Genomic DNA, 119,894 nt, shown 5'->3' with positions numbered 1-119,894 from the left:
CATGATGATGAAATGATCTTATCAATCTAAAAACAAGTAAATATCAATATGGCAGTAGATGAATAGGTGTTTTCAAACCGAAAGAAACATAATATGTTTTTTCAAAACATGGCTAATAGTACAGTGCTACACAGAAATAAACCTAACTGTGTTCAGTAGGCAAGTGTGTGCATAGGGCTGCAATTTAAGAATTATGTAATAATCTTTTTAAAAGCCTCCAGTTTTTAGAGCAGAACCGCATAACTTTATGGGAAAGATGAGGTGCTCAACTGTCAAAGAAGTTGTTATGTAATTAACTGTAGGTCCATATAGCCCTCTGGATATTATTGGACTGCAACTCCCAGCATTCCACACCATTGGAGCTACTGGGACTTGCAGTGTAAGATCTGGAGACCCGCATGACTCCAATTACCATTTCAGATTTCAGTTTATGTTAATGTATTTGTTTTCCCTTTTCTCTCATTTTTGTTCCTCTATTGCTGTAATTTGGATTGTAAACTTCTTGAGGCAGGGGCAATAATTTTTCTTTTTAAAAAATGTGTGCGATGGCAAGTAATAACACTGAATGAATAATACACATTTTTCATGAGGCTGATACATAAAGAAAGATGGGCTATGGGATTTGACACTACTCAATATTTCTTTTTCTTCTCTGTAGGATTTGATTGAATTTGACCACATGCCTATTCACTGATTCATGAATAGAACAGACTGAGAGAAAAAGAGTTCCTCCTGTTTAGGAATGCTGTGTAATTGGAAACTAATTGAAGATAACAGCAGGAAAAATAGTATAAAAAGTAGGATACTATCAAAACTATGTCACAAGAAGAGGTTATTCCAGGGAACTTCTTCACCACCTCTGGAGACAAAAAAGAATATACTTTTTATCATGCAGTTTAAGGGCATGTGAGCTACAAGGCAACTCTGGCCCGTAGTATTCTTTCATGGGGCTTCATAGAGGTTTCCTTTACAGTCATATTTCTAATAAGTATCTGATGCAGTAGATACAGGGTGCATCTACACTGTAGAAACAATGCAGTTTGATACCACTTAAATCCTCAGAATTGTAGTTTTGCAAGGTCTTTGGCCTTCTCTGCCAAAGAGTGCTGGTGCCTCACAAAACGACAGATCCAAGGATTCCATAGGATGCGGCTACAGCACTTAAGGTAGTGTCAAGCTGCATTATTTCTACAGTGTAGATGCACTCAAAGAGTCCTGTGGAACCTCAAAGACTTTTAAAAAATATTATACTGTAAGCTTTTTGTATAAATAAGAAAAACGGAGCACAACTAGTGGTAATTATTATGATGTAATAAATATTCTCAAGTTAAGAGCTTAGTAAAAAGAGAACTTTCCAATTAATTTAATAGGTCACCTTTTTTTCCAGGGCTGGCCCCACCATCAAGCAAAGTGCGGATAAGAAACCATGTATTTAGAACAAGAGCTTCCTCAGGTTGTGAAAACCACGTAGAACAAAATGTATTATTCCCTTCAGATACACCTCTTGTGTTTCCAGGGCTTTCTTTCAGCCCTGCTGAAATCTGGGATCTCAGCTTCATGCCATAGAGATAGCATCCAACTTTCTCCCTCCCACTTCAACCCTTTATTTGGAGGTGTTGCAAGTCAACTCACTTCTTGCCAAACAGACTGAAAGATAATTCCTTTTCTAGCATTTACTCCCCTCCCTTTTCTTCCTTCTTCTTCTTGTCTTTGCAAAATGAAGACTGTCCTTCCCAAAGTGGAGAAGTAACATCTGCAGAAGCAGTTCAGCCTGTTTGGGATGTGGGAAGAGCTACAGTGTAAGGGATGTAAGAAAGATTTGGAAGGAGGAAACAAGGAAATCAGGTCTTCCCTCCTCACCCATACAAATGTTGTTGTTGTTGTTGTGTGCCTCCAAGTCACTTCTGACTTATGGAGACCCTAAGGCAAACCTATCACAGAGTTTTCTTGGAAGGTTTCTTCAGAGGAGGTTTGCCATTGCCATCCTCAGAAACTGAGAGAGTGTGGCATGCCCAAGGTCACCCATTGGGTTTTTATGCTTGAGTGGGAGATCCAACTCTGATCTCCAGAGTCGGAGTCCAATGCTCAAACCACTACACCACACTGGTTCTCATACATTGTTCTTTGTTTTCAAGTTGTTCCCAAGTTATGGCGACCCTAAGGCAACCCTATCATAAGATTTTCTTGGCATGTTTTTCAGGGGAGTTTTCCTTTGCCATTGCCAGCCTCTGAGGCTGAGAGAGTGTGGCTTGCCCAAGTGAGTTTACATGGCCCAGCTGGGATTGGAACCCTGTTCTCCAGAGTCATAGTCCAATGCTCAAACCACTACACCACACTGCCTCTATCTCTCTCATATATCCAGAACTATACTAAAGAGGTGAGGCTTAGGGTTCAGAGACAGTTTTTAGGGTCCTGATCAGGATTTTTTTCCTATACATTTCATTGCTAACTCCCAACGAATTAACAGAGAAATAGAGATTCATTGGGGTTTTTTTTATCTGCTGTCAAGTCAACTTCAACTTATGGTGACTATGAATGAGAGACCTCCAAGTCACCCTATTATCCATAGTCCTGCTCATGTCTTACAGATTGAGTCTATCCACCTGGAATGCAGTCTTCTTCTTTTCCTACTGCCTTCTAGCCCACCAAGCATTATTTGCAATAGAAGGCAGAGAAATCATTGGTAAATATTAATTCTCCCTACCTTCACCCACCCATATTAACTGAGAGATGGTTCCATTATAAGGAGAAGCAAAGGACAAATCAACCTTCTCCTCCTACCATTCTCTCTTGTTTTCTTAGTAACCTCTTGTAATACCCAAAATTCAGTTTTATTTCAACCTTGTGGAAATACAAAAGGGAAAAAAGACAACCATCAAGGGTGGGAGTGCCTGAAGAAAGAGTTGCAAAAAGCACAGTCACAAACAATCCCATAGGAAAAGAAACGTGGGAAACATCTGAAAACGCCAATGTGGCAAACTTAAGTAGGAAGTGAAAAAGAAAAAAAGGGCATGTATAAAGAATGGAAGGAAAGACAAATCGAGGATGTGTCTGCAATCTTGCAGGAATAAAAGAACGCTAAATCTCAGTATGAGCTGAGACTGGCTAGGAAAGCATGAAGCAACAAGAAGACCACCACCCCTCCCAAAAAATACATTCAAAGAGAATGGCCAAGAAAGTAGTGGAGTTGCTGCTCAATAAGGATGGTAAAATGCTAGCAGATCACAATAAAAAGGCAGAACTGCTCAAACCTATTGGTATTTTGCTTCATTCCCCCCTCCTCCTAAAAAAGAGAACTGTGTGTGTGCATCCATGCACCAGCAGAGACCTTGGTAAGGGATTCAGATTGCAAGTCAAAATCGACAGGGAGATCGTCAGGAATCACTGGCTAAATTAGTTGAAATCTGCAGGACCAAACAACATCCCAAAGTACTGAAGGAATTTGCTGATGTATTCTCTAAACCACTTGACATCATTTTTAACAAATCTTGGAGAACTGGCAAGGTGCCAGAGTACTGGAGAACACACACTGTCTCTCTCTTCAAAGAGGGCAAAAAAAGAAGATCCAGGGAACTACGGAACAGTCAGCCTAATCTCAACACTAGGAAAAATATTAGAACAGATTATACAGGGGTTTGCAAGTATCTTTTAGGGCAATGCATTGATTAGTAGGAGCCAGCATGAGTTTGTCAAAACCAAACCTTGCCAAACTAATCATATCTTTTTTGATGGGGTCACTAGTTTAGAAGGTGGGAATACTGTAGATATCGGCAACGCATTTAATAAATCCCCTCATGATATTTTGATTAGCAAACTGATTAAATGTGGAATGGATAAGAACACCATCAGATGGATGTGTGACTGGTTGGAAAACTGGCTGGTGGGGGTTTCTGCCTTTAGAAGGAGCAAAATTAAACCCCTTTCTTTTCCTCTCACTCTTTCCAAAGGCAAAATCCCAGTGCTGGTGGGGTTTCTGTTTTTGCAAGGAACGAAATTAAACCCCTTTCCTTTCCCATAACTCTTTCCAAAGGCAAAATCCAAGGGCTGGTGCAATTCTGTCTCAATCAATTACTAATCCACCTAACTATCAATACCCTCAGCCAACTTGCTGGCAAGAATATTAAAAAGCCTTAGTGCCATTCTATTATGTTGTGAACCCACCTCTACGCTCCTCTACCCCAAACTGTCACCTTTCCTTTCTGTTTGCTCTTTCCACAGGCAAAATCTGGTGAGGTCTGTCTTTGGAAGGAACCAAATTTAAACCCCTTTCTTGGCTTCAAAGGCAAAATCCCAGGGCTGGTGTTTCAGTCTTTGGAAGGGGCAAAGTTAACCCTTTCCAAAGGCAAAATCCCATATACTATCTGGAGGGAGAGAGCCCTCTAACATGTACATGTAGATGTAAAGTGGGGCCCATAGGGAAATAGTTTTGAGAATACTTATCTGCTGGGGATGCACTAGCTGGGTTTCTTGCAGAGGGTTGAATTAAATGGCCTATGGCCCCTTCCGACTCTTTTATTCTATGAATCCTCTTTGGGGTTAGAAGATAGCTGATGAGTTACTCAATGCAAATTTTGCTTCCGTTTTTAACTTGCATGTGTGCTAAAAGGTGGAGGGGGGGGTGATGGCTGAAGATGACCTACAAATGCAATTCAAGTGTCAGGCACATGCTTGAACCCATTAAGAAATGCATTAGTTTAATGAGAAATAGAGAAATCCCCTTTACAAGGACCATGGCCAGCAGTCTGCATTATTTCTTTTTTCTTTTAGCACTCTTCCTCTTTGTGGTCCTAACCCTAATCCTTAAAGCTTGCATTAATCTCAGCTTCAAAACTCCTACACTGCATAGAAATAAAGGGCAGTATAAAACAGTAGTGTTTGCAGTTTTGAGAATATGCTTTGGGTTAAATACAGAGCACCCAGGCCTGCCATGGGGTGCGGGGCCTCCAGTGACTCAGGTGAGTTTGGGGTAGAGGAGCATAGAGATGGGTTCACAATGTAATAGAATGACACTGAGGCTTTTTAATATTCTTGCTGGCAAGTTGACTGAGACTGTTGATAGTTAAGTGGATCAGTAATTGATTGAATGAATGAACTCAGGGAATGTTTGCCAGTGGTTGCTCTTCATCTTGGAAAGAAGTGAGTAGTGGGATTCCTCGGGGCTCTATCCTCGGCCTGGTGTTAACATTTTTATAAATGACTTAGATGATCAAATACAAGGCATGCTTATAAAATTTGCAGATGACACCAAAGGGAAGGATAGCTAATATCCTGGAGAACAGGAACAGAATTTAAAATGACCTTGACAGATGGGCAGGCTGGGCCAAAACTAACAAAATGAATTTCTACAGGGAGAAAGGTACAAGAGACATCCTCTCACACAGTTAGTCTCAAAGGTGCTACAAGATCTCTTTCCATACTGATATTTCAGACTAATATAGCTATGTCTCTGTATACTAACTACAGGGATAAATGTAAAGTATTACATCAAGGCAGGAAAAGTGGAATGCACCAGTATATGATAGATGACACTTAGTTTGAAAGCAGAATGTGTGAAAAAGATCTAGGGATCTTTGCAGACCACAAGCTAAACTTGAGACAACAGTGTGATGAATTGATTAAAACAAGTTGAATTGAATTCTGGGCTGCATCAGGTGTATAGTATCTAGATCAAAGGAGGTAGTGGTACCACTCTATTCTGCTCTGGTCAGACCTCACCTGGAATCCTGCATCCAATTCTGGACACCACAGTTCAAGAAGGATGTAGACAAACCGGAACAAGAATTTATCCAGGAATGATCAGAGGTTTGGAAACCAAGGGTTTTTAGGAACAGCTTAGGCAGCTGGGTATGTTTAGCCAAAAGAAGAGAGGACTGAGATGTGACATGATAGCCATCTTTAAAAATCTGAAGGGATGTCATGTAGAAGATGAAGCAAGCTTGTTTTCTGCTGCTCCAGAAACTAGAACATGAACCAATGGATTCAAACTACCAAAAACAAAAATCATTATCTATACAATAGGAAGATCTTTTTTTAAAAAAATTAAGAGCTGTTTGACACAGAAATAGATTGCCTCAGAGTGTAGTGGACTCTCCATCTTTGCAGGTCTTTAAACCAAGAATAGATGGGCATCTTTCAGGAGTGCTTTAGTTGTGTGTTCCTGCATGACAGAGGGTTGAACTGGATGGCCCTTGTGGTCCCTTCCAACTCTTAAGATTCTGTGCTTCTATGATAGACAAGAAAAATTCATGACAGATTTGGTGAAGAATTGATATAGCCATGGGGTTTTCAGGAGAGGGAACAAGAAAGCAAGGGCAATTCATTAAAAACTAGGTGGTATTAGCAAGACTTCTCATTACACTTTGGATGTGATGAAACCTTGGATTCCGGATGGAGTAACTTTCAGGAGCGGAAGCGAAGGCTTTCATGGCCGGCATCCATAGTTTTTTGTGGGATTTTCGAGCTATGTGGCCATGTTCTGGAAGAGTTTCTTCCTGACGTTTCGCCAGCATCTGTGGCATCTGGCATCTATACACACAACTCTTTTCCAGGCAAGCATTCTCTGAAGATGCCAGCCACAGATGCTGGCAAAACGTCAGGAAGAAACTCTTCTAGAACATGGCCACATAGCCCAAAAAACCCACAAAAAACTTTCAGGAGGTTTGTCAATTAAAGTCTTGTTTCTCCTGAAACTGTTGCTGTGTTTTATTGTCCTCATTGTGTGCCTTCAAGTCAATTCTGACTTATGGCATACCTAAAGTGAACCTATCACAGGGTTTTCTTGGCAAAATTTGTTCAGAACGGGTTTACCCTTACCTTCCGCTGAGGCTGAGAGAGTATGACTTGCCCTAGGACATCTAGTTGAGTTCCATGGCCAAATGGGGATTCAAACCCTGATCTCCTAGTGTCCTAGTCCAGCCATCAAACCACAACACCACACTTGCTCTCTGAAACCAGAGAGGAGACAAAATAGTTTAATGGGCTGCAGAGATCAAGTGTTGGAACAACTTTTTTTTAAAAAAAAAAAAAATCAAAATCTTGGACTGGAAGATTAAAGCACAGGTGTGTTTTTGTTCAGTTGCACAATCCTGTTATCTACACTGCCAGGCATCTGGGAATTGAGGCAAAAGACAAGCTGAACTGTGTCGAGTCAAAACTCCTACACATTCGAGCAGGTGCTTAACCTGTCAAACCTGGCTCAAAAATCAGAGCAGAACAGTATGATACCAAGGCTCAGTCGCAAGAGTTATGTTAGCTCAAAAATGGAAATTGATGTACCCTCAACAGATAATTGGCTGCCAAGACTGATAGAGATTGCTGAAACAGATAAACTATCAGTCCATCTATTTGTCATGTTTTCATGTTGTCATGTTTTATTTTAGAATGTATTAATAAAATTTTAAAAAGCTATCAGAAATTGTATCAGGAGAGCTATATACTAAGTGTAAAGAACATTGGATACCTCTTTTTTCATATTGTGAAAAGATCTGGAGTTGCATGAGTTAGACAAAATAATTTGGGGGGGGGGGAATGGTTATGAGATACCTGAAGGACAAAAGAAATTTCACAAGTTTAATTTTTATTTATTTTTGAGGAAACACAAATATTTAAACAGTCAGTTTAAGAAGAAGTGGACAAAAACAAGGGGAGGGAAAAAGAAAGAAAACACTCCTATAGGGTTTTTTTAATCAATTGGAAGACAATAGATGTAAATGTCAGATACTGGTAAACATATAGATTTTGATTCACAGATATATTTGATGTACCGTACGTTAAAACGTGTCTTATTTTTAAATAAAATAAAGAGTATAAATAAAAAGTATGATACAAAAGAAAGAAATTGGGAAGGAAATGGGGGGCAGAGGCATCACACATTTTTGTTTTGCTATATATTAAGTGAGGGGGAGGCACAGCCTTGTCATCAGTTGTTATTTGCCATCAATTTGGCTTGAAATTATGGTGACGACAAGCCTCAGTCGTCAACAGACCTGCTCAGATCACGCAGATTTTTAGGGCTGTAGTTAGGAATGCTGGGACTTGCAGTGCAACCACTTCTTGAGGGCTGCACGATTTTCACCCCTGTTGCAAAGTCATTTGGTAGCTCAATGGCCAGCTTGATGTAACGTGGGACCTCAGTGAATTACTGCCCACTACTCAATGACATGATATAAAACTTATTTTTCAGGCCCTCCAGAGCATGAAGACAGGTAAGATATTGTTTTAAAATAATGGGACATGGTGGTTAAATAAATCTTGGTTGATTGTCTATATTGGTCTATAAATAAATAAAATAAACATATTATTGTTTAAGTCTTAATTTAAAATGCATTTTAACAGCACAAATGGTTCTGAGGTGCACATATATCAAAGCATATTCCATTTGAGAAGTATCAGCCTGATGTTGAAAGCTGGGTTTAAACATTATACTAGTAAATCATGGACACACTTTATCCCATGACTTGAAGAGCAATTACTGTGGCCCAATATTGTAGACTTCTGAAAAGGTTATTTTGCACCTTCATTTTAGTTATTTAGTTATTTTGGTACAAAGGGTTTTGTATTAATGTTTAAACACTTCCGCAGAACTCTTTTTAATCCATTATGTGAAAGCTATCATTTATTAAAATTTCATTTCTCTTTTGATTCAGGACAGAGAGTGAAGGCAGGTAAGTCAGTTTGATTTTTTTAAATAAAGCAAATGAAGTCAAACAAATGTCTTTATCCATGTTGGGTGATTATAATTATAATCAAAATAAAAAATAATAATAATACCTTTAATTTTTTTAAAAAATTATAACTTTAAAGCAGAGGCAGATCATGCATAACACAGTAATTCGAATTAGGAATTATGGCATATGAACCAGGAAGTTCTCAACAATTCTTAGTTCTTCACTGGAAATATGGGAGGATATTACAAGTGACCTAATATCCAAAGCTGTTGAAAGGGATAGAGATGATATGTGAAGAATTCTGAGCATTATGTATGAAATGGTAATTATTTACAGGCTGGATGTTGAATTTCAGGGACCTTTCGATCTTCCAGGTTATCCGCCATTTATGGCCACAACCTCCTAGTATTGCAGTGCATTTGCACAGGTTATTCCCACAGACTTTAGCTTCAAGTTTTTGGTCTAGAACGGAGATGACAACTATTCAGAAAGCAGGGGCCATCTACCATCACTCCTGACACAAGCAAAAGTGGTAACACATCATTCTGATTCTGGAATTCAGCGGAAAAATAACACATTTTAAATGTTCTTATGAGGTGGAGAGAAGAGCCATGACTCAGGAGATTGGCCAAAAAAACCTGTTTTGTTTTTTTAAATAGAAGGCCCTATGTGTTTTGAGGGGGGTCTCCTGGAGGCTTTGGGCCCCATAAAAGAGTCAGAGAAGCTACATGGCCCACAGGCTGCATTTCCCCCACCACTGGTGGCGCCCATTTTATGCTAATACTACTTTTACTTGAGTGGACAGATTCCACTAGTTGTAGCCTGGAGGGGACCAAAACTAGTGCTAATTTCGCTCAGGTATCATCGGGTTCTTGGTTCCCTCAGAATCCTTCCTCCACAATGAATTAAAAATACAAATATGCAAGGAGATCCTATAGCACCTTTGAGACAATGTACAGTGTGCCCTTACTTTACGCAGAGATCCGTTCCGGACTCCCCCGTGTAAAGCAAATACCGCCTATGTTCAAGCCCCATTTAAACGAATCAGACTCGTGCACACGGTGGTGCAGTGGCGCTCGCACGCCACAGGAGCATGCCCCATTGTTCCCTATAGGAAGTGCCACCCCTTCTCCCCACGCAGCTTTCAGCATATGCTGAAAGCCACGTAAAGCATGCCCGCGTATGACATGGGCACACTATAGAAGATGTTGCAGCATAAGCCTTCATAGATTTGGTCTCCTTGGAAGTTGATCAAGTCTACAAAAGCTTGTACTATAACTTCTACACAGTATCAAAGGTGCTACAAGATCCCCTTGTATACTGATATTCCAGGCTAACCCCACTATGTCTCAAAATACAACTACACATCCTTCTTCCCTTCCATTCCAATTCATGTGGACCCTTGGTCATGATGACATAGCATGTCTAGGCCATGAGGACATATCATGTCATATGTGGGCATATCCACATATACTAGGGGGATGCGGAGGACGTGGGCCACACAGGTGACCCCCTATTCACCTGCATCTGTTTAAAATCCTGAAGGGATAGTGTGAATGTGGGAGGAGAAAAGAGAGACCCTAATATTTCCTTTAAATTTTTCTTTAAAACATCAAACCTTAGCAGATTTTTAACCACAATTTAACAACATGAAACGGTGTGTATGTAAATACATTCAGGTTGTGTGTATGACATTGTAATTTGAAGGTATAATTTTAATTTTGCTAGCTATTTCGTGCTGCAACTATTAACACTACATTCAGTGATATTTGGGAATTACAATTTATGAGTAACATTAGTACAAAAACATTACTAAGGATTCTGTCTGGTGTGGTATGGGAGGAGGGCTGGGGGCTGGATGACACCATGAGTTACTGCACCGGATGTTACCAACCCTAGTGACGCCACTGTATATCCTAACATTTTTGACAACTGTATGTGATGTGTGTATGTGAGAGGGACAGGCAGGCTGCCCTTGCCTTCTTTCTTGGAGGCTGAGAGTGTGACTTGCTTAGGATCACCCAGTGGGTTCCCATGGATAAGCGGCGATTCAAACCTTACTCTCCCAGTCTTAGTCCAACGCTCAAGCCTCTGCAACAAGCTGGCTCTCTTTTATTACTCTTTCATTATATTTCTTCCTTATGCCAACAAATGAACTGCTTAGACCACCAACGCAGAGCACTTATATTGGGCAAGGATCAATGGCAGATATTCAAGAAGAAATAAATAGGTGAGTATTTGTTTCCAAGATTCACATCCTAAGCAGCCATTTCCCTTTTCTCCAGCATGCCTTCCTCCTCTTCCATCTTGCATTATATATGACAACTTGATTCCTTATGGCTTTTGAGCATCTGATAGAATACGAAAGGGAAGTTTGAATATAACAAGTGTACCCATTTGGTGGAAAAGAGGCATTGCTGGTGACCTGGTCCTGGAAGACCATGCCATAGGAGCTATTTTAGGAAGTTCTGTTCAAACAGAACTGGTACCAAAATGAATATACACAAAACATACATTGGCTTTCCAGGGAGCTGTATCCACACTCAGTGCTGTATTTGTGAACCAAAAGGCAGATGGGGGAGAATAAAAAAATGGCAACATTTGGCTTTCCTGGAGCTAAAAATAGCTTAGTTTCAACAAAACCACCCATTCTTTGATCCTGTGATATCTAGTTAGGATATATCTCAGCATTTATTGAGCCAATAAATATTCTTTCTTTCTTTCTTTCTTTCTTTCTTTTTTTGGGTTAGTCTGGAATAAAACTAACAAGAATGGACAAACTGATCCCCGAATTCCTGCTATTCAGAACACTTTGCATTTCTGCTTACACAGAGGATGTATGAGACTATATGTATCTGTTTACATTTTTATATCTTCTGGGGAGGGCACTTACTCATTCCCGTCACCATCACGGGCATATTTGGTAAAACTGCCTTCTCAGGAACTGCTCCAAAGTTGTGGAATACCGTTACCCCATTCCATGGCAGGTTCAATTGTCCCTGTTGTCTGCTCTCTTTTTGCCTGGAACTAAAGACTTTCAAATTTCAAAATTTGGGCAGGACTTTGGGTCTTAATTCAAGTAGCAGAAGGGGCTTTTAATGGAGTGCTGTTGTGCTTTTCTCCTTATGATACTTTAAATTTGTTTTAAATTGATTTAACTTTGGGTTTTGTTTAACGGAAATGTTTGATTATTTTAAACTTTTGTATTAATAGTATGCTGCTGCTGTGGTTGTTTAGCTGTTTGGGTTTTAATTTATTGTAAGCCACCTTGGGTCCTGCATTATTTCTCCGCCACTCAAATTTAATATACTAACCAGAGGAGAACAAAGTATGGCCCGTGAGATGTCAGGCCAGCCTTGTGAGGAATAGTGGGAGTTGTGGTTCAAACTGCTCACTCCTGCTTCAGAGAGTACTCCCTCATATGTACTTTGGGGGGACGGGGTTCAATGAAAGGGTAAACATCAATTTTCCTAAGCAGATACAATTACACTGAATACTAGCAATTGCCAAAGTCACTGCCTGCTTGATTTGGATTTGGTTTATACTTATTAGCGTTAATTTTAAAATGTCGATGCTATCTGCCTAGAAAGCTGGGGCAGAACTTTGAAAGCAAATAAACAAAAGGATCTTCCCCTGGCTTGCAGACAGTCTGACACTGACAGCAGAAGTTTCGATGATCAGAGTCTGGTCTTCATCATGATTTGTGTGACATTTTAGCCTCCCCGGGCACTCCCGTCACTGGTCTTAAACTGGCTAAGCTTGAAGATGATAACTTTTCCAGCAAGGAATACTGAATTACAGCTCACTAGAAGTTCAGTTTTTTGAACAAGATAACTAGTTTTTATCCTGAAGTAGACTGAAGTCTACAAAAGCTCATGCTTACAACTTCTTTATTTCAGTTAGTCTCAAAGGTGCTGCAAAATCTCTCTATGTAGTTTTTATCCTATTGGAATTAGCACACAAATGTCAGGACAAATGTCTTATCAACACTACTTTTTGAACCATGAATAAATATACTTTAACCATAAGTAAACATACCTTATCTAACTTAAGACAATTCTTCATGCTTTAGATCAGCGATTCCCAAAGTGGGTGGTATGCCCCCCCCCAGAGATTGGTGGGCACAGGGCATCACTCCTATGACTTGGAACAGCAGCATTGTGGGACAGACTGAGTGAGCAGGGAATTGGAGCACATGGCAGTAGGGAGAAGTGGTGGGAAAAGCTTTTGCATTTTGGACCCTGCTTAAGCTTTGTGAGCTTTGCTGGGACTTGGCTGATAAGTTGGTGCTACACTGTAGCTCCTGTTTTCTTTCCTTGGACAGGCTGCGAGAAGAGGCAACAGAAGAAATCATGTTTGTGTACGTATGCAGGAGCAATTGAAGCCATGTGGGAAAGATGTGTCTCTGGTGAAGGAGCCGGCAGAGTAGCTGGGGTCATTTCTTGAAAAGAGTCCTTTACTTTGGTACAGAGCTCCTGTAGTTAAAATCTCTCCCTTTCTGCATCTGTGCCAGTCTCCAGTCCAGGGCATGGGGCCTCTGTAAATCCCCAACACATACACTGGCTGGGCCCCTCTTCCCAATGAAGGAGGATGGAGAGCCCTTCCTTGCCAGGGAGAAACTGCTCCTTTTGCACCTGGTCACTGTGGGAGCAACAGCAAAGCGACCGAGAGACCTTTCACCTGCACTGGCCTTTGCTGGAGAGGCGTCATGGATTAGAGGCTTCTCGATTGCTGGCCAGCCAGCTGCTTGGTTGCTGCTCCCAGGGTGATCAAGTGTAAAGGGAGCAGTGACCAAGATTGTTTTGAATTTGCAGTATAATAGTAAATGTATTATCAAGAAATACACATGCGGGGGGGGGGGGGGACACTAGGGTCATCGCCCAAGACAAAAGAGGGCAGTAGCCAAAAGTTTGGGGACCACTGTATTAGATAAAGAACATGAAAGTTGTCATAAAAGCGGGATTAAATTTTGATATGCCACAAAATTATGAGTTACATAATTTATTCTCAAAAATGTCTGTTAACTTTGGGGGGGGGCAGGGGATAGAATCCAACTACTACATCACCTCAATTCAGAAACTAGCCATACATCATTGAAGACTTTATTCCAGGTATGCATTTGGAGATTTCTTTGGGATAAAAACCCAAATCTGAACTCTAGAAAAAATTTAAACCATTTTATCTGTTAGCTGTCTTGGGCCCTTTTCTGGGAGACTAGTGGCATACAAATGAAATGAAAAAAGAAATAAAATAAAAATACAGTAACAGAAGCAATGGGCCTATGACTTGGAGAAAAGCAGCAAGAGACGCAGACACGCATGAAGCAGGAACAACATAGAACAGCAACTGTTCCAAGTTGGAAGTTTTACCCAGAGGGCTTCTAATGACACACAAAGGTTTGCCCATATTCTTGCTGGAGGTTTTTAAACAGTCTGGAAGGCCACCTGTTAGGGATACTTTGATTCTGTATTCCTCCATGGTCTCTTCCAACTCTATTCCAATGCTCAAGGTGAAGTTTCAAGTTGATGCACACATTCAGAAATATGCATGTTTGTCCTCTGACATACTAATTTCTGATATGCAAGGACCCTGAAATAGAAAATCATTCAAGGATGATTATTTCTCGTCTGCATTTTGGCCTGGGATCTAGCAGCACCTTTGAGACTGAGAAAAAGATATTGATAGCATGAGCTTTCACAGACTAAGGTCCAAAACACACTGCAGAAAAGATCCAGTTTGAGACTTCTTTAACTGCCCTGGCTCAGTGCTAGGGAATCCTGGGAACTGTAGTTTATTGTGACACCAGAGCTCTCTGACAGAGAAGGGTGAAGTTTCACAAAACTAGCGCCCAGAATTTCGTAGCACTGAGCCAGGGCAGTTAAACTGGTCTCAAACTGGATTATTTCTGTAGTGTGTTTTGAACCTAAGTCTACTTCATCCAATGAAGTAGACTAAAAGGCTGTAGAGACCAGCATAAAGAGCCAGAGTGGGGGTGTGGTGTTCACACACTGGCTGCCCCAACTCCACCCCCATGCCAGCATGACGATGCCCAAGCAACCACATCGTGGGCAGCATCACATCACGTCTTCAGCGCAGGATTTTCATTCGCTGTGCTAAAGAAGCAGAGAAAATCAGAGAAAAGCTGTTACCTCCATAGCTAGGACATCCTTTCTGTGGTGCAAAAAGTCATTGTGTTTTCTGCACTGCGGAAAGGCCAAATCAGGGCCGTGGCATGCGGTTGCTGCGGCCCTGATCCGGTCCTTCTAGGGGCAGCACCCCTTAGGGGCCATCTGCTGAGCCTTTAAGTCTATGAAAGTCTAAACCAACTTCTTTCAGAAGTCTCAAAAGTGCTACTATAGATCTCTTTACATACATAATACAGCTATGTCTTTGAATTCTACTGCAAATCAGATCATTTGTCCATCAAGTACAACACTACCTAGCAGTGGTTTTTCATAGCTTCTGGTTGACAGATGTATCTCCTATCACTTCCAGAAATCCTTTTAACCACAGATGTCAGGGTCTCAACCTGGGATGTTGTACTTTTTCTGACTTAGTGATTTTTCCCTTGGAAGACTTTCAAATTTTCAGAGATCTTCCAGCACAGAGCTGCACCTTTTCCATTTTACCAGTTCTCAGCTGTTATCACTTAAATTGCACTTCCTCTTTTAATGTGTAAGCACTGGGGGGGGGGGGGGGAAACCCTGCATCTGCTGGAATAGGTTTAAAAAGCACGCTCACACACATACATAAGTCTGTAATAAAGAAGGCTTGGCATGGCATGTCAGCTTTTATTAGTTGGAAGTGAAGTCAAACCCCAGACCAGACCAAGACCAGCATCTAATATGGCTGATGTTCTCTCCCCAACATGGGCAAGAACTGCTCTCCTCTGCAAATCTGCCCACACTTACTGAAAAGGGACAGAGGGTGGGGAAGGAATCAAATACTAGTCATTAACAAAGAATTAAAATGAGCCCCTCCCCAACAGTTTTCGTTAAAAAGAGAACATCTTACATATTTAATGCAACAGAACAACATAATGGAACCAGTTTGTGGAATTCTCACAGGCAAGACACATTTAAAGCACTTGGAGCCTTGAGGTAGCATCTTTATGCAAAGTTAAAATTATCTTTGTGACTAGAGGAAAGTTTTCATAGCACATGGTTTAAGCTTTAGCTAGGCTCAGAAAATCTATGTCAAGCTCCTAAGAAACATGGGACCACTTTCTTTTTCATGCCCAGGGAGAATCCACAGAGAAGGCCTCTTCAATGAATTATATTGTTGGAGCAACTAGAACACACTGATTCACCAGTTTTACTTATAACAAAAGTTAGCATAGGGAGAGGGAGACCCAGAAATGTTGTATTTTTGACAAAGATAGTTTAAAATTATATTTCAAGAAATGAAAAAAATGACAAAGGGCTTGTTCTTTCCTCTACAAAACTGTACTTTCTTGCTGTTTTTTTTTTTCACAGACAGGGTTTTAATACATTTTGTAAAAACTTGTGCTGTGACATTAACAGAAATATAGTAATATCAGGACAGTGTAAGCTCTTCCTGGCAACTTCAAAAATGACACACATAATTTTTAAAAAATCTCAGAAGACACCACTCATTAGCCACTTTGCTGCTGAGTTCTCTTATTAAAGCTAGACATTTTCATTGAACATATGAAAACTTATGGCAGATTTCATTTCCTCTTAACAAAGAGAGACACCAAGAGTAGAAAGGAACATTTTAAGAGGTGTTCTTACAAGGTGTTCTTATACAGAGTCAATAATGCCAAGGGATCCGGCAAGTGAGCTGAACCAGTTTGTGTGTACAGAACTGCTCTAACCAGCTTCCATTCGAAATCTGCATAAAAAATAATTTACTACAACGGTACACCAAATCATCTTCGACAAAGCCCAAATGTATGTTTAAAAATCAGCGTTGATCTGTTCTATGTGAAGAGTAATCTACACAACCACAAACTGGCGTATTTAAATGTAGCTGGGGGGAAAACAAAAACCAGTCTGTCCTGACTTGAATGTACAAGTAGAACTTTCACACAATTTTATCACAGGAATGTCAGTGAATTGTGCTCATGATAAAGTGATTCATATAACCAGTTCACCATCCATAAACACGGGTACATAATATGGATTTTGTACAGATTGAAAAAATAAGCCCAATTTGGGGTTGTGCAATTGAGCCCTTCAACTGCTTACATTTAGAATACTACAAACATTATTTTCAGCAGGAAGTAACTATAGATCAGTACCAATTACTACAACTCCACCCATTAGACACATCCACTTTCAGTTCTGTCCATGGCTTCCAGCATACCGCACCCTGCCAATGCAGAATTCTCTCCAGGGCCCAGAACAGAATCCTTGCATGTGCTGTTTGAGTTTGGCCAGGGAGAGAAGATGCCATATTGCAAGCTGTACTATGTAGCAATGTTACACTACCTGAACCCAAGAGACCCCAAACCCTCCAGGGATCCAATGGACAAGACTCTTGTAAAGGACAAAGGACATGAAGGGAAAGCCTTCACTGGTTGGCCACTGTGGATGTGGAATAAACTTGTGTGGTTTAGATGAAATTTACTGAGTTTCAAAGAACATAATCTCAGGAACAGCTTGAACACACACCTGTTCCAGCTTTACAAGCTGCAGACTAATATTTTCCAATCCTTCGTAAGAATCACAACTTAGAAAAAGTTTACACAAACTAAGAAATGTACAATTAAAAACAGTATCTTTGGTGAAAAATGTTACGATGGGTGGAATATATTTGCTTCTGGGCTTTCAGGTCTGTAGCAAATCTGTCTCCCAACACACGGCTGAAAGGACAGGATATGACCACCAGGCCTTGGACATCATTTCCAGTGGCATTCACATTAACACACACACAAAAAGCCTTTTCACTTCCAAGCTAATACACTAACATCCCTGATTCAGCAATGTTCTATAAATTAAGTCTTAAACTATTAATACAGGAATTTGTAGCAAGTTGGAAAATGGTTACTGGCTAGGAGCCAAATGGTGATCTGGAACATTGGCAAAGCAGTAAAATCAATTCAGAAAGAGTGAACTTATTTCACGTTTGAGATGGCAAAATGACCATGATTTAAAAAGTCTGCTTACTCCCATCAGATGAAAAACCACAATTAATGAAAATCTATTTCCAAACTAGACATGGTTATAACATGCTTAGAAACACTGATAATGAAACAAGCAACTCACATTACTACTTACGGGAACCTTTTCCTTTTAAGAATGTTTTCAGACCCATTGTTAAAGTTCAAGTCATACAGACATAATACTTGCATAAAATTTAATTGAGATGTTATCTTGGGTAAGAAAAGCTATAGAAACACTTTTTTTAAAAATGGTGATGGCCTAAAAGGCATTTCAAAGGGCAAGAAATGGACTGATTCTGAGTTCAGAGAGTTACCTGCCCCCCAGCCATATTTAAATTGCTGGAGTGTAAATGAGAATTTTTCAATTTAGTTTTTTTTTTAAAAAAAAACACATTCATTTTTAAGTAAACTGCTAATTTTCACAAGAGGTTAAACAAAGAGTCTTGGCAATTAGAAAGTGTATACTTAATTGTGTTAGACTTGTAAAATACTACAGTTGAAGGGAGCCCCTTTAGTACATAAATATTACTAAGTTACAAAAAAAATCAACTCTTTTCTTTTTTTTAAAAAAAAGAGCATTAAAACTCGTTCTGCCAAGGGCCATGCAAAATCCAAGAGTATAAAGAATCCCATGTGTAGGAATCTGCATTATGTTCTGTTGTTTCCATCAGACCATAAAATCAGTCGTTTAAGGAACAGAAAAAGGACAATAAAGCTGGACATCTTGGGCCACTGGATCCCATGGCCTATTCAAATTCACTGCAATCTAAAAATATTTTAAAAACCATTCTGTTTGCTGTTACATATACTGTTCACAATTCGGTATTTTCCTTCAGTACTCAGTATTGGCAAGGGAGGTCCCTTGAACCCTTAAGCTTTCTGAGTTGTGGTGTCCGCCACATCCAGCAGGTGGCAGGAAAAGCTCAGACCTAGCTATTTCTAGACTTGGAACGTTCCCATCCCTTTTGACATTATGAACTATTTCAATTCCAGGTACATCATTACCATAACAATTATTAAAAGCAGATTTTGATACTCTTGTCAGGAAGTTAAGTGTCAAAATGAAGATAGTGTGAAGGAGGTGGCTGTCCCTGAGTGAAGGAAGAGCCACCTACTGTCCCAAATAATGGATTACAAAGTTCTTTCTTTCTTTCTTTCCTTTTTTTTTTAAAGAACAAGAACAACCAATACAGGGCTCCACACCTCTCATATCAGGCACTTGAATTGTTGGAGAGACATGCCATCCTGAACCAAGCAATATGAAAGAGGTCTAAGAGACTCAGCAGTAAGCTAGGTCTAATAATGAAATTTCAGCAGCAAAAGCAGAGGCCTGGAGCGAGTCTTGACCCATCCAGCTGTGCTGAGACCTATGTAAGTTTCTAAAAAAAATGCCCAAGAAGACACCAACAGCCACTGTCCCATAGTGTCCGTTTTTTGTTTTTGTTTTTCATTTGTGTGGTGCTGCTTCGTTGCTATTTGGAGACTTCTCTGTGTCTTGAACTGAGAAGGCACTAAGGTACTCGGTGCCTAATTGCCTGGATTAGTCAGGTCCATGCTTGAGCCAAACAATGCCACCAGCTGCTCCTCATAATGTGTTATATTCCTCTTCATAATGTCCATGCAGGGGCCAAGTAACCTCTCAAAGGCTTGCACATCCATAACTGCACAGAAACACAAAGGTAGGAAAGGATTAGTGGTGATGCCAAAAGAACACACAAGCAGCCTCCAAAGAAAGTGGCAACAGAAAGTGGAAGACATTGTCCCTGGCCATTTTAAAAGTGAGGCTGCAGGAGTAAATCCTAAGTTTACGGTTAGGCCTGCTGCACTGGACACACAGTTAAGGGTTGAAGCTACATGTGGACATCATGGCACCCTCCCACTCGAAGTAGTATATGAATACAAGTATTTTGTTTATTTAGTGTGCCTATTTTCATTCGTACATTCATGTACATTCATATTTTACCAGCTTTTAAGAAAATAATATTGTTCAAATTATAACAGTTTAAGTAAATAAAATATTTAACTCCAGGAATGTGTAAATCTTACACATAAAAAAGTTTAGGAAGGGGGGGAAGGATTAGGGCCTCCACGTCTAGTGCCCCTCCCTGAGCAACTCTTATGCACCCCAGGGGTCCTGCCCCACCGCTTGAGAACCACTGCTCTACAGCATCTCAAGCCATCTATCTATATGTGGGACCAGCATTCCCCCCCACCCCATGCACCAGTGCTACATTTGTGTCCCCTGGTTTCAACTGTTTTCTTATTTCCTAGAAAACCAGGGACCAGAAGACTGGTTTATGGACTGGCACCAGTCCATGGATTACCACTACCGAGTAGCACTATTCTAGAAGAGTCCATGGGGCTAAACAGACAGGCAAAAAGAGGTGCTTTCAGGCTAACTTGAAGGTGTGGCGTTTAGATGACACATACCTTGAAGCCAGCAGGAAAGTGCCCTCTAGATGCCTTATGCAGAGAGAAGCCGTTTCAAAAAGAAGCAGCTTTTTCCCGCTTCTTCCTGGCTTGAAGCCATATCATGTGGTCATGATATAAGAACTCCAGCTGCCTTGGGAGCCGGAAGTGTGGTTGGTGGGGTTTCAATGTGGCTTCAGGGAAGGCAGTTTCAAGCCACATTTTCCTGCCCATCTGTTTTGCCCCCATATTTCATATGTAGTAAATTATCTCATATTGCTACCTACCCACCACCCACTTCTGTTCTAGAAGCACTTTCACAGCCAAGTTAGATACCATACACAAGATAATGGAGAGAAGACAAAACCAATCAGCACAAATCAGATACACAGGCTGATGACCAAACTTCCCCACATGTTTTAAATAAAATATATGAAGGGAAACATCTTTAGCCTACAAATCAGCAAACTGTAATTATATTCAGCCTCTCCTAGCTTGCAACCAAGCAAATGGCTAGCCTAGTTGTTGAACAGTTTTTTTGTGTTAATATATAAGAAAGGAACTTGCTTTGTGGAGAAAGGACCTTTGTGATGTCCCCTCACTTGTTGCAAGCAGATTCACTGGGCATCTGTATCTATGGGCATTTTTAAAATTTTCCCAGCCTTTCTAAAATTACATTACTGTTTCATTTCTTCAGTTCAACTTATTACTTTTTCACTACATTGTAAATTGTCATAGAAATGTTTGAACACTGAGCAGTAGTATATATATTCATATATTAAAAAAACATAACATCTGCTGAATGCTCACTAAGGCTGTGAAAGAAGGTTCAGGACACTTAATTTTGCAGAAGTATTTCTTGGCTTAGTACAGGTGTCTGTAACCAGGAGAACTGCCAACTACTGTTAGATCTCAGCATCTCTCATCGCTGCTCAAGCATCATACTAACTTGGACTGAGGCAATCTGTTTCACCATCGAACAACTCTTATAGTGAATAAGTTATTGCCAATGTTTAAGTAGAATCTCTTTTGTCTTAATTTGAATCCTAGGAGAATTCACTTCATTTTCAGCAAATAATCAAATTTCCTGTTATTTGTCATTCTGAGGTAACCCTGCCTAACATCACAAGCAAAGAATTCTAGAGGTTTTCAGTCAGATAGTTTTGCAAAATTGTCTTCCACCACTATTAAACCACCCTTCTATTTTGTGCAAGAATATAGTCACTAACCCAAGACTGGAAGAGTAAGTTGAAAAAACCCAGTTGAAATTAATTATAGCTATAACAGTATTCAACCCAAACATGAAGTTTAGAAGAGCCACATAGTACTTAGTTTTTCGACTTCTGGCCCTTTACGGATGGCAAGGCATGCTGTTGTGTTATCAATGTACTTTTCCAGATACGGCAGCCACAAAATAAAAATATTCCATTTTCATACTCCCAACAGTTTATGAGCCACTAGCATGTTTCAGAATGCATACTGCTAAAACTGGCATGAAGTAAGACCTATACTATGGAATGAAGGGTACTAATATTCTAACCATGTAACAAATTCAAACCATAAATTCAAGATAGGGAGGATAAATGGCAATTGGCTTTTTCACAGTGCAGCTGAAGCTCCTTTCTTGACTGAATAAAGATCCAGAGTGGAAGAGAAGCAAGTAAATGAACAAACTAAGCCCACATTTGACAGTATTTGATCAGAAGGAAAACATAGTAGAACAGAGAAGGAGTCCTTACCTAGACATTTGACCTCCCCAACTGCATAGGCAGAGGCTGCTCTGGGTTTGTTGGTAACAAGTGCAAGTTCTCCAAAATACTGTCCTTTTTGACACCGAGCAATCTCCACCTCCTGGTTTGCATCCTTGCCAGTGACAGTCTGCATAAGAAATACAACACTTGGAATGGTCCTTGCTTGCAGACATATGATTATATTAAAAATTTCCTCACTCAAACACTACTGTGCCCCTGAGGATACCCTACTCTCGATTTCACACCTGCAAGTGGCAAGATTAAGGACAAGAAATACTACACTGTCTGTGGTGGTGGCTCTCACTATGTACTTTGCTGGGGTAGTCATGATTGACCCTGACTGCTAGTATATGAGATGATTTATGTGTAACACAGGCTAGCAGTGATACAAGCAGGCACCCAAGCACCCTTCTGCCTCCTCCTCTCTGCTGTATGAATTCTCTCTCTCATCTTGTCAGCATAGGATAATGTTACACTTGCACTAATATTAACCATAGTTAGCTCTTATTTAATCCTTCAAATCCAAGATTAATGTTTGTGCAGGTATCACACAACAATGTGGTTATAAAAAATATATTTTGATTCTAACAATCTAAAGTATTCAGTCATCTCAAGAAACAGTTGCCTGCTTACAGTCACAGAGTGCACCTCAGAGGTTTGTTATGTCTTGGAGTATAGTATACTTGGGAAGGATCAAACCATTGTTAGGCGTTTTGTCCCAGTAAATTCTGAGTCAAAAAGATTAAAGTGGATATCATGATGTTCATTTTTAAACAAGAAACACAACACTAGTTTCTTTTGAGAACTGTGCTTTTCTGTCTTCTGACAGAATAAGACTGCAAATTCTCATCTTTGCTGGATCAGAAGCTTTACTTTCTGAGGACCCAAAACTCTAAGGATCCAGATGAAGACTTGGTGGATAATAAAGGGAATAACCTTTATTTTTTGTGACATTAGTTTGGGACATTTGTGACCAGTCCAGGAATTCTGTTAAGCCAATCATACATTCTGCTTGGACAACTTTGTGAAGGACTCACTGCGGTTGTCACTAGATGATATTCTGCTAGATTTAGTTAATTATACTTAAATATTTTGTTAATTGATTTCCCTTTGTCCTGAAACATGAGTAGGGGCATTGTAGTGTGTATAGTGTGACCGTGGTTACAAAGCTGTTTCCTGTGCTGTAGGATACAATAGGGATCCCTTACTTCAGTGTAATTCTGGAAAATGCCTGCTGTTTGTTTTCTTAATTGGTTATTCTTCTTGATATATCCTGTCCTAAATCCTAACCAATTATTACCAAAAACATATTTGAACTCACCTTGCTTTTAATCAAGATTTTTACTTCACCCGACTCTACAATGTAAAAGCTGTCTGCCTTATCACCCTGTGAAGACAAGAAATATTTTGAAAAATTTTAAGAATCTACTAATGCTCTTAAATCTATTAAAACACTCCAAAACCAGAACTATGTAATTTTCTAATGTAGTTGCTAGAAAAGACAGGCAACAACACAGAGGGAATAGGATTGGGCTGAATGGAATCTGAGTACAAGATGTCAAAACAACTACGACAGCTCTGAGAAGGGAAACATAATAATGGGTCATGATTAGAATGCAGGTCACTCTAGGGTTTAATCTCACTTTACTTTTTATAATCTTTACTTTTTTATAATATTTAAACAATAAAGTATTAAAAAAAAAGCTTCTCATAACAAGTGGGATAACAATGTTTTTGATTTGGAAAGTATCCCCTTCAAAATAGTTTGACACAATGGATCCACAGATCCCTTTTAAAACGCCTCAGAGTATTTTAAAGAACCATCTTCGATATTTTCCATGTCCATTCCCTTTGAACTTGGACAAACAATTTTTGTACAATATACTCTAGCATCCTTACCAAAGAACTGAATGTAAAGCATCAGGCTTCCAGCAATGGTTCCTAAATTTTATAAACCATGTATAGTTTATACAATTAATTTATGTAAATTAGCCCATGACTGTGTTAAAAAGTCTGAGACTATTGAAAGCACTCTCAGACTTTGGAGAGATGGGCATATATGGTTAAATAAATAGCTCGAATATTCTAACATATTTCTTGGGAAGAGAGTTCCAGTTTTTGTGAACTACTCCTACGAATGTGCTCCTCTCACGTGTGTGTGGAAGTTCTGTCAGTTCTGAGATAGATATGGGACAGCATACACCACAAGGCTATCAATGCAGACATGAATTCCACCCTCGGATCTGAACTATCCTAAATTTATCTGTATTTATAAATCAATAGTAACAGCAATGGGGAACAACAGTTGAACACAACCACCTGTGTTACAGACACACTGTGTCTACATACCTGAGAAATGATACGTTCTCCATCTTGATATGTCTTCTCCCCTATTACATCAACAATTTTCATTCGCTCCGATGGCTGCAACAGAAAGAGAAAATGAATTACACCTGTCTTGAATGTTCTGTCTTGAATATTTCTATAAAAACAAACAGAAATATTTATGCAGATAAATGCAAACCATTGTTTTCTTTTGTATGCTAGGGGTATTCCAATAACTCATAATTATTTTACGGCGTATAAGATGACTGGGCGTATAAGACGACCCCAGCGCCCTGGCCTACTATAGGCCGAATTAAGGGGGTCTGGTGCCCACACATGCCAGCTTGAGGGGGCCTCTGTGGGGGCCTGGAAGGCGGGTGTCGCAAGTGGCAGTAGGGCCTCCTGCAGTCCAGCCAAAAAGGGCACCAGAAAGAAGCCGCTGGAGCAGAGTATCCCGGGCAGCAGCGGCGGCAGTGAGGCATAATGGACCGGCTCTTTCTCTCGGCCCGACCATCCCTCTCCTGCCGGACCAGCTTTGGAGCCGCTTCTCTGCCAGCTTTTCTGGCTTCCAGCCCCCGAAACCAGCAATGGTGGCAAGAAAGAGAGCCCAGCCGCAGTGCCTGCTGGGACAGGAACCCGCAAGGACCCCCCCTCCCGGAGAAGGAGAGGTGGCTATGCTATTCTCCTGTCTCTGTGGAGGCTGCCAAACACGTATAAGACAGGGGTAAAAAGTCATCTTATATGCCGGAAAATACGGTATATCCCAAATGGCCCCATAGTTTATTATTGAGGGACTGTCTGGCTACCCACCCATGATTTATTTCCAACCCAATTCTTATTCCAGCCCTTCACTTAGATCTGCTAGCAAAAGGAAGTGGAAGAGGAGATGGTATTTCTCCATTCCTCTCAAATCTAAAGACAGCAACTCATGCCTATCAGTTGCTTTGTTAAAAGCTGGAGGCCAAAGAGAAGCAGTTATGGCAGTCTTAGCAGTGCCATATCAGGCTAATAGGCAACTCTCTGTCTTCATTTTTACTGAACTAGACACCGAACACTAGTAAGTGTTCCTTAATACAGGTATCCATTAGCTAGCTATTGATCAGTGCTGTCATATATTCAGATTAGACAACAACCAGGTAGCTCTATATATGGTTCACCCTTTCCCACTAGAGTCCCATAACACAAGAAAGCAATTACCCCACACCAAGTGTCCATAGCAGTTTGTTGCTCAGGTACTTACCTGGAAAATAGTATCCAACCTAGTGGCAAGTCTAGTCTAAAACGCCTAATGTACAATGGGCCCTTGGTATCCAATAGGGTCTGGTTCCAGGACTCCTCAAGGGTATCAAAATCCGTAGATGCTCAACTCCCATTAAATACAATGCCATAGTAAAATGGTTTTCCTTGTTGGTGTGTGCACGTGTGTGTGTCTGTGTATCTATTTTCAATCAAACCATGAGTGCTTGACTCAATGAATAAAGAATCTATGGATACAGAGGGCCAACCTAGAATTTTTACAGAAGGTGCTATTACAGTGGACCCTTGTTATATGCTGGTGTTTGGTTCCAAGCTCCCCCGTGTATAACAAAATCAGTGTATGCTCAACTCCCATTAAATATAATGGCAGAGCAAAACGGTGTCCCTTATAAAAAATGGAAAATCAAGGTTTGTTACTTGAAATTTATACTTTTTTGGAACATTTTCAAACCGTGTATGCTTGAATCCGTGTATAACAAATCCGTGTATAAGAAGGGCTGACTGTATAGGTAAGTTACAGGCTCATTATGTACAATGCAGAAAACCCCAGTTTGATAATTCTTTGTGAATTGTTTCTTTAAAAAATACATTACCTCCAATGATTTAAGAAGTGGTACTGACTCAATAAAAAGTTCATACGTCTTCCTTTTCTTTGCATTGTTTTTGAGGATAATTCTTCTGAATGTTACCCGATCCTTTAAGAAACAGCATGAAAAGGAAGGTTATTACCTCTGGTCACTTCAATCTGGATTAGTCAGACCAGGACCACATCAACTCAAAGAAAACACTTATTTTAAACCTGGATTTATGTTTCAGTTATTACGTTCAATAAGAATCATAATCATAAATCTAGTCACTGCACTAATACAAGTTGAGACTCCCTTATTTGGAATCCCAAAATCTGAATTATTCCAAAATTGTCCACATGGGTGGCTGAGATAGTGACACCTGTGCTTTCTAATGGTTCAATGTACCAAATTTTGCTTTATACATTAAAGCATTAAAAATATTGTGTATAAAATTACCTTCAAACTACATGTATAAGGTATATATATGAAACATAAATGAATTCATATTAAGACTTTGACTGCATCTCCAAGGTATCTCATTATGCATAGGTAAATATTCCAAAACCCCAAAAAACTGTGAAATCCAAAGCACTTTTTGCTCCCAAGCATTTTAGAAAAGGGAAGACTCAGCCTGTACTGAACAGTCCAACAACTGTTGGGAATTCACAAACATTTATTCAGACAAGTAATGCTGCCTAACTGGTTTAAAGCTGGGATGAATTTAGTAAGCAAGACCCTGTTCAGCTAGGGCAGTGGCTCTCAAACTGTAGGGCGCAGAGTTGCTCAAGGGGGACATGAGATTTGGATGCCCTGATCCCTTCTCTCCTTTTCCTTCTCCACTTCCCAAACTGTTTTTCTCCTGGAGGGGAAGAGAAAGGCAAGAAGGGCAAGAAAGGCCTCTGCCTTGAGGAGGAGGAGTTATTTCCATTGTTGTTGTGGTGGTGGTGTGCTTTCAAGTCATTTCCAACTTATGATGACCCTAAGGCGAAACTACCTTGGATTTTTTTTTTTTTTTTGGCAAGATTTGTTCAGAAGAGGTGTGTCATTGCCTTCCCTGTGGCTGAGAGCATGTGACTTACTCAAGGTCACCCAGAGGGTTTCATGGCCAAGCTGGTCTCTGGAGTCGCAGTCCAGCCCTTGGACCACATCACTGCACTGGCTTGTATGAATGCAGAATGCCCGGGGGGGGGGGGGGGGAGGGAGGAACGGGACAACACAACATCCAGATGTAGATGTAAAGAGGATCACAAGGATAAAAAGCCTCAGAATCATTGAGTAAGGGCAAACCCCAAACTAGGCGGCTACATATGGAAAGGTCAGCCCAGAATAAATTAATAATAAATAATAATATTTATTTATATTCTGCTTAATCACTTGGAATCCAAGCAGATTACAACAATAAAACAAGATACAGTTAAAATTCTAAAAAACCCTATCTCTCCCCCCCCCCCCCGCCAATTAGTCTGCCTTGCTGCATTTTTTGCTCTTGCATTACAGGTCTGGACAATTTAGCTTTAATTGATCCTTCCCCAGAAATGCAGGAATGAACTACAGCAATTTAAAAAAGGAAAGGACTAACATATTCTACCACACCAATTTGCCAAGAAAGCTTTGCCCACCGTAAATTAACTATACAAATCAGGATCCACTGGCCAGTACTAGGATTCTTGGAACATAACCTTGTACAGTAAATTATGTGGGAGAGAGCCTCTATGATGTTCGACTATGGCTTGGAGAAGTCCCTGCTCAGCCATGTAAACCCACTTGGCTTCCTTAGGCAAATCACACACTGCCAGCCTCAGAGGAAAATCTTTTAAGAAAACACAGTGATAGGATCACCTTAGGGTCACCTTAAGTCAGAAATGACATGAAAGGCACACAACAACAACAAACTATGTGGAGCCCAGCAGCTTATACCTTCTACATGTATCAGCTAAAGGCAGGGAAAATAATGGACAGTCACAGCAGTGGTAACTGATGTTCACTTTTACCTACAGATAAGCATCTATCATGTTAATGCATCCACTAGGTGATAGTATATGACAGATCAAGCAGGCTTGAAATTTTCCCCAAATCCTACTCACATTCTTATGCTAGTGTTCACTGTTGTTTTTCAGACAAATAATGTTATCTGTGACTTTCAAAACTCCACAACACTATTTTTGTCTCAATATATATTCAAGAGGACTAATTCCTAAAAGACAGAATTTGTAAAAAATACACATGCCCTTACTCATACAATGCTACACTTGTGTGGGGATAAGAATCAGCCCTCACAGTGCCCCTGAGCACAGTCTTGTGCAAACAAGTACAAGTTTTATTTTAATGACAGCTGGCCTTTGGCTAAGTTAAAGGGCAGCCATTTTGCAAGTAACTATTTTTAAAAAATACACTGCTCCTCACCTATTCCATTGGTAGCCTCTCTGTTACACTCACCGTTTTTTAGCATGCTTCTCATCTTGAGTGCACTTGAAATTCTCATGGTCCAAAACACACTGCAGAAATAATCAAGTTTGAGACCACTTTAACTGCCCTGGCTTAATGCTAGGAAATTCTGGGAACTGTAATTTTGGGAGACATTTAGCCTTCTCTGTCAGAGAGTTCTGGTGCCACAAAAAACTACAATTCCCAGTATTCCCTAGCACTGAGCCAAGGCAGTTAGTGATCTCAAACTGGATTATCTGCAGTACATTTTGGACCTATGTCAATAATCAAAGGGAGTTAACAAAAATCAGGAATAAATTGTTCTTTGTGATGGGTTATATAAACACGCTGGGAAAATGACAAATCTGATAGTAGGGTTCTGAGACCCCCAAAATGTTGCCTCCTGCCATGTAGTGTGCCTATAAAACTTGCATTTGATGTGACTGTAAGGAGGAAGTATGTGATATACAACAACTTGTTGCCTGCTTATTGTAACCAATTCTATTTTATATTATTACCTATTGTTTTAGATGTATTTTGTAGATTGTACGCCATTGGCAGATTTCATTTTTATTGATTTTATCATTTGTATATACAGTGCTATGTACATTTACAGCGCTACAGAAATAAACTATAATAATAATAAATAATAATAACCTGACAGGAGAAAGCAGTTAATTTTGCCTTTGAAATACAGTGAAAATACATCAAAACAGAAGGAGCAGCAACTGATCTGAATGCTTTACTTGGACTAAAACTAGAAAACTAAATGTGCATCTGAGGAAATATGTTCAAGATGAAAGCTCCTTTCACAACACTTAGTGCCGAAAGTCAGTTAATGTCTTCCAGCTTTTTTGAAAAAAAGAATACAGTCAGCCCTTCACACTCATAGGTTTAACATCTGAAGAATCTAATTTTTGTGGGTTTGTCCAGAGGAGGCAAGAAGGGGCAAAAGTGAGAGGGAGGGAGGGAGATCCTATATTCCACTGCACATGGTGTCTCCACATGTGAAGGCAAAGAAAGAAGCAAAGAGGCCAGTTAGGCAAAGAAAGCAACAAAGAGAGGGAGCAAGCTCACAAGGGACCATGGTGGCAGTGACACCAGAGTCCAGCAAAGGAGAAAGTGAAGGGCTTCTGCTCCCAGCATATCCCTGCAGGCCTCCCCACCGCTTGCCCCAGCTGCCCCTTCCTGGGCTTCTTCCCTCTGCTGAACTCAACATCTCCATGAGAGGCAGGGACAGCAGGCAGGCAGGCAGAGAAAAGTACAGGGAGACTGAGCTGATGGGTGGGTGGGTGGGTGGAGAAAAGGGTAGGGAGGGCTAGCAAGCCCCCCAGGGACTTGGATCACAGAGCCTGGAGGCTCCATCCCAGGTGCTGGGGCTTCGAGATGCAAGCTCTGGCTCCAGCTCCCTCCAGCTGATGGGAGCTCCAGCCTCCGCCCCAGGAGCCAAGGAGGGAAGGAAGGAAGGAAAGAAGGAAGGAGGAGGAGGAGGGAGGGAGGGAGGGGGTAGATGGGGGAAGGTTAGTCTGAATTTTGTGGTGTTCAAAAACAAAAGCTAATTAATGAAGAAATAAGAAGGAATGGATAAAGAAAGGAAACAAAATTAGAAATAAGAAGATAAGGAAGGGAATAGAAATGGTGTGGAAAACAAGAATGGAAGAATAAGTATGAAAGTATGAAGATACCTACATGGTTATAGAATTTCTCCAGATGAAACAAACAGTACACTACAGCAAATAGAAGCAATATCTGGATGTGCAAGAATTACAGAAAATCCCATTTTTGTCAGCACAGGCATGTAATGTTGCTGATGGTTTTTGCATTTGATGAGGGAGGCAGAGAGGGATGTCATTCAAAAGTGCCTCAGGGCTTTTACAAGGAGCTGTGAGACCAAGTATGGTAACTGAGAGAACTGTTCCAAGGTGATGAAGATATTATGAAAAAGAAAGGGGGAAACAGAGCACATCTCTGAGAAGCTAGAAGTGATGTAAATAATCAAGTGGAAATGTAATTACGCCCAATAAAGAAGCATATCAAAGACATGAGCAAGTGAGCTGCTTACATCTCGACTAAATTTTTATCACTTTGTCTTAAAAATAGTGAGTATGTGGATTGTAAAAGGGAGTAACAGATAGCATCTTGAAATTGAAACATTATCTAGAATTAAATGTCATTTATCCATTTTTACCTTTCTCTGATACTACATTGACATTTGTATCAAGTATTTACCCATATTTGTTTTCCAATGAGGAGCAAGGAAAGGGATGGCAAACTGCCAAGTCCATATTGAAGACTGCACAAGAATATGCATGTACACCAAGTGTTCTTAACTCTATCACATGGATTTGATAATGCCATGAAGCCTGTTGAATACTGTGTGCATATAATCCACAAAATGTCATACACCTCAGTAACCAAGATAAATTACTGCAGACAACTATGAAGTTCTCTTGAGATTAGCAGCTGCATCAATATCACAGATTAGTGCTTGAAGAGATGTTCCTCATTTTGTAAACATGACAAAGGAAAAGCAACAACATTGTCTGTCAAAGCTCTTTTCACCATTTTGCAGAGAAGAGTTTCTCCACATACAGATGCCCACTAAAAAGACTTAAGCAATTAGCATAGTTAATACTTGCTGGGGTGAAAAGACCTACAGGCCTAATCTGGACTACCAGGGAGCATTCTTGAACAACAACCCCTTGTGCCAGAATATGAAAGAAAGAAAGAAAGAAAGAAAGAAAGAAAGAAAGAAAGAAAGAGGATAGAATACTCCATAACTAAGTTTGACATTGAAAGATTAAAAAAAAGATACCAAACATGTAAAAACTACAACCCTATCGAACCATTCTGTTGTTCACGTGCTAAATACGGTTAATTTTTCCCCAAAAGACATGTAAATTCAAGGATATTTTTCCCAATGTTCAGCCAGCAGTCCGTATGAACATTCTGTTCTCAAACCACTTTATGCTGAGTAGGCTAAAGTTCCAGAGAGCCACCTAATAAATATTTTATGTAAGAAACGTAAGATAGCCAAGCATGGTATCGTGGTTTGAGAGCTGGACTCTGGGAGATCAGAGTTCAAATCCCTGCTTCACCATGGAATCCCACTGTGTGGTGTTGGACAAATTACACTCTCTCAGCCTCAGTAAACTCCCTCTGAACAAACTTTACCAAGAAAATTTCATGACACAGTCACCTTATGATCTCTACAAGTCAGAAATTACTTAATGTTACACAACAACAAAACTGGCCATGTTGGTTGGGATGTTTAGGAGTTGCAGTCCAACAACGTTTGGAGGACCACACGTTCTCCACACTGTTTCTACAGCTTCTGGTTCAGATAGGAAGCTGCTACCTAAGATTATTAAGAACTGCTAATAATATAATGCTTCTATCATCATCGTTTGAGAAGCTAATGAGTGAATTACTATAGTCTCAGTATGGTCCCAATCTTGGAAACTGTAAGATGGGGTAGGAAACCTTTTTTTTATGTTAAGGATCATATTTCTGTGGAATTATGGTCTCAACTTGAAGTTGAGGTTGGTGATAGCTGCAGCAGAAGACAGCAACACAAGACAAGAACAGACAGGGACCAAATAGAGAGAGCTAATCCTTCCCTTTCCATCTCTAAGCCTCCTGGAAAAAACCCTTCCCATAACAATTGGAGGCAGTAAAGGAAATACCTGAGAAAAACTAGAAAGCACACCAGTTCCCTATTTCTTGTTTAAGTGAAAATAATATAATAAATAAAAAACACAAAACCAGGAATTAGCATAATGCTATACATAAAGGTGGGTATTAAGTAGAGAACCCAAGAGTACTGTATTTTCTGGCGTATAAGACTACTTTTTAACCCAGAAAAATCTTCTCAAAAGTCGGGTGTCGTCTTATACGCCAGGTGTCATCTTATAGGGCGGGTGCTGGACTGGAGAATCTGTGGTTGCCGCATATGGTGGGGGGAGCTCAAAATGGCCACGGCCGCATCCCCTCCATATGTGGCGACCATATGAAAGCAGGAAGGGTGGCGCAGTACAAGTACGGTAGAATAAAATCTTGGAGACAGGGAGGGCTGGGCAAGCAGGGAGAGCTGACCAATTCAAGCAGGCTTTGCATACAACAAGTTTTCCTGCTAAGCACCTGCATGTCATAAGCATTTGAATTAAAATTACCATATTGAAATCAAATCTGATTTTTAAAATTTTTATTTGGTGTGTGTTGGAAGAGGGGTAGTCTTATACGGCGAGTATATCCCAAACTCTGTATTTTAACTGGAAAAGTTGGGGGTCGTCTTATACGCCAGAAAATACGGTACATATAATATTTAACACTGCATCACACAAGCAAAATGAAAGTCAATATCCCCCAAGAAAACTTACCAATCCCCAAAGGGCCCCTTCTGTTGTGGCAACAATTGTTGCAGCTCTTGGAGTGTTGTACATCAAGGCCAGTTCCCCAAAACTGCCATGGTTATCATAGCGGCCTACACAGCGAGTTTGGCTATCTCGTGCTACAAAAATATCATACAGTCCCCTAGAAAGATGGGAAACACAAACCATGGGCATTAGATCAAATGCAAATCACTATTAACAATATATATATATATATATATATATATATATATATATATATATCCGTTTGTAAAAAACGTAAGAAAGGAAAGGATTTCTCCTCTTGGTAAAATTAATTTCTCCTCTATGGTTTGAACAGAACATGCTCTGCCAGAATGTATCTTGCCTGCAAAACAACTTGGTATTTTTCTTTTCACTAGCTTGGACTTTATTTGGAAAGTATGTTCCACTGTAAGTGAAATACAGCCACATCCAAGGTATTTTGCAAATATTTTACAGAATATTTTTTATTAATTGCTTTGAAACAATATATGAAGTAGACCACTCACTCCACTATACTGTAGATGGCAGAACAGATAGAGAGGGGAAAGAAATACTTGCTCAAAATGCTCCCACCAAAGAACGATCAACATACTACTTGAAGCAGTATTACCAGAGTTCTGCCCAAGGAAAAATTCATTGGACTTTCTTCCCTTATGCCACTAAAAGCTGCAGCACATCTTCCTTGTAAAAGAAAATACTCTGATTAAACCATATTTGGTCAAGTGTTGTTAAATGAAGATAAAGATTGTCAGTTTACGGTGATGCCTGGATTGGATTATTTTCACCTCTCTCAGCAAGAGCACATCTTGATTTTTTGCCCAAATGCCTAACTTGTACAGATACCTTGACCTGGAGGCACACAACAACAACAAAAACAACAACAGGTAGGAGCTCTGTTTTTGTAAAACAGGCTACAACAGTCACAAAGCTAAAGAAGAATGAATGCAAATATGAGTATGCAACATACATGATTCACTTTCTTTCCATAAAATCTAAGGATTAAATGAGAGCCGGAGTGGTGTAGTGGTTTGGGCATAGGACTAGGTCTCTGGAGATGGGGGTTTGATTCCCACCACAGCCAGGGAAACCCATTGGGTGACCCTGAGTGAGCCACATCTACTCAGCCCCAGAAAATCCCATGACAGGTTCACCTTAGGGTCAACCATAAATCAGAAATGACTTGAAGGCACACCACCACAACCACAACAAGGATTAAACAATCACAGATTTTCAGCAGTATCTAGAAAACATCCATCCAAGCCTGAAGCACAACATGGGTGTTGATGTGAGCTCCTTCTTTCTATGCCTTGAGGTTACCTTTTACTTCTTAAGGTATTGAAGGCCCCTCGTCAATGACACCCGCCCAGCATCCACCCTTAATACACTTTCCCTAAATGTATGAGGGCTAGGGTCCCAAGTGTCTTCCTCTTACAGATTTAATATCTTAGATGGCGTGTTTAATATCTTAGATAGCATATGTGCCTATATGGTTTAGAATTCATTTAGGCAGAGGCTTCTATTTTAACAGATTAACATTGCCTTTACTGAATAACATTTAGCACGAATGTAGCTTAGGTAGAATAGTTTAAAAGTGGTATGGTTGCAACAATATAACATTTGCAGGCATTTCACAGTTTCCTCTTTAAAATCTCCAATGCACTTTCTCTCCCATTCAGTATCCTCCGCTCAACTCAATTCCCTTCAACTCTCTCCTTATCTCCCACTTAAGTGACTCCCACTCCCCTGAATTCCATTCACAGTCACTCATTCCTGCCTGTTCTATCTACACCTTCCCCAGCAGCCCCTCCCTCATAGTCAGCCCGAGCTGTGATTGGCTGTCAGGAAACCATGTCTGCCCAGTAACTGTTTAAATCTACAGTGCTATATAAATAAAGTTTAATCATAATCATAATCATAACAACTCCATCACACATGGAAACTGACTTTTATTAAAAAGACTTAAATAACAGGCGTCACTATTTGTTTGGGAGATAAGGACAAGTTGCTTACCTGTAACTGTAGTTCTTTGAGTGGTCATCTGCGAATCCACACAAATGGGTTATTCTGCGCCTGCACAGCATTTCCGGATCCTACTGGAATCGCTAGGGAAGACTTTTTGGCAGTAGCTCCGCCCACCCTCTATATAGGCAAGATGTCTTCCCGCCCTTTCTCAGTTCCAAAGGGTCCACCGTAAGAGCAGACAAGGAAGAGAGAAGGACACGACAGAGGGGTGGATGGGAGGAATTTGTGTGGATTCGCAGATGACCACTCGAAGAACTACAGTTACAGGTAAGCAACCTGTCCTTCTTCTTCATGGTCTCTGCGAAGCACACAAATGGGTTAGACTGGCAAGCTTTCCCTTGTGTGGAGGAGGGAGCGTCCTGGCAATAAACAATTATAAAACCAGAAAAACAGTGTGAGTGTCATTATTCGACAGGTGCCAACTAACCTTTCGTGCATTCCGGAAAGGAGAACAGATCTGCCAAAGGCTGCTTCACGTTGGTGTCTGGTATCAAGTTTGTAGTGCTTGATAAAGGTCAGAGGTTGTGACCACACCGCAGCCTTGCAAATGTGCTCCAAGGGAATTCCGGAGAAGAAGGCTGAAGATGACGCTAACACCCTGGGCTCAAATTCAAGCAGGCGGAGTCTTCCCACAAATCTCATAAGAGAGGAGGATTGCGGCAGTCACCCATTTGGAGAAACGTTGAGGTGTGACTGGAAGCCCCATTTTGGGGATTGAATAGCAAAGAGTCTGGGAGAATGACGAGAGTACGCAGTCCTGTCAAGGTAAAAGGCTAGCACCCACCTGACATCAAGGGAGTGGAGTCTGCGCTCGGTGTCGGTGGTCGGGTTCAGGGCTAGCGTTGGGAGAACAATATTTTGATTAAGATGAAAGATGGACACAACCTTTGGTAGAAAGGAAATGTCCAGACGGAGGACGACCTTGTCCTTGAAAAATTTCAAGTATGGGGAGTCCATACGAAAGGCACAGAGTTCACTGGCACAGCATGCTGAGGTGATGGTTACCAAGAAGGCTGTCTTCCAGGTGAGGAGCCAGAGGTTCAAAGAGTGAGGTAGCAAGAGTTGCCAAGACAAGCTGGAGGTCCCAAGCGGGGGTAGAGATCACTGCCGGTGGTTTCAGGTTGGCAAAGCCCTTGAAAAAGCTCTTCATCAGCGGGTCAGTGAAGAAGGATGGGCGGCCAGAGAATTGAAATTGTGCACAAATGGTCACAAGGTAGAATTTTAAGGATGAGATAGAAAATCCAGATGCTGAGAGCTGGTGGAGAAAGTCCACAACAACAGAGACTGTGACCTCCAAAGAGGTGAGTCCCACTGAGGACAGAAAAGTAAAAAATTTAGCCCATTTGAGGGCGTAGGAGCATTGAGTGGAAGGCTTTCGGGAAGCCAAAATTATTTCTTGGACCGGTACTGAGAGTCAGGTCAAGGCCGGATCTTCCACGCCACGAGATGGAGAGTGTCCATGTTGGGGTGGCGAACCCGACAGTTGTGAAGAATGAGAAGGTCGGGACAGAGAGGAAGAGGCCAGAAATGGTTCTAGGAGAGGTGGAGAAGCAGGGCAAGCCACGATGTCTCTGTCACCAAGGAGTGATCAGGATCACATCTGATCTGTCTGTGCATAGCTTTGCTACCACTCTGGTGATTAGAGGAAGTGGGGGAAAGGCGTAGAACATTTTGCCGGACCACTGGAAGAGGAAGGCATCCCCTCGGGATTGAGGTGAAGGGATCCTGGAGCAGAAGTGGTCACACTGAGCGTTGAGATGGGAGGCAAAAAGGTCGACGTCTGGGGTTCCCCATAGAGAAAACAGGCGGAGAGCGACTTGAGGGTTTAGTTGCCACTTGTGACAAGAGTCTGGAGCTCTGCTCAGTTTGTCTGCAAGCTTGTTCTCCTTTCCCAGGAGATGTATGGCCTGCAAGGTGATCTGTCTCCGGATACACCAGTTACAGATTCGAAGAGTAAGGCCAAGGAGGGTGGCCAACCTGGTACCGCCCTGCTTGTTGATGTAATACATCACAGTCGTGTTGTCATTGAGGAGGAGGACGACCTGGTTCTGCAAGGAGGGTTTGAAGCCCTTGAGTGCCTTTTGAACTGCTAGCATCTCGAGTGCATTGATGTGAAGCTGGCGCTCTTTTGGAGACCTTCTGCCGTGGACAGAGTTCGTTGAAATGGGCTCCCCAGCCCGTGTTTGAGGCATTGGTGGTCAGTGAGGACTGAGGTTGTGGCGGCAGGAAGGGAATGCCCACCCAAACATTGTGTGGGTTGAGCCACCAGTGGAGAGAGTGGGCAACAGGCCTTGGCGCGGTGAGCCACTTACATGGGTCATCGAAGGCAGGGTTGAAGACCGAGAGGAGCCATGACTGCAAGGGACGCATGCGGAGGTGGGCCCATGGCATGACATATGTGCTGGATGCCATATGGCCGTGGGCCACCTGAGCTGTTCGGGCAGTGATGCGCCGGGAGGCAAGGCAACGACGGATTGCAGACCTGAGATTGAGGAACCTGTCATGAGGGAGGTACGCTCTGCAGGTCGTGGAATCCAAGGTCCCCCCTATGAAGCACACCCACTGGTTTGTGCAGAGGGTGGACTTTTCTTTGTTGATCATGAGTCACAAATGATGGAAGAGAGAGTGCCGAGTCGAGATGGGAGAGGAGCATCTGTCTGGACGGGGCCACGAACAACCAGTAATCTAAGTAAGGAAAGACAATGATGTTTTGAGCACATTTCACAAAGAAGGGTGTCGGGGGGGGGGGGGGTAGTGAGAAGGATACCGCTTGGGGACGGGCTCGATGGCCCCTTTTTGAAGCAAGGAGTGCACTTCGTTGAGAAGGGTGTCTGGAGGGGTGTGAAAATGATACCCCTTGGGGGTGAAGATTGAAGCTCCAGGGCATAACCCCAACAGACGATGGAGAGCACCCAGGAGTCAGACGTTATGGAGGCCCAAGCATGGTGGAAGTGGCCCAAACGATCCTCAAAGGGGGTTGACAAAACAAAGTGTGCTGGGGAACTTTAGAAGCGGTGTTTGCCTTGTTCTGGATCCTTCTTATGGAAGGGTTGTTTGTACTTTTGTTTTTGCTGGTGCTTTCCCTGTTGTTGAGGGGGAGCGCTGTTGTTGGTAGTCTGAGGACTGGTTGGTTCTACCCTGGTTGGGGGGGGGGGGTAGGGGGTCTTTGCCATCCCAAGCGACGTTGAGAGAAAGGAGGGCGAGAAGTGGAGGAAGAAGACATACTGTATTTACGGGTAGTGTTCTTCATTTTGTTTTTAAAGTCCAGCTTTTCATCAGTCTCCTTATGGAAGAATCCCATGGCGTCGAAGGGGAGCTCTTCAGTAACCTAGAATCATAGAATCACAGAGTTGGAAGAGACCGCAAGGGTCATCCAGCCCAACCCCCTGCCATGCAGGAAATCCAAATCAAAGCATCTCCGACAGATGGCCATTCAGCCTCTGTTTAAACCTGTTTAGCCTGAGGTGTTAGATCCGAAGACCTTAGCCAGGCATGACATCGGAGGGCCAAGGCATCTGAAAGCTGTCGGGAGGCACAGTCAGCAGTGTCGGGCCACTGAAATCTGGTGTGAGGCCAATGCATGGGCCTCTGCATGGATGGCCATGGCCGTCCCTCTCTTGTCCTCAGAGAGGTCTTCATAGAGGGGAAGAGCTTTTTCCCAAATCTGCTGTTGGTAGGCAGCCATGCATGCTGAGTAGTTTTGGATTTTGAGATCCAAGACTGCAGCGGCGTAGGACTTCTGTGCCTTGGTGTCAAGCTTACAACCCTCTTTGTCATTGGGGGTCAGAGACATCTTCGGGGCTGAGCGGACCTGGGAGGCTTCTACGATTGCCGGATTCGGGCGAAAGTGTTCAAAGAGCCAAATCTCTTCCGAGGGCGTGATGCGGTAGAGATTGTCCAATTTCCTGGTGGAAGGCTGGGCCATGGCCAGAGTGGGCCAAGAACACTTTGTGATTCTGGACACAGATGGCAGGAATGCAATAGAGGTCAGAGTTGGGAGCTTGTCACGAACCCTCTCGTCAATGGGATCAAGGGCTTGAGAGTTCGCATAGAGGACTTCAATGTTCAAGGCCTTGCCCATCCGGATCATCTGCTCCAAGAAGGAGAAAATGTCGTCCAAGGGAGAAGGAGTCTCGAGGAGAGCAAGAAAGCATGGCTGAAGAGGGCGAGTGAAGTCTGAGACAGAGTGGTCTGTGGATTCAGCAGAAGCTGATCTAGTCCTAGTCCGGGCTGAGAGGGCCTGGGAGGCTATCGGTACCGGCAATGAAGGGCAAATTTGCAAGGAACAGCAGAGGTCGATTGCATGGGACGGACTGGTTCCACTCGGGAGGCCAAGGAGAGGTGAGACTGAGATGGGATGGATGCAGCAGATGACCTTGGTGGAGGCAGGGTAGGTTCAACAGGTTGGAAAGTTGAGACGAACCGGCCACCACAAACATCAGACGGATCAAGAGGCAGGAAATAAGAGCCTGTTGCTTGATCAAAGATGGCATCTCGTCTAGGAGGCTCAGGAATGACAGAGGACGTATCATAGTCTTGTTCATCCTCGAAGTAAATTACCTCCGAAGCCTGAGAGAGTTGGTCTGGAATCACCGCATGGGTGAGGGGGGAAGCTTCCTCTTCGCCCTCCAACAGTTGGTAGGGGTCGGAGAGGAAATGCAAAAAGGTGGCCATCTCAAGCCAGGCTTGAGGGTCGGGATCAGGAGACATCTGGGTCTGAAGCGCTGGTTGGGCACATGGTATCGAGCCTAGGTCGGTGTCAGCAGGCTGGGCTGGCACATCAGTATGAGACTAATGGTCAATGTCGGAGTCTGTGCAAAGACGGGGCTTTTTCCGGGGGTGATGGGATGAGTCCTTGGACTTGTCCCGGGACTTGTGCTTCTTTTTCTCTGGTTTGGAGGAATCAGAAGACTTACTCCTCTTTGATGAGGATGGGTGGCCAGCCACATCCTGGTCCGTGGACCTCGGTTTGTCTCGCGTTTGGGTCCCAGAGACATCCATATGGAGTTTGTCCTCGGATGCAGTGGCTTTGGCAGGGACCCTCGGAGGAGACAAAGGGGTAGTGCCTTTGGCAGCAGTAGCTTTGGCAGGGACCCCAGAAGCCAAAGGTGAGAGCTTGCCCTTAGTGGCGGCAGCCTTGGCATAGGCTCTAGAGGAGGAGGGAGGTTTCAAAATCTGTGCATAGAGCATGGATCTCAGGCACATCTCCCTATTCTTCCTTGCCTGCGGAGTGAAGGCCATGCAGTGAAGGGAGGAAGCAGGGATGTGGCCCTCACCCAGGCAGAGGAGGCACAAGGAGTGTCTGTCGAGTGCCAGGATGTTTGTCCCACAATCAGAGCACTTTTTAAAAGAGTGCACAGACATTTTCAACCAAGCTGAGGGATGAAAAGAGAGAGAAGTCAAGGAGTCTGAGTGTTACAGTTAATCAGAGTCCAAATCACAATCCAAAGAGCAGTCAAAGACAAATCGAAGTCAGAGCAAACGCAGTAAACGAAAGCGAAAGCTAAGGAAGGAGTGATTCCTGAGCGAGGTTCCTAAGCTGCTCACACAGCAGACAAAAGGAACTGAGAAAGGACAGGAAGACATCCTGTCTAAATAGAGGGTGGGCGGAGCTACTGCCAAAAAGTCTTCCCTAGCTATTCCAGTAGGATCCAGAAATGCTGCACAGGCGCAGAATAAGCCATCTGTGTGCTTCGTAGAGACCATGAAGAAGAAGCAGATCCACATAAAATCATTACACACATCCTAGTATACAAGACAAGCTGAATCCCAGTTCATTTAAAAAAAACCTCAGCAAAATTCCAAGCTGCTGCACTTTCCAAATTTTTTAGATTTCTCAAATGCACGCTTAAGCCATTTTGAGAAATGTTATTTGTCCCTGAAAATATTCTTGCACTGACTCAGACTTGGGCTGGATTGAGATCCTGAGGGATTCAATTCCCATAGCCACTTATCCATCACATTCCTTAGGTTTACACTTGTTATCATTCCATTCCCACAGGAAGTCATAAACATGCATAATTTACTTTATTTGTAGTAGAATAAAGTAAGTGTTTATCAGTAAGCTGTTGCTGTTGTTAATTGCACTCCAGTCGACCTCAACTCATGGTGACCCTGTAGATATCTCCAAGATCCACTGTCCTCAACCTCTCTCAGGGCCTGCAGGCTCAGGACCATCTCCTCCCTGACTGAGCCTAACTATCTGGCATGTGGCCTTCCTCTCTTTCTAATGATTCACGCCTTTTTATGATGAACACTAACATGACTGTTAGCCTTCAAAGCAATATCAACTTGTTTCATGATTAGCTCCCAAGCTATGCAAAATGGTAATCTTCATATATGAAAATAACATATATAGAACTAACATTTGCAGGTATGAATTGATTCCAGGGGAATCTTAAACTGTCACTGTAACGGGACAATTGAACAAGTCGACAAAAAACACAAGGGCTAAACAAATCAGTCAACATACAAATAAACTGGTCTACATACAGCTATATAAACTTTTGAAAGTTTAAAGCATATGATTTTTTTTTAAAATTACAGCTGGTATAAACATAATTAATATTTAAAGAGGGCAAGAGGCTATGCGTTCAACAAAATACCCACAATGAGAAAGTAAGAACTTAATACCTTGAAAAGGCAGAGGGCTGAAAGGTTTTAGTGTAACAATTCCAGAGTTCTCTCCACCATAGGAGTAGAAATCATGAAGACCTGCACAGATTGTTGGATTGCAGCTCAGCATATCTCATAACCAGTTAAACTAGCTAGGGCTGCTGAGATTTTGCAGCAAACAACCTCTGGAAGGTCAAATCATTCCCATCCCTGGTCTAGCCAGACAGAGAGCTAGAGGAGATGAGTCAAATGTCCCAATTTAGACAGATGCACATTTGCCAACGAAAACAGGGCGCCTAGGAATTACTTACAGAAAATATACATGTCCAAGGGGAAAGCTCAATCATGATTTTCTAGACTAGGACAAACACAAGTCAGGCAAACCAAAAACGTTTCTAAATTGTGAAATAACCAACTATGGTATTAGATTTCATAGAAAGGAGGTATATAAGGATGCCAGTCATGTGACTATTTGTTCTTCCCTATTCAGAGGTTCCACTGCTGTCAGTCTGCTGTAATTTAAGTCTTCCTTGTTTAAACTCTAATGTATCATACCCTGCTGGATTTCCTCCTATCCTCTATTTAGATTTTTTAGTGAACTGTATTTAAACTATTACTGTGAAGTAGTTGCACTGCTAATCCTTAGAGAAGGAATTAACAATCCAGACTTTCAGTAGTGAGCTGGGAATGCCTTCCCCTTGACCAATCGAAGTGCCACCAATTAGTTTGAAATGCCTTTTCAAAAATTCATACAAGCTAACTGTTGGATGCTTACCACAACACTGTTGTTTCTCAGAGTGGTTGGAAGACAACCTCATGATGGGTTGTCCCTCCCACTTGGTCTGATGGTAGGTAGACCAGTAATGTTGAAGCTACCCCCTTTTTTGAGAAGGTATGATATGGGCTGATTGATTATGGCTAGCTTTTCTACCCTCTTTGATGTTGGAAGGACCATGTGAAGGTGAAGTTATAACAAACAAAGTCTGACAGTTGCCCATTCCTTATTGTCTCCCAAACCCATCTGTCTGGGGTGCCCAAACATGAAAAAAGTGTTTAAAGTAAATCCCTCATTTGTAGAGATTTGATATCACTGGGGCTGCTTGGCATCTGGCTGGCCTGTGAAGGAGAAGGAAATGAAATTCTGTAGGTTTGCTCTATTCTGGGCATGTTGTTGTCACTATCTGAGGCATTGGTGCTTCTCATTTCACTGAGGTGAGGGCCCCTGTAGCCTTCTTAATTTGAACTTGAGGCAAAAGGACAGCCCATCTGTCCTCCCTTCTAGGGGTTCATGTCAAGGCTTTTTTGTTGTTGTTCTTTGTTTCTACCAAGACTAATTCCAAGGATTTGCTGAAAAGTTTTGTATCCTCAAAGGTGAGGTTATGTTTGGCTCTGGAGTCAGTCTGCCAATGCTTCAAACAAATTTGTCTATGGACTAGAATTATGACTGCCTGTGTTCTTGTGGACAGCTGGGAAACTAGGATAGTGTCTGCCATAAAGGCTGAGGCCTTTAGTAGCTGTTAATGCCTTGTCTGAGTCTTCGGTTCCTTTCTGGGACAGCAGGCAGGATTTCTTTTGCCAGAGGTAAAAAGCCCAGGCCATAATGGAGATGGCTGAAAATAAACCAGGGTATCTATTAGGGGACCTATAATTTTGTGAGGACATTTAAGAGGGAAATAATTTTTTTAAAATGATTGAACAGCTGCTTGGTCTAGAAACAGTAGGTTTAGCCTAGTCAAGCTTGGTCACCTCCATAAAGATATTCAGAAAAGGAACATCAGAAGCTTCAGGGACATATCTTTTGAATACCTCCTCCAACCCTTGCAGTAAAGCAGTCTTCTTTGCGTTTTCCTAAGACGAGAGATGTAATGGCTAGTGTTTTGCGTCAGACAATAGAATGTAAGGTCTTTGGCCTGGTGTCTGGAACGGATCCCCATGTATACCAAGGGCCCACTGTATATGAGTTAAAGTACAGGACTTACATTGAGCCATGGATAAATTGACCCATGATTTTGGGGTCAATTTTTTGACCAAAATTTCTAGACTTATACATGAATATATACAGTACCTACAAATTTGCTGATAGGTAACAAAAGCGATGTACACGGTAAACATATATACTCTAAGGGACCCCAATGCGTTGTTTGTGTGTGTTAATTTCCAAGGGATTCATGAGTCATAAAGTGAAGGCCACAGTATTGCCCTTTAACTATGTATCCTTTCAACCACAGCATAAAACTAAAAGTCTCTTCCCTTAATTTTTTTTAAAGAATACATAGAATATAAAGTACAATTTCCTGCCAATGCACTCTTAGCTAATATATTAAAACATTGATATAACATTTGGTGGTACATGAAAATCCTAAAGCAACATGACAAAGCAGCATTTTGGAGTCTTACCGTTCAATGACATAAAAATTATCTCCATCATCTCCTTGGTCAATTACATGTTCCTGAGGCTGAACTCTTCTTTCAAACATGGCATCAAGAACTTGTGACAGTTGCTCCTGAAAGCACAACAGCACTTTGATTAACATGCTATAAACATTAGGCATACTTACTGTATTTTCCGGCGTACAAGACGACTTTTTGACCCTCTAAAATGGGGTCGAAAGTTAGGGGCCGTCTTGTAGAGAGCCCCAGGAACCCAGCGCACTTACCTGGTTGTCCTGCCAGCTTCCAAAGGGCTCCGGAGCCCTTTGGAAGCCGGCGTGGGGGTGCCTCCCTGGGTGCCGGCTTCCAAAGCCCTCCGGAGCCCTTTGGAAGCAGGTGTTTGTGGGCATCAGGCCCCCTAAACTTGGCCCATAGTAGGCCAGGGCACTGCATGCATGCAAGGCAGGCTTTGCAGGCCTCAGCAAAGGCCTGGAGTAAATAAAAATAAAAATAAAAAATGAGAGAGAGAGAGAGAGAAAGAGAGAGAGAGACAGATACAGAGAGAGAGGGAGAGGGAGGGAGAGAGAGGGGGAGAGAGAGAGGGAGGGAGAGAAATAGATAGATAGATAAATAGATAAGATAGATAGATAGATAGATGAGATAGATAGATAGATAGATAGATAGATAGATAGATAGATAGATAGATAGATAGATAGAGAAATAGATAGATAGATAGATAGATAGATAGATAGATAGATAGATAGATAGATAGATAGATAGATGAGAGAGAGAGAGAGAAGCAAGCAGGCAAGCAAGCAAGCCAAGATTAGAGAACGAATTGGGGTAAATGCAGTGATGTTTTTTAAATTTTTATTTGGTGTGCATTGGAAGAGGGGTGGTCTTATACGGCAAGTATATCCCAAACTCTATATTTTAACTGGAAAAGTTAGGGGTCGTCTTATACGGCCAGTCATCTTATACACCGGAAAATACGGTATTTTATGACCCAAATCCTCTTGTTTATGAATAGTATTCCATGCACAATTCAATTTTGTTACTTCATACATTGAGATCTACTTTGAATGCTACATTCTTTGAACAGAGCACACTTCACATAATTCATGGACACATTTTAAAGAACAAATTTTAAGCAATAATAATAATAATAAATCTGGTATAAATCTCTCTCTTTCACACACACACACACGCACACCACATAACACTGTACATACTTAATTCAATTTGAATTTCATTCACTGGATTTATGCATGTTCCTACACACAGAAGAATTTAAGGCATGAAGTAATCTCTCTTACAAATTTAGAACTGAACAGCAGGACACCTTTGGCCTTCCAGTTGTTTTGGCCTACAGCTCCCATCAGTCCATTCCCTTCAGAATGATCAACCATAAGGGATTGTACTCTAAAATATCTGGAGAAACAATGGTGTCCACCCTACTCTTAGGCATAGGGAAGGGGGAAATTTTACAGTTCATTGTTATATGAGCCCTGGTGGGGCAGTGGTTAAATGCCTGTACTGCAGCCACTCACAAACCATAAGGTTGTGAGTTCAATACCAGCAAAAGGGCTCAAGCTCGATTCGGGCTTACATCCTTCCGAGGTTGTTAAAAGGAGTACCCAGATAGTTGGGGGCAATTAGCTTACAATTTGTAAACTGCTTAGGGAGTGCTTATGTGCACTGACAAGTAGTATAGAAATGTACTTGCTATTGCTATTTTAAGTTCTAAAGAGCTACTATGAAAAAAGGGGGGGAGAGACCAAAGAGACACCTGTCAGCTTCCTGTACTTGCTCTTTTAGCTATTATCATCATCATCATCATCATCATCATCATCATCATCATCATCATCCTGCTCCCCCCCCCCCCAAAAAAAAATTGGGACTCAAAGTGGCTCATAATTTAAAAGAGAAATACAATTGGGGGAATGGTTGTTACAACTGGCTAACAGCACATTTCTTTGCTATCACTGTTTTTCCTGTAGGGTTGAATAATCCCCTCCTCCGGTATCTCCAGGATTTGACAAAAATTACTATGACTACCTGACTCACTAGAGACGTTTTGTATGCTTCTAGATTTTTTTCCTCCAATCAACAATGGAAAAATCAGCCTCCCTTTGTCATCCCTCCAGGGGGAATCAGTTAAAGTGGTATTGGTCAAGAGTCTGCCCTTCAGCAGACCTTCCCTCCTTGGCACTGTTATATTACAGTTGGTTGTATTGTTTAATTTATACTGGAAAGGGTTTAACTAAGATGGTGACATGCTTGGCTCGACTCCCCTCCCCACTCCACCCCCTTGGGCTATAGATAGATGATTTTTATTTGTCTGTGGCACAATGTACGCAGCAAAATATTTTGACAAAACAGTGTACCTAGTACAACAAGTCCTGTAGTGGTGACAACATTACAATTGTATTAGACCCAGGATGGAAAAAGATCAAAAGAAAAACAAACAAACAGAAGGTTATTGTATAAAATATCATCAAACAATAATGACAGCTACAACAACTGATTACAATCCATTGCTACTGTAAAGACGATGCAGCAGATCTTTTGTGCTGCTACTGCAAAAGTGGCAATCATAAGTGTAATGGATTTAGAATGAGTCACAAATAAGTCACAAATCACAAACAATATCTGGCAATGTAAAGGCGAAGGCTTTCATGGCCGGCATCTATAGTTTTTTGTGGGTTTTTCAGGCTATGTGGCCATGTTCTAGCAGAGTTTCTTTCTGACGTTTCGCCAGCATCTGTGGCTGGCATCTTCAGAGAAGGTTTCTCTGAAGATGCCAGCCACAGATGCTGGCGAAACATCAGAAAAAAAACTCTGCTAGAACATGGCCACATAGCCCAAAAAACCCACAAAAAAAAATTATCTGGCAATGACCACCCCAACCAACTCAGGACTAGCAAAAGGTCCTAAGATCTACAGGAGAAGGATTTATCTTGGTCCCACCACTATCACAGGCTCACTTGGTGAGAACAAGAGAGAGAGCCCTTTCAGTGGCTGCTCCCACCCTCTGAAATTCCTTTCCAATGGAGGCTAGACTGGCACCCTCCCTGCTCTCCTTTCATGGGCAAGCAAAAAAGATTTTATTCAGGCAGGCTTTTAATATAGAATCAACTGTGAGTAATGCTGTTATATGGAGTGTGTGCTCTCTTTATGGTTTTAACTTTTGTATGTTTTATATGATTTTATATCGTTCTAGCAAGATGATTTTAATTGTTTTTCATGTTAGTTTTTAAAATTTAGATCCCTTTCCAGGGATCCCTCGGTCCCTTTTCAGGAGAAAGAAGGTACAGATTTTTTATAGACACAGATTTTTTATACACAGTTTGAAAATGTTAAAAAAAAGTATAAATTTCAAATATCAAACCTTGATATTCCATTTTTATAAGGGACACCATTTTGCTATGTCATTATATTTCATGGGACTTGAGCATACATGGATTTTGTTATACACGGAGGGATCTTGGAACCAAACCCCAGCATATAACAAGGGTCCGCTGTATATAAATTCCTCCTCCTTCATACTTCAAAAATTGACAATTTATCCTATTAACTCCTTTATTTTTACCACCAAAAAAACTAGATTGTCCAAACACAAACTTACTAAAGAAAGCAAAAGATGCTTAGCTATATTACATAATAAACTTTACTTTGAAGCCTTTCAACTAAATTATCTTATTCCACTAATACGTAGAGATAATTCTAACTTATGGTCCCATTTAGCAATCGAAAAATAGTTTTCTCCAGAAATGAACTTCTTGTTCTCTCAAATCACAACAAAATCAATTAATGGGATTAAAACCCTTTCCTTCATACTTCTTTGTTAGTTTGGAGAAAGTGGCAACATCTGATATCCCCAGGCCTTCTCCTACTAGGCCCTTAAAGTTTAAATGTCTTGAAAAATTCTCTCAATTCAAAATATGGAGAGACAGAAGCTTATACGCAATGTAAGATCTCTTCTGCAGAGCTAAACCAAAGAAAAAGGATGAGTTAACTGAAATTTTACTACCATTGCAGCCCACCTAGCTTCAGCTTCAACAAATTATTTCTTTTCTGACATGTTTACTTAGAAAAAAAATGAAACCCCAAGGTCCTTGACAGGTTTTGAGCACTTTTGTATCACTATTAATCAGCTACCTAAGGGCATTTCAGGAAAAAAATTATGATTGGTTAACTGACAAGATCTACCAGTAGGTATCAGCTTAACTTGTAAGAAAGGAGGGGAACTAGATTTAAATACAGTATGATGTTCCCTAACCCTGTCTGGAAAAAAGTTTGTGGAGTACTCTTTTGTTTAAACGAAGGTCTGCACTAATTAAAGAATGCTCCCTGAAATTAATTCGTAGCTGGTATCTTATTCCAATACAGATTGCAAGGATTTTTTAAAAAATTCTGTAAAATGCTGTAGAGGTTGCAATGAGAATGGTACCCATCTAACATATGTGGTTTCTTGCTCCAAAACCAACATGTTTTGGTTCAATATATGTGCCATGCTCTCTGACACCATACAACAAAATATTGCTCTTTGTCCCAGTCTTTCATTATCATCTGTGTTTGCTGGTGAAAACAATGATGTGAAGCATAAGAACCTAATCTGCTTTCTGTCAGCTGTTACCAGAATAGAGATTGCAAAGAACTGGAAGACAGGCAAAATGATCACAGAGAGCTCTAAATACTGAAATTTAAAACGTGCTGGAAAAGCATGGGCCAAAATCTCCTTGACAAGTTAAGTATCTGGGGAAATATATTCTAAAGTGTACAATTAGGCATTATGACATATTTGAATCAGCTCTAAATAGTAAAGAAAAAATATGGTGGAGGACATTGTTACACATACTCCCTAACACACATTCTTGGCAGATGTTATTCCAACACTTTCTAGGTACCCTTTACAACCTAGGTTCACCTCTAAAGTCATCCTGTTCCATCAAGAGAAGAGGGTAATTTGACAGCTTCCTCCAGTAAAAACCAGTAACAGTTACCTAGAAACTCTTCACATTAGTATGTACTATGAAACATGACTAACAGGGAGAGTAAGGGTACTGTTTGCAAACTGAAATTCTAATCTAATTTACTAATATTCCTCTTTCTAAAAATCATCAGACTTTGATAAATCATTTTATTTACTCATTTTTGAAACTGGTTGTAGAATGGGCCTGGGTTAAAAAAAAATGTGACATTTTATGGAATTAAAACTACTATGCTGACAACAAGGTTAAAGTATTGCTCAATCTTTTATTATTTTTCCTCTGCCTTTTAAGTGGCCCTTCCTTAAATTTTGCTCTTAAACAAACTCTCTTATCATTAATGCACAAGCAAAACTGTTTATATTTAAGTATGACCTTCCTAAATTAAGTAATATTGTTCAGGTGGATAGCATGCCAATTAAGATAGCACAATATAACATCAAGAGTCTGGCCTAAATATGCTCCTAGCCATCAGACTGATTAGTCTGGTTGACAAGAACACATAAGCCTATTAAATATTATTTGTACAATGCTTTTCAGCCCAACGAAGCTTACTATCACACACAAACCTATATACATATTACTAGTTATTAAAATTTTGATTGATGCTGGCAGTTCACAGTTGTTGCTTAGTTTATTTCATTACTGCAGTCTTTTGAATTATTAAAACCCTAACTGCTACAGTGAATATTTTGAAAGCAAAGAGATTATCTCAGTGCTCTCTAAGAACTGTGAAATAAACTCTGGACCACCTTCAGTAGGAATAGGTAGCTTTAGAACCATAGTATTTGGGGAACTGACATTCAGTCAAAAAGCTGCTCCTCCCCATTCAAATCCTATCAAAGGAAGTTCAAGGGCTTTCATCCTACTAGGATTCCCATGCTCATGACATTTTTTTTCTGAATCACTATGGAGAGGATGCATACTGTACCGTATACTACTCTCCAATAACCTATAGAAGTATAAAGAAAAGCTAGAAGAAACAAAGGGTTCAAAAGGTTTAACCAAATTTCTATTCTCTAGCAGCTTAGCAAATAGCAGAAAAACATATGTCTCTCTGTAGCACAGGAGAAAGCCTTTCCATTCCTGGATGCAAAGGGGCTGTTAACTGAAATTTTGATACCGTTGCAGCCCACCTGGCTTCAGCTGCAATAAATTATTTCTTTTCTGACATGTTTACTTAGAAAAAAATGAATATTTTTTTTTACAAGTCAGTCTCCAGTGGCCGAGAACAACATACCCTCAGCAACATTCCTGGCAGATGCTATTCCAACCCTTTCTAGGTACCTTTTACAACCTAGGTTCACCTCTAAAGTCATCCTGTTCCCTCAAGAGAGGAGCATAATCAAAGTCCTGGAGAGCTGCCATGCTTTCTCTCCATTTTAAGACAATAATCCTCTCAGTAAAAACACTCCTCTCTCACTGCAGGTTAAACACACATACACACACTGGATTGGACCCAAATATGTTCATCCACAAACAAGACTCCCATTCACTGAAGGAATCAAAATCCAGACAAATACTTTCTGCTTAAGGAAGGAGACAAGACAGCCAAAACTTGGCAAAGTGCAAATCTGGACCCAAGAAGAACCACTTCAGTTTCATCTCCCAGCAAAGTTGCCACTCTAGTGAGGAAAAGAAGAAATCTGAAAACAATAAAGACAACATCCAACAAAGCTTGATTGGCTCCCTCCCCTCAACCTTATTTCTACAACACCCAATTGTATTTCCTGCAAGCTTCTTCTTGCTCAAAACTAACGAAGTCACATGTAAGTATGAATAACTCTCAAGCTGTATTTATACAAGAATCAGCATAACTGGGGCTACTGAATTCAAGGACAGTTTGTTCCATTTCGGTTAAAAAGCCAATTCCCAGAGTTCAGCACATAACAAGAAATTCTTCTGGGATATGTAAAAGAACAGAGTGGTAAGAGAGACTGGAAAACATACTAACACAAGATTTAATTGTTGTACACACTCTTATGCCAAGACAATACATTATCCAAACATAAATGACAACTAAGGAACAGAATGAACTCTATACTTTTTACAAACTGGCAAAGAGATGGGTGCCACTTGGATTATGACAAAACCACTGAACAGGAAAGCTTTTACAGCCTTCCAACCTTGAAATAAGAAAATCTAAGTTACCAACCATCTTGTACTGTTCAGACCATTTCATTACACTTATAAAACTTACAAGACTCTTTTTTTCGTCACTGCTTTCTAGATCTCTATACTTCTCCTTGTTCACTGTCTTTTCTTGATCCTGGATTGACTATAATTACAGGCAGGTCAACTCTAAAGAAACAGCCAGACTAGTAGGTATTGCACTGCACTCATAGCTTCTTGCACTCTTTTAAGAATTTGTGGCATTTTGGATCCTTGCTAGGTTTCCATTGGATGGTCTACTTTCATTCACAAACAGGCCCAAGCCAGAGACAGTCTCAAGATATAGCAGAAAATTAAAGGCAGAATTTCCCTCTCCAATTTGTCTACAAGTCCTTTATGCTGTTCGAGAGGGTCCTCCTGTTATCCAGAACAGCTTTGGGAGGAGGCCAAAAGGGGCAACAGAAAGCCTTTATGGACAAAACAGCAAGTCTGTTTCTAATTTTAGATCTCCTATCCATGAGTAATTATTCCAACACAGGGTGAAATCACTGGAGTTAAACTGTGAGGGAAGCAGTTCTATGTACATCTCTCAAGAGTGGGTGGAGAAAGATAGTAAAAATCCACTTATCCTTCTAGAATCCCCCATCTCCTTTTTCTCAGTGGAAAGACAGCACCAGAAAAGTGGGGAGAACATGACCCGCTACGTCAATTCTTCCATTTCCGATTAATGACAAGGATGACACCAGTAAAACTAACTACTTAAATATGACCACAACCTTAAAAGGCATGAACAAAGGAATGTTTACTTTTCAAGTCAATGTACTGGATGAATCTCAAGGCTTAGTAAAAGGTTCTCCTTCATTCACTGTTTATCCTAGGCTTAAATATCTTTCTTTCCTGACATACTTAGAATAAATAACAAAGATTTTGTCCAAAATGCTATTTGAAAGATGTTTTCTTATATTAGCATCCAACAGCCATAAACAACTTTGGCAAAATTTATACAAAATATATATACAAAATATATATTTTATACAAAATATAAAAATTATTTGTTTTGTGTGGTAGTTTTTGTTACTTCCAATTGGAGTGCTTTAATTTAAGGATTTCTTTCCTTAAAGTGATCCAAGTGAGGCTTCCTCAAGATTCAAGTAATTAATACGGTCGTCCCTCCTGATTCGCAGCCTTGCCATTCACGTACCTTGGTCTTTTGTAGATGGCAAGTTGAGAGGGGCATAATGGGACATGCACCCAAGATGTGCGCACAGCACTGCATACAGGAGCAGCACCCCCACTGTAAACAATGGGGTTCCAATATTAGCAATATTCCTGATTCACCAGGGGACTCCGGAATGGATCCCCCACAAATTGGAAGGGAGGACTATATATCCAGCGATTAGATCAGAAGAGGGCTGACTGTAAAAAACCATGGCAACCATTTATAAAATTTTGCATGCTATTGAGAAAGTGAAGAGAGAGAACCTTTTTCACCCACTAAGCAGATAAATAGACAAACTTCACAACACAACACATAATAAAATCCATGGTCAAGCCAGACAATGCAATGGTGCTCAGAAGCTTAGATTGCTTCAAGAAAAAAATAGATCCTTTCGCCATTAATAAAAAATTACGTACGTTAGACATGTAATGCTCTACATGGTCAGCTTACAGCCCAAGACTTGTTTCCAACATTCTCCCAAAAAATAATAATTGCACAGTATCTTTGGTATCAGCACAACCAGAGAGGTTACTGTGATTTGTCACTTCTCACTAGCACAGCATCTATTTAAGAATATCACCAGCAGCATAAACTCTTCAACGGCTTTTGGCAGTTTGCTAACAGCTTTGGTGTTAAAATTTCAAAGCAGCTGGCAGTGGCTTGGAATTATATCAGAAGGCAATTCGCAACACTGTTAATAAATGTGCTCAAAAGGCTTCTCTCCACTGTGCCAAGGTTTGCAACTAGCCAAGTAATAAACTGTCTTGTGCACAGTTTCTAGGTTTGGCAGATCAAAATATACACCTCCAGTGACAATAGGAACAACAATCCCTGAAAAGCAATTTCTCCATTCCCTATTCCCAGTGGAAAGGAAGAGCTGCCACACAAACTCTGATACTTGCCCTCTAGTAAATGTTTGAACCTGGAGAAGTGGCTGTATAAGTGAATAGCTTCCTGAAATGTTTTGAGATAATTTTATCAAGAAACATGTCTTGCAATGCTTCTTGGGAAAAATTGCTTGGGGCTCATTCAAATTCAATGAAGTAGAGATATTTGCAAAAAACTGAATTCTGTAATACAGACAATAGCCTAGGCCACACAGTATACACAGACCTGACACAGTGAAGCGTAGTTAGTTTATAAAGTCAAAGAAAAGACTGATAGAACTGTCCATGTCTTTTATTCCCAGAGGGGGGAAAAACTGATGATACATGATCAATGACAAATCCAACTAACAATAGAGTGGGCCCTTCCCTTAAAGTGAAATTCTGCATATGCTTGCGGCATGGCGCATGCGCCACAGGCACACGCGCCTTTTGTTCTATTGCCGTGTGGCCTCATCGTATGCTTAAAGTCACTTATGGTGTGCCCACGCCGGTGCACTGTACTAAACTTTGGCAACCCAAACTTTCTCACACCACTGTTTTATTTAGTCCGTTTCTTTATCTCTTTGGGAAGACAACCAACTTAGCAATCCTACATACAGCATAAAAACAATACAAGCATATTGATTAAAACCTAGCAAATATAGCATTTTTATTAGAATTTAACAACCCTTATAGGGTTGTTAAAGTATTACTGTTAAAATATGTATGATAAATACTTAAAGAACTAAAAGCACTGTGTAAGGTTTTTTTTCACACGAAGGACTGTTTTCTGTTTTTAACATTTCAGGGCGATGGCGGGTGTCTGTTTCTGAAATGCTTTGGGAAAACTGAAATAGGTTGATCCTACTTTATCCACACATTGCTATAAAACAAATCACCATGATCTCATATATGCATGTTAATAATTTTGGAAAGGTTAATTTCACATCATTAACATGTGGTATCAAATTAAAATAGTAAGCACAACATGAGCAATGGTACCTGATCTAGGTTTTTGAAGATGAGGATATCTTTACAAGCTTCCTGCAACCTGCATCTCTGCTCATCTGTTTTGGGGTGAACTACCTGTAAAACACAACAAGGCAAAATAAATATCTGAACACTAATAGTTTAATTATAATAAATAGAAATGAATAGGCATTAAATTTCCTTACTAGACACTTGCCAAGAAAAGCCCATGATAGGTTCACTTTAGGGTTGCCATAAGTCAGAAATGACTTGAAGGCACCCCAAAACAACAAAGTATTCTATGTCCCGTGCTTATTCTGAAATATTGAGGGAAAGGGTCAGCTATACCAAAGAAGAGTTTTGCCACCTTTTTTTTTTTTTGGGGGGGGGGGGGGAATAAGTGAGCAATATGTGAAAAGTCTGGATATTAACACAGTTCTACTCTCCCCTAAGTAACACAAGTGATGTGATAAAACTCATGTAACCAAAAAACCTGAGGTACAATTCTGAAAAGCTTTTGCTATAAGTTTGTAACAAAACATAAATGTGTCAAAGAACCAAGTGCTGTTGCTTCACTTATCACTATATTTCATGTTGTAGTTCATATGTCTGATGTTACAGAAAAAAGGCAGCCCAGGTATAAACTGTGCATTACAGAAGCAACAGGAAACCCTAGTCTATTAATCTGTGTATGAAATTGCTATGGCTTGTTTGTTTTCTCTTACCCTTGGTTCTGTATCTTCTTCTTCTTCATCTGGGTTATATGCTTCTGCACAGACTTGAAAGAGAAAGGATGACTTGTTTATAAATTGCTTTTAAATTTAAAATTGTTCTAAAATTGAAACCATCCATAAGACAGCAATAAAATCTGTTTATATACATCAATCCTATATTGCACTCAATATAATGTGCTTTATAAATATGCTGTGCACTTTATTTCAACAACATTGTTTTTATGTCCATCAAGTCACAATTATAACAATGGACTAAAAACGGTACTTTGGAAAGCTCTGGTGAGTAACACTGTAATAATGCCTAGTCCTGGTTAAAGTGAAAAAGAAAATGTGGATTATCACCAGATGCAAGTCCTCCTCTAAGCAAGTGGAGAGGAGGGAATAGGTTCCTTCTTGCAGAATATGGATATACATCCTCTGAACCATCAAAAACATTACTGACAATAAATATACTTGTATAATACCGTCCTGGAGGGGTGTGAGATTTTAAATAGAAATGCTTAGCTTCAGTGTAGAGTGCAGTTAACCTTACTCCTCTAGAATAGTAATCATTGTACAAGCACAGTATATTCAACAAGAAAAAAGTTAATTTTGTATGTGAGATTTCATCCAGCTATAAAGGCACCAGATTCTGTCTGATCTTGGAAGCTAAGCAGGGTTAGGCCTTGTTAGTGCTTGGATGGAATACTGCCAACAAATATCAAGTACCGTAGCCTATATTTCTGAGGAACAAACTAGAAAAACCACCTCTGAGTGACTGTGCCTTCCCTGGTTGAGTCCATCCACCTGGTGGATGGTCTTCCTCTCCTCCTTCTATCCTCAGCCTTTCCTGGTATTTTTGTCTTTTCCAATGAGTCATATCTTCTCATGATGTGGCTAAAATACAACACCCTCAGTTTAATTATCTTAGTCTCCCAAGATATTTCCAGCCTGATTCGCTCAAGGACCCATTTGTTTGTCTTTCTGGCTGTCCACAGTATCCTCAGCACTCTTCTCCAACACGACATCTCAAATGAGTTGGTTTTCTTTTTATCCGCTTTTTTCACAGTCACAGCTTTGACATAGTGATGGGGGATACTATGGATTGGACTATTCTAACTTTGATACTCAGTTGTATATCTTTACTCTTTAGGATCTTTTCTAGCTCTTTCATGGCCGCCTTTCCCATTCCTAGTCTTCTTCTTATCTCTTGACTGCGGTCTCCACTGTGTGCAATGTTTAATCCCATACAAAAGACAAGTACACCCAGGCTCTTCTCTCTTGAAGTCAAGCCCCACATCAACACAACTTGGTTCAGTAACACTTCTGGCAGATGTTAACTGGCTCTCATTTGTTGTTATTCAACACTGTTATTATTATTTAACATGTTTACCAGGGCACAACAACATGTAAGTAGCTTTTTACCTGTTTAGTTAACTATACAGGTATTACGTGATATGGGGTAGCTGTGTTAGCCATACAGCAAAGTAAATAACATCCATAATCCACAAAACAGTGATACCTTTATGGCCAACAAAATCCACAAAATACTACATTAGCCAAGCTTTCAAATGGAACCTCTACAGATACTAAGGACCAACTATAATCCCTAGACTAGGGCAGAAATGTGTTAGGGCACTATATGAATGTAAAAAATCACTGCACTGTCTTCTCAAAAGTTGAATAAACCCAGTCCCTCATGCAGCCAATTATTCCATGAAACTTTGCTCATTTTTAAGCGGGTACATAATGGCTGGTCTTAAATCTGTGGTGCACACTGCACAACTGGCTATGAACAGAGGGGTCCACCATCACTATGGGAACATGCATTTATGTTATGCTAAAATCGGGCAGGATCTTAGCCTTAGATAACTGAAAAGGAATGAGCTTCTCCTCCATTGATGTGTCTAACTATGGCAATCGATCATAACAACTAAAATGCAGTCTCTACATCTGAAACAACTATCTACTTCTGATATGCACTGGCTATATATGAGCTGCTGGAGAGAACTTGACACATGCTACTTATGCTTATGCAACATTACATATACAGTGGAACCTCGCCATACGCGGGGGATCCGTTCCGGATCCCACCGCGTATGGCGATTTCCGCCTATGCTCGAGCCCCATTGTAAACAATGGGGCTCGTGCACGGCGGCGCGGAGGTGCGCAGGGCGCAAGCGCCCATTCAACTGAATGGGACGCGCTGCCCCTTCCGCCCCACATGCGCCCAGCGGCTTGAGCGTGTACGCTCAAAGCCGCTTATAAAAAGTCCGCGTATGCGGAGGCGCCACTGTACTTCCCAGGAACACATGGCTATCTAATAACAGAGACAATTGGCCTAAATGGCTTTTTTATCTGAATCAGAATGGCAAGTACTAAGTCAGGTGCCAAAGTGACTTGGAAAGTGCTCTACTTGTTACATATTTTCCCTGCCAGACTCCTATAGCAATACACAGGGCAGTGCAACAGTAAGAACAGCACAATAAAATATTTGCTGCCAATTATTTTGCAAAGATAAAACATTTCTCATCTTTTCAAATACAGTTTCTTTTAAACCAAAACTCCCTTGCCTTTCTTATTGGATTTTGCTTATAAATTAAATTTTAAAATATCCTAATGATAGCCAAGACTAGAAATTGTTTTTATTTTCTATTTATTCTATTCCTCTTCTGGTTAGCCTTTGATGTGAGTTTGCACCACTAAGAATTTTACAGAAATATGCATGTAGATATTATTCACTAACCTGACAATACAAAAGTCTTGGCAGATGGGTTCAGCATACTGCAGAGAATAAGCTTGAGCAAAATGAAAAACAAAACAAAACAAAACAAAAAAAACCTCCACCACCCAGAAACTTGTGTATCATCTGAGAGATGGCAGTTTTGACTAGGTACTAGCACAAAGATATAAGGCCTCAATAAAGGCAGGTGTTGTTTTTTTTAAAGAAGTTCATACATCTTCCTCTACATGAAACTATGAAAGCACTCACTCTGTTAACTAAGGATTCATTTAGGGGGGAAAGCATATAATTCTAATATCAGAAAATAAAGATAAAGTAAAAAATAAGCTGAACTTGTGAAGATCACCTAATGGGTTTCTTCTTGCCCTCTCTCACCTCTTTCATTATGCTAGACAGAGGAACTGATCAGACAGGCCAGAATAGCACAGGCTAAGCCCATGCTATTCTGGCCCAGGTACTCACCTGGTTTGGTCCCTGGATTGTTGCAATGGTGGGCAGGGACTTACATGCCTGTCCCCACATCACCCCAGGGCCCACTATTGGCCCACACTCCTTACCTTAACATGCTGTTACTCCTACTAAGAAGCCCCCTGTTACAGCATCTGATGCGGGAACGGGGTGCCTGGCTGCATCCACATGCCAGAAAAAACTGATCTCTTTTTTTGATATCTACCACCTTGATAGATAAAGGGAATGCTGTGGATATAGCGTATCTTGATTTCACTAAGGCCTTTGACAGGGTTCCCCATGACATTCTTGCAAACAAGCTAGTGAAATGTGGGCTAGACAAAGTAACTGTTGCATGGATTTGTAATTGGTTGACTGGCCAAACCCAAAGAGTGCTCAACAATGACTCCTTTTCATCCTGGAGAGAAGTGACCAGTGGGGTCCCACAGGGCTCTGTCCTGGGCCCAGTGCTATTCAACATCTTTATCAATGATTTCGATGACAGAATTGGGGGCATACTTATCAAATTTGCAGTAGACACCAAACTAGGAGGAATAACTAACATCCCAGACGACAGGATCAAGATTCAGAATGACTTGAATAGACTAGAAAGCTGGGCCAAAGCTAACAAAATGAATTTCAACATGGAGAAATGTAAGGTACTGTACTCAGGGCAGAAAAATGAAAAGCACAGATATAGGATGGGGGACACCTGGCTGAATGAAACTACGTGTAAAAGGGATCTGGGAGTTCAAGTAGACCACAAGTTGAACATGAGTCAACAATGTGATGCGGCAGCTAACAAGGCCAATGCGATTTTTAGGCTGCATCAATAGAAGTATAGTGTCTAGATCAAGAGAAGTAATAGTGCCACTCTATTCTGCTCTGGTCAGGCCCCACCTGGAATATTGTGTCCAGTTCTGGGCACCACATTTCAAAAAGGATGTGGAGAAACTGGAGTGTGTCCAAAGGAGGGCGACTAAAATGGTGAAAGGTCTAGAAACCATGCCCTATGAGAAAAGAAAAGAAGGGGAGGGGATGAAAACTATCTGTGGGGGCAGTAGGGAGGTGGTGAGGGGAACGGGGCGGCAGGGGGTGGACTTTAGTCAAAGTATTGGTGTGCAGGAAAAACAAGGGGAACCAGCGATCTTTAGGGCCATGCTGGGAATGAGGATTACATTATTAAACTTCTTTTCAGGTTCCCTAGAAAACCACCACACATTCTTGCTGATCATTTTGTGCAGTGGTGTCTCCCACTCTTTTCCTGCCCATGTGAGTTGACTTCCTTACTGGCATCTTACCAGCAATCAAGAGGCCTCTTGTCCACACTGGCCTTTGCTGCAAGGCTTGCAGGGGTGAAAGGCTTCTCGGTCATTGCTCAGCCAGCTGCTCCACTGCTGCTCCCAGGATGACAGGGCACAAAGGGGGCAGCAACTGAGCAGCCAGTCAAATAGCAACCAAGAAACCTCTTGCCTGCAGTGGCCTTAGCTACAAAGCTGGCACAAGCAATAAGCTTCTTGGTCGCTGCTCAGCCAGCTGCTTGGTTGCTGCTCCCAAGGTGATTGCATGCAAGGGAGCAGCAACCAAGATTGGTTGTTTTGAATTTGCAGTAGAAAAAGTAAAGGTAAAGGTTGTAGGGGTCAGTGCTCATCTCCGTTATTAAACCAAGTGAGCTAATATAATTATTTCCATCCAAAAAGCAGTTCATTTAAAAAATAGGATGAGGAATCAAAATCTTCCTAACAGAAATAATTAGCCTAATCTCCATGGCAACAAATGCAACAATATTTTTCTTACTTTGAATTTTTGCCTACCTGACACACAGTGGCTTCTCTCAGACTGTAAAACTCTTTTTCATAGGAGGCTACATTGGTCCCTCTCCCTGCTCTCATTCTATCAGAAGGTAAAGAATTTTTATTTCAACAGGCATTTGGTAACTAGATGTCTAGGTGTCTGCCTTTTCATAGGGAGTATTTATACTGCATCATTTTTACTGTTATTATCATTGTTAAAAATGATTTTATATTGTTTGAAAGCATTAGTGGCCAACTGTGCCAGGCTAAGGGTCATATTAGCTAGCCCATTAGCAGACCTTGCAGGGCCACACCTGCTCCTGTAAAAAAAAGTCCAACTTTTTTACTCCCAGCGCCTCTAAGGAGTGTTTGTTGTGTGCCTTCAAATCATTTCTGACTTAAGGCAATCCTAAGGTGAACCGATAGCAAGGTTATCTTGGCAAGATTTGTTCAGAGGGGTTTGCCTTTATTTTTCTTTTAGGCTGAGAGAATGTGTCTTGGTCAAGGCCATCCAATGGGTTTCCATGGCTGGGTGGGGATTCAAATGCTGGTATCCAGAGTCATAGTCCAAGGCTTAAACTACTACAATATTCTGGCTCTGGAGGCATGAGAGCATTTCCACCAGTTATGAAGGCTGGATACGGAAGAAAATTGACAGAAGAATCAACTAAGTTGAAATGTGCTGCTGGAGACAGTACTGGGAATATCATATACTGCTATAAAGACAAATAAATAGGCCCAAGAACAAATCAAGCCTGAACTATCTCTAGAAGCCAAAATGGCTAAACTGAAGTTATTGTTTTTTGGAAGTATCTTGAGACGACATAACTCATTAGAAAAGATTATAATGTTTGGTAGAGTGGAAGAAGGGACGTGGTGTCTCAGTGGTTATGACACTGACTCTGACAATTGCAAGGTCAGCAGATTGAGACCCAAGTGATGCATGATGGCTCCTGTCACTAGTCCCAACTTTTGCCTTTGGTGGGAAGGTAACAGCGTTCTGTGCAATCATGCTGGCCACGTGATCACAGAGCCGTCTTTGGCACAGAATCATCTCGAGTTTAGTAAAGGAGATGAGCACCGCCCCCTACATTCAGACTTGACTACTAGTCAAAGGAGAAACCTTTACCTTTTTTTAGAGTGGAAGACAGTAGGGAAAAAAGAATAGTGCAGTAAGAGAATAGATTCAACGAAGAAAGGCAAAGCTCTGAGTTTCCAAGACCAGATTAGGGCTGTTAATAACAGGGTGCTTGGAAGTCCTTCATTCATGGGTTTCCCACAAGTCAAATCTGACTTGACAGCACTTAACAAAAATAGTTTCTATTCATTTCTATTATACTATGCCCCAAAGATTTATGGTATTGCATAAAAGAAAGGGATGGGAAATATGTAACCCTCTGAGTGTTGCTGAACTGCAACTTCCAGGGCATTGACTACACTGGCTGGGAGTTACTGTTGAGAGTTGGAGTCCAACACCATCTGATGGATCACATGATTCCCATCCCAAATGAATAGCATAAAAAGATGACAGCTTACTGCCTGAATACGATGGTAAGAAAGTAACTAGCAACACCAGAACAGGCTGCTCTGCTTTGCTCTCTGGAATGAAGGGCATACTCACACAGTACAGGATGCTACTTTCTGTCTTTCTGCTGAGGCAGAAAACAAATCAAATCAAACCAAAGTCCAGCCATAAGTCAGAAGAGGTGTCCCTCCCACCTCTATTGCAAGTATGGCTTGGAATCTAGCGCTAGATGACATGTCCTGGATTGCTTTAAAATTTCAGTTTTTCAAAGGAGAACATGCTTAGCCTGTGTCTGCTCCCTAAGCAGAACGTATCTAGCCTGCAACCCAGATTCCCCATCATGTCATAACTTATATGAAGGGTTTCTTTAACATTTTGAAGACTCTCCATTCTTTCTCTGCATCAAGAAGAGCTTTGTTCTTCATCTTCCCCTCCCATTGCTGCTGCTCATTTAAAGTATTTTTGTGATTTGCTACTATTCATAGAAATTAGAAAGGTAATTTTAAAAGTATTATTAAAATCACCAGTACATACCATACCCCCATACTACAAATTATTACCTAATAGTGAGAATTCAGATCATGCAAAACTACTTTATTGGTTATTTATTCAGAAATGCCTGACCTTAAAATGAAAAGGAGACCTCTTCACTGTTCACCCTACTGTGCCTTGTGAGTATTTCTGGTGCCCAGCCACCAATGCAGAATGTAGAGGCCACAACTTCTCCATTTAATGGATAATGGATTTCTCCAGTCACTGTATTTCAGAGTTGTGCTACTTGCTCTTACTCCCCTCTTCTCTTGTAATATTGCCCTATGCAGTGTAACAATTTAACATGAAGCCTTTTCCAGACATTTCCCCAAGGTATATAGACTTTTTCCCCCTATTTTCCCCCTGGAACAGTTCACATGCTTAATTCCTGAACTATTTTGAACAGTTTCTTTTACACATATTGAAGCTGCTTTCTGTTAACACCTGTAACATAGCAACGTAACAGTCAGAAACAGCCATTTGAACCTCCATTTTCTACACAATACACTAAACAACGAAAGGACAAAGATAAACTTATTCGTTGCTCTTATGCCAGGTCACTCCATCAAAGGAGAATTTCTGAACAGACTTTTGGATTAGTTATCAAGACCTAAAAACAGATCCACTGGAAAATATGAGTCAACTTCACATTCACTGCTGTACAAATTTAAGCATGGTCCTCACTTTCAGTGAACTACAACGTTTCATGCAATTTGTTTACCTAACAGTTTTAAAACGTGTAGCTAAGGTAAATTTAGGATGACAAAGCCCCAAATTTTATTCCCTTCTCTCAAAAGTAAGGTCTAATATATGTATGATACTTTGAGCTGTACTACAGAAGAAAGAGATTACTATTACTTTAAACATTTTTGTACAATATATTTAGACCTTAATTCCAACACATGACTTCAATTCCAACACATGACTCAGGGTGCACTGCCAAAATCACTATGTATCTTCTTCAAGTCCTGATAAATGCAAGTGCCTGACAGGAAAATAAACTTTAAAATAGACACAGTGCAAATCTACTTTTACAAACAAGAAATCTTACTTGCAAAGCAGTTTTAAATTAAGCTGTAAGTCTTAATTCTAGAGAAATTCAATGTTCTCTGCCTAAGAAAGAAGCAGTTAGCATCACACAGGACAGCCTGGATCAGCCCTCCTTATGCACAGATTTTTTTATCCACGGATTCAAGCATCCATGGTTTGAAAATATTGGGGAAAAGTATAAATCCCAAATAGCAATCCTTGATTTTCTGTTTTATATAAGGGATACCATTTTGCTATGCCATTATATTTAATGGAACTTGAGCATCCACAGATTTTGTTATCCATGTGGGCAGGAGTCCTGGAACCAAACCCCAGCAGATACCAAGGGCCCACCATACTAAGACCTGCGAGCCCCAGCCCTGGACTCTGCCTTTAAGGGGTGTGGCAAGGGAGAAGGGACTTAAGAACTCCAACTCCCAAGGCCCCTGGGAAGACCTGCGAGCCCCAGCCCTGGACTCTGCCTTTAAGGGGTGTGGCAAGGGAGAAGGGACTTAAGAACTCCAACTCCCAAGGCCCCTGGGAAGACCTGCGAGCCCCAGCCCTGGACTCTGCCTTCAAGGGGTGTGGCAAGGGAGAAGGGACTTAAGAACTCCAACTCCCAAGGCCCCTGGGAAGACCTGCGAGCCCCAGCCCTGGACTCTGCCTTCAAGGGGTGTGGCAAGGGAGAAGGGACTTAAGAACTCCAACTCCCAAGGCCCCTGGGAAGACCTGCGAGCCCCAGCCCTGGACTCTGCCTTTAAGGGGTGTGGCAAGGGAGAAGGGACTTAAGAACTCCAACTCCCAAGGCCCCTGGGAAGACCTGCGAGCCCTAGCCGCCGCTGCCGCCGCCGCTGTCGCCAGGACTGCACCCTTCGCCGGGCGGCCTCCTCCCGGGTTTTTCGAGGTGCGCATCTGCGCACCGCCCCGGGAGTGCCGCCCACGGACTTGGGCAACACCGGGACTGGTCTGGCCTTGGCGCTTGGCGGCCAGTTTTGGACGTGTGGGCCCTTTAAGGACCATCTGGGGGGAAGTTGGGAGGAGCCCCGCCAGGTGAGAGCGGCGGGGATAAAGCCGGGGAACCGGACCCTCCCGACACGCCCCCTTCCGCCTCCATGCCAGGACCACCGCTGCCGCCGCCGCTGTCGCCGGGACTGCACCCTTCGCCGGGCGGCCTCCTCCCGGGTTCTTCGAGGTGCGCATCTGTGCACCGCCCCGGGAGTGCCGCCCACGGACTTGGGCAACACCGCAGTTGCGAAGCTGCGCAGCTGCGCAGTTTTCCATCAGGGCGTGGGAGGCTTGGGTTAGCCAGGGAGCACGAGGATGCCTATAGTGGCTGCCCTCTGCTCCACTAGTTGCCATAGAGGGACGGGGGGAGGTTAGGGATGCGGGGGATGCCTGGGCCGGGGATGACATCTTGGAGGGCGGAGCCCCAATTGAGGTTGTGTGGGGCAGGGGGAGGTATGGCGGTGGGAGAAGGGACCTGCGTTCCAGGGGAAGGCGCGATCGATGCGCTATATCTATCTCGCCTTCCTGTCCCCCTCCCATCCTGAAGGACCTGAGGGTCGTTCCAACCGTGCCACAAACCCTGTCGCTGCTCCTGTGCAATGCCAGGTCTATTAATAACAAGACCCACATCCTCCAGGATCTCCTGGAGGACTCGAAGTGTGACCTGGCTTGCATTACCGAGACCTGGCTGGGGCCTGAAGGGGATGCTGTGTGGGCTCAGGCCCTGCCTGCTGGGTACTCGGTGAAGGACCAGCGCAGGTTAGGTGGGCGGGGGGGGGGGTGTGGCCTTGGTACATAGGAACACCGTGTCCCTCACCAGGAACCACATCCGACAGACCTCCTATATCGAGTGTATTTACCTGACCCTAAAGGCTAGGGACAGTCTAGGGATTCTGCTGGTGTATCGGCCACCCCGTGCATTAGCGGACTCCCTTAACGAGCTGACACAGCTGGTCGCTGAGCTGATGTTGGAGACGCCCAGGCTTCTTGTCCTGGGCGATTTCAACATTTCCCTCACGGCCAGCTATGTTCCATCCGGTGCGGCTCGGGAATTCATGGATACCATGACGGCCATGGGCCTGTCCCAGCTGATACAGGGTCCTACGCATTGCGCAGGTAATACTCTTGATATGGTTTTCTGTTCGGATGTGGAAAATCCGTGGGTGGAAATAGTCAATGTTTCCCCCCTGTCATGGACGGATCATTTCCTGGTAGAGGTGAAAATCAAGGCTTCTACCCAGATACCCCCCGGGGGTGGTGGACCTACTAGGATGGTCCACCCTCGAAGGCTGATGGAACCTGAGAGGTTCCAAGAAGCCTTAGAGGGGCTCACGGTTGGGAATGACGGCGACTCTGTTGATGCCCTTACCGGTATCTGGAATACCGGCCTTTCCGGGGCTATACACAGGATCGCTCCCAAGCGCCCTCTCAGGCCTGCTTCCAAACGTAAGCCCTGGTACACGGAAGATCTCCGGGCGAGGAAGCGGGTTCTGCGACGGCTAGAGTACCGTTGGCGGAAACACCTTTGCTTAGACGACAAGACTCTCCTGGCCCAATTGTTGAAGGACTACGGAGAGGCAATACGAGCAACAAAGAACTCGTTCTATGGTGCTCGTATTGCGTCCGCTGAATCGCGTCCGGCAGAGTTGTTCAGGGTGGTCAGGGAGCTAACTCAGCTCCCTCCTGCCCTGAACCAGATCCTTGAACCTTCTAAGGCCTGCTGTGACTTGTTTAACAACTTTTTCGCGGGTAAAACCTCTCGTATAAGCGAAGGTCTGGACGCTGACATTATAGCAGAGCCTAGGGTAGAAGTGTCCAGAGCCTCCGCGGACTATGTTATACTGGATCAGTTTGAGTTGGTGAGTACCGAGGATGTGGACAAGATCCTCGGAAGTGTTCGGAAAACGACCTGCTCTCTTGATCCCTGTCCCTCGTGGTTAGCGGCCCAGGGGGGGCCGGCGGTAACGTCATTGTTACGCCGGATAATTAATACATCTCTGAGGGATGGGCAATTTCCATCGGATCTTAAATTGGCCATCGTAAAACCGATCCTAAAAAAGCCCTCCCTCGACCCCCTGGTTCATAATAATTATCGGCCAGTTTCGCTGCTACCATTTTTGGGCAAGGTGATCGAGAGGGCGGTTGCGATCCAGCTTCAGGCGGTCTTGGATGAAACGGATTATCTGGACCCATTTCAAACTGGCTTCCGGGCGGGTTACGGGGTTGAGACGGCCATGGTCGCCTTGGTCGATGATCTCCGTCTGGGCATTGACAGGGGAAGCGTGTCCCTGTTGGTGCTCTTGGACATCTCAGCGGCTTTCGATACCATAGACCATGGTATCCTTCTGGGGCGCCTGGCAGAGGTGGGAATTGGGGGCACTGCGCTCCAGTGGTTCCGCTCCTACCTCTCTGGGAGGTCCCAGATGGTGCAGCTGGGAGACGTGTGCTCCGGCGAGAGGCCCCTTAAAACTGGGGTCCCTCAAGGAGCCATTCTGTCTCCCATGCTATTTAACATTTACATGAAACCGCTGGGAGAGGTCATCCGGAGACATGGGGCGCGGGGTTATCAGTACGCTGATGACACCCAAATCATTTTCTCTATGTCTCCGACTGATGCAGTGACCGGGGATGGCGTCTCTCCTCTCGTGGCCTGTCTGGAGTCAGTAATGGGCTGGATGAGGGAAAACCGACTCAAACTGAATCCAGAGAAAACGGAGGTACTAGTGATAGGTTCCCCTGGTCCAGGAATGGCGGTGGTTCCACCTGTCCTGAACGGGGTCACGCTCCCCGTGAAGGACTCCGTGCGCAGTTTGGGAGTGCTCCTTGACTCGTCGCTTCACCTGACTGCTCAGGTGAATGCGACGGTCAAGAGCACCTGTTATCAGCTTCGGCTGATTCGCCAGCTGCGCCCATACCTGGCCCAGGGGGACCTAGAAACTGTAGTACACGCTCTGGTAACTTCGAGATTGGACTTCTGCAATGTACTCTACATGGGGCAACCCTTATACCAAACTCGGAAGCTTCAAATGGTACAGAACATGGCAGCCCGGCTGGTCACTGGTGTCTCCAGGACCAGCCATATAACACCTGTGTTAAAAGATCTTCACTGGCTGCCCATTCGCTTCCGAGCTCAATATAAGGCGTTGGTTATTACCTATAAAGCCCTAAATGGCTTGGGCCCAGGTTACCTGAAGGACCGCCTCTCTCCGTACATTCCGCCTCGCACCCTCAGAACATCTGGGCAGCAACTGCTGAAGGTGCCTGGGGCCAGGTTAGCTTCTACTTCAAGAAGGACCTTTTCCACAGCTGCCCCAGCCCTTTGGAATACGCTGCCCACGGAGCTCCGCTCATCTTCCACCCTGGCCCAATTTAGGAAGGACCTCAAAACCTTCCTATTCAATCAGGCATTCCCCGATTAAATATCCTGTGGGCCTCCCTCCTCTTCCGTGGCCATGAGGCTGGGCTAATGGGGATTTTTATTGTTATTTTAAGATTGCTGTATGTGTTTTTAACTTTGTATTTTGATGCACGTGTTGCATGCTGTAAGCCGCCCTGATCTTTTGGAAGGGCGGGATATAAATAAAAATTTTATTATTATTATTATTTGCTGCTGCCAACAGATTTGAAATTTTATTGCCTGTTGTTAATGCCCACTGTCCATGGCTCCTACATTACCAAGGACAGTTGGCTCTGCCTGCATTGATATCCCTCTAGACCAGTGGTCCCCAAATTTTTGGGGCTACCGCCCCCTTTCCTCTTGGATGACAACCCTACCGTCCTTTGATACCTATTTCTTGATATCAGGTGTACTGTTCTACTATAAATTTAAAACAATCAATCTTGGTTGCTGCTCTCTTTCCAACAGTCCCCAGCAGAGAGAATGCAGCCAGTGTGTGTATAGGTGGTTTACAGAGGACACATACCCTGGACTGGAGAAGAGCGTAGACCAGAAAAGGGAGATATTTTAACTACAGGAGCCAACCCAAGGTAAAGGATGCTTTCCAAGAATCAACCCCAGATATTCCTCCCCCTCCATCCCCAGAGACATGTCTTCCCCATGCAGCTACAAGTGTTCTGCGCCCCACCCCCCAAAAAACATTGCTTCCTCTGTTACTCTTCTCTCAGCTTGTCCAATAAAAGAAAGCGGGAGCAGCAGTGCTGCTTGCCTGCCAGCCAAGTCCTGGCAAAGCTTAAAAAGCTATGTTTTTATAAGAGTGTTATATGTATTGATTTTAATAGACTGTAACCCCGCTTCGACCCACTGGGAGAGGCGGGGAAACACAAATAAATTTATTATTATTATTATTATTATTATTATTATTATTAAGCTTTACCAAATTTGAAAGCTCCTTTTTGCCACCACTTCTTCCCACCACCACCACATGCTCTAACTCCTTGCCCCCATGAGTCTGTCTGTCCCAAAAGGGCACTGCTCCAAGCCACAGGAACAATGCCAAAACAAATGACTCACAAGCATTTCTTGCCACTACTAGCAAAAGATGTGGCTAAGGGAGTGAGCATGTGTGGGAAGGCAAAGAGCAGTGGGACTCCGTGGTGTTTTAAGGGACCCTAAAAATAAGTTTCATGCAACTTCCACCCCCACCATGGTCCTAAAGAGCCCTGGTGGAGCAGTGGTTAAATACCTGTACTGCAGCCACTCACTCACAAACCACAAGGTTGTGAGTTCAGTCCCAGCCAGGGGCTCAGGCTTGACTCAGGCTCGCATCCTTCCAAGGTTGCTAAAATGAGTAACCAACTTGTTGGGGGCAATTGGCTTACACATTGTAACAGCTTAGGGAGTGCTTAAATAAACTGATAAGTAGTATAGAAATGTACTTGCTACTGCTATTCCCCTTGTCTTTCTTGCACACCAATACTTTTCACTGAAGGCCCCCCTGCTGCCCCTTCCCCCCACTTCCCTGGACTTTCCACTGGCCCCAGGGTGTACCACCCACTTTGAAAATCACTGCTCTAGACCATCTTAACATACAACAGGAGTAACATCTGAGACAAAATGTTGGCCTATGACATCATCACTTTTCTTTTCCCATATGATTTTTAACATCTTTGTCTGACAAATAAGCTAATGAAGCTATGAAAGCTTAAACAATATATTTTGTGCTTCTCTGTTGGCCCAATAAAGACATGCTTTGTGGATTTGAGATTTTGTTGCATTTTGCTACATGGCCAACACTGTAACTGTAATTGCTACAGAATTCAGAGCGAAAACATTACAGGAGATAGGCACTCTGACTGTTTTATGCTTTCCAGTACTGCTTACATTGGCTGACTATGTTTCAAGGCCCAATTCAGTGTACCAGCTTTGGCCTTTAAGTGTTTTGTATTTCAAAATACATAAGAAGAAAATGACATTGGAAACAGTATCACTACAACCTCATGATTTTGTGAAGACTACACACACGAGGACCCCAAATTAAAGGCACACCACCTAATGAAGTCTGAAAATAGGTTCTCCTCTAGCTACCTAAAAAGGGAAAACAGTTCTGTTCCAGGCTATCTTCTATCTTAGCACCATTTTTTTTACTCTCAAACATACGAATGTTAATTGTTAATGGTTATCAAAATTCAGTATGGAATACTAATATCAGGAAAAAAAACCTGTATACTTGTGTAATAGGGTCTAAGAACCCGTCACTATTGCTAGAAGCAAAGTGATCCCAATTTACTAGATTGCAGCTGTTGTGGATTAAACCTCTGTAGATGCCCAGTTTATCAACTCCCTCCTCTATGAAGCTACATTTGAATCTTTCTGCTCCCCACTCCATTCAATGTGCATGACAATTGCAGAAAGTACCAGTAATTAATGCTGTTTCATTCATCCTGTCATTATCAGGCTCACCAAATTGTGCTATTTTTATTCTTTCATTTTCTGCAAGTTTAGTGAGAACTCAGAAATATGTGCAACTATTGCTGAACATATATTTGTTCTAACAGGGCTAAAGATGGCTTAATATAAATTTCTTTATTTTTAAAGTACCATATAATTCCTCCAAACTCATTTTCAAGAACAGCTGCAATCTTTCTAACTTAAGATATTTTACAAAACCTTTATATTGTAGAGTGCCTTTTTTAAAAAACGTACTATTTTTAGCTAGATATACGAGCTATCTTCTACGGACTAAAGGGCTCTGCAAATAGAAAGTAATCCTAGTTGATTTTCAGAGTGCTCCCATCCTCTCTTGAACCACAAGCTCATCTCATTCAGCAGAGACACCAAACCTTGGCATTGAATTGTCTCATAGGAAGGAGCCTACCTGCATGTGCCTGAATCTGGATCCAACCCCACGTAGTGTGTATATTGCCAATCAAACAAAAACTTTCCTAAGTTTTTGTTCTAACTCAAAGCTTAGTTTCTCACTTGCTGAACACCAACATAAAAGACACAACATGATGTACCCATCGGTGTAAGCCTTTTAGCCCCTCCATTTGGTCAGACTGAGTCAAAGTTAACTAATCAGTAACAGGCAAACACTTGATCTCATGCCACAGAAAAGGACTGAATTACAGAGAAGGCCACTGTAGGCAAAAAAATAACTTCCCATCTAAATACTGAAAAGGTAACTAGGTCTCAATGCAATTCATTTAAAAACTGAGTTACTTCCTAGCTTTGGTAATAAACAAGGAGTTAAGTGGTAGCTTTAGATCTAGAAGGTTTTCCTAATAACACATACACATGTGCTATAATAAAGTAGGTTTATTCATAAGTAAGAAATTAGAGAAGAAGAAACAGAATATATACATTAGGCCCTTGGTATTGGCTGGGAGTTAGTTCCAGGATCCTCTGTGGATACTAACATCCATGGATGCTCAAGTCCCATTAAATATAGTGCCACAGTAAAATGGTGTTTCTTATATACAATGGCAAAATCAAGGTTTGCTTTTTGGAATTCATATATTTTTTTAAAAATATTTTAAAGCTGTGCATAGCTGAAATCTGTGGATAAAAAACTGTGCATATGGAGGGCTGATTGTATTTAGGAATATATATATCAAGGAAAATAAAGAAAAAATAAACCTAAATGTATACCAAAAAGATAGAGCTCAGTGCATAGGTCACAAAACATAAGTCAAGCTAAGGACAAGATGGTGTTCTGTGATCAAAGGAACCAAGAAGCTAAACCAGTGGTTCCCAACCTTCCTAATGCCGCGACCCTTTAATACAGTTCCTCATGTTCTGATGACCAAAACTCATGAAATTACTTCATAACTGTAATTAAACAGGTGTTTTCCAATGGTCTTAGGCGACCCCCCATGAAAGAGTCATTCAACCCTCAAAGGGGTCCTGACCCACAGGTTGGGAACCACTGAGCTAAACCGAAATAACCAGTCACAAACCATCAAAATCTGATCATTACAGCATCTTGGTATACACAGTAGTTCCCACTAAAACTCAGAAGAAAGTCGTTATCTCGCAAATAAGCAGGACTTTGATTAATCTTGAAAACTCAAAACAAGATAGCACAGGTGCTTTGAGAACACTACATAACAACTAGCTGCTGGTAGAGTCTACACAAAGACAGAGAAAGAAAAACTTGATTTCTTTATGTATATTATTGTAAAGTGAGTTACTCAATAAAACCAAGGAAGAACTAAATTTGATTTCTTTCAATACCTTAACTATCAACCAACTTCCAAGAGAAAATCAGCTGCAAAACAGAATATGTTTATTGCAAAAAGCCAACAAAACCTATCACAGGATTCCAAAAAAAATCTCTGAAACAAATTAGGCAAGAGAATATTAGACAAAAGATGTTTTGATAAGTAACCGTCAGATAGTTAATGCAGAAGCAATTTACAAATGGGAATCTATTTTAAGTGCTCTTCTGTTTTCCTGTAGTGTGGGGAAGGCATCCTTACACTAGGTCTTGCTCCTCCCATGAATTTCTGAAGCTGGGCTTTATTTCACTCTATCACTTCCTCTATCCTAAGTGTCAAAGCTAGCACCTCCCCTCAGTTCTGTCCTGTCTCCCACAAAGCTGGACAGGGCTGTAGCTGCAGTCTTGTGAAGAAAGCTTTTTTCTTCATCCCAATGCTTCTCCACCATAATAGATATAAGGAGGAATGAGGAGGATGGATAGAGCTCACAACCCTGAGCTGTCCTTAGACAAGGTCACAGAGACAAGGTGGCAGTTTGCGGCATCAGGGGCACACCAACATTGTGTCAATGTACCCTCATTGGGGGCTTGGATGCTGCCCTGGTTCTGTCCACCGAGGCAGCAGTTTTGTACCAACACTCCACCATGGAAAGCTGAGGGTGTGAGGGTGGTGAAAAGTGCAGCATAGCCACAAGAGTGATTATGATACCCGTTTTCCTCTCATCCCTCCTCCACAAGGGCCAGGCCCTAACCCTTGAACTATGCCACTGGACCTCCCTTAATGTCTGCCAAGTAGTGGGCACTCAGGGTTGGGGAAGGCAGCAGCAGTTTCAGCAGCTGCCCAATATGATGTAGGGCCAGTTGAGCAGGAAGGTCATACTGGGTGTGAAAAATGCCAATCCATGTTTAGTGTGAAAGATTCTGGAGACCTCTAGTCTATAAACAGTCACAACACTCTTGAAGACATCAGTCCTCTAAGTCCTCTGCTCGCAGTACTGGATGGGGAAGAAATCTTAGAGGAAGGGAGCTGCCCTCCTGCCTCCAGGCTATAAAGAAGGATAAAAATGTCTCTGCCTTATCATAATCATAGGTTTCTGTTGCTTTTGTCTCTCCCCCACTTCTCTTTTGATAGGGATAGCTTGTAAAATGTGGGCTAGACAAAGTAACTGTTACATGGATTTGTAACTGGTTGACCGGCCGAACCCAAAGGGTGCTCAACAATGGCACCTTTTCATCCTGGAGAGAAGTGACCAGTGGGGTCCCATAGGGCTCTGTCCTGGGCCCAGTGCTATTCAATATCTTTATCAATGACATGGATGACAGAATTGGGAGCACACTTATCAAATTTGAAGATGACACCAAATTAGGAGGAATAGCTAATACTCCAGAGGACAGGATCAACATTCAAAATGACCTGAATAGACTAGAAAGCTGGACCAAAGCTAACAAAATGAAATTCAACATGGAGAAATGTAAGGTACTTCACTTAGGGCAGAAAAATAAAATGCACAGATATAGGATGGGGGACACCTAGCTGAATGAAACTACGTGTGAAAGGGAACTGGGAGTCCAAGTAGACCATAAGTTGAACATGAGTCAACAGTGCGATGCGGCAGCTAACAAGGCCAATGCAATTTTAGGCTGCATCAATAAAAGTATAATGTCTAGATCAAGAGAAGTAACAGTGCCACTGTATTCTGCTCTGGTCAGGCCCCACCTGGAATATTGTGTCCAGTTCTGGGCACCACAATTCAAAAAGGACATTGAGAAACTGGAGCGTGTCCAGAGGAGGGCGACTAAAATGGTGAAAGGTCTGGAAACCTTGTCCTATGAGGAACGACTCAGGGAGCTGGGGATGTTTAACCTGGAGAAGAGAAGGTTAAGAGGTGATATGATAGCCCTGTTTAAATATTTGAAAGGATGTCATATTGAGGAGGGAGCAAGCTTGTTTTCTGCTGCTCCAGAGAACAGGACCCGGAACAATGGATGCAAGCTACAGGAAAAGAGATTCCACCTCAACATTAGGAAGAACTTCCTGACAGTAAGGGCTGTTCGACAGTGGAACACACTCCCTCGGAGTGTAGTGGAGTCTCCTTCTTTGGAGGTCTTTAAGCAGAGGCTGGATGGCCATCTGTTGGGAACGCTTTGATTTGGATTTCCTGCATGGCAGGGGGTTGGACTGGATGGCCCGTGTGGTCTCTTCCAACTCTATGATTCTATGATTCTAGGGAAGAGGGCAAGCTCACAAACAGACTCCTGTGCATCAGTTTAATTCAGAGGAGTTTCCTATCCTTCTGAAGATGGTGAAAAGACTTTAACTTGGCATCTGAGGACCAAATTTCTGGTGATATTGCAGAAAGGATGCCAGAAATCAGAGCTAAGATTAAGCAAATATTATTATGATTACCCTGCTGCACAGTACCCCGAGATTACTGCAGATGCAATGTAAGGGGAGTGGTCTCACCCAGGCTCTGCTAAATCTGACCAGTTGATACTAAATGCCTTTATTCTTTACCACTTAAGGTTATGAAGAAGTTAAAAGATCCACCTCGATTTTATTGGAGAGGTGGGATAAAATTAAATTATTATTATTATTATTATTATTATTATTATTATTATTATAGTTGCTCTTTTGATGCTGCTGTAGTGGGGCTGGTTTTGAAAATTCCCTAGGGATGTTGATGATACCCACCAAAATGCTGAGGATAAAAAATTGGAGCCCTTTTTGTGCAGGTCTCATGAAACAGCTGCTCTTGCCATTTCTGTGGCTTTAGTGACATCTTTGTTTGCTAGAGGTCCTATTAAATGGACAAAGGATCTCCTACCCAGATACTGAGATAAAAGACCAGGATTAGAGAAGGTGTTAATAAATTGGCCAAAGCTTTGGCCTTCATGGTAATTGTCAGTCTTGATTCAGTTCAGTTTGCTTCCTGCAACAGTTGACAGTGTTGCAGCCAGATGCCAGCTTTGGCTAAAAAGTTGGACTAAGGATACCAAATAAAAGGCAAATCGGGCAACCTGTTTCTTGGTTCTAAATTATTTGGTGAAGCTTTAGATGTAGTTTTGGTTCAAGAGATGCCAGATGCAGATCCCTTTCCCCTCATATATTAAATCAGCCATGATCTGGTGGTTCTTCAAGGTTCTCCAAGTAGAATTACTCATTTGGGAGTCAAGGAGAGGAACAGACTGCATACCTGTAACTGCAGTTCCTGTGAACTCTCATGAACAGGCTATCCTGTGCCTGCACAAGTGCATCTTTCAGAACCTTCTAGAGTGTTACATAAGTGTTATGGGGTGCTCCCGCCAACCTCCAGCACCCTTATATAAAGGCCTTCCCACTGAAACTAAATTTGGCTTAGAATGCTGAGGAAGCTAAGGAATGTCAGAAACCTGAACTCTGCAAAGGGTTTCTATCCTGTTGAATATATATGGTATTGAATACAGCATCACTGAGGATTTGCAAATGACCTGCAGAAGGTATGAGAACATTGGCAAAGCAGCTGAAACAATACCCTGAGCCTGGACATGGTGGAAAACTGGATCATCAATTTGTGCTTGAAGCTGCCTGATAGCTAAGTCTAATGACTTAGCCATTCTCATCATTTGTTCCACAAATACCCACATCATCTCCGGGAGAAGGACATACCTCACCCAACAGTGGGTGGAGAGTTCCATATTGGAATGGTGACCAAGTTATAATCAGATCTAAAATCAGAGGACGATGTAGCAGCTGAAGGGCCCAAGTTGAAATGGGAACCTCCAACTGAGCAGATGAAGCAGTAGTTGAAGGCAGAGCAGTCTGACTTGGGCTGGATGAGGGAAAACAAACTCAGGTTGAATCCAGAGAAAATGGAGGTACTAGTGATAGGTTCCCTAGGTCCTGGGAGGGAAATTAGTCAACCTGTCCTGGATGGGGTCACACTTCCCCTAAAGGATGAAGTTCACAGTTTGGGAGTACTCCTGGACTCATCACTACAATTGTCATCTCAAGTAGATGAGACAGCCAGGAGTGCTTGGTACCAACTTCGGTTGATACGCCAACTGCGTCTCTACCTGGACCGAAAGGACCTTGAAGCAGTGGTACTTGCACTGGTAATCTCTTGCCTTGATATCTTTAATGTGCTCTACATGGGGCTACCCTTCTACCAAGTTCAGAAGCTTCAATTAGTACAAAACACAGCAGCCAGATTGGCCACTGGTTCTTCAAAATTTGACCTATAACACCTATTTTGAAAGATCTTCAATGGCTACCTATTAGCTTTCGGGTGAAAGTGCAGGTGGTGCAATACAAGATGTTGGTTATCACCTATAAAGCCCTACACGGCTCGGGCCCAAGTTACTTAAAAGAACGCCTCTCCCTGTATAATCCGCCCCGCACTCTCAGAACCTCCGGGAAAAATCTGCTGAAAGCACATCGAACCAGTCTGGTCTCAACTTCCCAAAGAACCTTTACCTCAGTGACTCTTAAACTATAGAACAACCTCCCAGAAGACATCCGTCTTATTACCTCCTTGGAGTTTCAAGAGGGCAATTAAAATGGATCTCTTCTGACAAGCCTATCCACCCAATCATCTGTAACAATATCATTCACTCTTCTATCCAGGATCAGAACATTTTATCTTATAAAAGTTGACTGCACTGTTTTTAATTGTTTTAATGTTTGAACTTATGTTTTATTCTTGTATTTTATTGTTACTGTTGGGTTGTAATCCCGCCTCGATCCACCTGGGAGAAGCAGGAAAATGCAAATATTTTATTATATTATTATTATTATACATAATGGCTAAAGTAATGGCAGATTTCATAAAAATGAGAAACTCATCTGAAACACTGCTGTCACCTCTCTCCCTTATTCCAATTTTATTCTTCCATATGACTCTCAAGATCTGTTCAGAGATTAACTAAAGACACTAGTGTGACATGTCAAGGACTGAGCTGGATCAAAAACAGTCTGAGGCAAATTCAGGAGAGGCTCAGAACACGCTGTCATGTATATTCTACAAGACTTAATTAAGTTTTGTTGTTGTTAACTTCCTTTGAGTCACCCCTCAACTCATGGCGACCCTGTGGATGAGGCATCTCTAAGACACTCTGTCTTCCACTGCTCTGCTCAGATCCTGCAGACTCAAGCCCATAAGTTCCCTGATTCAGTCTAGGCATCTGGCGAGTGGTCTGCCTCTCTTTCTACTACCCTCTACCTTCCCTAGCATTGTTGTCTCTTCTAATGAGTCATGCCTTCTCATGATGTGTCTAATTTCATCATTTTGGCTTCCAGTAGGAGTTCAGGTTTATTTGTTCTAGGACCCATTTGTCTGTCTTTTTAATAGTAACAATAACAATAATAATAATAATAGGATTTATTTATATACCGCCCAATCACTGGGAATCCAAGCGGTTTACAACAGAGGGGATAACAGACAGCTCCCTGCCCTCAGGCTTACAATCTAAAAGACGCGACACAAAAGAGAGAAGAAGGGAATGGTGGGGGGGGGGGGGATCAGGTCAAGCAGTTCTTCTCTCCCTCTGAAGCCTGGATCAAGGCAGATGGACCGGAGGGAGGGCGCTTTATCTTCAGGCTGGCCCTGATGGAGCTGGGCCAGCCTATTCTCTCCCTCACAGGCCGAAAAATGACAGTTATGGAGGGAGGGCGCTTTATCTTCAGGCTGGCCCTGATGGACTTGAGCCAGCCTATTCTCTCCCTCACAGGCCGAAAGATGACAGTTATGGAGGGAGGGCGCTTTATCTTCAGGCTGGTCCTGATGGAGCTGAGCCAGCCTATTCTCTCCCTCACAGGCTGAAAGATGACAGTTATGGAAGGAGGGTGCTCTATCTTTTTGGAAGTCTATGGTATCTTCAGCACTCTTCTCCAGCACCGCATCTCAAATGAGTTGATTTTCTTCATGTCCACCTTCACTGTCCAGCTCTCACAACCATACATGGTAATGGGGAATACAATGGCTTGGACAATTCTAACATTGGTGTTTACTTTGCACTTCAGGATCTTACCTAGTTCTTTCATAGCTGCAGTTCCCATTTCTATCTTCTTCTGATTTATTGACTGCTATCTGTTCTAACAGTAAGGGCTGTTCAACAGTGGAACCCATTCCCTCGGAGAGTGGTGGAGTCTCCTTCCTTGGTGGTCTTTAAACAGAGGCTGGATGGCCATCTATCGGGGCTGCTTTGATTTAGATTTCCTGCATGGCAGGGGGTTGGACTGGATTTCCCTTGTGCTCTCTTCCAACTCTACGATTCTATGATTCAATATCTGATCCAAGGTATGGGAAATTTGTAACTATTTTGGTTTTCATGATACTCAGACATACCTTATACAATTTGAACTTGCAGTTTTTAAAAAAAGTTTATAACACTACAAGTCTCTGACAAACTCAGGACACTTTCTGGGTGGACAGATGTTGTCCGAAAGATATACATACTCCCACCACTACATATAAAACAGATCTTAGGATCTGGGTCGCAAAAGTTCTATGAAGCACATCAGTAAATTACAAAATCACAGATATTTCTTTAAAAGTTGGCACAATAGTTCTAGACAGTAAGAAAAACCCCAGCAGACAAAAAAGCCTTCCAAATACTATATTAATCTGCAGGGTTTTATTTTAGCCTACAAGAATAGAATGTTAAAATTCAACAGGTTAATCTTAGCAAATTTACAAAGCTTATTTTGGTTTGTCTATAAAACTTCCTGTTAAGAAAATAACATCAGCAATAACAAGGTCCTATATTTTATTTATTTGTTTATTTATTTTGAGTATTTATACTTTGACTTTTAGGCAAAAAGGCTCCCAGAATGGCTTTTTATAAACACTAACGCCAATACAACTGGTCTACTATAAGCAGTTTTACAGTTTATTTAATATCCTGCTTTCCTCGAAATACTAAGAGCAATACAGGTCACAATATGATTAAAAAATAAATACATTATGCAGCCAGTCACCAAAAGTCTGATTGAACGAAAAGGTATTTGCCTGCTGGAAGAATGAAAGATAACAAATGCCAAATATTTTAATAACAAGCATTATAGATGTCATACCCACAGATAGCAATGAAACTATAAGAACCAGGTATCTTCGCTGCAAATGAGAGGGAAGGAAGAAATGACATTACATAACGATAATGGGATTGGTGATTACTGGGGGTGGGACTTTAAAGCATCTATTCTTCATATCTTCCATTAAGCCAAAGCATGAGAAACACAAAATAAGATTCAATTCATCTTCCTTGATTTGCCACATCACAAGAAAAGTAAACTTTCAGTCTCAACTATAAGGGTAATATGCACTGGGGGGGGGGGGGGGGATCCTTTGAGGAATGAAAGGTGCTAGTCCCCTTACATGTGCATCCTCTCTTCTAAAGGATTACCAGAAGTCAGTAAGTGTATTTCCAGGAGGGACTTATGCAAATCAGGGTTTGCTTTTAAAATTTATATATAGTCTTTTAGAATATATATATATATGTTTTAAAAATATTTTCAAGCCATGGATGGTTGAATCCCTGGATATGGAGGGCCAACTGTAAAACTGTAACAGTATAAACTGAATCAGGAGGTCAGAATTGGGAAAGGCAACTAATATTTCTTAAAGGTTCTTATTTCAAACTGTAACATTGTAAAAAGAGCTGTCTCATTCCACATTTGAGGGTAACAAAGACTAGTATATTCACTACTGTTTGGCAACAACCAATCCCAAAGAAATACTATGCAAATCAGTAAGTACATGCAGGGAAATATGTCAATTAGATGCTGATCCCTGGCTCACTGAACAATTGAATGTGTCAAAACTAGACTAGCACTCATCCCCAATTGACAGTTGCTGCTCCTTTCTGGCATTAGAACAAATTGTGACTGTGAAACTGTCAGCTGTTGCTTCATGATGCTCCCAAAACTACTGATCTGGCCTAAACCCAAAACTTCAGTATGAAATTGCCCCTCACTGGAACAGCTAACCAGCTTCCAAATAGAATGAGTTCAAACTGTATTACCTGATCCTTTCCTGCCCATTTCTACAGAAATCTGCAGGTGTAAAAAGAGAACAGTAATTGTGTGTGAAGGACTGTATTGCTGGATTAAGGCAATGAAGGAACAAGAAGTATGATCTTTACATTTTACCCTTACCAATGTACAACTGTTGTGTCTAGGGCATTACCTCTGTGTGAGAACTATGGGATGTGGTGGATCAAGTGGTTAAGATGCTGACTGTTGACTGCAAGTTTGGCAGGTTGGCAGTTTGAGGCCCAGGTGCCACATGATGCAGTGAGCTCCCATCACAAGTCCCAGCTTCTGCCAACCTAGCAGTTTGAAAGTATGGAAATGCAAGAAGATAAATAGGTACCACTCCAGTGGGAAGGTAAACAGTGTTCTGTGCAATCATGCTGGCCACGTGATTACAGAGTAGTTTTTCACAACGCTGGCTCTTTGGCTCAGTAATGGAGATGAGCACCACCCCCTATGGTCGGACACAACTTGACAACCTTGTCAACGGGGAATACCTCTACCTTTTACCTTTAAGAACTGCAACAGTTCAGCTTTTAACACAAGAGATCTTTATGTAGGTTACCATGACATTTAGAACAGTCCTGGCATGCCAGTGCAGATATACAATGATACACTGCTTTTCGGCTTTGTAAGCATACCAGTTACTAGTTGAAATATACACATGGTTCAGGCTTTTGAAAGCTAAGTGATTCATCACATGCCTTTCTGGAAGAGAAGGTCACCTTATCTCTGCTACATGACTGTATAAAGCATGATGAATGTCTCTACAGCAACATAACCTTGGCCTTAACAATGCAAAAGAACCTCAGTTTGTAGTACTAATTCTCTTATATATTTTGGTTAAAATAGATGAACACACTACAGTTTTGGGGCCTGTCTTAAACTGAAGTGATACAGCAAAGTACAAATGTAAGAAGAAATAAAAAAATAAAAATAAATTGGATTTATAGCATTACCTCTGAATTACACACAGAATCATCCCTCCTAAAGCCAACAGTGCTAGAGAAAAGAAGATACCCTGAATAGTGGACTCTAAACCTGCAATGGTCAAGAGCTTTTCTGTACTCATAGGGCAACATGTGCTCTGGCTTATTACCACCCAGAGTACTACAACTGTGCAAATCAACCAGAATTAGCACATGCCTAGAACAATAATAGTATAGGAGGCAAAAATCAAGGCATCTACCCAGTTCCCTCCCGGGGGTGGCAGACCTATTAGAATGGTCCACCCTCGAAGGCTGATGGAACCCAAAAGGTTCCAAGAAGCCCTAGAGGGGTTTATGGTTGGATGTGACGGCGATTCTGTTGATGCCCTGACTACCATCTGGGACACTGATCTCTCCAGGGCTATACACAGTATCGCTCCCAAGCATCCTCTCAGGCCTGCTTCCAAAAAACAGCCCTGGTATACGGAAGATCTCCGGGCAAGGAAGCGGGTCCTGCGACGACTAGAGCACAAATGGCGAAGCCACCAGCTCTTAACCGACAAGGCTCTCCTAGCCTCTCTTTTAGATGACTACGGAGAGGCGATAGACGCAGCAAAGAACTCATTCTATGCTGCGCGTATTGCGTCCGCAGAGGCGCGTCCAGCAGAGCTGTTCAGAGTAGTGAGGGAGCTTACGCAGCCTTCCCCGTCTCTGAACCCTATTTTGGAACCATCCAAGGCCTGCTGTGACCAATTTAACAACTTCTTCGTGGACAAAACCTCTCGGATAAGGGCTGATCTCGACGCCATTATTGGGTCAGAATCCGGAGCAGAGGCCTCCAGAGCTTCCGTGGACTCTATTGTACTGGATCATTTTGAGTCTGTAAGTACCAAGGATGTGGACAAGATCCTTAGAAGCGTTAGGAAGACAACCTGCTCACTCGATCCCTGTCCCTCATGGCTGGCGGCTCAGGGGGGAGTAGGTGTAACTACCTTATTACAACAAATTATTAAAACATCATTCAGGGATGGGCAATTTCCAACCAGCCTGAAATTGGCCACAGTAAAACCGCTGATTAAAAAGTCCTCCCTTGACCCCCTGATGCATAGTAATTATCGGCCTGTTTCGCTATTGCCATTTTTAGGGAAGGTGATCGAGAAAGCGGTTGCACTCCAGCTTCAATCGATCTTGGATGATACGGATTATCTAGACCCATTTCAAACTGGGTTCCGGGCGGGCTATGGAGTTGAGACTGCCATGGTCGCCCTAGTCGATGATTTCCGTCTGGGCACAGACAGGGGTAGCGTGTCCCTGTTGGTGCTCTTGGACATCTCAGTGGCTTTCAATACCATTGAACATGGTATCCTTCTGGAGCGCCTGAGAGAGTTAGGAATTGGGGGCACTGCGCTCCAGTGGTTCCGATCCTACCTCTTGGGAAGGTTCCAGATGGTGCAGCTGGGAGACGTGTGCTCTGATAAGAGGGCACTTACATCTGGTGTCCCTCAAGGAGCCATTCTGTCTCCCATGCTATTTAACATTTACATGAAACCGCTGGGAGAGATCATCCGGAGGCACGGGGCACGGTGTTATCAGTACGCTGATGACACACAAATATATTTCTCTGTGTCTCCGACTGATGCAGTGACCAGGGATGGCAACTCTCCTCTAGACGCCTGTCTGGAGTCAGTAATGGGATGGATGAGGGAAAACAGACTCAGGCTGAATCCAGAGAAAACGGAAGTACTTGTGATTGGTTCCCCAGATCCAGGTTTGGAGATTTGTCCACCTGTCCTTGATGGGGTCACGCTTCCCCTGAAGGACTCTGTTCGCAGTCTGGGGGTGCTCTTGGACTCATCGCTCCACCTTACATCTCAGGTGGATGCGACGGTCAGGAGTACCTGTTATCAGCTTCGGTTGATACGCCAGCTGTGACCCTACCTGGGCCGGGGGGACCTTGAAACTGTAGTACACGCTCTGGTAACCTCTCGTTTGGATTTCTGTAATGCACTCTACATGGGGCAACCCTTGTACCATACCCGGAAGCTTCAGATGGTTCAGAACATGGCAGCTAGGCTGGTCACTGGATCTTCCAGGGCTAGCCACATAACACCAGTACTTGAAGATCTTCATTGGCTGCCTATTTGCTTCCGGGCGCAATACAAGGTGTTGGTTGTTACCTATAAAGCCCTAAATGGCTTGGGCCCGCCTCTCTCCATATAATCCGCCCCGCACTCTCAGATCTGGAGATAAACATCTTTTAAAGGTTCCAGATGCGAGACGAGCTGTCACCATGCAAAGGGCCTTCTCAATCGTGGCCCCTAAGCTCTGGAACTCGATCCCCGATGAGCTCCGCTCGACCCCCTCCCTAGCCCAATTTAAAAAAGGGCTGAAAACGTATTTGTTCAAACAGGCTTACCCCCAATAGCCCTATTATGTTCCCCTCCCCCCATTGTTAGCTTGGAAGTGTTATTGTGTATTGCCGTTGTTTTTATGCTGATATTGTAATGTTTTTATTGTAATTTTTTATCCGTTATCGGGATGACAAATCCCACTATTGTATGCCGCCTTGATCTATGGAAAGGCGGGATAGAAATAAAGCTTTTATTTATTTATTTATTTATACTGTGTTTTCTGCAACTTCTAACTCTCTCTGTGTGTGTACCATCTTCTAGTTATGAATAACTGAAACAGACAAGGTACTCTGTGGGTCAGAATGCCATTTCTTGGAAGTAACACAGAAAAAACCTAAAATCAAAATCCTAAGTCTGATACACACCTAGAGTTTATCCTTAGGATACTTTAAAGTAGTTCAAACAAATACAATGCAGTGTATTTAAATACAGAAAAAGTAACATTTGTTTTGATTAAGCCTGCCAATATTTGTATGCATACATAGTTTAGTAAATCCAATACTGTACAGAAATTAAATTTACTTTAACACTGGTGCCAGAATTTTCAAAATGTCACAGATGTGTTTACTAGTAAAATCATGTTGTGAAAGCAACAGAAGGGAATGAAGAGGAAAGAAGAGAAGCTTTTAGCATAAATAAATAAATAAAGGCACTATTTTTACTTTTCAATCTCTAAAAGTTTTAAAACACTTTGAAAGTAAAATGTGTAGCACCCATTGTAATATAAAGCAATCCTCACTATTGCTAAACAGTACTTTAAATATTACAATGGAAGTTAGCATATACGCATACACTCAGAGGCTAATGTCACTCCCAAAGACCTTCCTTCCACAGAAGGGGGTAACTGTTTCAAAGAATCCTAGTAAATCTAATCTCTTCTCCATTTCTAAATGCGGCACCCAATGTCCTCAATGGATGGTTCAGATTTCTAGAAAGAAAACAAATGCCACATCCCTTCAAGCTTTCAACAAAGGTAAACTTATATTGCATTTTTAGATCCCCTCCCAACACAAACTGAGGACTTGGGTCCATACAGATGCCTTCAGCTTCAATAGCTTCCATTCTACTAAAGCATAAAATGAAAAAAACAGAATTAGGAGAATCTATAAATATTTTTATAAGGCTATGTCATGTTATAAGACTACGTCATCTTGCAATAAGAGAAATGGAGGAAAATAATGAACCAAGACCAGATTATCTTCCAATCAAACTGTTACAATCCACACTGACAGAATCAACTCCAGTGCAAACCAGCATATGTCAACCAATATGGAAAACAAAATGGTGGCCAACAGATTAGAAATGATCAATATAAATCCCCATCTACAAAAACGGAGACACAAAAGGCTGCAGCAACTATAGGACCATAGCACTGATCTCCCACACAAGCAAAGTTAGGCTCATAATTCTGCAGCACAAACTCCACCCTACATGGAGAGAGAATTCCCAGAGGGGAAAGCAGGATTCAGGAAAGGAAGAGACACTAAGGACCATGTTGCAAATGTTTTTTATCTGTGAGCTGCCTTGGGTTCCTCCAGGGAGAAAGGCAGCACACAAATGAAATAAATACATAAATAAACAAATAAAATACACTGGTTGATGGAGCACAACAAGGAATTTTAAAAGAAAATCAGTGTGTGTTTCATAGACTACATCAAATCATCATGAAAGACTATGGGATATCCTTAAAACATGGAAGTGCCACTGCATCTGATAGGTACTTCAGACAAGAAGCTACTGTTAGAAAAGAACATAGAGAAACAGGGGGTCAGTCAAGGCTGTATCCTTTCACCTTACCTGTTCAATTTATATGGTGAAAATATTATACAAAGAGGAGGCATGGACACAGGAGGAGGAGGAGTGAAAACAGGATGAAGGAATATCAACAATCTAAGATATGGAGAGGACACCATACTACAAGCAGAAAACACCACAGACCTAGAATAACTACTAAGGAAGATCAATGAAGAAAGTGCAAAGGCAGGCTTACTGATGGACATAAAGAAAACAAAAATAATGACAATGAAGGATCTACAGAAATTCAACCTAGACAGTGAGGAAAAAGGAACGGTAAAGTCTTCATACCATGGATCAAACATTGATCAGAATGGAGACCACAGTAAAGAAATCAGAAGACAGAGAATGAAGAGGGCAGATAGAAAAGTTCTTAAACAGCAAAGATATACAACTAAGCACGAAAGTCAGAGCTGTCCAAACCACTGCATTTCCTATTTCTATTTATAGATGCAAGCACCAGACAATTAAGAAAGCAGATAAAAAGAAAAGCAATTCATTTGATATGTTGTGCTGGAGAAGAGTGCTGGGGATACCATGGACAGCCAAAAATGGTCCTAGAGCAGATCAAGCCAGAAATCTCCAGAGAAGCCAAGATGATTAAACTAAGGCTGTCATACTTTGGCCACATCATGAGAAGGCACAACTCACTGGAAAAGACAGTAATGACAGGAAAAGTGGAGGGATGTAGAAAGAGAAGAAAGCGAGATGGATGGACTCCATTAAGGAGGTCATGGGTATGAATATGTAGGACCTAAACAGAGCAGTAGAGAATAGGGAGTATTGGAGGTGTCTCATCCACAGGGTTGCCATGAGTCGAGATAAACTCAAAGGCGGTTAACAACAAATATCATTAAAACTCTAGCTGCATGTTCTTTTGGTCTCAATATCATTTCACCCATCTTTTAAAATGTGTCATCCTCACACTTTGTCCATAACTTCAGGGTGACTAGCAAAGCAGCTTACAAATGTGGCTACTAATGAGAGCCACATTAGAATGGTGTAGTAATTTTAGCACTGGACTATAACTCTGGAGAACAGGCCATGAAACCCACTGGGTCACCTTAGGCAGGTCACACCATCTCAGCCTCAGGAGATGACAATGGCAAGTTCTCTCTGATGAAACTTGCCAGTTTGAAATGACTTGAAGGCACACAACAACAACAACAACAACAACACTACATCTATTTAGATTTCTCATAAAGTCTTTCTTTTAAGCATCTTGATCACTAGCCAGAATGAATATTAAAGAGATTTCAGTGTGCTTCAACAAAGTGCAACGGAAACATTATTCAACAGAGATCATACAATGTTCTCCACTCCACTATTACATATTTTTCAGTCTAGATGGTTAATACTTGACTTGAGTTTGATGAAGTGTCCTAATGCTGAAAAGCAAGACCACATGTGCTATCTAGAAGAGTTCAAGCTGAACAATAAAGCTGTCACACCTGAGCAAATAAAGAAGCAATGTCACGTCTCACTCCACTTCATTTTAAATGCACAATTAACCTTTTGTTCAAGAAATGTCAGGAGCAAGTTCTCTTCATAATGTAGCTATGTTACCAAGATTTTCTGCAGGGCAATTATTAATGGCTTCGACCTTCATGAAGAAAATATCAGGGTACCATTTGACAGCTTTTCCCAGGCTAACCATTAGACTAATTTTTGTAAGCCTACTATAAAACAATAAAACTACACTGGTAGATCTTAACTCTTCAGGTTATTTTCTGAGAAAACAGTTCACACAATGCACTGTGCTACAGGTCACCAAAACACTGTTCTGAAGTAAAGAAAAAAGAACGAAAAAACCAGCTACTTTTCCCTTTATTGCTACTGCCCCATAACAATGGTGCCATGAGGAACGCACAAATATATTAAGAGTTGAAGGAGAACCTCTCAATGGGAGTGGGTGAGTTCTTTTTCCCAACCATGGCCATTTCCTCTATAGTTAGCTGAATGGTAAAATTACAAACAAATGAACTAATCAGTTTAGCTCCGAAGAGAAATTTTAAGAGGAAGTCCTCCTTGGATGACAGAATTGGGGGCATACTTATCAAATTTGCAGATGACACCAAATTAGGAGGAATAACTAACACCCCAGATGACAGGATCAAAATTCAAAATGATCTAAATAGACTAGAAAGCTGGGCCAAAGTTAACAAAATGAACTTCAACAGAGGGGAATGTAAGGTACTGCACTTAGGGCGGAAAATGAAATGCAGAGATACAGGATGGGCGACACCTGGCTGAATGAAACTACATGTGAAAGGGATCTAGGAGTCCAAGTAGACCACATCAGTCAACAATGTGATGCTGCAGCTAAAGAGGCCAATGAGATTTTAGGCTGCATCAATAGAAGTATAGTGTCTAGATGAAGGGAAGTAATAGTCCTTCCGACCACCATCTTGAGGAGGAGAGAGGCAGGCCAGCAACAACAGCCTCGCCTGAAAAGACTAAGAGCCCTCATTCCGACCACCATCTTGAGGGGGAGAGAAGCAGGCCAGCAACAACAGACCTCGCCTGCAAAGAACAAGAGCCCTCCTTCCGACCACCATCTTGAGGGGGGGACAGGCAGGCCAGCAACAATAGATCTCACCTGCAAAGACTAAGAGCCCTCCTTCTGACCACCATCTTGAGGGGGAGAGAGGCAGGCCAGCAACAACAGGCTTCGCCTGCAAAGACTAAGAGCCCTCCATCCGACCACCATCTTGAGGGGGAGAGAGGCAGGCCGGCAGCAACAAGCCTCAACTGATGGCTTTGACTGCTTTGTACATGGTTTTTGAGGATTTTTGTTGAATTGTATGAGATCGCTGATGTCACTATTGATGTATTGTATTACTTTGTGCTATAGCATGTGACATGTAGCTTGTATGTTGTGAACCGCTTTGATCTGGAGGAAAAGCGGTATACAAATTATTATTATTATTATTATTATTATTATTATTATTATTATTATTATTATTGCCACTCTATTCTGCTCTGGTCAGGCCCCACTTGGAATATTGTGTCCAGTTCTGGGCACCACATTTTAAAAAGGATGTGGAGAAACTGGAGTGTGTCCAAAGGAGGACAACTAACATGGTGAAGGGTCTGGAAACCATGCCCTGTGAGGAAAGACTCAGAGAGCTAGGTATGTTTAGCCTGGAGAAGAGAAGGTTAAGAGGTGATATGATAGCCCTGTTTAAATATTTGAAGGGGTGTCATACTGAGGGAGCTAGCTTGTTTTCTTCTGCTCCAGAGAACATGACCTGGAACAATGGTTGCAAGCTCCAGGAAAATAGATTTCAGCTCAACATTAGGAGGAACTTCCTGACAGTAAGAGCAGTTCGACAGTGGAACACTCTTCCTCTGAGAGTGGTGAAGTCTCCCTCTTTGGACGTTTTTAAACAGAGGCTGGATGGTCATCTGTTGGGGATGCTTTGATTGTGATTTCCTGAATGACACAGGGTTGGAATGGATGACCCTTGTGGTCTCTTCCAACTCTATGATTCTATGATTCTAACCTATGACCGTTATGCTAACTTGGGAATCTTGTTCTTGACAGCTGACAATGACCGATGGAAGAGCAGCACATTTGAAGGGAGGTGGAGTGCAACTCCCCTGTGGTTTTGATAACTGCTGCACCTTTTTTTTCTTCTATGGTTCTCAAGAAGCTTTTGGTCAGTCATCTAGAGACACTTTTGGAGAATAATGATTATCAAGACCTATTTGAATTAAGATTCCACCCTGGTTGAGGAGTTGCATCTGTCTTGTGTGTATGTGCCTTCAAGTCACCTGTTAACTTATGGTGACCCCATAAATTTCTTAAGCTTTTTTTTCGTTTGGAGACTCAAGAGACTATTTTGCCAATTCCTTCCTCGGAAATATAGCCTACAGCACCTGGTATACAATGGTAGACTCCCATTCAAGTACTAACCAGGACTGATCCTATTTAACTTCCAAGATCAGAAGGGATCTGGTGTCTTTACGTATTTGAGCCCCAAATCTGCCTTGGATAAATCCATTGAAAGACAAACAGGAAGTGTATGGACATTCTATTCAACTCTCATTGGCATATTTGATACCATTATAACCATGGCATCATTCTGGCGCAGTTAGCTGGCATGGTAAGTCAGTGATTCCTTATACTTACAAAACAAGTCACAGAAAGTGATATTGGGTAGCTATCCTCTGATGTCTTGGGTTTTGAGCTGTGATGTCTATTACTATTTAATACTATCTGAAGAATTTAAGGAGTGATCTTTAACAGATTTTGAGGCTGTCATCATTATGCAATGTCTTACTGAACAGTGATGACAAGTAACTCTGTCTTCAGGTAACATCCCAGACATATGTGGCCATGCAACTCCTTGAGTAGGATCCTAATAGACTCAATGAAGGGTAACAAACTAAGCTTGACCTCTGGTGGTGAGCAGGGAAAAGGGTTATTGTAAATGGGGCTGAATTCCTCCAAAAGACATGTTCAAAATTTGGTGACATTTTAGATCTACCTCTGGTTACTGGAGGCCTAGGTGACCTCAGAAGCTTATAGTACATTTTCCCAACTTAATCCAACATTCCTGATACAATCACCCCTGGGCAGGGATACCCTAATCACAATGATCTAGATGTTGATAACCTCAACATCAGTATACTGCAATGTAGGACACTGCACCAATTAAAATGCAACAATCGTTAAATATTTCCTCACAAGCACCTAAGAATTTTGAGGCACCATACTGCTCAGAATTACCAACCAAATACACTGTCTGAAGGGAGGGGGATATGTCCTGGCAGAGCCTCTAAAGAAAGGACAGTGAAACCAATGTTCTTTTGGGTTATACAGTGACACTTCCAGTATCTGTGGACTTGCCATCCACGGATTTGAGCATTCTCCGACGGCAAGCCCATGTTGTCCCCAATGGTTGCACGTGCAGACAGGTGCATCACCATTGGAGACAAGTGCGCTGAAGTCCTCCCTCCCTCCCTCCTTCCCTCCCTCCCTCTCTCTCTCTCCCTTTCTTTCTTCCTCTCTTCCTCCCCCCTCCATGGCTTCTGCCTCAAGCTTGGCTTCTGGGGGCAGTTTGGAGGTGGAGGCTGGAGCCTTGTCAGCTGGAGAGAGCCAGAGCCGTCGTCGGGATTTCAGAGCCTGGAGGTTCTGTTCCAGGTGTTGGGCCTAAGGGGAGGCTCCAACACCCAAACCCCGGCCCCAACACAGCTTCCTCCAACTGATGGGACTCCAGCCTCCACGTCCAAAGCCAAGCTTGGGGCAGAAGCCTTGGAGGGGGAGGGGAGGGGAGGGAGGGAAGACATCAGTTCAGTTGTTCCTAATGGTGGCGCAGCCATGTGGCTGCACTGCCATTAGGGACAATGAGACTTGAACATCCACGGATTTTTGTATCTGTGGGGGGTCTGGAACAGATCCCCACAGATACAGAAGGGCTGACTGTAGTAACTTTCTAAAAAGGCCTCAGAAATGTATCAGTAACACTTCTCTTAAAGACATGATTCAACAAATACTGCAACAACCATCTACTATATGTTTTGAGATATCTCATAAGAAAACTAGTTGGTCCAGACATAAGCTGTGCTTGACACCGCACTGCAGATTGTTATGCCTGAAGAAAACTATTCATTCTAATTCTTCTATTTCTTCCTGGCTTAAATTACAAAATAATGTTTTTAATTCTTTTGGTGAAGATCTGGTCACTGATTGCTCTCAGCTTTTTCTATTCAGACACTCACCTAGGAATTGTAAAACCACATCATTCACCTCAAACAGGCAGGAAAAACAGGAATGTCTCCCAAAAGAGTAAGGCTGTTTAAGAATCAAGAAGGAACATATTGAATCAAATGTTTCCCTTGTGTTGTGCCCTGTTTTCCTTCTGTGTTCATGGTGACCCCATGAATTTCACAGGGCTTTCTCAGGCAAGTAATACTCAGAGGTGGTTTGCCAGTTACTTCCTCTGAAATATAGCCTATGGCACCTGATATTTCTTAAAGGTCTCTAAAACAAGCACTAACAAAGGCTCACCTTACTTAGCTTCCAAGATCAGTTGGGGTCTGGTACCTTTAGTGTTCAGTGGAAAACAAACTCACATTTTAGAAGACACAGATTAAAAGATAACATTTACTTCTCTCTCTCTCTCTCTCTCTCTCTCACACACACACACACACATACACACACACTCTTTATTCAGTAAAGATAACATTTTCAACTACACACTTAATAAAAGGCAGATATTTTTAATAGGAAACTGAAATTGTCCTAAAATTTATCAGAAAAAGGCAGCCAAATTAGATGTTCAAACCACAGAAAGCAATTAGTTTGACAGCTGGGGGAGGTGGCTGCACAGCAGGAGAGAAGCACAAAAATTGAGGTTCCTGAAGATTTCTAACCATTTTAGGAGGAAGAACAGGTGCTATACATTTGCTGACAGCCTACCTTTATCTTAAATAACTGATAACTAATTATGTTAGACAGAAGGGCAAATGTGGCAGGAGTGAATACAAGCTTAGTTTATGAAATGATGCAATGTACAAATTCATACTGGTACCAAGAGCTTTATAATGCTATACTATAGCTCTGTTTAAACCACTAACTACCATGATGAATATGCATAAAACAGTAATAAATCTATAGTTTTTTGTGGTTTTTTGGGGGCTATGAGGCCATGTTCTAGAAGAGTTTTTTCTTGATGTTTCACCAGCAGCTGTGGCTGGCATCTTCAGAAAATGCTGGCATGAAAGAGAGTGGGGTATATATAATGCTGGTTGAAAGGAAGTGATTTACATGTTACTGTGTATTGTTCTGTTGTTGAATGGCAAGGCCTCAGGGTGCCTATTTAATTAATGATCCATTGTCTGCTGGGTAACCCCCTTCACCCTGGGTTTCACCCTGCTCCACCTGAAAGAACAAATGTTGCTGCATAGTCTCCTAGGGACAATGGGTATGCTCACATCACAGAAGCCAGAATGCCGGCTTGTCATGAATGCTGCTTGATCATTCTTGATTTTCAGTGGGAGCAGCAAATCAAACCACTGAGTTTCACACCATGGTTGGGTTGCCTTATGAAATATCTAAAGAAACAAACAGGACAGCCACTCAATGTAAACTCCAAAAGTGCTCAACAAATGACTACTTTGTATTAGAGGGGCTACAGAAAAAACAAAACATGAAATGACAAAATATAATTATATCATAAAACAAACATATTACACAGAATCTTTGTACACTGCCTAGGAACTATAGATACCAATTTGAAATCTAACTGTAGAAATTTCTGAAGCACAGTTCACATGTTTCTTTTTGTCCAGCAAATGGAATGAGATTTTAAGTTTTATCATGTATTGCATAGTACAATAGCATCCAGAATCCACAAAACAGTGATGTTTTTATGGGGTCAACTGAAATATACAACATACATGTTGCAAGCTTTCAAAGCTCCACTGGCATCTTCAGCAGGCAAAGTTGTTAAAAATCATATAGGAGAAAGAATTGATGTGATTCATAGGGGTGCATTTTGTTAAGATGTTATGGTTGTCATCCTTAGTTCATTTTTTCACCTCAAACTGGGAGTGCATTGGCATGTTTTACTTTAGCAACACCTAAAAGTTTTCCTGAAGAAAAAGCATGGAGGCTTCCTGATAAATTCAGTTTTCTCTGCCTAATAAAGAGGCTTGTAGCCTCACAAAACATGGAGACTGGCTCTCAAAGGCAGTATGTTTTTGTCTGGAATTTAAGGTAAACAAACAGAAACAGTGAAAAGGTAAAGGATAACCCCTCAAACATCGCTCACAGTTCACCTTCTGCTCTCTACTCTGAGACATACATACATTGTATGTATTCTTTATTATGTTTTTCATAGTCCCTGAAAAAGATCATAAAAATATATACATAACAAAATGAACTGGGCTTTCTCTAGTCTATAATAAATCAGCATCTATTGAACACTTAGAGATGTGTCTCCAGTTTTTCTTATGATCTGTCTAGCCACAGGTATCTTCCCTTGCCAGAGACATCTTATTCATGACAGGCCAAAGTTTCATCAAATTCCTTGATTACCGCATCATGCAAATGCACACAATGTACACAAACAACATAGAAAAGCACATATTTCTTGGTCACAAAACGGCCCGAGCATATTAGCATGCTGTGCCTACACAACAATCATCCATGGGATAGTGTTGACAGGAATTAGGACATAGAAGTCCAGAAAACTCATAGAACATTCAAATGGATGTTTTATTGTATGTTGCCCTGAGAGCTTTAGAGATAGGGTAAGATATAAATATTTTAATAAATAAACAGATATTGGGCAACAGCTTTCTCAAAAGAAGCAGGAAGGGAGAGTTACATTCTCATTGTGGGACAGAAAAGAAATACACATAAACATTAAGCAGTCTCCAACAGAGAACTTTTCTTTTCCTTTACAAGCTGTCATAGCAATGATAGCCCTTATTCATGACACCACCCTATTATTACCAATATAGTCAGAACTGTTCTAATACTGTTGGGCTGCACTGAGCAATGTTAACCAGCCACATCCTGGGGCAGACAAAGATACCAGCTTGCATCGCAGCCAGCAGCTTCCCTTAGTACACCGCTTCTTAATTCCCCCAACTGCTTTATAATGTTACACCCTCACCTAGTTCAGTGTCGTAGAATAAACATGCTACCTTTCCTACTGACTTTTAACTTCTCGGGGGGGGGGGGGGGGGCGGGAGTTGTCTATTATTGAGAGCCATGTCTCAGCACTCAAAGGGCAAGGTGGCTTAAATAATTCCAGGAGTATTTATTAGCACTCTTCAGCACCTAATAGGTGAATGGCTCCTTAGAGTGTGTACTTTGCCATGTCAATCCAAAGAGGAACCCATGCAAAAACGTAATGGGGAGCGGCCATCTAAACAGCAAGCACTTCCAACTGCCCTGCTATCTACATGCAAGAAACACTTAAATCTTCTCTTAAGAGTTCACACTCAGGACAGTTTTAACATCCTTAGCTCCACAGGTGACACAGTATCAAAGAACCCTGCCTATTGCTTGCAACAGAGAACAAAAGTAGAGAAGGATCACCCAGTATCCTTTCTTTTAACTCATCCAGATCTAACTCACTTTCATTTTCCTGCTATAAATGATTTACTAATTTCAAATTTCAGAACTCTGGACTGCCAAAAACAGTATTTTCCAAGCTCTAAATTTCAAATCAAAAGGCAACCTCTGCTTCTGAAGAGCTGCAGTTAGAAAATCCAGTTCTCACTTCTGTCTTTTCCCCCCAGATTAATCCAAATTAGTATAGAGAAGATGTTCAGTGATGGTTATCTTAACATAATGCACAGGTGCACATGAATGGTAACAGAAAGGCACTCTGCGGAAGTTCAGAAATACAGTTGTTTCTAAAGTTAAGAAACCCTGAAAGAATGTTATTCTGCCTATGTTCAACTGTATTTGGTATATATTAAAGGTATCGGGGGTTTTTTCAAACAAATTACAAAATGTATTTCCTTTTTTAAATGTGTATTTTTTCTATAGATGGAACCACAAAATCCTGAAAAATAAGAAACATATTTGGCTTTGCCAGTTGTAAAGACAAAAAATAAAAACAAAAATAGCTACATTTGTAAAACAAAGAATATCTTTTTTCCCTCTAGTCTCTCTCTCTCTCTCTCTGAGGTTAAACAAACCTAAAGCATTCATTCCCACAAAAAGAAGTGAGAAAAGGAAACCAAAGTCAGAAACTGTAATGTAATGAATTGTCTTGCATAATAAAAACCATCTCATTACAAAGCGTTTAGAAATAATCTTGGGTAACAGATACAAGAAAATCTTGTCTTAATTCATCATTTTAAAAGAAAATCCAGTCTGCCCGCCACATTCACAAAGGTTCAATACCCCACGAAAGTGAAAAAAACATGGAAAAAGCCCAGGACAGAGGAAGAGGAGGAGCGTGTGCACACCCTTCCTCAGTGCTCCATCCTGGGCTTTTTGTCCTGCAAGGGGGAAAGGCCAGGACAAAGGAGGAGGAAAACGTGCATGCCCTTCTTGGCTGCTCCATCCTGGGCTTTTTCTCCCACGGGCGGAGGCGGGTTAAAAAGCCCAGGATGGAGGACGAGGAGTGCATGCACACCCTTCCCAGCCATTCAAACTGACAAATAATCAAATCTGTGAATGTTAAACCTGCAAATGTGGAGGGCCAACTGGACTCCACATTCCATTTTTTTCCATTTTCATTTTTTATAGAAATAGCAAGTACATTTCTATACCACTTATCAGTGAACTAGCACTCCCTAAGCGGTTACAATGTGTAAGTCAACTGCCCCCAACAAGCTGAGTACCTCTTTTACCAACCTACAAAAGAATGGAAGGCTGAGTGGACCTTGGAGCCATGCCTAAGATCAAATTCACAACCTTGTGGCTGCAGTATTGGCATTTAATAATAATAATAATAAAATTTTATTTCTATACCCTCTGGGCCACCAATAGGTTTTTAAAAAAAAAAATTCAGGGGGGGGATGCTTCAAGCAAAAAAGGTGAAAAATATTTTCCCCCAAATGTTTCATGTTTCTCTTGACAATGACCAGGAGTGCTTTTGCACAGTTAAAGCTTGTGCTCCAGCTGCACCCGTTCCTTGAGATGCTGGATCTGGCCTCAGTGGTACATGCCTTTATTACATCCTGTTTGGACTGCTGTAATGGGCTTTGCATGGGACTGCCTTTTGAAGAGTGTTTGGAAACTTCAGCTGGTTCAAAGAGCTGCAGCCAGGCTGTTAACTGGGGCAGGTTACAGAGACCACACAACACCCCTGTTGAAACAGCTCCATTGGCTGCCAATTTGTTTCCAGGCACAATCCAAAGTGCTGGTTATGACCTATAAAGCCCTATATGGGCCAGGCCCATGCTATTTGGCAGATCGTATCTCCCTGTATAAAGCGGCCCAGGCTTTGAGATCCTCTAGAGATCACAAGCACGGTTGGTGGGGATACTGGACTGTGGAATTCCCTTCCTAGGGAGATCATAATGGCCTCTTCCTTATTGTCCTTCCATTGGCAGGCAAAAACCTTCCTGTTCAGACAGACATTTGAAACAGAAGATTTTAAAAGGACCAAGTGGGATGTTGTTTCATTTTAAAATGTTTTATACAGTTTTATCTTTTTAAAATGTATTTTATTCTTTTGATATTTATCTTTTCCAACATTGTAATAAATTAGTTCCTTTTTAATGCACCTCTTTTCTATGTTTTTAATTGTATTGTTCTTTTAATATTGTGAAGCCACTCTGAGTCCCAGTGCTGGGGAAAGAGTGGGATACAAATATAATAATAATAGTAATAGTAATAATGATATGCTTTGTTCTCCATTCCTTGTATCATCCTTGTTGCCCTTTTTTGAACCTATTCTAACTTGTCTAAATCTTTCTTAAAATGAGGTGCCCAGAACTGAATGCAGTACTCCAGATGAAGCAAGACCAGCACAGAATATAGTGGAACTTTGATTTCCCTCCATATGGAAACTATGCTTCTCTTAATGCAGGCTAAAATAGCATTTGGTTTTTTCCTACAGCATCACATTGATGGTTCATGTTCAATTTATGATCAAGAATAATGATCAAGAATAATCTCAATGTCCCTTCCCATGTAGCACTGCTGTGTCAAGCATCCCTCATTCTACACCTATGCATTGGATTTTTGTGGCCTACATGTAGAATTTTGCATTTTCTCCACTGAATTTCATTTTGTTAATTTGAATTAATAAAAATGTTGAACCCTGTGACACTCCAGACTTCTTTCCAGTGTGAAGCACAGCCTTTCATGACAACTCTTTGAGCACGTTTATGGATCCATCTGTCGTTTTCCCCTCATTCCTTATTTAATCAGTTTGCTAATCAAAATATAATGGAGGACCTTATCAAACGCTTTTTTGAAAGCAAGATAAATAATATCCAAAGTATTTCCACCAACAATTAGGGAAGAGTAAAAGGGAATTCATCCAGCATTTTCTCTTCTTAGTTCACATAGCAATAAGCTCTATTTTTCCATGCAGCTCAAGCAGGCCATCTCTACAGTTAAAATAAATGTCTGAGAAAAATGTCAGCTCTCCTTATCCATGGATTTTTTTATCCACAAATTTAAGCATCGATGGGTTGTAAATATTCAGAGAATATATAAATCCCAAACAGCAATAGGAAATACTTCATATAAATACCTGAATAGGAAATACTTCATATAAAAAAAAGATTTGATTAAGTAGCGACAAATGAGATGCTGGCAAATTTTTGAGCAGAGTTCGATAAGATAGGGGGTTTTACATGAGTATACCAGCCAGCAGACATTTGGTTAAGATTCTATTACATTAAAATCCAACTACTAAAAGTACATTTTTAATGAAACAATTTTAAAACACGTTTTTATATCTTAAACCATGCTCAAACTTTGCCAACAGAAGAAAATGAACATTAAATAATATTTTTGTTTAACTGTTACTTGAAAATGATTCTGCATTATATCTAAATAGTAAGGAAAATCTTACCTGACACTCTTCTGTTGTATCTGTTGATAATAGGAGCTACAACAGAAACAAGAAAATAGTATAAGCTAAAGAATAAGTGCTTATTGAAATCACTAAGAACACAATTATTATACTTTGAGAACTCCGATTTTTCTTTCATTACAAGTCTTAATTCGTTTAACTATACATTGGAAGTCAGGTTTTTCCAAAAGCCAACTCAGAGCAGTGTCAAAATATATTTATAAGAACTGCACACATTAAAAGAAACCATGCTTAGCAACCAGACAAATGCACATTCAATTATGAGCTGCAACAGAGCAGCACTACTTGAAGTAGTGAACCACGGACTTGTGCTGGTAACTGAATTACTGGTCACTGGTCCCAGGTGAGTTTTCAATAAAGAAAGAAATAACTATAGCCAGTGACTACAAATATGGTCCCAATTCCTGACATATCAAAAGGAAAAAATTACCAGTGGCCCACATTGCAAAGTTTGAGATGCACAGAATTAGGGGAATCTAAATCAGCCTTGTAAAATAAGAAAACAGAAGTTAGTACCGTCAGCGATTCTTATCCACAGATTTTTTATCCACTAATTCAAGCATCCACGGTTTGAAAATATTCCAGAAAAAAAATTCCAAATGGCAAACCTTGATTTTGTCATTTCATATAAGAGACACCATTATGCCATTGTATTTAATGGGACAAGCACCCATGGGTCCTGCAACCAAACCCCGGGGGATACCGAGGATCTACTGTACCTTGCATACTGTTTTACTGGCCTCCTGGGGAAGAGGATTGGAGAACCACATTTTTTGATGGTGCAAAGACATTTTTATTTAAGTAGGCATTTAATAAATAATCACGTCAGGGAGGCCTTTATACTGAGTGAGTGCTCAAGTTTTCTTTTTTACCTCTGTATGTCTTAATGCCATTTTATACTGTTTTCAGCTAACTGTTAATTGTTTTTTTTATTTTGTTATTATATTTTATTTTTTATTGCAAAATCTTTTAAAATGATTTTTGTCTGAGAGCTGCCTTGGGTCTCTTTCTGGGATAAAGGCAACATAGAAATGAAATAAATGATTTTTTTCCCCAACAGCTGATTTGGTAGTCAAATCTACCCATTTTTTAAAAAAAGACAACAAGTGACTAGAAGAATATTTCTCATTTCCCAAAACTATTTTACACATAAATGAAATGAGAAGAACTACTCAGGAGGTCTCTGGAGGCACAATTCTCCATTTTTGACTGAATTTCATTCCAGCAATGGACAGGTAGGGTTGGGGGGAGGGAGGGAGCGATTCCATGGGCCTCATTGGCCACATAACATCTATTCCTGGTTTATCATTATGTTCACACTGGCCTGTGTGATGCCACTAATCTAAATATCTTGAAAATATGCAAGACAACCTTTAAAAGAAATACCTCTAAATCAGTTTTATTTAATGATTTGTTAACCATGACATGTTTGCAAATAAGAATTATTGTTAAACAAGACAAACCAAATCCACTGTTCAGTTTTCTTAAGTGTTCATTTAACTTATAGGAAAACATTCCCATCAGATCTTATCATGCAATCTGAGTAAAATTACCCCCTAAACAGGGACTAGAATGCAGGGAATAAAAACACTTCAGTAGCTGTCACCCTCAAATTTTCATCATCAGATCCCCTTCTGATTTTATATACTGTCCCTCAGTTTATTTAGAGAAGGGCATGGTGTGCACAACACATTGTATCAGAAGTCTTCTCAACTTATGAGATGCCCTCTTGATGTTCATTCATAGGGTGAGTCAGCATAGCCTAAAGCATTCCTACTCTTTTTCATAGTTCTATTGTGCAGCTGTGGGAAGTGCCAGAGACTTCAGAAAAGGCTGTGAACGTGAATATCACTTCAACTCACCATGCCATTACTTTTTCAGTCTTGGCTCATTCCTTCCCTGCCCCCCGCCCCCCACACCCAATAAAACTACATTACCCTACATAGTTTGCATGATTAGCAACTATTAATTCATCAATGAAGACAGGTCATATTAAAGTATATCATAAACGTTTCGGAACTGAAATACATTTAAGCAACAGACAAAACTTAGTCTACCCCCTTGTTCTCTACCTGGAGAATTCCATTCAATTAAAAGATTTTTGTTTTCGTGGTGACATGGAGTTTATTGATAATGATAGTTACCCACCCACCCTCCCTTACTGGCATCTTCCCCCTGGTGCTGGGGCCTGTAATCAGCCCTGGCAGCCATCAAGACTCACTTTCCCAGCAGTACTCAGGGTCTGGCGTGAGCATGCCCTGCCCCCTCTGCCGCAGCCAATGGCTGTGCGATATGTCAATTGGCTGCAGCAGGGTGGGGCCACTGGAAACAATGGCACTTGAATATTTGCGAACATATCCCCCGCAAATCTGGAGAGACCACTGTACAAGCATGTAGAACTCCAATTTGCAGTTCCATACATTGTACATTGCTACTGGAGTGTGACTTACTTGCAACACAGATGCAGAAGTGGCAGATGAACAATACAAGCAAGGATATATGCTTATGTTCCTACCTACCTCTCTTATTGCTTACTCTCTGGTTGAGCCAACTACATGCAAAAGAGAGGCACATGGGGATATTGGACTGCATGATTTCATACTAAGAACTTAGTTGTAGTGCACTTTCAAAAAAGAAAAAATGTTGACTACCACTGATATAGAGACAGAAACAAAAGGTGATGGGTGTGGCAAACATCCTATTGCTATGCTTTAAGACAGGCATGTCTGCATAAAGAAGAGTAAACTAGATGGCCTTTAAGAAACATCCCCAGTATGTATTTATTTAATCAAAATACACTCTGCCTTCTCCCAGCACAGAACTAAAAATCCAATAATATTTTAAATCCTTTCAGCAAGCAATCTTATTTAAAACCTATTAATTTAAAACTGTCTAAAACATATTTAAACACAGTACAAGGTAATAAATGCACAACACATTCTATTTTAAAAATCCTCCTGCCACAAAGACTTATAAAGACCTGTCTAAACATAAAAGTCTTTGCCTTCTGGTGGAAAGAGAGCAGAAGAGAACTAACCAACTCTTTCATGGGAAGGAATTCCAGTTTGGAAGCAGCCACCAAGAAGGTTCTCTCCCATGTCCTGATCAAACATGGAATCAAAAAGATGTTTTCTGAAGATTCTAAAACTTGGGCAGGCTCACACACACACACACATAGGGTCTTTCAGATAGTGCTGATCCAAACCATATAAAGATTTAAAGATCATAACCAGCACTTTGAATACTGTCTGGAAATATACCAGTAGTCAGAGAGTCTGTTCCACCACAGGAGTTGTGTGCACTGCTCACTGTAGCCAGCCCCAATATGCAGAATGATCACACCAACAGATCCAAAACAGTTTTGAAAGGTAGCTCCAAGAGAGGAGTGTGCTAGGTAATCCTAACCAGATATAATCAAAGCATGTGTTACTCAGAGCTGACATTTCCAGGAACATGCACAGCTATATAACTTGTTTTAATTGTGCAAATGCACTCCTGCCCATTGCTAATGCTCAGGCTTAGATTTGAGTCTGGGAGTATGCCCAAGATGGAAACCTGTTGGGAATGTAGCCTCACAGGCTGAATTCCTATTACCTAATCTACCTTTTGACAGACCAGGTCAAATTTATACAGTCAATTAATGACAGCAGACACCAGTTTAGTACTGAAATATCTTCCTTCAAATTAGACTGAAAGATAAAACTAGATAAAATATAATTTCATTAGAACTATATACAGTTGGAGAGCTGTCTTTGGAAAATCTTACTATTGCTTGCTGTGTCAAGAACTGATAAGTGTATGTGAACCATGACTGTCAAGTGATTTCCCACATGTCAATGGCTTGCTGAGTATCCAAGCAAACACAGTGAAGAGGGTATGAATATCTGATCAACAAGGTAGACAGTTCTCACAAACTAAATTAACAGGCCCGGTCAATTCATACTACTTCCCACAAAAACACACAGTTCTGACAAGAGTACTGAAATCTTGTGGAGAGCTCTTTTAATCAAGTGAAGTACGTTTTTTTCTTCATTTGCTTTTAAGCAGTCCGAATTCCTTTTTCTAGACCCCTCCAGGGATTCCTAAATGCTCCACACTCCCTCCCCCAAGCCACCTAAATCATGGATTCCTGGTGGCACTTGGGAAGTTTTCTGTTGCCTTTGCAGGTGATGCTGTTAAAGCCCTGGTTAATCTCTAGAAAGGAGAAAGAGCACTGGACACAATCACACTTAAGCATCCTCTCACAAAGTGGAGCTAAACCAGCCGACTGATCTTCTAAGGAGCTGGCAGCAAAGAAACACTGGCAGAAAACTCAGAGAAAACTGAAGGCCTATGGTGGGGTCATTAGGACAGCAAAAAGGGACTATTTTTGTATAACACCATTGCATTCTCACAGAACCACTCAGCACAGCTGTTCCGAGTAGTCAGGCATCTGTTACAATCTGGTCCAAAAGATAACTTAAGCCACTAAACCACCCTCTGCAAAGAATATGCCCATCACTTTGCTGATAAAATAAACTGGATTCACTTTGACTCGGACACCAGAGTTGATACAAGACCAGTTGATGGAACCTGCTGTTTCAGCAATGTCTTTATTTAACTCCACTCTTTCCTCAACTTTTGACAGCTTTGCCCCTGTCTCTGTATACACACATCTTCTTCTACAGCTAGGCCTCAGTCCTGGCTTAACCCCATTGTTAGGTTACTCTGGTCCTGCTCTCAAACAGCCGAACACCTTTGGAAAAAGTCCAGGGAGTGGGCTAATTTATTCATTACAAATTTGTTCTTTCTTCCTTTTCATGCGCCCTGTCCATCACAAAACAGAATTATTATAAATCATTGATCTGCGCCAATGAGAGGCGCCCGCAGCATTTGTTCTCCACCTTCAACACTTTGCTAAAACCTCCCTCTCCTCCTGTTTCTTCATCATTCTCTCCTAATGATTTCACTAACTATTTCATCTCAAAGATTACCACTCTTCGCTCTGAGATAGTCTCTCCCGATTTTTCTTCTACTATTAATCTTAAATCACTCTCGCCTAAAAAAAAATTCTTTTTCTTCCTGTTTCTTTGAGTGAATTCTCTACACTGCTGAACTCTTCCAAACCTGCAACTTGTTCTCTTGATCCAATTCCTACTCATCTTCTAATTTCTATAGCTCCCTCTTTTCTGCCCTCGCTTCTCTCTCTCTCTCTCCAGCTTCTTTCCCTACGGCCTTTAAGCATGGTTTAGTTTCCCCTATTCAGATAAAACCTTCTCTTGATCCCTCTTCTTTGTCTAGCTATCATCCAATTTCTCTTCTTCTTTTTCTTTCCAAGGTCTTGGAACGGGTCGTTTACTCTCTCTGTCTTGAGCTTCTTGAAGCCAATTTCATTCTCAATCCCTTTCAGTCCGGTTTCCGCCCATGGCATTCTACAGAGACAGCTCTCGCTAAGATCTTGGATGATCTTTTATGGGCCAAGGCTAATGGCCTGTACTCTGCTCTCATTCTTCTTGATTTGTCTACAGCCTTTGACACCGTTAATCACTGTCTTCTAGTTGATATACTTTCTGACCTTGGGTTCTCAGACTCTGTTCTTGACTGGTTTAGATCTTATTTGTCAGATAGATCTTTTGTAGTGGTCATTGGTGGCCAAGCTTCATCTTCTGTTCCATTATCTGTTGGAGTTCCCCAGGGCTCTGTTTTGGGTCCCCTTTTGTTTTCTCTCTACACATTGTCCCTAGGAAAGCTCATTAGTTCTTTTGGTTTTTCCTATCATTTGTACGCCGATGACACTCAGCTGTATCTTTCCACCCCTGACCTTTCATCTTGTCTTACAGCTGTCTCTGAGTGGAATGCCCTCAACGCTTGAAGCTTCTCGGTTTTCCACCTAAGTCTACTCTTCAATATTCCTTTTCTGTTTCTGTTGATGACATTTCTATTCGACCAGTCCAGGAAGCCCGTAGTCTTGGTTTTATTTTTTATTCTTCTCTGTCGTGCATGCCCCAGATCCAGGCCACAGCCAAAGCCTGTAGATTCTTTCTCTACAGTATTGCTAAAATCCGTCCATTTCTCTCAGCCTCTACTGCCAAGACCCTGGTCCACACCCTGGTGTTCTCGTGACTAGATTATTTTACCCACCTTCTGGCAGGGTTTCCTCTCTCACCTCCACCCGTTGATTTCTGTCCAGCATTCAGCTACAGTATTTTTATATCCACTCGCCACTTTGACCATGTTTCTCTTCTATTATCATCCCTTCACTGTCTTCCCTTCCCCTTCCATATTCAGTATAAGATCCTGTTGTTGACTTTTAAAGCCCTGCATGAGCTGGCCCCTCCTTATTTATCTGAACTTCCTTCTCACATTCCCACTCGTACTCTCCATTCTGATAGTCAAGGTCTGCTGTTCCAGCCTAGGATTTCCACTGCACCGTCCCAGATTCGTCCCTTCTCACTTGCTGCCCCTCACTCCTGGAACCTCATTCCTCCACAAGCCTGAGTCATCAATTCTTTTAATCAGTTTCAAAACTGAGTTGAAGACTATATTGTTCAGGAAAGCGTTCCCAGGCATTGTGTGATTGTTTATCCAATTGTTATCTAAGATCTGATATTTGATTTTATCTTTGATCTTTTAATTTGTTGTCTGCTTTTTTATCTAACTCTATCTTGTATTATTATCTATTGTTTTATATGTATTTTGTAGAATGTATGCCATTGGCAGGTTTAATTTTTATCGATTTTATTGTTTGCATGTACAGCGCTGGGTAAAACTACAACGCTATATAAATAAAATATAATAATAATAACCTTGGATCCGCTTGCTCAGTGCTGATGGATACTTTTCAGTTTGTGCAGCCTGAGGATGTGGACAGGATCCTTGGAGAGGTGAGATGTGTACTACATGTGTACTAGACCCCTGCCTTCCCTGGCTTATTAAATAGGGCAAAGGAGGAACAGTTGAGTGGGTAGGATGTGATTAATTCCTCTTTATAGTGAGGCACTCCTGAAGGAGGCTGTTGTAAAACCTCTTTGAAAAATAAATATTTCTTATTATACTAGCTAACAAAAGGCCAGCCTCCCAACTTTCCATTTTTGTTCAAGGTTCTGGAGCATGTAGTAGTTTCTAACTCCAGGAGTTCCTGGGTGAAAAGGATTATCTAGATCCATTTCAGGCCTAGTTATGGGATAGAGACAGCTTTGGTCTCCCTGGTGGATGACCTACATTGGGAACTGGATTATGGGAATGAGTCTTTGTTGGTTCTGCTGGACCTCTTGGTAGCTTTCAGTACCATCTACCATGATATCCTTCTGGGTTGCTCACTGCGATGGGACTTGGAGACACTGTTCCATTTTTTCTTCGAGGGGTGCTCCCAATTGATGGTTCTAGGGGTTTCCTGTTCTAATCCTTGGCCAATAGCCTCAGGATTCTATCGTTTCACCTATGCTGTTTAACATCTACATGAAACCATAGTGTGAGGGTGTCCAGAATTTGGGGGTAAGGTGTCAACAATATGCTGATGATATTCAGATCTATTACTTCTTTTCACCTAATTCTAAGAAAGCTGTTTCTGTGTTAAACCACTGCCTGGAAGCTGCGGTGAATTGTAATGGAGGATAAATAAATTGAAGCTTAATGCAGACAAGACAAGATGCAATCCTGGACAGTCAAAAGAATGATCTAAACTAATATAACATTTATCATAATTTTTCTCTAGGGCTGAATATTATTCATCAACAAAAATAAATTATGGACTCAATTTGCACACATCTGTACAGGTTTTACCCCAAATATGCCTCTCTGAAATACTCAACATGAAAGAACTTAGGAAATTTTTTAAATGATTGTAACGGTACAGACTAAGACATCTGTTGAAATGGGATACATGTGGACAGTAATTCTCAAGTCCAACAATTGAATGGGGATGCACTCAACTTAATAGAGCAGGTATATAGCATGGGAATTTAGTCGGCCCACTACATCAGCAGACTAGTGATCTGCAGATTTAACAACCTGCCAATCACCATGCCCCACATAATTTTATAATATGTATAATATAGGATGTGACTATCTGTATTTTTCCCATCTGGGGAGAAGGGTGTACCAATCCCGTGTGGATGGTCCACTGTACTCTTAGATTCATTCTTGTCATTACAAGCCAAAGTGCATTTTGTGATTGGGAGTGTTTGGAGCTACTTTTGACTAGTCCCCCAGCTATGACCGAAAGTAATGGGGCTCGTGCATGTGGCAGCGGTGCGGGCGTGCCATGGGTGCACATCCCATTAATCTAAATGGGCCACGACACCCCTTGCGCCCCGTGCGGCTTTCAGTGTATGCTGAAAGCCGCATATAATGTGTCCACGTATGATGCAGGCGCACTGTAATCCTCCTTTATAAAAATGTAACTGGCTCATTTTCCAATCTTTGGGCTATCAATAGCTGTTGAGAGGAGCTGAGGAGAGAAGAAGACTTACATCTTAAATACACACACACTTTATTCTTCTAAGTTGTCTCTTTCCTATCTCTTTTTAATTTCATAAAGCTGAAAATTTTGCACACTCATACAGATCAATATTGTTATCAGGTTTAGAAGAAACCATTAAAAATATGAAAGGAAAATCTCACAAAGAGAACTCTTGATTTTTCATAAACACATTCTACTGTACTTATTTAACCTTATGCACTAAAATTGTGCACATTCATGTGTAGTCTCATCTCATGATCATCTTAATCCCTGCAGCTAAAGAAAAAAGTCAGTTATCTGCCAATTTACAGCTGCATGAGCTCGTGGTAAAGAAGTCATAAGAATCTTGAAAATATCTGGGAAAGAAAGAAAGAAATACCGCCAAAAATCAGCCAAAATAAGAAGAGCACTAAATAAGAGGAAAACCAAGTTGATACAACAAGCCAGGTGAGATCAAAGACAATATGAACCAAGATGCCAAGCCAAAACACTGAGAAATCCAAAAACCAAGACCAAAACCAGGTCAGTCAGGAGAAATCAGTTAGAAACAGCCTAGAAGGCACCTAACTGATACTGTGACAGCAGTGGACAAAAAGGAACTGGGGAACTAGGTGGGAAGCGTGGCTGATAGGTGTACAGAGAGGGGGCAAGACTGTCAAAAGGCTTAAATAAATATTTCAGAAGGTTCCAAATGCTGCACTTCAAAGCCACAGATAACCCATTTGTGACAGTCGCAGAGACCAGGAAGAAGTATTTAAAACACAAACTATGGAATAAAACAAATTGAATATGGATCATAGTAGTGATTACAATGCAAAGAATAGAAAAATAAAACTACAAAATGTTTATTTAGCTTAATGCTTTACTTATTAAGCAAAACAAGTATAGCCACATATAGCTACTTGTTTCATTATACAGTGGACCCTTGTTATACGCTGGAGTTTGGTTCCAAGATCCCCCGTATATAACAAAATCCGTGTATGCTCAAGTCCCATTAAATATAATGACATAGCAAAATGGTGTCCCTTATAAAAATGGAAAATCAAGGTTTGATATTTGAAAATTATCCTTTTTTGGATCATTTTAAAACCGTGTATGCTTGAATCCGTGTATAAAAAATCCGTGTATAAGACGGGTCGACTATAGTTGTAACTCACTCTTCCACAGACTTGTTCATATTGGCATACAAGAGGATTATCCCATTCTGACAATATCTTAAGATCCTGCCTGACCTAAAGTCAAAGAAAAAACTAGAGTTTCAGTCAGTTCGTCAACTAGGATCTTTCTGGTCAATGACCTATTTGGCTCATACACTTCAATTCTACATTGTTCTTCTATTATCTGACTTAAGGGGAGGCATTTCCACAAACTCAGCCTGCAACTGGCAGTCCTCTGTACCATGTAGTTCCAAAAGCCCCTCAACCCAGAAGCAGACCATCAGGAAGCACAGAATACAGAGCATAAGTAGAGATAGGAAAACCCATATCTATGCATTCGATTTCCACTCACAAAAGTTAAAATCTAAGGCATCATGTCTTAAACTCAAATTGTTAATCTAACAGAGGAAAAGAAAGATTAGGCATAGCAGAGCAACTGAGTCTGACTGACTGGGTCTGACTCTATGAAAACAGCAAGATCAATTACTAGTACAGTGGTCCCTCTGGATTCATGGACTTGGCACTTGCGGTTTTGGTCATTCACGAGGTCAAAGCTGCAGCTCTCTCCCTCCCTCCCTCCCTCAACTGATGTTTTGCACACCCATTGGCTGGACTTTCTCAAGCAGCTGCCAATCCAAGACACTTGATTTAGTCTTTGCCCCATTTTGTGAGAAGGATGGTCTGCAAATAGTGAGAACAGAATATAAATTATCCTGTTTCATGATCTGACCATTTCCTAGTGAGGTCTGGACCTATGATGCTGTTTTCTCCTTGACCCTCAGAGATGGGGGTCAATTGAATTAGGTTTTTGGTAGATTTTAGTATGTCTGGGAGATTTTCTAGTGGACATTGATGGCAATTTATGGAGGGTCTAGACCAGGGGTCAGCAACCTGCGGCCCGCGGGCCGGATCCAGCCCGCCAAGGCCTTCCTGCCAGCCCCTGCGCAGTCCTGCCGCTGATTGCCGCCGATTTCCCCCGTTTTCGTGCCGCTCTGGCCGCCATTTTGTTTTTCAAAATGGCGGCCGAAGTCTCGCGCGACCTCAGGATGGCAAAGGTCATGCGAGACTTCAGCCGCCATTTTGAAAAACAAAATGGCGGCGCCCATCTAGGAGCCCCGGTGCAGCTCCTGGGCTCCAGGGGCTGCAGTGGGCCTGCAGCAGGCTCCACCTTGCCCTCTGCCCTCCTCCTCCCTAAGAGCAGGGAAAGGAGGAGAGGCAGAAGGAGTGCAGAGCCAGGGAGAAAGGGAGCCAGAGCGGCAGCTGCAGCCACAGCCACAGTGAGAGGTTGGTAAGGTTCAGTGGGGGAGGGGGTGAACTGAAGTAAAAACAGTTGAAGAAGAAAAAAGTTGAAAAAAGTTTAAAAAGTTGACACAGTGTGCATGCTTGCTGCAGTTTATTTTCATTTGCATTTTAGTAATTTCCTTGCTTGTAACTTTATTAGTATTAGTATTATTACTACTTGCCCTGGGTGTTCTTTCTGCAAAATGCCCTCTCAATGACAAAGAGGAGGAGGAGGAGGATGAGAAAGAGGGGGAGGAGGTGGAAAGGTGAGTCATTTCAGGTCTGCCTTGGGTTTTTTCCATTAATTTTTAAAAATATATAACACTTAATTTTGTTTTTTTATTTCATTATTTTTATTATTGCTTTTTATTTCATTTCATTATTTTTATTATTTATCAAGGTGAGACAGTGTGACTTTCCAAAGTGCTGTAACAAAGGTCTGCTGTAACAATGATAGTGGTGGTTGTGATGATGATGATGATGCTTCGGTGGAAGGTCCACCCCCAGTGTGTGGCTCCGCCCCTGGAGGGTGGAAGTCCACCCTGGCATGTGGCTCCGCCCCCAGAAGGTGGAAGCTCCACCCCGGCATGTGGCTCCGCCCCTGGAGGGTGGAAGCTCCACCCCCCCGGCTTTGGCCCCCCAGTTGTATGAGGGACAGCAACCTGGCCCCCCGACTCAAAAAGGTTGCCTACACCTGGTCTAGACTTACTATAAGTGATAAGATGTGAATGGTTATCAATATGATCATTCCTGAGTACTCTATCTGGTGTTGTGGTGTCTATTTAACTTCCTGGCACTTTAGGGATCTGCAACAAGAAGGGCCTAGAGACTAAAGGCACTAGATTCCATTTGATCTTGGAAGATGAGCAGAGTCAGCTGTGGTTAATACTTGGATAGGAGACCACCAACAAATACATGTGCTGTAAGATACATTTCAGAGGAAGGAACTAGCACATGTATGTACAGTTGGCTCTCCATGGATTCAGTCACCTATGGCTTGAAAATGTTAAAAAAAAGTTATATAAATTCCAAAAAGCAAACCTTGATTTTGCATTTATCTAAGGGACACTATTTTACTACACCACCATACTTAATAGGCTTGAGCATCCATAGATTTGCAGACATCAAGTATATCTGCTGCTGTTCTCATTTCATATAACTGGAATTAAATATCTGATCTACTGGACTGAAAAAATCAGAAGAAAGTATGATGCTGGCAAACTACACAGGAAGTTAGAGTCCTGGATTACCAATGCAGTTCTGAATTTCTCTACACTACACAATTCAGGACAGGAAACATTCTTTCTATGGGAGCAAAGTCTAGATAAAATACTTAATACTTAAGGCAGGTTTTTCCAAGAGAATGGACAGCTACCTCTTAAGGTCAATTATAAAATATTGAAGGCATATCTATAAAATTCCTGAGGTGGAATCACCACCAATTTATAATTAAAATTCAGGTGGGTGAGTCTGTATTTTAAATCCATGCCAGAAGAATCAGGCAACAACATTTGCACTCATTTTGTTCCAATATAGGCAATTCTCCAAAACGTCAGAGTTCTGCTCTTTATCTGAAACAAAAACTCTGACTTGCTTTCTTTTGAACTGGAATGCTCAAGAAAGCAATTCAAAGCATCTGCTAGACAGAGTTATAATTTCTAAAAAGTCAATTATCCATACACATTTGGGCTACATATTTACTGTTAGCATTAATATATATATACACAGGGGCATCACTAGGGGATGCGGGGGGGGGGGGGCCGCTGGATCACACCAGGTGACACACTAAGGAAGGGTGACACCACTGCTCTCCAAACATTTGCCTTTGGGTAGAAACAGGTTGTGGCATTCACCTGAGTCCCATTAAAATGCTGATGAAATTGTGTAAATGGGGTGAGGCTCAGTGAGAGGAGAATGAAGAGGCCCCATGTTTTTTTAAAATAAAATTTCACATTTCGCAAAATATATTTAAAAATATATTTTTTAAAAAAATATTTTAAAACATCACATTTTACTAAATTTTCACTTTAGCCACATGAACTTGAGTATAGGTAAACACATTTATTCTGTGTGTATGATATTGTAATTTAGAAATATAATTTTAATTGTGCTAGTTGTTTGTGCCACAACTATTACCATTACATTCAGTGATATATGGAAATTGCAATTTATATAACATTAGTACAAAAAACTAAGGATTCTGTATGGTTTGGTAAGGGATGAGTCGATGGGGGTGAGGGTGACACTATGAGTTACTGCACCTTGTGACACAAACCCTAGTGACACCACTTTATGTATCTGTGTGTGTGTGTATGTATATGTGTGTGTGTACACGTACACACACACACACACGTAAGTATGCGATCTCAGAGAATGTCTACATGTAAAACAGATATAAGCAGATTAAAACAAGAAAGTAAATTTAATTTCTTTTAGTCTATTTAAAGAAATTAAATAAGTAAACAAATTAAAAAACAAGGATTCAAGCCTTTAATATACTGCTGTGTTTTAGCTCACGCATTGGTACCAGCTGGTTCTCTAAGGAAAAACTATTCCACAATGGGGTGCCACAGCTGAAAAGGCCTTTTCTCACATCCTTACAGTGTACTGACTCCACTGACGTGACACATTAAGAAACCAAGGAATACTACAAAATGGAACAGTTAATACAGCCTATCATAAATGTAGCTTTAATATTTATCTGTACTAATGCTAAGGATGCAACGCAATAATTATTAATACACATACTAGGGACTAAATCCCTTTGCACTCAATGGATGAATATAAGCATATCTAAAAAAATTAATCAATGCTACAAAAATTATATATTGTACCATGCATCACTTTATAGGTCACATCCTTAAATTTCTCCTTTCATATGCCCAATAAAAACAATTCTAGTTTTAATTCACTTTTGCACTTAAAAATAAATTGCACTGCCTTTGTATTAATCTCCAATACCTTTTTACTTTATAAAGCAAACAACACATATGTTTTAAAAAGTGTTTCTTTTATCAATGTCCATTTTAGTCATTTTATACATGCCTCCCTTGCTTATACTCTGTATATAAAAAAATGTGAAATGTGGTGAACATGGCTCACTCCACTTTGAATGCTCTAATCCTATCACTACCACCACACTCCCAGGTGCTATGGCTGCCAGGCAAAGTTTCAAGTAGTAGAAGCAATGCCTATCAACACGGTTTGTTCATGTTCTGGCCTCTGGATAAACATCTCTCTACTTTGCCTATTGTCTGCCATCCATTGGAAGTACTGGCCTTCCAATCCAACGTTCATCACAAATGTTTTATTTTGCTTAATGCACTGAGCCCTGGTGGCGCAGTGGTTAAATGCCTGTACTGCAACCACTCACTCAAAACCATAAGGTTATGAGTTCAATCCCAGCTAAGGTGGCTCAAGCTTGACTCAGGCTTGCATTCTTCCAGGTCACTAAAATGAGTACCCAGCTGGTTGGGGGCAATTAGCTTATAGTTGTAAACCATTTAGACACTGTTAGTTCAGTATGAAGCAGTATATAAATGAAGCTGTTTGTTTTTATAGGGGCTCAAAATAATGCTCAGCTCTAAATCCCATCAGCCCCAGAAAACAAACAAATGATCAAGGACGGTGGGATCTAGAGACCAGCATTATATGAAGAGGGCCAGGTTTTCCACAGACACTGTTTTTATAATAATGAGGCACTGTTCAGCTTTCAAGTACTGTTCTTATCTCCCCTGATTAGCAACTTTATCTTCTAAATTTCTTTAACAATCCTGGTACATATAATAATAATTTGTTTTATTAGTGCACCTGAAAATTTCCAAGATACTATGCTTGACTCAAAATGGGTACCATTAACCTCAAGTGCTGCCTCACTAAACTTATGAAGAGTAAGTACTCCTGAAAAAAAGCAACCTGATGTTAGAAAGCAGTGCTGATTGAATTGACTTGAGTTCTCCGTGGAATTTGCCTCTGCCGGAAACAAAATGCAATAACACAAGGTCCGAAAGAGCAAATAGTTAGATTATGGATGGGAACTACCTTAGATACTCGACTATAAGTCGACCTCATGTATAAGTTGAGGGCAGGTTTTAGGGCCAAAATTATAGCTTTTGATATGACTCGTGGATAAATCGAAGGTAAAACTTGGGGATATGTAACAAAGGATGTTAAAGATGAAGCAAAAAACCATAATGGCAAACAACTTACAAAACTCCAGCATGGATCATAACTGTTTGTGTGCACTCTAAAGGCTGGATGGATGAGAGAGTAGAGGGTGGTCAGTGCTTCCAGGACAGATTGTACTCTCACTTTTCACCAGGGGATGGTTCCCAGTACCCCCCTCTCCTCCCTCTTAAAAAAATGCCTAAAAATGACAAATCATGCCCTAAAAAGCCCAAGAAATGGGTGTGAGTGGTAATTGAAATGCTGTATGGAGAACCCAATTATTCCTTTCCACCCCAAAACAGACTTTGAAAAGTGAGATAGATATGGCCCACTGAGTTTCAGTGTTGTGAAAAGGGGATGAAGGCAACAGCCCTGTTCCCTCAGCTGTTACTCATCCTAAGTTTGTTGGTCTGGCCATCTGCCATCGCTTACCCTAAGCAACCTCACAGAACTGTTGTGAGAATAAAAGTGGTGAGAGGGAAGAATCATGCACAAACTCTTGACGTTGCTGAATGAAGGACCAGATGAAAATACATTTTGAGTCTCCCTTACCCAAAATGCTTGGGATCCAAAGTGTTTTGGATTTCAGATTTTTAAATATTTGCATATACATGAGGTATCTCAGTGATGGGACCCAAGCATAAACATGAAATTCATTTATGGTTTTTACTCACATATCCTGGTGTTAATTTTATACATAATAATATTTATAATTTTGTGCATGAAAACTAAGTTTGTGCTCACTGAAAGCAAAGAAAGCAAAGGTGTCACTATCTCAGCCAGCCAGATGGACAATTTTGGAGTTTGGAGGATCTCAGCTTTCCAGATAAATTTTATTAAATGTTGAGTATCCTTTAACATTCCTTTTCATAGTTAAGTATGCATCCTGTTTGTGTTACTGTAAACTGCACTATACAGCCATTATTTAAAGAACCCTTTGTCTACTAGGTTAACCATGTTTAGGTACTGATTCTGAAAATGTTTATTTGGAAGGGAAGGTACCCCAGAATCAGTAGGTTTTGCAAATAAATATTTTGAGGGCTCACTTATTGCTGCAATAAACCTCAGTGGTGACTAATTATGAGAGCTTCATACACCTACGGAATGAATTAATCTAGTCACCTTACCAGGTCAAAAAAAAATCTTAAAGTGGTATATCAAGTTTGTGAGAATAGATAAAATTTTGTCTCTTAGTAAATATAGCCAATTACATTGAAATAGCTAGAAATATAAATTTGGGTAAATTTTTTTAGTCAGCAAACACAGAAAAACTGTGGCCTGTTACAGACAGCCAAAATAAAGCTGCTTCGAGTCACAGTGGAGGTATGGTGTTTCAATGATGCATGCGTCCTTAAGAGTCCAGAAGCCACACCAAAGCCACACTCCAGTCCTTAGGGCTGGAGCGTGGCTTTGGTGCGACTTCTGAACTCTTAGGACGCATGCATCATTGAAACACCATACCTCCACTGTGACTCGAAGCAGCTTTATTTTGGCTGTCTGTAACAGGCCTGTGTGTAACCTGAGGACAAATACTGCAACTGAATGCAATAATTCAGAATGAAAGCCATACCCTTGCAAAATTGTTTTACTGTAGCAGTAGACCGAAAACCTATTTCACACCATCTTACAAGTTTTTGTGGTAATGAAAGCAGTCAGGATTTTTTCATTATTATTTAGAAATGTGCACGGTGGTGTGAATTTGGTTTTAATTCTGCTATTACAGTGGTCTTGCATTTATGTATTAGCCTGATAGCTATAGGTGAGAAGGAATCATGTGTAGGCAAATGCATGGAATTCTATGCAGCAAACGGGCTGGTTGAGAAAAGATAATGTACTCCATTCTACATCTATTTCCAGTGTATGACATGAAGCAAATTACTGCAGAAGAGATGAAAAGCTCTTCTGCCAGTCCCCAAGTCAGTAAAATTTTGTTCATGCTGGGAAACTGTTAGGATTTTATTTATTTGTACTAAAGTAACATGGTCCTGGAAAGAACAGGAGCTTTTCCTCCAAAAGCTCAGAGCAATCTGTAACAAAGCCATGCTAACAGTTACTAAGTAACTGTGTGTTTTTCCTTTTTCTCCAAGGCATGCATTTCCGCAACAGTTAAATCTAAGCCATATTCAATAAATGCAAATGGTCCACCCCCCCATATTTAATTGTTAATGGACAGAGCTCTTCAAACAGCCATAGCAAACCTTTATTTTACTAAATAATAGACACAGAAAAGTATCCAGGAAACCATTTTGGTGTTATCACCTATCATTCATTCTTTGTGTCATTTGAAATTATTTGCCTGCTAAGGTGTCAGTGTCCAAGATTTTCTGTTAACTGTTATGATTAGAACACCTTTCTTTTCCTTATTCTAGAGCTGGGGAGTCTAAAACCCTTAGGCCTCCTTATCCAACCCAGGCAGCCTACTACAAGGACCCTCTCCTGAGGCCCCCTGCCTCCAGAGAAAAAAGAATGGAAGAGACAAGTCCTCCAGCCCCAAACTAGCTGTTTCTAGGGAAAGCAGGTGAAGCCAGCTAAGCCACAACAAGTGCTCTTCCAACTAGTATCTTAGAAAAGGCAATCAACAACATGACAAGGCACCACTCCACACTGTCATAAAGGGAAAAAAAGAGGGGGGAGAATCTAGCAGCACCATTAAGACATTTATTTTCACATGAATTTTTGTGGATTTCAGTCCACTTTTTCAAATGCATTGAAGGAAGGCAATATTCAAGCCATGGATATTTAAACACAGTTACATAGATCCCGTCTGATACTGGAAGGTAAATTGAGGTCAGCCCTGGTTAGTACTTGGATACCAAAGAATACCAGGTGCTGTGTGCTATATTTCACAGGATCACGGAGTTGGAGACGACCACCAGGACCATCTAGGTCCAAAACAAATAGCAGAAATAATGCAGTTTGACACTACTGTAACTGCACCGGCTCAGTGCTAGAGAATCCTGGGAACTGTAGTTTGTTGTGGCACCAGAGCTCTGATAGAACAGGCTAAATGTCTCACAAAACTACAGTTCCCAGACTCCCCAAGCACTGAGCCAGGGCAGTTAAAGCAGCCTCAAACTGGATTATTTCTGCAGTGTGTTTTGGCCTTAGACTTTTTGCCATGCAGGAATACACAATCAAAGCACCCTCAAGAGATGGTCATCCAGCCTCTGTTTAAAAACCTCCAAAGGAGACTCCACCACTCTCGGTTTAATTATCTTTCCTGGTATTGATGTCAGTAATTACCTGGACAGTAATTATCTGGGTCTTTTTTTTGCTTCTGCTTTGAAGATGGGGACAACGTGTGCCATCCTCCAGTCCACTGGGACCTCTCCTGTTCTCCATGAATTCTCAAAGAATAATGACAGTGGTTCTGAGATTACTTCCTTCAGAGGAAGCAACTGGCAATATCACCTCTGATTATTCTTTACCTAAGAAAGTCCTATGGAATTCATGGGGTCGCCGTCAGTCAACCAGGGTCATGTCACCTACACACACATCTGGGGAGGCAATCTGGGGCCATTCCAGTTAACAACTTCTACTTTCTATTTTGTCTATTAACACACTGATTATTATATTTCCATTAAACAGAAGTGGGGAAAACACAGTGACTGCATTTCTCAATTCTAGAGGATATTACTGCCATATTCCTCCGTCTGAGATAATTTATCGGTATCTTTTTATTAAAGGACTACATAAAACATGTGGGGTGTAAAAGCACAACCTGCGCTGCCCGAAACAAGGGAAAGACAGATCCTCTCATTTTGCACAGCTTCTACTGCATTTTTTAAAGGAAAGGGGGCCCTCAATGAAAAATGTAAAATATATTTATTTCAATATTCATTATAATTCTATTCATTATAATTCTGTAAGATCCTGATGTTTCTCCTCTGAGTTTAATTAATATGCATTTTTAAAATGCTGTACTGCACCAATCACACTAGGGAATAAAGCCTGTATTTTTCCAAGTCTCCAGCGTGAAAACTGATTACTGTATATCCTACAAAGCCTAGCTTTGTTGATAATACAAGAGAATGCAGTTTCCCCTAGACTCTTATTCTGATGGTTTCAAGTGATGTCTGCACCTTATTCTCTCTCACAGGCCACCTTGGACTCTACACAGAGATTGGTGGGATAGGAATCAAATAAATAGATTTTTCCATTCCTCCCCACTCAACAAAACCACCTTCTTCACTCATATCTCTTCCTTGCTTTTCAAGCAAGAGCCAAAGCCATATGCAGCCTCATCATATTAACTCTCACCAACCACCAGATCCCTTGAAAGTTTCCTCTGTCCTTTGTTTTATTCTGACTTGAAATAAAGAATAAATAAACTCACAGACATCCATGGTAGGTCACTATCTGACATAGAAAGAGAATAACATTCTCCAAGAGTACTCCATCCACATTATGGGCTAACAGTTCCATCCTTATCTATGGCCTGTTACAGACTGCCAAAATAAAGCTGCTTTGGGTCTCTTTGGAGGTATGCTGTTAAATGATGCATGCGTCCAAAGAATCTGGAAGCTGCACCAAAGCTGCACTCCAGTGCTTAGGAATGGAGTGTGGCTTTGGCGCGACCTCCGGACTCTTAGGACCCATGCATCATTTAAACAGCATACCTCCAAAGAGACCCGAAGCAGCTTTATTCTGGCCGTCTGTAACAGGCCTATGATATCAATGATGAAGGTAATTTCCAAAACTAAGTTCTTAATTATGACACGACTAGGCCATATCATGGCAAGCTCCTTCAGGCAATATTAAAGACGGCCCAGTCCAAATTCTCTCCTGAAACAAGCTGCTCCACCCTGAACCTCTCTTTTTTATCTCATTTCCCCCTTGTACTAGAACCTCAGTATAGAACGAGACATGGAAAATTCAGTCAATTTTGCTTTGAAAGCAAGATTTAAAAACATAAAGGACAATCCAAAATAAAGGTAACTGCTATGGTTCATACTGTCAAGAGGTTTTTTTTAAATGTTTTACATCTCTTCCTATAGAAACGAATCAAATTCCATGAAGGATTGTGCACATATGCAATGTAATCTACAGTTCCTCTTCAGAATATGCCCCACAAGAGGAAAGGAGAGATGGAAAAAACTGAACACAACTGCTTCATTTTCTGAACTACCACACGGCCAGCATGCCACAGGCTTCCCTAAATGGCAGAGAGTCGAAATTGCAAAAAGGTCCATTAATAGAAGCCAGAGCAAAAAAAGAAAGAAAGAAAGAAGCAATTAAAAGGCAAAAGGGAAGCCTATTACCGCACTCAGGATGTGAAGATCTATCGTAGATATTCCACCTTTCCACATACTAAGAAAGAAACTGCGGTCAGTCTCAAGGATTATGAGCTCCAGATATATATATGCTCTTCCCCTCTGCAAAGACCTCAGTGCAAAGACTGGGGGACTGAAGTGAAGAGTCCTATCTCCCCACCACTCACACCAGAAACAGAGGCTGCATCCACACTGGAGAAATAAACCGGTTTGGCACTCCATTAACTCTTTCTGGCTCAAGGCTCTGGAATTCTGGATGTTAGAGTATGTGCTCTGCTCTGGGCCCATAAGAAACTCCAACTCCCAGAATTCCATAGCCTTGAGCCAGAAAGAGTTAAAGGAGTGCCAAACCGGGTTATTTCTCCAGTGTGGATGCAGCAACAGTGTGAGGCTCCTTAAAGCCACTCCCACAGCCACCCACTCAGGACTCAGGGATTCCCTTGTTTGCTTCTTGCTATCTCAACTCCTCCCCTGCAAGATAAGAAAGCATTCATTCATTCATTCATGTCTCCAGGAAGCCAAAAAAAGGCTATTATGCACACCGCATGTCAATTCAGAGCACCGCACCACATGTAGGGGCTGTGCTGTTCCTCACGACTGCAGTGGGATTAAGGTCCCACACGTTACAAAAATGAGAGGCAGGCAGGGAAAGAAAGAAAGAGCAGATGGGGAGTGGAAGTAAAAGCCCCACAGGAGGACACGCAAGGAAAGAAGAAGGGATTGTTCCTCTGGACTGAATCTAGCATGTGGAGCAATAAGGGACAGAGGCGCAAAGCAGCCATCCTGACTGTGCTTTTTCTCACCCTACATACAAGGTCAGGCCTCCTGCTCCCTGCGCAAAGGAGCCCCTCACAAGCCCCTCGGCTCCTGCGGTTCTTTCTCCATATACACACATATGCACACACACCGCCTTCATTCCACCATTGAATACACAACCCCTCAAGAGGGTAAGGAGCCCAGAAACATGCATTTAAAAACAACAACCCTACAACTAGATTTATATACATATATATATATTATATACATATTCTATTGTAGAATCCACATCAAGTGCAAAAACAGCCAATTGGTTTTTTTAATGACAGCTAGAGAAGTAAACCCTCCTGTCATTGCTTTTCCTCAACCTTTCTGAATGAACTGCCATATATATATATATATATAATGAGCATTTATTTCTTAAGCCCTGTGGGCTTTGCCTGTGTGTTATATTTCCTTGTGAGAGTCAGGTGGAGCCCAAAACCAGGCAATGAAAAAAGAAGCCCTTTAGCTAGAGCCCTAGAAGACCCAGCTCTCTCTCTCTCTGCTTGCTTCCTTCTGCTCAGCCTTTGCGACTGGCTAGCCTTTCCTTCTGGGGCGCTGCTGCTTCAGGGTTAGCCAATGTGCAGAGAGCCCCATGAAGGCCAAAGCCATGCCATCTTCCGACAAGGACTAGGGCTGGAGAGAGAAGGAAGCCCTCCTTTCTTTCCTAGTCCCCTTCTCCCTCCCTGCCTGCCTGTCCTGGGCTGCCTTAAAGAAGCGCAGGAAAGGGCAAGGCTTCTTCCCCTTTTTCCCTCTAAGAAGCATGTATCTTCTCGAGTGCCTTGGGCTTTCGTTCTTCCCTCCAGGAGGGGCGCCCAAAGGTCCTCCCTTCTTCCGGACGGGGCTTAAGGGAAGCCTGAAGGGCAAGGTGGCTTCCCGCTCCCTTTCTCCGGAGGGTCCTCCATTGGGCGGGGCCCTGTCCTCCTTTATGAGGACACAGACACAGACATAGAGAGGGAGAGACTCACGCTCGAAGTCGGAGTCCTCGTCGTCGTCCTCGTCCTGCTCCCCGCCGACGACGGCGCCGGCCTCCTCCCCGTTGGACTCGGTCTGCATGGGCTCGCCATCGAAGTTGACCCCTTTGGCCCTGGAGGCCGAGGCCGCGGCGCCTTCCCTCAGCAGCTGCTGGTCGCGCCGGTCCCGGAGGCGGCAGAAGTAGTCGGCCGCGAAGCCCAGCAAATCCGGCGGCCGGTGCCTCAGCACCTCCACCGTGTAGCCCTGCAGGAGCTCCGTCAGACCGGGGGGGATCTCGATGCTCATGGCGCCCGCCTTCGGAGGCTCCTCCGCTCGCCGCCAACAGCAACGGCTCCCTCCTCAGAGCGAAGCTGCCCTTGCGCCGCCGCCGCCTTCAACGGTCCCCTGATGAAAGCCCCGCCCACTCCCCTCTGCAGCCGTTGCTCTTGCTGCTGCTGCTGCTGCTGTCGCCGTCCGGCACGCGACGGAGAGAGAAAGGGACTGGACTAAAAAGGGGAGGGGCCTGGTCTACGGAAAGCGCGCACGGCCCTTCTGCGCATGCCCAGGAGGAAGAAGCAGAAGTAGGTGTGTCTCTATGTATGTAGTGGGAGGGGCTACACAGAGAAGGAATGGGGCGGGGGCTCGTCGAGGGGGCGTGGCGAAGAGA

At 41.7% G+C, this 119,894-nt stretch overlaps 1 protein-coding gene across 1 annotated transcript; it reads right to left on the bottom strand.

The window, feature by feature from the left end:
• Positions 1–15,408: 15,408 nt before the first annotated feature.
• Positions 15,409–119,614, bottom strand: LOC149321262 (cAMP-dependent protein kinase type II-alpha regulatory subunit-like). The gene is made up of 11 exons (XM_089518506.1): positions 119,242–119,614; positions 97,137–97,172; positions 54,812–54,864; positions 54,120–54,203; positions 43,957–44,063; positions 32,908–33,061; positions 26,129–26,230; positions 24,303–24,377; positions 23,275–23,340; positions 21,942–22,080; positions 15,409–19,454 (listed from the first exon to the last, which is right to left on the bottom strand). Exons 1-11 carry the CDS (start codon positions 119,531–119,533, stop codon positions 19,321–19,323), a joined length of 1,242 nt encoding a protein of 413 aa, XP_089374632.1. The 5' UTR covers positions 119,534–119,614; the 3' UTR covers positions 15,409–19,320.
• Between the last annotated feature and the right edge of the window lie 280 nt (positions 119,615–119,894).

This window comes from Sceloporus occidentalis, unplaced genomic scaffold, assembly GCF_023333645.1.
Source record: "Sceloporus occidentalis isolate IW3139 unplaced genomic scaffold, rSceOcc1.0.p SCAF_1, whole genome shotgun sequence".
In the NCBI taxonomy this organism is placed as follows: Eukaryota; Metazoa; Chordata; class Lepidosauria; order Squamata; family Phrynosomatidae; genus Sceloporus; species Sceloporus occidentalis.
This window is presented reverse-complemented; position numbering and strand designations above follow the sequence as displayed.

Excerpts from the sequence above, each read along its gene's own strand:
- LOC149321262 (XM_089518506.1), bottom strand. The coding sequence starts at position 119,533 with ATGAGCATCGAGATCCCCCCCGGTCTGACGGAGCTCCTGCAGGGCTAC. Across the intron at positions 24,378-26,128 it reads CACTTCTTAAATCATTGGAG|CCATCGGAGCGAATGAAAAT; the intron begins GTAATGTATTTT and ends TTTCTGTTGCAG. Across the intron at positions 23,341-24,302 it reads GAGAACGTATCATTTCTCAG|GGTGATAAGGCAGACAGCTT; the intron begins GTATGTAGACAC and ends TTGTCTTCACAG.